General features: G+C 63.3%; 13 protein-coding genes across 34 annotated transcripts; 9 read left to right on the top strand and 4 right to left on the bottom strand.

The window, feature by feature from the left end:
- The first annotated feature begins 1,776 nt into the window (after window positions 1–1,776).
- Window positions 1,777–22,966, top strand: LOC114020749 (Fc receptor-like protein 5). Of its 2 annotated transcripts, XM_037877255.2 has the most exons (15): window positions 1,777–1,912; window positions 5,645–5,710; window positions 7,907–8,203; window positions 8,814–9,110; window positions 10,184–10,480; window positions 12,161–12,457; window positions 13,849–14,145; window positions 15,813–16,391; window positions 17,348–17,677; window positions 18,008–18,109; window positions 19,140–19,158; window positions 19,481–19,528; window positions 21,379–21,407; window positions 21,857–22,032; window positions 22,641–22,966. In XM_037877255.2, the coding sequence occupies exons 1-15, from the start codon at window positions 1,882–1,884 to the stop codon at window positions 22,746–22,748; spliced, it is 2,973 nt and encodes a 990-aa protein (XP_037733183.1). In that variant the 5' UTR covers window positions 1,777–1,881; the 3' UTR covers window positions 22,749–22,966. The 2 variants fall into 2 exon arrangements, with proteins under 2 accessions (XP_037733183.1, XP_043382763.1); XM_043526828.1 differs by lacking the exon at window positions 19,481–19,528.
- Window positions 22,967–23,782: 816 nt separating this feature from the next.
- Window positions 23,783–27,239, top strand: CIDEB (cell death inducing DFFA like effector b). The gene is made up of 5 exons (XM_037915744.2): window positions 23,783–23,945; window positions 24,414–24,558; window positions 25,238–25,387; window positions 26,439–26,629; window positions 27,008–27,239. The coding sequence occupies exons 1-5, from the start codon at window positions 23,905–23,907 to the stop codon at window positions 27,144–27,146; spliced, it is 666 nt and encodes a 221-aa protein (XP_037771672.1). The 5' UTR covers window positions 23,783–23,904; the 3' UTR covers window positions 27,147–27,239.
- A 159-nt stretch (window positions 27,240–27,398) lies between these two features.
- On the bottom strand, window positions 27,399–34,579 carry NOP9 (NOP9 nucleolar protein). The gene is given in 11 exon segments (XM_043526913.1): window positions 27,399–28,172; window positions 28,370–28,475; window positions 28,558–28,788; window positions 29,013–29,141; window positions 29,226–29,366; window positions 29,544–29,733; window positions 30,459–30,600; window positions 30,758–30,883; window positions 31,472–31,492; window positions 31,494–31,874; window positions 34,408–34,579. Coding segments are annotated over 11 exon segments (1,782 nt in total). The 5' UTR covers window positions 34,565–34,579; the 3' UTR covers window positions 27,399–28,014.
- On the top strand, window positions 34,407–45,867 carry RABGGTA (Rab geranylgeranyltransferase subunit alpha). 5 transcript variants are annotated; one of them, XM_037915743.2, is made up of 17 exons: window positions 34,407–34,548; window positions 34,984–35,056; window positions 35,468–35,578; window positions 36,606–36,730; window positions 37,170–37,357; window positions 38,267–38,464; window positions 39,198–39,281; window positions 42,929–43,011; window positions 43,082–43,183; window positions 43,469–43,574; window positions 43,654–43,705; window positions 44,202–44,290; window positions 44,409–44,497; window positions 44,592–44,708; window positions 45,093–45,206; window positions 45,422–45,509; window positions 45,633–45,867. In XM_037915743.2, exons 2-17 carry the CDS (start codon window positions 35,054–35,056, stop codon window positions 45,779–45,781), a joined length of 1,698 nt encoding a protein of 565 aa, XP_037771671.1. In that variant the 5' UTR covers window positions 34,407–34,548; window positions 34,984–35,053; the 3' UTR covers window positions 45,782–45,867. The 5 variants fall into 5 exon arrangements, with proteins under 5 accessions (XP_037771671.1, XP_043382801.1, XP_043382802.1 ...); XM_043526869.1 differs by lacking the exon at window positions 34,407–34,548 and adding an exon at window positions 34,580–34,688; XM_043526868.1 differs by lacking the exon at window positions 34,407–34,548 and adding an exon at window positions 34,737–34,781.
- A 2,403-nt stretch (window positions 45,868–48,270) lies between these two features.
- On the top strand, window positions 48,271–69,387 carry TGM1 (transglutaminase 1). 4 transcript variants are annotated; one of them, XM_043526830.1, is made up of 16 exons: window positions 48,271–48,372; window positions 50,725–50,955; window positions 51,650–51,841; window positions 55,459–55,710; window positions 56,194–56,312; window positions 56,501–56,608; window positions 56,772–56,946; window positions 57,909–58,047; window positions 58,183–58,286; window positions 58,658–58,746; window positions 59,191–59,344; window positions 60,873–61,154; window positions 62,554–62,714; window positions 64,842–64,978; window positions 65,463–65,851; window positions 69,377–69,387. In XM_043526830.1, exons 2-15 carry the CDS (start codon window positions 50,730–50,732, stop codon window positions 65,800–65,802), a joined length of 2,478 nt encoding a protein of 825 aa, XP_043382765.1. In that variant the 5' UTR covers window positions 48,271–48,372; window positions 50,725–50,729; the 3' UTR covers window positions 65,803–65,851; window positions 69,377–69,387. The 4 variants fall into 4 exon arrangements, with proteins under 4 accessions (XP_043382765.1, XP_043382766.1, XP_037771629.1 ...); XM_043526831.1 differs by lacking the exon at window positions 69,377–69,387 and having other exon boundaries at window positions 65,463–65,632; window positions 65,678–66,192; XM_037915701.2 differs by lacking the exon at window positions 69,377–69,387 and having other exon boundaries at window positions 65,463–66,192.
- Window positions 66,290–71,909, top strand: TINF2 (TERF1 interacting nuclear factor 2). Its single transcript, XM_043527360.1, has 12 exons — window positions 66,290–66,320; window positions 66,424–66,549; window positions 67,106–67,320; window positions 67,403–67,504; window positions 69,036–69,137; window positions 69,685–69,795; window positions 69,877–69,988; window positions 70,281–70,395; window positions 70,472–70,524; window positions 70,850–70,911; window positions 71,613–71,681; window positions 71,760–71,909. Exons 1-12 carry the CDS (start codon window positions 66,290–66,292, stop codon window positions 71,874–71,876), a joined length of 1,215 nt encoding a protein of 404 aa, XP_043383295.1. The 3' UTR covers window positions 71,877–71,909.
- GMPR2 (guanosine monophosphate reductase 2) lies at window positions 71,851–76,392 on the bottom strand. Of its 3 annotated transcripts, XM_027827736.3 has the most exons (9): window positions 76,251–76,392; window positions 75,972–76,091; window positions 75,208–75,291; window positions 74,677–74,850; window positions 73,941–74,022; window positions 73,403–73,509; window positions 73,061–73,103; window positions 72,820–72,979; window positions 71,851–72,517 (listed from the first exon to the last, which is right to left on the bottom strand). In XM_027827736.3, exons 1-9 carry the CDS (start codon window positions 76,335–76,337, stop codon window positions 72,328–72,330), a joined length of 1,047 nt encoding a protein of 348 aa, XP_027683537.2. In that variant the 5' UTR covers window positions 76,338–76,392; the 3' UTR covers window positions 71,851–72,327. The 3 variants fall into 3 exon arrangements, with proteins under 3 accessions (XP_027683537.2, XP_043382830.1, XP_043382831.1); XM_043526895.1 differs by lacking the exon at window positions 75,208–75,291; XM_043526896.1 differs by lacking the exons at window positions 73,403–73,509; window positions 73,941–74,022.
- An 893-nt stretch (window positions 76,393–77,285) lies between these two features.
- Window positions 77,286–80,198, top strand: LOC102944852 (NEDD8 ubiquitin like modifier). 3 transcript variants are annotated; one of them, XM_007065398.4, is made up of 4 exons: window positions 77,286–77,976; window positions 78,414–78,461; window positions 78,693–78,775; window positions 79,882–80,198. In XM_007065398.4, the coding sequence occupies exons 1-4, from the start codon at window positions 77,959–77,961 to the stop codon at window positions 79,970–79,972; spliced, it is 240 nt and encodes a 79-aa protein (XP_007065460.2). In that variant the 5' UTR covers window positions 77,286–77,958; the 3' UTR covers window positions 79,973–80,198. The 3 variants fall into 3 exon arrangements, with proteins under 3 accessions (XP_007065460.2, XP_043382844.1, XP_037772027.1); XM_037916099.1 differs by having other exon boundaries at window positions 77,819–77,976; window positions 79,771–80,198; XM_043526909.1 differs by lacking the exon at window positions 78,414–78,461 and having other exon boundaries at window positions 77,805–77,976; window positions 79,771–80,198.
- A 680-nt stretch (window positions 80,199–80,878) lies between these two features.
- LOC114020747 (magnesium-dependent phosphatase 1) lies at window positions 80,879–85,242 on the top strand. 3 transcript variants are annotated; one of them, XM_037916098.2, is made up of 6 exons: window positions 80,879–81,206; window positions 81,745–81,805; window positions 83,508–83,618; window positions 83,698–83,805; window positions 84,784–84,869; window positions 85,099–85,242. In XM_037916098.2, the coding sequence occupies exons 1-6, from the start codon at window positions 81,170–81,172 to the stop codon at window positions 85,224–85,226; spliced, it is 531 nt and encodes a 176-aa protein (XP_037772026.1). In that variant the 5' UTR covers window positions 80,879–81,169; the 3' UTR covers window positions 85,227–85,242. The 3 variants fall into 3 exon arrangements, with proteins under 3 accessions (XP_037772026.1, XP_043382837.1, XP_043382836.1); XM_043526901.1 differs by lacking the exon at window positions 80,879–81,206 and adding an exon at window positions 81,264–81,502; XM_043526902.1 differs by lacking the exons at window positions 80,879–81,206; window positions 83,508–83,618 and adding an exon at window positions 81,250–81,502.
- Window positions 85,243–86,548: 1,306 nt separating this feature from the next.
- Window positions 86,549–89,591, bottom strand: TSSK4 (testis specific serine kinase 4). Its single transcript, XM_043527359.1, has 4 exons — window positions 89,126–89,591; window positions 88,578–88,792; window positions 87,500–87,863; window positions 86,549–86,806 (listed from the first exon to the last, which is right to left on the bottom strand). Exons 1-4 carry the CDS (start codon window positions 89,330–89,332, stop codon window positions 86,549–86,551), a joined length of 1,044 nt encoding a protein of 347 aa, XP_043383294.1. The 5' UTR covers window positions 89,333–89,591.
- Window positions 89,592–90,541: 950 nt separating this feature from the next.
- TM9SF1 (transmembrane 9 superfamily member 1) lies at window positions 90,542–95,895 on the top strand. 5 transcript variants are annotated; one of them, XM_007065392.4, is made up of 5 exons: window positions 90,542–90,727; window positions 91,656–92,004; window positions 92,319–93,129; window positions 93,432–93,705; window positions 94,084–95,895. In XM_007065392.4, the coding sequence occupies exons 2-5, from the start codon at window positions 91,690–91,692 to the stop codon at window positions 94,475–94,477; spliced, it is 1,794 nt and encodes a 597-aa protein (XP_007065454.3). In that variant the 5' UTR covers window positions 90,542–90,727; window positions 91,656–91,689; the 3' UTR covers window positions 94,478–95,895. The 5 variants fall into 5 exon arrangements, with proteins under 5 accessions (XP_007065454.3, XP_037771807.1, XP_037771809.1 ...); XM_037915879.2 differs by having other exon boundaries at window positions 90,682–90,941; XM_037915881.2 differs by having other exon boundaries at window positions 90,710–90,955.
- Window positions 95,896–96,584: 689 nt separating this feature from the next.
- IPO4 (importin 4) lies at window positions 96,585–110,954 on the top strand. 4 transcript variants are annotated; one of them, XM_037915877.2, is made up of 31 exons: window positions 96,585–96,748; window positions 96,933–97,019; window positions 97,160–97,239; window positions 97,337–97,378; window positions 97,687–97,816; window positions 98,081–98,260; window positions 98,663–98,728; window positions 98,849–98,950; window positions 99,367–99,450; window positions 101,053–101,205; window positions 101,360–101,413; window positions 101,774–101,883; window positions 102,134–102,242; window positions 102,654–102,783; window positions 103,121–103,234; window positions 103,707–103,823; window positions 104,150–104,273; window positions 104,355–104,466; window positions 105,121–105,236; window positions 105,434–105,511; window positions 105,616–105,673; window positions 105,916–106,021; window positions 106,419–106,612; window positions 106,862–106,915; window positions 107,210–107,335; window positions 107,727–107,935; window positions 108,162–108,294; window positions 108,468–108,572; window positions 108,912–108,981; window positions 109,119–109,250; window positions 109,325–109,466. In XM_037915877.2, the coding sequence occupies exons 1-30, from the start codon at window positions 96,680–96,682 to the stop codon at window positions 109,247–109,249; spliced, it is 3,243 nt and encodes a 1,080-aa protein (XP_037771805.1). In that variant the 5' UTR covers window positions 96,585–96,679; the 3' UTR covers window position 109,250; window positions 109,325–109,466. The 4 variants fall into 4 exon arrangements, with proteins under 4 accessions (XP_037771805.1, XP_043382759.1, XP_043382761.1 ...); XM_043526824.1 differs by lacking the exon at window positions 109,119–109,250 and having other exon boundaries at window positions 109,325–110,954; XM_043526826.1 differs by lacking the exons at window positions 105,916–106,021; window positions 107,727–107,935; window positions 108,162–108,294 and having other exon boundaries at window positions 109,325–110,954.
- Window positions 110,955–111,277: 323 nt separating this feature from the next.
- On the bottom strand, window positions 111,278–118,092 carry REC8 (REC8 meiotic recombination protein). Its single transcript, XM_043526912.1, has 18 exons — window positions 117,947–118,092; window positions 117,745–117,813; window positions 116,943–117,085; window positions 116,037–116,112; window positions 115,559–115,673; window positions 115,233–115,302; window positions 114,511–114,590; window positions 114,193–114,310; window positions 114,036–114,096; window positions 113,421–113,512; window positions 113,023–113,336; window positions 112,806–112,872; window positions 112,613–112,731; window positions 112,342–112,390; window positions 112,001–112,067; window positions 111,824–111,931; window positions 111,634–111,740; window positions 111,278–111,464 (listed from the first exon to the last, which is right to left on the bottom strand). The coding sequence occupies exons 1-18, from the start codon at window positions 118,000–118,002 to the stop codon at window positions 111,373–111,375; spliced, it is 1,803 nt and encodes a 600-aa protein (XP_043382847.1). The 5' UTR covers window positions 118,003–118,092; the 3' UTR covers window positions 111,278–111,372.
- Between the last annotated feature and the right edge of the window lie 5,050 nt (window positions 118,093–123,142).

Below are 123,142 nucleotides of genomic sequence, written 5' to 3'. Positions count from 1 at the left end.
GTTAATTTCTGAGGAACCCAGGCATCCGAGGTGCGGAAAGCTGTTGGAGGGCGACAGGCAATGAGAGGGGCTGAAGGAGGGGTGCAGAGGGTGACTAGGAGAGAAAGAACAGACACAGAGAGAGCGAAACAGGAAAGAGGAGGAGTGCGGAGGTCGTGTGGGATTTATTTATTCTTTCGCTGACACAGTCTGGTCAACCAAACCACAGCGTCTTAACAGCCCCGCTCAAGACGCGAAGACCCACAGGAAACGGAGTCATTTTACAGCTCTCACCGACGTGTGTCCTGGTTTGGGGGATGGAAACAGAGCGGAAGGAAGAAGGAGACAAGAGTGAACGGGCCGGAGTGGGGAGAGGGGTGAGGGGTGTGAGTGGGAGGAAGAGATGGAGAGCGAATGAACGTGGGCGACGGAGGAAAAAGACAGAAACAAATTGTAGAGTGCGACAAAGAGCAGAGAGTGAATGAGGCAGGGGCCGAAGGAGGGGGGCAGAGGGGAAAGGGGAACTGAGGCAGGCCCTGAACCCGGGTCGGGGGGTCACTCACCCAGCACCAGGCCAGTTAGCTCCACACTGGGTGAACTGGCCGAGGCTGGGAGCTGCATCCCCCGCGCCCGGCCCTGCCTCTCTGCTGACAGCAGCCGGGGCCTCGGGGCCACTCTCGGTGCCCCGAGAGGAAGTGCTGTCCGAGGGACGAAGCCACCGCCCTGCCCCAGCACCAAGGCGTCAAGCGCTGCGGGCTCAGAGCCAGGCCGACCGGCCCAGCCTCACGGTTCCCAGCATGCCTTGCAGCAGAGAGGGCTTTGGGGGGTTGGATCCTGTTAGATCCTGTATCCCAGAAATGCAGCCAGCTCTGGGGTGGGGCGGCTGGGGAACAGCCGCAGGGTAACACTGTCTAGAGCCCCCTCATTCCGGGGAGCAGGCAGCGCTCCCTAGTGCCATGCTGGGGCACAGAGGGCAGCACTGACTCCAAGGGGACAGTGCCCCCTACTGAGCCCCTTGCCCCTCCCCGCAGCACGGCCCCCCCGACGAGACCCCCAGCCCCTCCTCCGAAGTGCCAGGCCGGGTCTCAGTCCAGCCCCGCTCCCCACTTCCTGCAGCGTTTCCAGGAGCTGCTATTTGGGGGCCAGGGGGACAGTACAGGGGTGACGAGCAGCAGGTCTCCCCAGCGCCCAGAGCCTGCAGCCGGCTCAGCTGAACTCTGTGGCTTGAGGTCGGCTCCCAGCTCGGCCACGGCTCCAGTAACGGCCACGTCCCCTCGGCTCGGCCTCCGCGTGTCCCCAGGACGGGGACTGCACCGGCCACAGCCCGGCCCCTGGCCCCAAATAGCAGCTCCTGGAAACGCCGCAGGAAGTGGGGAGCAGGGCTGGACTGAGACCCTGGCCGGTGCTTTGGGGGGGGCCCCGTGCTGCGGGGAGGGGCAGGGGGCTCAGTAGGGGGCACTGTCCCCTTGGAATCAGTGATCACCTCAGTGCCGCAGTGTGGCAACAGGGGGCGCTGTCTTTTCCACCGGAATGAGGGGGCCCTAGGCAGTGTCGCTCTGCGGCTGTTCCCCAGCCGCCCCACCCCAGAGCCGGCTGCATCTCAGCCCCCGGTGGGACAGCCTGTGTGGCGTTATGTGTGGCTGGAGCTGTCAGCCCGGGCGGTGCAGAGCGGCTGGTCGCTGCAAGGCATGCTGGGAGCCCCGAGGCTGGACCGTGGTCAGCCTGGCTCTGAGCCCGCAGCGCTTGATGCCTCGGTGCTGGGGCGGGGCGGTGGCCGCGTCCCGCGGACAGCACTTCCTCTCGCTGCACCGAGAGCGGCCCCGGGGCCCCGGCTGCTGTCAGCAGAGAGCCAGGGCCGGGCGTGAGGGATGCAGCTCCCAGCCTCGGCCAGTTCAACCCAGTATGGAGTTAACTGGCCTTCTCCCGGTGCTGGGTGAGTGACCCCCCGACCCGGCTTCAGCCCCTGCCTCGTTCCCCCTTCCCCTCTGCCTCCATCCTTCTGCCCCTGCCTTGTTCCCCCTTCCCGTCTGCCCCCTCCTTCAGCCCCTGCCTCGTTCCCCCCTTCCCCTCTGCCCCCCTCCTTCAGCCCCTGCCTCATTCCCCCTTCCCCTCTGCCCCCCTCCTTCTGCCTCTGCCTCGTTCCCCCCTTCCCCTCTGCCTCCATCCTTCTGCCCCTGCCTCGTTCCCCCTTCCCGTCTGCCCCCTCCTTCAGCCCCTGCCTTGTTCCCCCCTTCCCCTCTGCCTCCGTCCTTCTGCCCCTGCCTCGTTCCCCCTTCCCGTCTGCCCCCTCCTTCAGCCCCTGCCTTGTTCCCCCTTCCCCTCTGCCCCCTCCTTCAGCCCCTGCCTCATTCCCCCTTCCCCTCTGCCCCCTCCTTCAGCCCCTGTCTTGTTCCCCCTTCCCCTCTGCCCCCCTCCTTCAGCCCCTGCCTCGTTCCCCCTTCCCTTCTGCCCCCCCTCCTTCAGCCCCTGCCTCATTCACTCTCTGCTCTTTGTCGCACTCTACAATTTGTTTCTGTCTTTCTCCTCCTTCACCCACTTTCATTCTCTCTCCATCTCTTCCTCCCACTCACACCCCTCACCCCTCTCCCTACCCCGGCCTGTTCACTCTTGTCTCCTTCTTCCTTCCGCTCTGGTTCCATCCCCCAAACCAGGATACACTTCAGTGAGGGCTGTAAAATGACTCCGTTTCCAGCGAGTCTTTGCACCTTAAGCATGGCTGATAAGACGCTGTGGTTTGGCTTGACCGGATTGTGTCCACAAAACAATAAATAAATCCCACGCGACCTCCGCAGTCCTCCTCTTTCCTGTCTACCCCCTCTGTGTCTGTTCTTTCTCTCGTCACCTTTGTTACCAGTTTTGTCTGTTACTTTGGGGTACACTCATTTATTAGGGTTACTTTTTTTGGGGGGGGAGTTCTGTATTTCTATACAAAGCTCTACTTCTCCCTGCTGCAAGTCCCCTCCCAATGGAGCCATCCTGCAGGACCTAGGTTCCCCAGGGCTGGGTTCTTCCAGCCCCAGAATCAGATGAACACACACACACACACACACACACACACACACACACACACTCTAACAGAGCGCATCTGAGAGGACCGGGTTAATCAGCACTCCCGAACTGATCCCTTATATGTCCCTGGACTCAGCAGGCTGGGTCGAGCAGCGCTTCCAAGCTGCCACCCTCATACGTCCCAGGGTCAGCACGTCCCTATCCCCACTTTCATGTTACAATCGTTCTGGCAGGAACCCACTTGATGAGCAAACCCCCCAGGATTTGTGGGCGCTGCAGGGATCTTTCAGCTTAGGTACGAGGAGCGTTGCTGCAGAGCAAATGAGGAAACCAAAAAAAAAAAGCCACCCACGAGGGGAGAGAGAGACAGAAAGAGAGAGAAGCAACCAGCTTAATCATGAGAGTTATTTACTGCCAGGTAATAACCATCGGGGAGCCAAACAAACAAAACCGGGATAATATTAAATCTAACTTAAACTTGATTATAAAAATCATGTTTAGAAAACTATAACTGATCACACAAGTCAGGGTCAGAAGGCTACACCTCGAGAGAGAGAGAGAGAGAGAGCTGGGTTCTCACCACTCCATGAAGCTGGAATCGATCGGGGGTCCCAGGTGTTGGTGGTAGCTGAGGGTCCGGAGTGCTGGAGACCGGCAGAGCCCCCAGCACGATCAGTCCGGAGAAGATGAAGTCCCAGTGGAACTGCTGCAGAGTTTGGATCCAGGCATCAGAACACTTACTTGAACGTGGGTAGGGGGGTTTCTAGGGAAAGAACAGTGGTTCAAGGGAGAAGACTAGATTTGTTTGTGTGTAAACTCATGGCTCAAGGGAGGATACCAAAGGTGTTTTGTTCAGGCTAGACCATGGGAGCTGATCATTCCTGGCTATGGGCGGTGTTCCTCGGAGGGAGCTCACAATGCAATTAGGGAGCTTTGCTATTTTGGATACCAATAAAGGATTTATTACTAGAATTGGTCTGATAACTACTGAGCTGGGTGTGTGCAGACATGGGTCCATTAACATCTGGAGCAGAGATCCCCCATCATGCAGTGCGCTTCCCTGGTTTTCTGGTCCCAGCGTTCAGTGCGGTTCTTGCCTTGGAATCTCTGTTCTCCATTCTGTAGGCTAATGGAGATGCCTCCTTGTCCCATCTTCGACACAAATGAGCCTAGGGGAGATTCCTTAATACTGTCACCCTTTCCCCAGGGGTTTAGGTGTGTCTCCCACTGACTTTTCATTGCTTTTTGTAAGCCTTTCTTCTGATGCACATTTGGTTCAAGCAGAGGGTGGGGGGTGGTCGTTCGTGTGTCAGACAGGCTGGGAACTGCGCCCCGGTTCCCCAAGAACACAGAGCTGCTAGGTAACACCTTCTGCACCCCTCCTTCGGCAGCTGTTTGATTCCCTCTTGTGTCTGTTCTTTCTCCCCTGTTCACCTTCTGCTTCCCTCCTTCGGCCCCTATCTCATTCCCTCTCTCCCTCCGTCAGCTCTCCGCACCTCGGATGCCTGGGTTCCTCAGAGATTAAGAGGACCGGAGCCTGTTTTCAGCATGTTCAATTCCACACAGGCAGACTCTGTGGTGCCCCTCACACCCACCTGGGTCCCCCTCCCCAGGGCTTTTCCCTGCTCCCCAAAGGCAGTGGCCCCTTCCTTGAGCTCATGGGGGCTGGCACCCCCTTCTGCAGTTGGTTATTCTCCACTGGGTGAGGCCCTGCCTCAGTTTCCCCATTGCCCTGCAGCACAGTGTGTGCTGCTGTGCAGGGAGCTGCAGCACGGAGCCTAAGTGCGTTGTTTGATGGGGAGTTTCTTAGAGCAACAGGCCCCGTCAGGCCAGGCGCTGCCCAGACCCCGGCCAATATCAGGGCCCCTGTTGTGCCAGGTGCTGCACAGACACAGATCAGGGCCCCCCTCCTGAATACACACACTGAAACTGACAAAAATTGTGTCAGTTTCACACAGCAGGTCTGGAGGCCCTGTCAGGCACCTGGCTCTTCCCCCAGAGCTCGGGGGCTCCAGGGCCGGCTGGTTCCCCGGCAGGACCTGGCCTGGCAGGGCTGCCCGGATCTGCAGGGCTGGGAGCCCAGGATCCCCTGCAGCCTGCCAGGAGCCCGGCCTGCGACCCCTGACAGGCTGTCGAACCTGAGACTTTCCCAGGACCAGCTCTTGTGGGACCAGAACCCAGGTGTCCTGACGTCCAGCCCCAGCCCCATCCACCGACACTCGTCTGTGTCCAGCCCTGGCCCCTTCTGCTGACCCTCCTCCGTGTCCAGCCCCAGCCCGTCCACCGACCTTCGTCCATAACCAGCCCCAGCCCATCCACCGACCTTCCTCCATATCCAGCCCCAGCCCCTTCCGCCGACCCTCCTCCATGTCCAGCCTCTGCCCATCCACCGACCTTCTTCCATATCCAGCCCCAGACCATCCGCCGACCCTCCGTGTCCAGCCCCAGCCCCATCCGCCAACCCGCCTCCATGTCCAGCCCCAGCCCCATTCACTGAATCAATCAATCTTTCTTTCTTTCCCCTCCTCCCCATAACATACCAGGATGGACTGTAAATCCGGTATCCAGAGTCCTATGCCCCACACCCCTCGATCCTGCCCCTTATTACCCATCCCACCCCAGAGCTCTCACCCCCCTCTTGTCTATTCTCTTACAGCCTGGCTGCAGATCTTCCCCCGGCTGGTGTCATCCGAGGGGACCGAGGAACCCAGTTCATCACCTGGTCTGTGCATGGGGGTCTGTGGGTGTCATTGTTGGACTGGCTGGGGGGGGGGAACAGGGCACGGGGCCTTTCCCCTTTAGGGGGTGTCATGGAGTCCCCAGGCGATGCTCTGGAACTGCTCCCTATGAAGCCAGTCAGGACTCTGGGGAAGTCTCCTCTCTGTGAGCAGACTGTCAGCAGGACACACAGCTCACACAGCTTCCACCTTCCTGGGTCTGACCTCGGAGCATTCAGCCTCCTCTGCCCCTCCGTGCGCTTCCCACAGCCAGTCCGCCCAGGCGGGGTCCTGGGGGGGCCAGAGGGTCCTGCCCCCCAACTCCGCAGTCAGACGTGATTTTCACCCAGCCAGTAAAACAGAAGGTTTATTAGACGATAGGAACATGGTCTAACACAGAGCTTGTAGGTGCAGAGAATAGGACCCCTCAGCTGGGTCCATTTTGGGGGGCAGTGAGCCAGAGAACCACGTCTGCACTTCACTCCATGTCTCCAGCCCCTCCTCCCCTGGGCTTTGTCCCTTTCCTGGGCCAGGAGGTCACCGGATCCCTTTGTTCTCCAACGCTTTAGCTCTCCCCTTGCAGGGGGGAAGGGCCCAGGCCACCAGTTGCCAGGAAACAGCGTGTCGGCCATTCTCTGCGTCCAGACCCCTGCACACACCTGCCCTCTAGGGCTCTGCAAGGATCACACACCCTTATCCCACCACCTAGATACTTAAGAACTGCACAGGGGAAACTGAGGTACCCACACACTATTCAGAGGAAACATTAAGAGCAGTCCCGCTTCGTCACATCGAGCACCAGCTCCAATATGACCCCATGGAGGGAACTGGCTGGCTGGGGGGGTGCCATCTCTTGTCCCCTCCCCCCATTTCTCATGTCTCTCTCTCGAGCTGTCTGTTCTGACCACAACCCCTGAGTCGGCTCCTTCTCTGGGACTCCCAGGTCGTGGAGTGGGGTGGGGTGCGGTGGGGTGCGGTGGGAGTTTGGGGGGTGGGGAGTGGGGGAGGGGGGCTGGGGCCCTCCCAGCAGAGCCAGGCCCGGGATGAGCAGACTCTCTCCTGAGGATGCTGGACACAGACAGACCCTGGGGGTCTCACCATCCCCCAGCCAGCAAACGGCTGGGACCCCTGTCCTGGGGGAGCCGTACCAGGACTGCAGGCTGTGGCACTAACTGGGTGGCGGCCTCTCGCCATTGGACCTGGCACCACCCGCAGGCCGTGAGTTCAAGGCCCATCCGGGAGGAAGGATCCCCTAGGAGCAGGGTAGGGGGCCAGGGCAGAGAGCTCAGACAGTGGGTGGAGATCCGAGGTGATCCTGCCAGCTGGACTTGAGGTGTCTGCCTTGGATTTACCTCCACCCACACCCGCTCTGTGCCCACAGATCTAACCCCACATGCCAGGCCCCCCCACCCCCACCCCCACCCCCCAGACTCCCCTGTTTCTGAGGAAACCTTACGGCCAACTCTGCGGCTGCACCCGCCGGGTCCCTGGTAGCTGACAGGATCCTCCGTCACCCTGACGTGCTCGGCCCCCCTGCAGGCCAGGCGGCTGGGATTCTGCTTCTTCTATCATATAATGTCCGTGTGTGATCTAAGGGCCACCCCTCAGGCCTCCCACAGATACCAGACCCCACAGCTCGGCCTGGAGCACTCCAGCACCTACACCTGCAAGTACTGGGCAGAGAAGGACAGCCAGGAGAGCCCATCCCCCGAGAGCCGCCCTGTCTCCATCACAGTGACCCGTGACGCCCCGTTCTCCTGGCATGTGGGGTGTGGGGGCTGGGAGGTCTCTGCTCGGGTCTCTCATGCCCACAAGCACCACCTGGTGCCCTAGATAAATGGTGGGGCTGCAGATGACAGACACCCCCCAAAACCCTCCCTTCCACCCCAGCCCCAGTGGCAGCAGGCAGTAATGCAGCCACATCCCCACCAGGACCCCCCAGTGGCAGCAGAAGGTATTGCAGGCCACAGCCCCTCCAGGGTCCCCCTAGTGGCAGCAGGCCGTACTGCAGCTCCCGGACATAGCGGGATATGTCGGGGTGGTGAGGGATGATCTCTTCTGTGAGTTACCTGCCGTGTGCTGTCTCCTAGGCTGGGGGAGCGCAGCGGGCAAGGAAATGTGGCTGGTTTTTATCAGTTTTCAGGATCTCACCAGCCCCTTTTTTCCTCCCCCAACTCTCTCCCCCTCTGCCTCTGTTCCAGACCCCCTGCGGCCCCCCACACTCTCTCTGGGCTCCCAGGACCCTGTGTATTACCAGGGGGAGCGTGTTAGCCTCACCTGCTCAGCTCCCAGCGGCAAGGCAGTGACGGGATACAGATTCTACAGGAGAAGAGGGGACCAGACCCCGGAGGAGCTCCAATCTCCCCCCAGAGCATCCCGGCTGGAGCTCAGGGCCGAGACGGGGAACCAGGGACCCTACACCTGCCAGTACTGGAGAAAGGAGTCTGGGCAGAAGATCCCATCCATGGAGAGTAACAAGGTCTATATAACGGTGCAGGGTGAGTGCCCTTTGGCCGGGTATATAAAGGGCTGTTTGTTACTCTTGCCCAGGGGAGATAGGGCTGGCGGGGCTGATCCCAGGGGAAGGAAGAGAGGGGGCCAGACCGGCTGAGCAAGGCTGATCTGGATTATGGTGGGGCCCAGTGATTATACCAGAAGGTGCCTCACGCCTGTCTTAGACCTGGGAACCGGGGCCTGGGCCCCACAGCCTGGGCCCCACAGCCTGCCCCAATGATCCCCAGGTTCCAAGGTCTCCCCCACAATTCACTTCTGAGCAACATTCAGCCCCCACCAGCTATTGCTCTCCACCAGCCCCTTAGCTCTGCATCCTGCTGCCCCCCAGCATGGCTGGCACTCACAGCCCAGTGGGATGCTGCATCCCAAGTGCAGTGACTGAGTGCTTATGTCAGGTACACGTGGGGGGCCGGGTGTGAATGGGGTTACGGGACGGTCAGTTGGAGGCACGGGGGGGGGGGGGGGGCAAGACTCACTGTGGGAGGGGGCAGCTCCCTCAATGGGGGGGGGCATTGGCTCTTCAGCTAGGTATTTCTCACTCCAAACTCTTCCTCATTTCCCCTCCCCCTGTCATCTCCTCTCTCCCTATCTCAGCCCCCCTGGTAGCCCCCACACTCTCCCTGCACCCCCCACACCCGTTCTATCTCCATGGGGAGCGTGTGACCCTCATGTGCTCAGCTCCAGGGGACAAGAGGCTGCAGGGATACAGGTTCTACGGGGAACAGGAGAGGTTGATCCATGAAGAGGTCCCCGCCCCAGATGGGGGTGCCAGGCTGGAGATCGTGGCCGAGATGGGGAAAGCCGGGGTGTATACCTGTGCGTACTGGACCCTGCGATCTGGGAGACATATTCTGTCAGAAGGAAGCCGGCTAGTGTCCCTGTCAGTGCAAGGTGAGGCCTCTTTCCCTGGGGGGGATGTAATGGGATATGGGGGGGATCCTCTCCCCTGGGGTCTCTCCCCACCTCCCTAGCCCTGGATCCCCCCATTCCCTACAAACCTCACCCCCAACTAGCCACCTGGCTCCCTCTGCCCCCCATATGCGTGGCAAGGTGTCCCCCTTTCCCCAAGGCAGCAGCCCCCCCAGCAGGAGCCACTTTCTCTGCTGGACCCTCTCTTTGTGCTTCCCTTCCTGGCAGAAGTGCTGCCTAGTGGTTAGACTGGGATCTGCTCCACTCTCGGCTGCATCACATCCCCCCCACCCCCCAGAATCGGGACAACGCCCCAATCTCCCGTGTCCAGTGCTGAGAGCTCTGAGGCTGGACGCTGAGGGCGAGGGATTGTTCCTCTCTCTTTCAGCCCCCCCGGCAGCCCCGTCCCTCTCCCTGAGCCCCCTGCACCCCATGTACCTCCCCAGGGAGTCCGTCATGCTCCCATGCTCCCCTCCGCGGGGGATGCCGGTGGCTGCCGGATTCCAGTTCTCCAGGGATGGGGGACGGAGGATCTCATCCGGAGGCAGCGATGCCCAAGCCCTGAGCATCACGAGGCTGGAGGACTCCGGATTGTAAACCTGTGCATACTGGATACGCTCGTCTGGGCGGGAGATCCAGTCCCCGGACAGTCGCCTCGTCTCCATCACTGTAACAGATGAGCTCCATGTCCCACTCCGACTCCTGGGACATGTGTTATGGGGAGATCCCCTTTCCAGCAGGGACGCCAGTTCCTCCAGCTCCTGGGAGGGATATTGACCCCCATACAGCCCCCTAGGGAGCCCCAGTGATCCAAAACTGAGCCGGGTTGGGGGTAGGAGCTCTGGGCCGGGAGTCAGAAGGGTCTCCGCATCTGCACAGGGAGCTCCCCAAACTAGTCCCTGGGGGAATTGAGCTGATGCTCTCAGAAACCCACCAGGCTGGATCGAAACATGGCCAGGGATGGAGAAGCCCCTGCGCCCCTCGATCAAACCCCAGCCCTAAAACCTGCACCTTGGTTCCACCCTAAACACGTGCCCCTTCGACCTCTCTTCCAGCCCCCCCGCCGGCTCCCACGCTCTGGCTGGATCCCCCGAACAACGTGTATCTCCCAGGGGAACGGGTCAACCTTAGCTGCTCAGCTCCCGGGGCCCAGGAAGTGACAGGCTACAGATTCTACAAGCGACAGCCAGAGCAGGGCTCTGAGGAGCTGCCAGCGTCCCGGGGGGGACCCCGGTGGGAGATCCGGGCTGCGGTGGGGGACGAAGGACCGTACACCTGCCGGTACTGGAGCAGGGGGCCCGGACGAGAGCTCCCCTCGGGGCTCAGCCAGCCCATCGCCATACGCGTGATGGGTGAGGCTCTCCTGCTGGGTGCCATCGGGGAGAGCGGGTGGTACCCAGGGTCTTCATGGGTCCCCCCTCGTGAGCTCTCCGTCTGTCCTTCCATCGGGCCATGGCTGATCCCCACAAATCAGTGGTGGGGCTGTAGCACCAGAGACCCCCCGTGAGCCACAGCCCTTCCTTCTCCCCCCTGCTCCGACGTGACAGGGTGGGCACCCAGCTCTCGCGAGCCCCCCCGTGGTTGGGTGTGTCTGTGCCCTTTCAGTTCTGGTAACCCCTTTCGGTGGCTCTCGGGAGGTGTTTTCAGCCACCCAGCCCTATGGCCACGGCATGCACACGGTCTGCATGTTTACCAGAACAGATCCCTTCCGGGGTCCACCGTCCACCAGGGCCTGTCTCCGTACCCGTCTGGTGGTGTCTCTCTAGCCCTCCCTGGGCTCAGTCTTTAAGTACTCCCAGCCCTGGTATGGGGCTGTAGCCCCAGGGCTTCCTCCCTGGAGACACGATCTTCCTGCGGCCCTCCGCAGGCTCATTCCCCACTCAGTCCCCGCAGCCAGCCAGGAGCTCCTTCTAGGGTTGCCAACTTTCTAATCGCATAAAACCGAAAACCCCTGCCCCACCCCCTGCCCCGCCCATTCTCCTAGGCCCCGCCCCCTGTTCGCTCCATCCCCCCCTCCCTCTGTCACTCGCTCTCCCCTACCCTCACTCACTTTCACCAGGCTGGGGTGGGAGTTGGGGTGCAGGAGGGAGGTGAGGGCTTGGGCTGGGGGTCTGGGCTCCGGGGCGGAGACAGGGATGAGGGGTTTGGGGGGCAGGAGGGGGCTCAGGGCTGGCGAGCAGGAGGGGGTGAGGGCTCGGGCTGGGGGTCTGGGCTCCGGGGCGGAGACAGGGATGAGGGGTTTGGGGGGCAGGAGGGGGCTCAGGGCTGGCGAGCAGGAGGGGGTGAGGGCTCGGGCTGGGGGTCTGGGCTCCGGGGCGGAGACAGGGATGAGGGGTTTGGGGGGCAGGAGGGGGCTCAGGACTGGCGAGCAGGAGGGGGTGAGGGCTCGGGCTGGGGGTCTGGGCTCTGGGGCGGAGACAGGGATGAGGGGTTTGGGGTGCAGGAGGGGGCTCAGGGCTGGCGAGCAGGAGGGGGTGAGGGCTCGGGCTGGGGGTCTGGGCTCTGGGGTGGAGACAGGGATGAGAGGTTTGGGGTGCAGGAGGAGGCTCAGGGCTGGGGCAGGGGTGCAGGAGGGGGTTTGGGGTCCCAGCGACAATTACCGTGGCTCCCAGGAAGCAGCCGCCAGGTCCCTGCAGCCCCTCGGCATATGAGCGGCCAGGGAGGCTCCATGTGCTGCCGCACGCCCACAGGCACCGCCCCCACAGCTCCCATTGGTCATGATTCCCGGCCAATGGGAGCTGCAGAGCCGGCATTCGGGTCGGTGGCAGCGCATGGAGCCACCCTGATCCAAAACTGAGCCGGGGTGGGGGTGGGAGCTCTGGGCCGGGAGTCAGAAGGCTCCCCACATCTGCAAAGGGAGCTCCCCAAACTAGTCTCTGGGGGACTAGAGCAGATGCCCTCAGAAACCCACCAGGCTGGATCGAAACATGGCCAGGGATGGAGAAGCCCCTGCGCCCCTCGATCAAACCCCAGCCCTAAAACCTGCACCTTGGTTCCACCCTAAACACGTGCCCCTTCGACCTCTCTTCCAGCCCCCCCGCCGGCTCCCACGCTCTGGCTGGATCCCCCGAACAACGTGTATCTCCCAGGGGAACGGGTCAACCTTGGCTGCTCGGCTCCCGGGGCCCAGGAAGTGACAGGCTACAGATTCTACAAGCGACAGCCAGAGCAGGGCTCTGAGGAGCTGCCAGCGTCCCGGGGGGGACCCCGGTGGGAGATCCTGGCTGCGGTGGGGGACGAAGGACCGTACACCTGCCGGTACTGGAGCAGGGGGCCCGGACGAGAGCTCCCCTCGGGGCTCAGCCAGCCCATCGCCATACGCGTGATGGGTGAGGCTCTCCTGCTGGGTGCCATCGGGGAGAGCGGGTGGTACCCAGGGTCTGCGTGGGTCCCCCCTCGTGAGCTCTCCGTCTGTCCTTCCATCGGGCCATGGCTGATCCCCACAAATCAGTGGTGGGGCTGTAGCACCAGAGACCCCCCGTGAGCCACAGCCCTTCCTTCTCCCCCCTGCTCCGACGTGACAGGGTGGGCACCCAGCTCTCGCGAGCCCCCCCGTGGTTGGGTGTGTCTGTGCCCTTTCAGTTCAGGTAACCCCTTTCGGTGGCTCTCGGGAGGTGTTTTCAGCCACCCAGCCCTATGGCCACGGCATGCACACGGTCTGCATGTTTACCAGAACAGATCCCTTCCGGGGTCCACCGTCCACCAGGGCCTGTCTCCGTACCCGTCTGGTGGTGTCTCTCTAGCCCTCCCTGGGCTCAGTCTTTAAGTACTCCCAGCCCTGGTATGGGGCTGTAGCCCCAGGGCTTCCTCCCTGGAGACACGATCTTCCTGTGGCCCTCCGCAGGCTCATTCCCCACTCAGTCCCCGCAGCCAGCCAGGAGCTCCTTCTAGGGTTGCCAACTTTCTAATCGCATAAAACCGAAAACCCCTGCCCCACCCCCTGCCCCGCCCATTCTCCTAGGCCCTGCCCCCTGTTCGCTCCATCCCCCCCTCCCTCTGTCACTCGCTCTCCCCTACCCTCACTCACTTTCACCAGGCTGGGGTGGGAGTCGGGATGCGGGAGGGAGGTGAGGGCTTGGGCTGGGGGTCTGGGCTCTGGGGCGGAGACAGGGATGAGGGGTTTGGGGTGCAGGAGGGGGCTCAGGGCTGGCGAGCAGGAGGGGGTGAGGGCTCGGGCTGGGGGTCTGGGCTCTGGGGTGGAGACAGGGATGAGAGGTTTGGGGTGCAGGAGAAGGCTCAGGGCTGGGGCAGGGGTGCAGGAGGGGGTTTGGGGTCCCAGCGACAATTACCGTGGCTCCCAGGAAGAGCCGCCAGGTCCCTGCAGCCCCTCGGCATATGAGCGGCCAGGGAGGCTCCATGTGCTGCCGCACGCCCACAGGCACCGCCCCCACAGCTCCCATTGGTCATGATTCCCGGCCAATGGGAGCTGCAGAGCCGGCATTCGGGTCGGTGGCAGCGCATGGAGCCACCCTGATCCAAAACTGAGCCGGGGTGGGGGTGGGAGCTCTGGGCCGGGAGTCAGAAGGCTCCCCGCATCTGCAAAGGGAGCTCCCCAAACTAGTCTCTGGGGGACTAGAGCAGATGCCCTCAGAAACCCACCAGGCTGGATCGAAACATGGCCAGGGATGGAGAAGCCCCTGCGCCCCTCGATCAAACCCCAGCCCTAAAACCTGCACCTTGGTTCCACCCTAAACACGTGCCCCTTCGACCTCTCTTCCAGCCCCCCCGCCGGCTCCCACGCTCTGGCTGGATCCCCCGAACAGCGTGTATCTCCCAGGGGAACGGGTCAACCTTGGCTGCTCAGCTCCCGGGGCCCAGGAAGTGACAGGCTACAGATTCTACAAGCGACAGCCAGAGCAGGGCTCTGAGGAGCTGCCAGCGTCCCGGGGGGGACCCCGGTGGGAGATCCTGGCTGCGGTGGGGGACGAAGGACCATACACCTGCCGGTACTGGAGCAGGGGGCCCGGAAGAGAGCTCCCCTCGGGGCTCAGCCAGCCCATCGCCATACGCGTGACGGGTGAGGCTCTCCTGCTGGGTGCCATCGGGAAGAGCAGGTGGTACCCAGGGTCTTTATGGGTCCCCCCTCGTGAGCTCTCCGTCTGTCCTTCCATCGGGCCATGGCTGATCCCCACAAATCAGTGGTGGGGCTGTAGCACCAGAGACCCCCCGTGAGCCACAGCCCTTCCTTCTCCCCCCTGCTCCGACGTGACAGGGTGGGCACCCAGCTCTCGCGAGCCCCCCCGTGGTTGGGTGTGTCTGTGCCCTTTCAGTTCTGGTAACCCCTTTCGGTGGCTCTCGGGAGGTGTTTTCAGCCACCCAGCCCTATGGCCACGGCATGCACACGGTCTGCATGTTTACCAGAACAGATCCCTTCCGGGGTCCACCGTCCACCAGGGCCTGTCTCCGTACCCGTCTGGTGGTGTCTCTCTAGCCCTCCCTGGGCTCAGTCTTTAAGTACTCCCAGCCCTGGTATGGGGCTGTAGCCCCAGGGCTTCCTCCCTGGAGACACGATCTTCCTGCGGCCCTCCGCAGGCTCATTCCCCACTCAGTCCCCGCAGCCAGCCAGGAGCTCCTTCTAGGGTTGCCAACTTTCTAATCGCATAAAACCGAAAACCCCTGCCCCACCCCCTGCCCCGCCCATTCTCCTAGGCCCCGCCCCCTGTTCGCTCCATCCCCCCCCTCCCTCTGTCACTCGCTCTCCCCTACCCTCACTCACTTTCACCAGGCTGGGGTGGGGGTTGGGGTGCGGGAGGGAGGTGAGGGCTTGGGCTGGGGGTCTGGGCTCTGGGGCGGAGACAGGGATGAGGGGTTTGGGGGGCAGGAGGGGGCTCAGGGCTGGCAAGCAGGAGGGGGTGAGGGCTCGGGCTGGGGGTCTGGGCTCCGCACCCCAACTCCTATCACCCCTGCACCCCGTGGCCCCTGCACACCTGTGTCCCTGCACACCGTCCCCCTGCGCCCCATACCCCATATCCCTGCACCTCTGTGCCCTGTGCCTCATCCCCCCTGCAACTCATCTCCGATCACCTCTACACCCCATACCCCAACACCAGTCACCCCTGCACCACATCCCCCGGTATCCCTGCACCTATTGCCCTGTGCCCCCTGGGTCCCTGCACCCCATCCCCCTGCACCCCTAAACACTGAACCCCAGAGAGGCTGGGATGAACCGCCCCCCTGCTGAGCTCCCCCGAGCCAGGTCTGGGGGGAAGGTGACCCCCATTGGGCTCCCAGGGGCTGGCTGAGCTCAGCTGGAAGCCTGACTCCTGTTCTGGGCACCAATGTTGGGAGATGCGGATCCCGGCTGGAGCTGGGATAGGGAAGGGCTGGGGGGACACCCAGGGGCACGGAGAGCCGGTCCCAGCAGAGGGGACTGGGGGAGCTGGGCTGGTTCACCCCAATTGCCGGTCGAGCGAGGTCTGATGGTGCTGTAACCATGGGGGGCGGGGGGGGAGAGCGAGCGATGGCGGCCAAAGGAGGCAAGAGAACAAAGGGGACGAGATGAGCCGGGCTGGGCTCGCTGGAGGCCAGCCATGGGGAGAAGGTTTCTGACCATTGAGGGTGGGATGCTCTAGACTGGCCTCCAGTAGGAGCAAGCAGGGCAAAGACCCACTGTCCTCAGCTCCCCCCCTGGGCTGCTCAGAGCCTGGGGCAGGAGGCCGAGATTGAGGTACGTTTTCCCCTCAGATCCCCCCAGGAAGCCCTCGGTGTCCCTGTCTCCGGACTATCTGGCCTATGTGGCTGGAGAACGGGTGGAAATTAACTGCTTGGCTCCCCCCGGTGCCTCCCCGGTGGAGTACGGGCTCTACAAGAATGGGGAGCCGGTAGGATCCCTGCTGGGAGACACTGGGACTTGGCTGACGGATCTTCAAGTCAATGGCACCAGAAACGCCACCCGCTCCTTCTCCTGCATCTACACGGAGCTGATCCAGGGGAGGGCAGTGCCCTCCTATGCCAGCGACCCCGTCTCCGTCTCCGTGTTCCTGGCGCTGGCCTCCCCGTCCCTCCGGCTCATCCCGTCCCTGCCGCTCTACATGACGGGGGAGACGGTGTCGGCCGAGTGCATCATCCCCAATGGGACCTATGTCCCCTCGGCCCACTGGGTGCTGCGAGACGGGAAGCCCCTTCCAGAACCGCCAGAGCCCCAGCTCCCCCTGAACGTCACCCCCAGCGACAGCGGGACCTACCGGTGTGGGTACAGCACAGAGCTCCATGGGCGCCACCTCCGCTCACCGCTCAGCAACCCGGTGCCACTGAGCGTGACTGGTACGGACCCCCACAGCGCCCGTTCTACATTATACTCAGCCCTCCCCCGCACCCTGCTGCCTTGCTGCCCATTATACAGTATAGCCGCCCCTCCCCCACCCCCACCCTCTGCTGCCCCCTAGTGACCATTATACAGTACAGCCGCCCCTTCCCCGCCCCACCCTCTGCTGCCCCCTAGTGCCCATGATACAGTATAGCTGCCCCTCCCCCTCCGCCACCCCCACCCTCTGCTGCCCCCTAGTGCCCATGGTACAGTATAGCCGCCCCTTCCCCGCCCCCGCCCTCTGCTGCCCCCTGGTACCCATTATACAGTATAGCCGCCCCTTCCCCGCCCCCGCCCTCTGCTGCCCCCTAGAGCCCATTATACAGTATAGCCGCCCCTTCCCCACCGCCACCCTCTGCTGCCCCCTGGTGACCATTATACAGTACAGCCGCCCCTTCCCCGCCCCCACCCTCTGCTGCCCCCTAGTGCCCATTACACAGTACAGCCGCCCCTCCCCCTCCGCCACCCCCACCCTCTGCTGCCCCCTAGTGCCCATGGTACAGTACAGCCGCCCCTTCCCCGCCCCCGCCCTCTGCTGCCCCCTAGTGCCCATGATACAGTATAGCCGCCCCTTCCCCACCCCACCCTCTGCTGCCCCCTAGTGCCCATTATACAGTATAGCTGCCCCTCCCCCTCCGCCACCCCCACCCTCTGCTGCCCCCTAGTGCCCATGGTACAGTACAGCCGCCCCGCCCCCCGCCCTCTGCTGCCCCCTAGTGCCCATGATACAGTATAGCCGCCCCTTCCCCACCCCCACCCTCTGCTGCCCCCTAGTGACCATTATACAGTACAGCCGCCCCTTCCCCACCCCCCCCCACTACCCCCCGTCCCCATTCCACAGTATAGCTGCCCCTTTCCCACACTCAGCACTGTGGTTTCTCTGTTGACCTCTCCCCTGTCCTGCTTCCCTCAGATCCCCCTCCCCAGCCAGAGCTGAGCATGGGTCCCCCGTCCGGAGTCGTGAGCGAAGGGCTCCCCCTGCTCATCACCTGCATGGCCCCCGGAAACACCAGTGAGAGGAGGTTTCACTTCTACAAGGACGGAGCTGAGATCGTCCCTGGGGACACAGGGTCTGAGATCAGCACCACAGAGCCCAGCACCGGCTCCATGAACTTCTCTGTGCTCAGCATCCCACGGGCTGGTCCCAATAACGCTGGGGAATTCAGCTGCGGGTACGAGGCGAACATGGGCGGGAGGTGGATCCCATCCCCCAGGAGCCAGGCTGTGAACGTCACCGTGACAAGTGAGGCCTGTAATCGCACCCCGCAATAACCCCTGGACCCCAACACCTGCTACCCCTCAGGGAGACCCTGGAGCCAAGACACTGCGTGTGTTAGCGGGGGGGGGGACAGAACCACATGCGGCCCCAAGGGTGCCGTACCTGAGCCTGACACCAGGTGGCAGCATTTCACCACGGGCGGTACCAAGAGCATCTGGCAGGCAAAAAATCCCTCCTTAAAGGGGAGGGCCCAGATTGTCCCCTGCCCTAGCTGGGGTCTGGAGCAGTTAGTGGGTCCCCAGACGCTGCCCCCCCCTTGTTCCTGGCTGTTAACTCATCCCCTCCTTTTACCAGCCTGGTCTCTGCCCATCCCCGTGGTGGCTGGGAGCGGTGGGGCTGCCATGGCTCTGGCTCTGCTGCTGCTGCTCGTCTGCCTCTGCAGGAAGAAGAAGGCAGGTGCGTGACGCGTAGGGTGGGGAATGGGACCCAGGCGTCCGGGACGGCAGCACAGGGCGTTCACCCCTAGGGGGCACCGCAGCTCTCCATGCCTGTGGGGGAATGGGACCCAGGCATCCGGGATGGCAGCACAGGGCGTTCACCCCTAGGGGGCACCGCAGCTCTCCATGCCTGTGGGGGAATGGGACCCAGGCGTCCGGGACGGCAGCACAGGGCATTCACCCCTAGGAGGCACCGCAGCTCTCCATGCCTGTGGGGGAATGGGACCCAGGCGTCCAGGATGGCAGCACAGGGCGTTCACCCCTAGGGGGCACCGCAGCTCTCCATGCCTGTGGGGGAATGGGACCCAGGCGTCCAGGATGGCAGCACAGGGCGTTCACCCCTAGGGGGCACCGCAGCTCTCCATGCCTGTGGGGGAATGGGACCCAGGCGTCCGGGACGGCAGCACAGGGCGTTCACCCCTAGGGGGCACCACAGCTCTCCATGCCTGTGGGGGAATGGGACCCAGGCGTCCGGGACGGCAGTGGTCTCACCTTGGGGGCGCCTTCAGCGCTCTCAGCCCCCACAAGGAGTGACGTGGGATAGCAAGAGCCAGTTGCAAAGGACTGTGGGTATCTGGCTAGAGCAGGACCGCCATGCAAGGAATCATGGATATTTGGGTACCACAGGACTCTGGTGCAAAGGACTGTGGGTAACTCAGCACAGCAGACTCCTGATGCAAAGGATTGTGAGTGATTTGGCTTTTGGGGGAGGGAATCCCAGGATGGGGCTGAGACCCAGCCAACTTCGGGTGGGGGCAGGATGGGGGAATGGGACCCAGGCAACCAAGAAGCAGGACAGTCACCTGACTCCTGGGGGAGCCATTCACCTCCCAGACCCGGGGGTGGAGAAACTGGGAGGGGGGATGGGACCCAGGCATCCGGGATGGCAGGGTGCTCCCCCTTAGGGGGCACTGCAGCTGGGGAGAGATGGGGACAAGAGACTCTGTGGAATCTGGCTTTAATTCAGTCTCTTTCCCTTCCTTCTCCAGCTACCCACCGGCTCTCCACGTAAGTTCCTCCGGGTCCCCAGGCCCCTCCGGGGGGCTGGGAGCCATTTGTCCCTGGAAGGGCAAATCTGTTCCAACAGGTCCCTCGATCCCCTGAGATAGAACTCAGGAGTCCTGGCTCCCCACCCCACCCCACCCCACCCCCGCCCCATAGGGCAAAATTCTCCAATTCCCCCCTATTTTCTCCTCCTGTGCCTCGCAGCCCCCTGGTGGTCACAGTGGGAATTGCAGCCACCACCCCCTGCACCCAGCTAATCCCAGCAGTGCCCCCCCTCCAGGCCAAGCTCCATATTGACCCCCACACACCCCCATTTCCCTTCCAGGTCCTACTGGAAGAGCCAGGAGCTGCGCCGGTCACGGATAATGAGACAGTATGTAAGGGTTACACAGCCTGGATGGGAGCTGGGTGTTGAACTCAAGTGATAGGGGCTCCGGTCCATGGATCCAGGTGGCCGGGGGTTCAATCTATGGGGGTACATGGCCCATAGAAAATAAAAGAGGGGATTTCTGTGGCTGGGACACTGTGAATGATAAGTGGGGGCTGGGGCCCATGTGGGGCATTGGATCTGGGGCGGGTTTTGTTCAATATCTTCATAAATGATCTGGAGGATGGTGTGGATTGCACCCTCAGCAAGTTTGCAGATGACACTAAACTGAGGGCAGAGGTAGATATGCTGGAGGGTAGGGATAGGATACAGAGGGCCCTAGACAAATTAGAGGATTGGGCCAAAAGAAATCTGATGAGGTTCAACAAGGACAAGTGCAGAGTCCTGCACTTAGGACGGAAGAATCCCATGCACCGCTACAGACTAGGGACCAAGTGGCTCAGCAGCAGTTCTGCAGAGAAGGACCTAGGGGTGACAGTGGATGAGAAGCTGGATATGAGTCAATAGTGTGCCCTTATTGCCAAGAAGGCCAATGGCATTTTGGGCTGTATAAGTAGGGGCTTTGCCAGCAGATCGAGGGATGTGATTGTTCCCCTCTATTCGACACTGAGGTGAGGCCTCATCTGGAGTACTGTGTCCAGTTTTGGGCCCCACACGACAAGAAGGATGTGGAAAAATTGGAAAACGTCCAGCAGAGGGCAACAAAAATGATTAGGGGACTGGAACATGTGGGATAGCTCAGTGGTTTGAGCATTGGCCTGCTAAACCCAGGGTTGTGAGTTAAATTTTTGATGGGGCCATTTAGGGATCTAGGGCAAAAATTGGGGACTGGTCCTGCTTTGAGCAGGGGGTTGGACTAAATGACCTCCTGAGGTCCCCTCCAACCCTGATATTCTATGATTCTATGACTTATGTGGAGAGGCTGAGGGAACTGGGATTGTTTAGTCTGCGGAAGAGAAGAATGAGGGGGGATTTGATAGCTGCTTTCAACTACCTGAGAGGGGGTTCCAAAGACGATGGATCGAGACTGTTCTCAGTAGTGGCAGGTGACGAACTAGGAGTAATGGTCTCAAGTTGCAGTGGGGGAGGTCTAGGTGGGATATTAGGAAACCCTATTTCACTAGGAGGGTGGTGAAGCACTGGAATGGGTTCCCTAGGGAGGTGGTGGAATCTCCTTCCTTAGAAGTTTTTAAGGTCAGGCTTGACAGAGCCCTGGCTGGGATGATTTAGTTGGGGATTGGTCCTGCTTTGAGCAGAAGGTTGGGACCTCCTGAGGTCCCTTCCAACCCTGAGATTCTAGGATTCTGTGGCTACAGACACCCAGGGGCTGATCTCAGTGGGGAACATCAAGGGGAGCAGGGATCATTTGGAGGGTGGGGGAGACCGGGGTGGATCTCAGGGGAAGATGGGGGGCAGGGAGACCAGGCTGGGGCAGAAGGGGGTCAAATAATGCACAGGACAAGAGGGAGGTCGGGGGGGAATCGGGGGGAGGATCAGGAAAAGAGAACGAAGGAGGGAACTGGAGTGTGACCAGAGGGAACGAGAGAAGGGAATGGAGCGAAGACAGGAGAAATCGATGGAGGAAATAGAGAGGAAAAGGAGGAGAGGAGGAAAAGGGGGAGGGAGGCAGGAGAGAGAATGAAGGAGACGGAGGAGGACAAAGAGGATGAATGGCTAGGAAAGGAGGAGAGAAGAGAAAGTAGTGACCCAGAATCCTTTGCAGCAGCATGGGGCATTGGGGGTCGTATGGGCTGACCTGTCCCCACCCCCATAGAGGACAGGGGCCCCCAGCAGCCTCCCGCCCCACTACTGACCCTCCGCTTCTGCCTTCGCAGGTCGACCGACATCTCCGGAGTCAATATATGTGAGTAACGACTGCCCCACCCCCACTGAGGGCAGCCCCCTCATCTCTGGGCCTGGTGCCAGGGCCTCGGGTGCCCGTCCCAGCATTGACGGGCACGGTGGGGGAGGGAGGGAGGCACCGTCAGCCTCTCCTTTAAGAGGAGAATTTCTGACAGCCACACCCTGGCTTCAGTGGGATATGATGTTGCCACCTAGAGGTGAAATGTGAGAACTGCACCCAGAGGGGGGAACATGGTGTCACATCCATGGGGAGACCCCAGGGTAAGGGGGGGACCAAGCTGGCTGGGCCAAGGGACCGATATGGGGGGGAGGGGAGAGACAGGGCCAAGACGCCGAGCCATGGGGCAGAGACGGAGCTGAGGGGCTGATATGGGGAGGCAGAGATGGGCCCAAGGGGGCGATATGGGGGTGGGCAGGGGGGAGCTCACTCTGATCCCCCCTTGTGGTTAGGTTTCCAGCAGACGACCAAGGGGGGCTGGCCCCAGGCAGCGTCCCAGGACTGGGGGCTGCTCCCCAAGCTCCCAGCAGAGGGGCCCAGGCCGGGGCGAGCGGCGGGGGGGGCAGCACCCCTTAAAGGCCAGAAGGAGGAAGACGACGCAGACTCCGGGGCTGAGTTTGAATTCCCAGTAAGGACCACCCCCCCCGCACCCCTCTGCCCAGCCCCCCACTCCCCGCTCCTTGTCCCATGGCACCCCTTGCCCAGACTCCCACACCCCAGCACCCCTCTCCTCAGCCCTGCTCCCTGCCCCATGGCATCCCCTGTCCAGCCCCGCACTCCCTGCCCGATGGCACACCCCTGCTCAGTGCCCCACACTCAGCCTGCTCACCACCACATAGCGCCCCCTGCCCACTGCCCCACCTCCAGCCATGCTCTCTGCCCCACAGCACCCCCCTGTCCAGCCCCCCACACCGCTCCCCACCACACAGCACTCCCTGCCCAGCCCCCACCACAGAGCGACCCCTGCCCAGGGCCCAACCCCCCACCCTGCTCCCCATCTCATGGTGCCCCATGCCCAGCCCCCCAACCCCTACCCCTCTCCCCATCCCACAATGCCTCTGGCCAGTCCCCACTCCCACCCCACAGCACTACCTGCTCAGCCTCCCACCCTGTCCCGCTCCCTGCCCCATTCCCCACCCCCTGGTGCCCCCTGCCCAGCCCCCCACCCCTGCCTCCCCCCACCGCACAGCGCCCCCTGGCTGCCATAACAGATCCACCTTCTCTCCACCCTTCCAGGACATCGATCCAACGTACACGCAACTCACGTTCTCCTGCTCCACCTTCCGCCAGGGCCAGGGGCTCTCGGCCTCCCTGGAGCACGTGTGCAGCACCCCTGACCTGTGACCACGGCACCCCCCAGCCCCGACCCCTGCCACTGGGGATTGCTCTCCAGCAACCTTCCTTCTGCACCCCACCGGCTGCAAGGGGCCTAGAGGTTACAGCAGCTGGGGGCCAGGACTCCTGGGTTCTATCCCCGGCTCTGCAAGGGGACTGGGGTCTAGTGATTAGAGCGGGGGGGGGGCTGGGAGTCAGGACTCCTGGGTTATATTCCCAGCTCAGGGAGTGGGGTCTAGTGGTTAGAGCAGGGCAGGTGGCAGGGCCAGGACTCCTGGGTTCTATTCCCAGCTTGGGGAGAGGGATCTAGTGGTGCGGGGGGGAGAGGGGAGACATCTGAACTGTTGGGGTCTCTTCATCCACCAAAGGGGGCATAAGTGGGTTGTTATCCCCACCCCCTGCCTTTCCTGGGGGAGCCGTTCACACCCCACAGGCCCCTTGTAACTGAGGAAGGAGCCCAGAGATCCAACGATGGTTCGGGAGCAGACTAAACGGCTACGGCACCAGCTGCCCCGGAAGCCGGCCTGGGGGGCCACTAATAAAAGTGTCTTTGCAATTTGATCTGGTTCCTTCCGCAGCTCAATGAAGGATGGGGGGGGCAGCGCACGGGGCGCACCCACCCCGTCCCGGCACTGGGGGATAGAGCTGCCTGCTTGCACTCCAGAGAGCAGGGGGTTGGGGCTGGGAGCCAGGATGCCTGGGTTGCATCCCTAGATTGGGGAGGGAAGCGGGGTCTGGTGGTTAGAGTGGCAGGGACTGGGAGGACTGGATGCCAGGACTCCTGGGTTCTCTCCCTGGCTCTGGGAGGGGAGTGGGGGCTGGTGATTAAAGGGGGGCCAGGTCTGGGAGCCAGGACGCCCCTGTTCCATCCTCAGCTGTGCCTCAGTTTCTCCCCTTACAGCACAAGGGGGAGCTGTGGGGTCTAACCCATCACTGGTGGTGGTGACCTCACTTCCTGTCCCAGTACCCACCTCCCTCCCCGCCCTGCCCTGGGGGACCTTGGAGTTTGCCCCCCTCCCCGCTATGTGTCACCCTCCCCACTCCCCGCCTCTGAGCTGTGGAGTCCAGAGTCCAGGCTGGCTGGCGGCGGATGGACGGTGGAGCCTAACGCCGGACAGACGCCCTGACCCCTAGGACAAGGACCCCCCCAAACCCTGCTAACGCCATGGACTACATCAGCGCCCTGGCCCCCTCCTCCCTGCTGCAGTGAGTGGGCTCAGACCCCCCAAACTGGAGGGCCCCCACGGAGGGCTCCTCCCCCACGACATAGGGTGTCAACTCCCCCTACCCCGAGGAATGGGCCATTCCACTCTGACCCCCCCCATTCCATGATTTGGTGTGTCCCCGCCTGACCCACCCCCACAAAAGCAGGCCCCCCCCCCCCAGCAAGGGAATGGTTTCTCCCCCCTCCCTCCATGGGGGTGAGCTCTTGCCTCCTGCCCCCCCCCAAGGAGAATGGTTTCTAGCACCCCAAGAAGTAGCCTGTGCCCCCCAGGGATGGTACCCCAGAACAGGACATTGGACCCCCCCACCCCCTCCATATCCCACCAATAGGACAGTGGGCCCCCCACCCCCTCAACCATGACAATTGTCTGCCCCACCCCAAGCACCCCCCTCACCCCACATGTGTCCCCCCCCAGGACAGTGCCCCCCACTCACCCCCTCATCCCCCAGGTCGGTGTCCAGCGCTGGCTCGGAGCTGACCCGTCGGGTCTTGGCCCCCCGTGCCCCCCCCCAGCGCCCCTTCCGCGTCTGTGACCACCGGCGGGGGGGCCGCACAGGGCTGATGGCCGGGACCCTGCAGGAGCTGCTGGCCAAGGTGAGCCCCCCCACGCTCCCCCTAGTACCCCTGACTACATCCCTCCCTCTCCCCCCCCCGACCTCCCCATACTCCCTCCACTCCCAACTCCCCCACCCTGCTATATTACCCCCACTGATACCCCCTGCTTCCCCTCCCCCAACTATCCCACACTGCTACCCCTGACCGCCTCGCTCCCCCAGACCCTCACCACTCCCCCTGACCCCACCTGACTCCTTGTTACCCCGACTCCTCCACCCTGCTACCCCCAGACCTCCTCGCTCCCCTCACTACCCCGACCCCCACTCGCTCTCCCTCAGCCCCCCATGCTCCCCCCACCCCACTCCCCCAGCCCCCCCCATACCACCCCCCAGGCCCACCCTGCTGCACCTCACCCAGCCCTGCCCCACTGTCCCCCAACAGCCAGCCTGCTCCTCCTCCCGCCCCCCCCCGCCTCAGCAACCTGCAGGACCTAGTGGCCAAGCTGAGCCACCCCCACCTCTCTGCTCCCCTCCCCCCACCTGCTCCCCCCTACAGCTCCTTGCTCCCCCATCCCCTGCTCCCCACACTGACTCCTCACTGCTCCCCCCACCCCCTTTCCTGCTCCCCCATCCACCAGCTGCTCCCGTGCCCTACACCCCTCATTGCTTCCCCCCCCCCGCACTCGGGGTGCCCCCCCTCACCGCTCTGCCCCCCCCAGGCGATGGAGGCACTGCTGGTGGCAGGGCTGGCGGGGCTGGTGCTGGAGGAGGACGGGACGGCAGTGGAGAGCGAGGCCTTTTTCCAGGCGCTGCCCCCCGACACGGCCCTGATGCTGCTGGGCCCCGGGCAGAGCTGGAGCCCCCCGCGGGTGAGTGAGCCCAGCCCCGCCCTCCAGCCCCTGCAGGGGAGACCCCACAAACACACCCCAACCCCCACAACGGAGACCCCATAAGCCCCCACACATGCCCTGGTCCCCCATCCCCCTACAGGGGAGATGCTCAACACACCAACCCAGTACGTACCCTAAGGAGACACCCCCCCACGTACACCTCCAGGGGAGACCCCCACGTGCCCTGGCCCGCCCACACACACACACACACACACACACACACACAGAGACCCACCTACCCATCCTGCCCCCCATACAGCTCTGCAGGGGAACCCCCAATTCACCCTCTCCATGGAGAGACCCCCCCCATACAGCACACACAGGAGAGACACCCCCCTCCCAAAGTGAGAGAGATCCCCCACATCCCTACAAAGAGAAACTCCCTATGCACATACACACCCCCAGGAGACCCCCCCAGACCCTCCTCCACCCCATGAGAGAGAGACACATCACACCTGCCAAAGATGATACCCCACCCATAGGACACCTGAGCCCCCCCACCCACAATGCCCCTCCCCAAGATCCTCCCCATATACCCCCAAGCCCTAGATACAGCACCCCAGGGATACCCAACCCCATAGTGCACCCATCTTGCCCCCACAAGTGAGACACCCCCACCCAACTTCCCTCCCATACACCCCCCACATGAGATCCTCCCCACCCCAGGATCCTGCCCCAGGGGCAGCAAAGGGGGAGGGGCACTGCTCATCCCCCTGGGGCAGGGGAGCCCCACAGAGGGAGGTGGACAAAGGGCGGGGAGGGATCCTGGGAATGGAGTGGACTTTGGGGGGGGAAGTGAAGGGGCATGCCCAGAGCTGGAGGGGGGACTCTGACATCACTACCCCAAGGGGTGTGGCCAGAACTCAGGGGGTGACATCACTACAGCTAAGGGGTGGAGCTAACGGAAGTGGCCCACCCAGGGTGCAGGGAGTGCTGACATCACTAGCCCCACCCCCACAGTACCAGTGGCTGGCTGGGAGTTGGGGGGCCGCCGGGGGTCCCCTCGCCCCCTGACCCCGCTGTGCCACAGGGAGGGGCCCAGGCCTACAGGTGGAGCCGGGAGCGGCCGCGCCAGGGGCAGGACATCGCCCGCATCACCTTCGACGTCTACAAGCTGGGCCCCCGCGACCTCTTCGGGAGCCTCAACGTGAAGGCCACGTTCTACGGGCTCTACTCCATGAGCTGCGACTTCAAGTGCCTGGGCCCCAAGAAGGTGCTGAGGTGGGTGAGAGCCCCCCCTCCAGCCCGATCTCCCCAGCACCCCCCACTGGCAGGGACCCCACCCTGCTCCCCCTGCACTCCCCACTGGCAGGGCACCTGCCCCTCCTCCCTGATTCCTCCCCCGCCAGCAGGCACCCCATCCCACAGCAGCCCCCCCACAAACAGGGCCCCCTTGCCTCTGCCCCCCCCCAAACCCTCTGCTGGCAGGGCAGGCCACCTACCCCACCCCACTCCACTCCCCACAGCGCCTCCTGCCCTGTGAGGTCGCTCCCCATTCCCACCCCAGGACATCCCCCATTGGGCAAGGCAGGGGCTGCACAAATTTGGAGGCCCCCCCCCCAGGCAGCACCACCTCTCACCCCCTTCTCCCCCCGGCAGGGAGGTGTTGCGAGTGGCCTCGGCCGTGATGCAGGGAATGGGGCAGCTGCTGCTGGGAGCCTCCAGTTACATCCGGCGCCTCCTGGAGGGGGTGGAGACCTGGCACCAGCCCGCCCGGCTCAGCCACTATGAAGACTGAGGAATGGGCCCAGCCCCATCCCTACCCCGTCCCGGTGAACTCAGTGCACCCGCGGAACTGCTGCTATTACAATAAAAAGGCGATTTTAGTCCATTTCTAGTCCCCCTCTCTTTCCAGGCATCAACAGGAGCCGGAGAGGGGGCAGCTAAGGGGACAGGAGCATTACCGTGGGGCTAAGGGGGCTGTCTCGGGCATGAGAGTCCCCCTGCTGGCTAACCGCCCCCACACACATTGAACACACAGCAGAGCATGTAGGGAAAGAGAAACCTTTCTAGAAAATCAGGGCTGTACCCCCCTCCGCGCAGTTGGGAGCAGACAAGAGGGAGAAAGGGAGTCCAGAGCAGCCCCTAGTGGGGGTGAGTCCTCCAGGATCTCTATGGTTCAGAACAAATGGTGGGTAGGGGCAAGGACCCCAACACAAACACCCCCCCCCAGTCAGTCCTCCAATCTCTCTATGGTTAGGCACCAACAGGGACATAAAAATTCCACAGCACCCACTCTGGCATTCAGTTCTCCAGGATCTCTATGGTTAGGAGTCAACAGGGACATAAAGAAGCCTACAGCATCCCCTCTGGTCCTCAGTCCTCCAGACCCTCTGGTCAGAAGCAGATGAGAGCATAACACCCCCACACAGCACTCCTTCTGGTATTCAGTCCCCCACAGTCTCTATGGTTAGGAGCCAAGAAAGGCATAAAAACGCCACAGCACCCACTCTGGTATTCAATCTTCCACAATCTCTATGGGTAGAAGTAAATGTGGGCAGCACCCACTCTGGTATTCAGTCCTCCAGGATCTCTATGGTTGGAAGGCGAGTCTCTCCTGGAGCCAGAAGGGTTCCTTCAGCAATCCCATTGCCGCCCCCCAGCGTTCAGTCCTCCAGAATCTCAGCGAACAGCTCCTTGCGTTTGGTCTCCGCCTCTTGGTGCCGGTCCCAGTCTCGCCGGCGATTCAGGAAATGGGTCAGGGCGAAGTTCCGCACCAAATGGTGCCCAAAGGGGTCATTACGCAGTTGCTTCTCCTGCTCGGCTGGGGGAACAGATGGATTGGGGTGAGAGATGGGTGGGGCACGGTTGCTTTTAACAGGATAGGAAGAGATCAAGGATCCTGTATCCAGTCCAGGGATTAGGATGGACTGGCCTGAACTGGGATTCAACCGGGATGCCAGGGTGGGGAGAGAAGCTAGGGTTGGAACTGGGGTGATGGGAGGGAAAGGGGGCTCCTACCCAGTTCCTGAGCAATCTGTCTCTTGGCTGGCAGGGTGGCCCGGCTCCAGATGGCGTCCAGGACTCTACTCCCGTGTTTGTTGCAAGCCAGAGACACGTAGTGACCCTGAGGACAAGGGGGGAGAGTCAAATGCGTAGCCCGGGTGCTGCAAGCTTCCCCACAACAGTGCCCCCAGCCCTGCACTCACCTGGAGCCCACGCAGCACCTTGCGCCTGGGCTTGCGGGGCACGGAAGGGCTGGCCAGGAGGGCGTCATAGACATGGCTGCCAGCAGGGCTGCAGGCCAGGGTCACCAGGTCACTGGGGGGCAGGGCGGCCAGGCTGCGCAGCACGGGGGAGGGGTCGGCGAAGTGCAGCAGGTGCTGGAGCAGCAGGGAGCCATGGAGGGAAACCGAGGCCAGGGCAGGTGGGGGATCCGGCTGAGAGAGAAGGGGGGAGAGCATTCCAGCCAGCCCCTGCCCTCCAGTCACTGCTCCAGCAGTAATCCACCCCCGCCCAACAACCCCCCCCCGCCCCCGGTTTCCCTCCTCCCCTGATAACCCAGTCCCTCCGAGAGCCAGCCCAGCCCCCCACAACTCCACCACTGCTGCTTGATCACTGCCCAGGGGAGTGACCCCTGCTCCCCATCTTTCCCCATACTCACCTGCTCTTCCAGGGGGGGCTGTACCTCCTGCCCCTCCCCCAGGGCATAGTACACCTCGTAGGGCAGCAGGGAAGCAAAGAGGGGGGCGCAGGCCACCCGCCGGGTGGGGGGCTCCCAGCAGTGGAAGGCCTGTGGGCAGGAAGGGGGAGACTGAGATGAGAACCAGGAGAGGGAGGAGAGGAGCAGGAGCAGGGGGGGAGGGAGGCCACTCACCTCCATGAGCAGCTGCAGCACCTCCTGCTGGCCGGCCCCACACCGCCGGCAGGCTCCCAGCAGTGCCGTGGCCACGCCCGTGTGCCCCTGGGCCAGCACCTCCTCCAGCCCCGGGCCCAACTCCGCCAGCACCTTCCCTAGCTGGGAGGGAACAGAGGGGGCATCAGGGGGTGTGGTCAAGCCCCACCCACTGGCTGCCCCCCCATCAGGTCCAACCTCCCTCCATATGACCCCCCATTCACTCCGCTCTACCCCTCCCTACCCGAGGCCCCCCACACCTCCACCCCACTCCCCACCAGCCCCTGTGGCCCCACTGACCAGCTTGGGGGGCGCGGCCCCGATGAGGCGCTGGAGGGTGAAGTTGGCCACCCCGTGGCCCGCCAGCGCCCGCAGCTGGCCCCGGAAGTGCTGGCGGTAGAGCGCCCGCAGCGCCCGCCGCGCCGACACCTCCAGCACCTTGTCCAGCACTCGGCTGCAGACAGGGTCCTTCAGGAACACCAGCAGGGGGCTGCAGGGATCGAGGCGGCGTTAGCCAATCAGACAGCCCAATGAGGACGAACCCCCAACCACCTTACAACCAATTAGAGTACAGCCATCCAATGCACAGCCAATCACCAGCCATCTGGCTCAGTTTCTGGCGAACGTGAAAGCAGCTGCTCACAGCCTCAGCCAATCATGATCCAGGTAGGCACAATTACAAATCAGAACCAGATCACCAATCACAGCCCACTTGCCCTTCTCCTGACCAAACAAAAAAATACACAGCCAGCTTCTAGCCATCCACAACCCACCTAAGACAGCTGCTGAGCAGCCTCTGTGCCCCATCCTGACACACCTTGCAGCCAATCACAACTTGCTGGACTCCATTCCTGACCAATCAAAAAGCACCTGACCTCAACTCAGCCAATCACAACCCACCGACCCAAGTAGAAAGCAGCCACCTTACCAAGCCACACGCCATTCCCCCCATGGCCAATCAAAATGGGTCCAACCCACAGCCAATCGCATGTCCCCAAGCCTACCATCCAGCCAATCAGGAAGTACCCACTACTCTGAGGAGGAGAGGAGGACATACTCATCCCACAGCCAATCACAAGCCACCTGCCCAACCCCCCCCAGACCACACTAAGCACCCCCCAGAACCATCCCCACCTCCACACCCAATCAGAGCCTACCCAAGTAGTCCCATAGCCAATCAGAGCCCTCATGGCCATAGCCAATCAGAAGGCTCACCTGCATCCAGCAGAGGGATTCCGCGAGCTCAAGTAGCCAATCACAGAGCTGCACAGCTCAGCGCAGGCCTCCGGCAGCTTCCTGTGCAAAACCTCCAGCGCCACCTGCAGGCAGAGGCTGGCGACTCTGTGAGTGATGAACTCTGGGGAGGGGACAGATGGACGGGGTGAGTGGGGGGGACGCCTCCAGCAACTGTAGCCCTGGCCTCTCCCAGCAGGGGGCACTGTGGGGAGCGGGGCAGGAGTGCCAGCGGTGGCAGGGGTGCTCCCAATCCCATGGGGGAGCTGGGGTCAGCTCACCTGCAATGTTCTCCTGGAAAGCAGCAATGAACTCCTGCAGGAGGGCCAGGAACGAGTCCGGGACCTCAAACTCCACCGGCCCCTCGCTCTCGGCTTCGGCCCGTTTCTTCCGTGGAGCAGGGGGCCCTGAAGAGGCAAGATAGGAAGAGCAGGATGAATGGGAGCATCAGGCAGCGAAGGGGACGATACAGTGAGTCGTTAACCCGTGGAACTCACGACCACTGGATATTCAGAGGGCAGAAACAATGAAAGGCCAGGGATGCGGAGGATCAGTTCCCCCATTCTTTCTACACCCCCTTGTGCTGGACCCTCAAACCCCCCACATCTCTGTGGGGCATCCTGCCACCCCTTTTCTCAGTCTCGAACCCCCACACACATAATGGGTCTCATCTTACCTTCCCCCTCACAACCTCTCCTTCCCACCTGGACCCCACTGTCCCCTGCAGCTGCTGTACATCTCCCCGCTGAGTCCCTTGTCGCCTGCCCCATCATAATGTGCCCCCCCCAAGTTTGTTCTCTCTCCCTGCCCCCCAGGGCCTTTCCCCCACAATCCCCCACTCTGTTTCCTCCAGTCTCTACCTCCTCTTGATTCTCCACCTGTCTCCTCATCCTCCCTGCCCAGTGCCTCCATCCTGCTGCCCAGTGCCCCAGTCCTGTCCCCCCTAACAGCACCGGTAGCGTGTGGAAATGACACCGGCCCTGATCAATACTCACCTGTCCCCGAGAGCCCCCGGGCCGCATCAGAGCCGACACGGACCCCCCCCAAGTACCTGCAGCAGGGTCCTCACCACAAAGCTGGCATGGGGGTCCCGGGCAAAGGTCCCCAGCTCCTCTCTCACAGCCCCCCCCAGCTGCAGTACCAGCTCCTCCAGCTTCCCAGCATCCTCCCGTCCCAGCAGCCGGGGAGCCCGGAGCAGGGCAGCCTCCAAAACGTGGGCTCCACATGGGTGGCAGGCGGCCTGGCGCAGGGCGGGCAGCAGGGGGCACAGGAGCTGGGCCAGCTGGGTGGGCGAGGCCTCGGGCAGCAGGGCCTGGAGCAGCAGGGAGCCAGAGGGGTCCAGAGCCAGGGGCAGCGCGGAGCCCACTGCCTCCTCCAACACGTTGGTGACGAACAGACCTGGGGGGCGGGTGGGGAAGAACAGAGTGAGACGTACAGCGCCGCGCACCCCGCAGCGACCCCACTACCCCCGTCTCCTCCTCCAGCGCCTTGGTGACGAACAGACCGGGGGGGGCACAGTGAGACACGTGCAGCGCCGCGCACCCCGCAGGGACCCCACTCACCCCGCTCGCTGCCTGGCTCCAGCCCGGCACGGAGGCTCTCGGCGGCCCGGCGGAAGTAGCCCGCGGCGTCGGGATCCAGGCGGGGCCGCGCCCCCAGCCCGGAGGGGTCCGACCCGGCCCGCCGCCGCTTGCGCCCATCGCCGCCGCCTCGGGGCGAGTCCGCCATAGCCGAGCCCGGAGCGCACGTGGGTCCCGCAAGAGGGGCTCGGCTACCCCGGCATGCCCCGGGCCCAGCCCCGCCCCCGTCCCGGCATACCCCGCGCCCAGCCCTGCCCCTGTCCCGGCATGCCCCGCGCGATAGACCCACGTCCTATGGCTCGGGGCGGGGCCTGAGCTCCGCTTGTCAACTTTCTCGTGAGACAAACCAGACCGCGCTGCCCCGCCCCCTGCCCTAGGCCCCGCCCCCGCCCCGCCCCTTTCCTGCCACCCCGCCCCCGCCCGCTCCATCGCCCTCCCTCTAGCCTTCCCTCTCCCCCCACCCTCGCTCAGTTTCACCGGGCTAGGGCAGGGGTGCGGGATCTGGGCTCGGGCCAGAGACGACGGGGCTGGGGTGCAGGAGGGGGCGCTGGGCTGGGGCAGGGGGTTGGAGTGCAGGGGGTGAGGGCTCCGGCTGCGGGTGCAGGCTCTGGGGTTGGGCCAGGGATGAGGGGATTGGGGTGCAGGAGGGGCACTGGGGTGCAGGGGGTGGGTGTTGGGCATGCAGGGTGGAGGGAGTTTGGGTGCAGGAGGGAGCTATGGACTGGGGCAGGGGGTTGGGGTGCTGGGGGTGAGGGCTCCGGCTGGGGGTGCAGGCTCTGGGGTCGGGCCGGGGATGAAGGGGTTGGGGTGCAGGAGAGGGCACTGGGGTGCAGGGGGCGGGTGTTGGGCATGCAGGGTGGAGGGAGTTTGGGTGCAGGAGGGAGCTATGGACTGGGGCAGGGGGTTGGGGTGCCGGGGGTGAGGGCTCCGGCTGGGGGTGCAGGCTCTGGGGTCGGGCCGGGGATGAGGGGGTTGGGGTGCAGGAGAGGGCACTGGGGTGCAGGGGGCGGGTGTTGGGCGTGCAGGGTGGAGGGAGTTTGGGTGCAGGAGGGAGCTATGGACTGGGGCAGGGGGTTGGGGTGCTGGGGGTGAGGGCTCCAGCTGGGGGTGCAGGCTCTGGGGTCGGGCCGGGGATGAAGGGGTTGGGGTGCAGGAGAGGGCACTGGGGTGCAGGGGGCGGGTGTTGGGCGTGCAGGGTGGAGGGAGTTTGGGTGCAGGAGGGAGCTATGGACTGGGGCAGGGGGTTGGGGTGCAGGAGGGGTTTCAGGGTCCAGGCAATGCTTACCGCGGCTCCCAGAAGTGGCCGCCAAGGAGGCTCCACATGCTGCCCTCGCGCCCACAGGCACCGCCCCCACAGCTCCCATTGGTCACGGTTCCCGGCCAATGGGAGCTGTGGAGCCAGCCCTTGGGGAGGGGGCAGCATATGGAGCCTCCCTGGCCACTGGGACCTGACAGCCGCTTCTGGGAGTCACGTGGAGCTAGGGACCCTGCCTTAGCCCCGGGGCCCCCTTTGGAGCCACCTGGGTCCCTTTTTGACCAGGCGTTCCAGTCAAAAACTGGACGCCTGGCAACCCTAGCCTCATCCTGGCACAGTGCCCCCTGTGGCCAGGCCGAGAGGCGGGACAGGGCCGGGACCCCGAGCCCTCAGGGACCCACAGCCACGCCCCGTGCCCTGGGAGCACCTGAATGACTCTCGTCTCTGACATCACCCAGCCCTTACTGCATTGGCTGTGCAAAGCTAATGCGTCACATCTACATACCTACCTGGGCAACCAACACTGACTGTGCGTGGGGAGTCGGCATTCCCCGGGGCAGACGGGGAGGAACCCAGGTGTCCGGGTATGAGAGGATACTGGGGAATGCTGGGCTGGTGCCAACGGGACAGGCTTCCCGGCCGCGTGTGACTCACAATTCCCCTCCCAGCTGGGACGCCAACACCCACCGAAAGCAGCAATTAGGGTGCGTTCGGCCTGAACGCTCAGCCTGGCTCAGAGTGACAGGGCCAGACGGGGAGCAGAACCCAGGACCCCAAACCACCGGCCCCCACTCCCCTCCCCAAGCTGGCACTGAACCGAGGAGTCCTGGCTCCCAGCCCCTGCTCTAACCACTAGCCCCACTGCCCTCCCAGAACTGGGGATAGACCCCAGAAGTCCTGGGCCCAGTTTCACGCACCAACCAACTAGACCCCATGAAAGTTTTGAAACATTCTCCCAGCCCAACATTTACTCAAAACCGGCTCCTTTAAGAGTGAAGCAGCCCCTTTAAGAATGGAGACATTCTCTCCCGCTTGGCGGGCTGTTCTCTATGCTCTGTGCAGGGAAAGAGGGATGGTAGAGTCCCAGCTGGCTCACCCCTCTCTGTGAGCGGTGGTTGGTATTGCCCGCAGGAGCCCTGCGCGCAGCCCACCGGACGGTTCCATCTCACTCCTGCCCCTCGCCCGCACTTTCGGGGCGTCTTGGTGCAGCCCGCCCGGCCCCCGTGGCCCTCCGCAGGTTGGTATCGCCGCATTGGGAACCTGGCCAGTTTCCCTGGGAGAGACCATTCCATGTACTGGGCGGGGGGAGACCTCAGAATCCGTATCAAGGGCGGGGGACGCCTCCGGGTTCAGCGCCCCTGGGGCGGGGCTAAGCAGGCAGGTGGGGGCAGGAGGTGGGGGGCATGCAATGGCCTGGCCCAGTGGCTACTCTGACTCAATCCCAGAATGCACCTGGGGGCATGATCTGGGGTTAGCATGAGTGGTAGTGTGAACCCACTGGGCCCCCCCCCGGACACCTGGGTCCTTGTGCACGCAGCCTCGGACGCCTGGGTCCCTCCTCGTGCACGCGGCCCTGGGGGCCTGGGTTCCCTGAGTTTGGGATGGGCACCGCAGGGCTGTCTCAGTGCTGGGTCGGGGATCCCCCCTAACCCTCACCTCTCCTCTCCTTTAGATCCAGTAGGTTCAGAGTCTGGACCCTGATTTCCTGCCTTTGGCCCCCTCCCCCCCACAGCTGAGTCGCCATGGTGAGTGGGGTCCCGTCGGCTACCCCAGCCCCCACCCGTTGCCCCCTCGGGGGGTGATCCGAGTCCCCACTCCCCAGTTACTGCCCTGGGGTAACCGGACTTCTCCTTGTGCACACAACCCCAGGGGCGCTGCATGCCTGGGTTCCTGGCCCTGTGCCCAATAGAGGGGCAGTCCCCAGTGACCTCCCAGGGGATTACTGCTACCCCCCCAGGGTGTAGGTGTCCCTGCCCCCTAGAATTGCCCCACGGGATCTGGTTTCCATATTCAGGGTTGTGGGTGAAATCGCGTGGCCCCGACACCTGCCCTTGCTCAATCCCATAATGCACCTGGGTGGGGAGCATGGCGTGAAGGCCTGGGGCAGCAGCCACCCCTCCCCATTTACACAGTCGTCCCCCCCGGACCCCCCCCAGCACGGCCGTCTGAAGGTGAAGACGACAGAGGAGCAGGCTGAGGCCAAGCGCCTGGAGCGGGAGAAGAAGCTACGGCAGTACGTAGCCGCCACGACTGCCATCTTTGAGAAGGTGAGATGGGTCAGGAGCATGCCCTGCGCCCCAAAGGCTGGGCACGAGTGGGGGGAGCCAGCTTCCTGCTGACCTTTCACCCCTGACCCTTGCGCTCAGCCTTGCTTCCTGGAGTGCAGTATAAGCTTTGACCCTTGACCGTTATGATCGGTCACTACACATTGACCTCTGATCCCATGGCCTTTCCCTCACTCTGTGTGGTCTGTGCTGTAACCTTTGACCGCTTACGCTATGCCTTATTTGGATTGGTTGCACAGTGATCCTTGAACCCTGGCCTTCCCCATCATGGGTGATTGGGGAGCATGCTGACCTTTGAACCTTGACCTTTTTTCCAATGGGTGGGGTGCATGATAACCTTGACCCAGTGCCCCCTTAGCCTGGATCCCTCCTGGTCAGAGTGAACTTTGGCCTGACATCTTCCTCTCTGGTTTGTGGGGTGTCTCTGACCTTTGACCTTGGCTCATTGATGTTGTTTGTCACCCCCAAAACTCTTCTCCTCAGAGGCATGAGTAGTTAAGGTGCATGGCAACCTTTGACCTCTGTTGGAAATGGTTGGATGAGTGTGTGACTCTTGGCCCCTGACTGTTCCCCTCTGGGCCAGAAGCAGTTGTGTGCTTAGTGGCCTTTGACCTTTCTAGGATGACCTTTGACTGTGCTGTACTCCAGTTGGGTGACTGGAGATAGCTGAGGTTGAAGAATTGGGTCAATGTTGACCCTTGACCTTTTTCTGGCTCACGAGTGGTCATGACGTTACGCCCTTTGGCTCCTGGCCTTTGACCCTTGGTCAGAGGCAGATGTGATCAGGTGACCCTTGACCCCTGTCTGTTGGTCAATTGTTGGCATGGGCGGGTAGACTAGTTGCCCTTTGACCTCTGACCTCAGCACCTCTGACATTTCTCCCCACTGCGGGAGGGACATTGACGTGAATGGTGACCCCCTGACCTCTTGATCCTTTGCTGGGCGAGATACGGTGGCTCCAGACAGGTTCGTGGCATGACCTTTGACCCCTGACCTTTCCTCTCCCCAGAGGAAGATGGGGCAGCTGGACAAAGAGGCGCTGGAGCTGACCAATCAGATCTTGGGGGTCAACCCCGACTTCGCCACCCTCTGGAACTTCCGCCGGGAGATCATCCTCCGCCTGGAGGGGGAGGGGTGAGGGGAGGATGGAGGGAGGGAGGGTCTGGAGGGGAGTCTAGGGGGAGGGGGCCAGAGGAGCAGGGAAGGGTATGAAGGGGGAGGGATGGGGGAGTTGGGGAAGGGAGGTATAGAGGATATGTGGTAAGGGGGGGTTGGAGGTGGGGGGAAAGGTGAGGAGGAGAAGGGAGGTAGTTCAGGGGGTTGCAAGGAACCTGGAAGAGGGGGAGTCTCGGGGTCCATATGGGAGTAAGCGTGGTTTGGGGGGTCCCTGGCTCTGACCCTCCCCATGGCAGGTCCCCGGGGCGGTTGGGTTGGGGTTGCGGGTGGCTCCCTGGCTCTGATCCCACAGTGGTAGGTCCCTGGGGGGTCAGGTTGGGGGGGATCCTTGACTTAGACCCCCCCCAGTGGCAGGTACCCGGGGGAGTCCCTGGCTCTGACCCACCCCCTGTGGCAGGTCCCCAGAGGAGATGCAGTCACTGTGCCGCGGGGAGCTCTCGTTCCTGGAGACCTGCCTGCGGGTGAACCCCAAGTCGTACGGGACATGGCACCACCGCTGCTGGGTGATGGGGCACGTCCCCCACCCCGACTGGGCCCGCGAGCTGGAGCTGTGCGCCAAGTTCCTGGAGAGTGACGAGCGCAACTGTGAGCTGGACCCCTGACCCCAGATCCCCACCAAATCCCTTCACCCCGATCCACCCCAAAAAACCCGACCTTTGACCCTGGATCCTCCTGACGTCTATCCCCAGATCCATCCCGGGTCCGCCCCGAAACATCTGACCATAGATTGACCCTCAAACCCCCAACCTCTGCCCCCAGATCCCCCTTTAACTCCCAGACCTCTGACCCCAGATCCCGCCCAAATCCCTCAACCTTTGACCCCAAATCCACCCTGAACCAACAGCCACTGACCCCAGATCCACACCTGAGCCTCTTACCCCAGGTCCACCTCTGACCCCGGATCCTCCTGAACCCCAGATCCATCCCCGGACCCTCCTGCCCTGACCACAGATCCACTTCTGATCTCTGACCCCAGACCCACCCTGCTGCCCTGACCCCGGATCAACCCCAAACCCCGTTGCCCTCACCCCAGATCCACTGCAGCCTTTGACCCCAGATCCACCCCTGAAAACCCCCAGACTTCTGACCCTGGATCCACCCCTGAACCCTACCACCCTGGCCTCTGACCCCCGATCCATCCCCGAACCCCGCTGCTCTGACCTCTGACACCAGATCCACCTCTGAACCTCACCTGACCTCTGACCCCAGATCCACCCACATATCCTCCAACCCCAGATCCACTCCCAACCCCCCTGACTTCTAACCCCAGATCAATCCCCAAACCCTGTTGCCTTTACCTCTAATCCCGGATCCACCCCGAACCCCCAGAATCCCACTGCCCCAACCTCTGAACTCTAGCCCCACCTGTGACCCGCAAGCCCCGATCCCTGGCATCCCCCCAGCTCACACCCACGGGTGCTGGGGTGGTGTGAGGCATGGGGTGGCACGGGGGCATGCGGCATCTCTCACCCCCGCTCTCTGGTGTCCCCACAGTTCACTGCTGGGATTACCGGCGCTTCGTGGTGCAGCGCGCCCAGGTGCCAGCCGCAGACGAGCTGCACTTCACCGACCGCCTCATCACCCGCAACTTCTCCAACTACTCATCCTGGCACTACCGCAGCCGCCTACTGCCCCAGCTGCACCCTGACCCCCGGCAGCCGGGCCGCCCCACTGAGGCCGTGCTGCTCAAAGGTCAGGGCGCCGGGCGGGGGCTGGGAGCCAGGACTCCTGGGTTCTCTCTCCATCTCGGCGTGGGGCCTGGGAGCAAGGACTACTGGGTCCTCTGCCATCTTGGGGTGGAGGCTGGGAGGCAGAACTCCTGGGTTCTCTCCTGGCTCTGGGAGGGGAGTGGGGGCTAGTGGGTAGAGTGGGGGGGGGCGGGCTGGGAGCCAGGACTCCTGGGTTCTCTCCTGGCTCTGGGAGGGGAGTGGGGCTAGTAGGTAGAGTGAGCGGGCTGGGAGCCAGAACTCCTGGGTTCCTTGCCAGCCAGTGGCCCAGCCCAGGGGTGGATTCATTTATGGTGAAGGCCCTCACCTGCTCAGAGAGATCACTGAGCCCTGCCCTGAACTTGGCGGAGATGCCGTTCCTGGAAGCTTGACCCAGTTGGGACATCACTGACGGGTTCCGCATGCCAGAGGAGGCACTGGCCCCACCTGGCTCCCTGCTGCCCTGGGCACGACTTCCCCAGCTGAGTGTCGCCAGCCTGAGAGACAGGGATGGCACCTGGGAACCCGCCCTGCAGCAACTGTGCTTCAGACAGCTCATGGGGAGGGCCAGCACCCTCTGTGGGGCACAGGCCCCATGTCCCATTCTGGACCCCCCTGAGCCAGCCTGTCCCTGCCCTGGGCCTGGACCGGGGCCGGCGCCTCCCAGAGGAGAAAGGCCCCACGCCCCATCCCCCACCTTTCTTCTCTTGCCCTGCCAGAGCTGGAGCTGGTGCAAAATGCTTTCTTCACCGACCCCAATGACCAGAGCGCCTGGTTCTACCATCGCTGGCTGCTGGGCAGAGGTAGGCGCCTCCTTGCTGGCCAGAACGGTACTGGAGGGGGCAGGGATGCATTCCATAATACCTGGGCGCTTTTTGGCCAGCCGAGGGTTGAGTGATGCTGCCGGAGGACTTGAGAGATCCCATCTGGAGCATCATCCAGGGTACCTGGCTGTAGAGACCAACTCTGGACTATACTCCATTGGTACCCAAATACTGTGAGCAACAATAGCAGTCTGGGGTATAGCCCAGTGGTACCTCACACTGTGGGCACAGCCCGCAACTACGCACCGGGGTGCCCAATTACTGCGTGCTGGAGAATAACTCCCCCCTGGAGTGTAGTCCGGTGGTGCCTGAGTATTTTTTTGTGCTAGGGGTCTCCCTGCAGTATGATTGCATGATGCCTGAGTACTGCATGGGGCAAGGAAGCCATATCCCTTAGGGTATGGGCCAGCAAGACACAACTCCTGTTTAGTGAGGAGAGAGTATTGTCTGATGATAGGAGATCCACTAGGCTGTACTCCGGATGATACCTGAGTATACTATTCTGTGGTATACATCTCCTATTGTTACCCAGGTACTGGGTGCATTGGGGCAATACCACCCGGGAGTATAGTACAGCAGTACTCAAGTAGTTTGTAATACTAAATTCCTCACTGGATTACAATCGGCTAATACCCGAGTATTGTATGGGGTAAGGAAATATCCTTGTGAAGGGTAGACCGCTGATACCCAAGTACTGCTTAATGAGGGAGAATTGTCCCATGGTGCCTGAGTACTTGGGAGACCCCTCCCTGGCGTATTGTCCAGTGGTATCCAGGTACAGGAACTCCTCCCTTAACGTCGTCCGGGTTAACGATGTTTCGTTGTCACGTTGCTGATCAATTAGGGAACAGGCTCGTTTAAAGTTGCACAATGCTCCTGTATAACCTTCTTTGGCAGCCGCCTGCATTCTCCACTGCTTGCAGGGAGAGCAGCCGGTGGAGCTGGTGGAGGCTCGGAGCCAGAGTGGGCCGGCAGCCCCCCCATCAGCTCCCCTAAGTTCCCTGTGCTGCAGCCACCCAGCAAGCTACCAATTGCCGGCAGTTCAGGTGTCCCTCCCCCCACTGCCCTGAGCTGCTCCTGCCCTCTGCCTTGGAGCTGCTCCCCGGAGCCTCCTGCTTGCTGTGCGGTGTGGGGGGGGCTAATGTCAGGGTGTCATAAATATAAAGGGAAGGGTAACAACCTTCCTGTATACAGTACTATAAAATCCCTCCTGGCCAGAGGCACAATATCCTTTTACCTGTAAAGTGTTAAGAAGCTCGGATAACCTGGGGGGCACCTGACCAAAAGGACCAATAAGGGACAAGATACTTTCAAATCTGGGGAGAGGGGGGGAAGGCTTTTGTCTGTCTGTTCTGTGTGCTTGCCGGAGAGAGATCAAGAAAGCAAGCAATCCAACTCCATTAGAATTAGTAAGTACTAGCAAGGAAATGCGTTGGTTTACTTTTGTTTTGGCTTGTGATTTTCTCTGTGCTGAGAGCAAGGTGTATTCCTAGTTTTCTTTTTGTAACTTTAAAGTTTTTGTCCAAAGGGAAATCCTCTGTGTTTTAAATCTGATTGCCCTGTGAGATTAGCTTCCCTTCTAATTTTACAGAGGTGCTTCTTTTACATTTTTTCTTTCTAATAAAGTTCTGTTTCTTTTAGGAGCCTAACTGATTTCTCTATTGTCCTAAGACCCAGGGGTTTGGGTCTGTGATCACTTTGTAACCAATTGGTTAGGATATTATTCTCAAGCCTCCCAGAAAAGGGGTATAAAGGCTTTGGGGGATATTTTGGGGGAATAGGAACTCCAAGTGGTCCTTTCCCTGATTCTTTGTTAAATCACTTGATGGTGGCAGCGTACACTCCAAGGGCAAAGAGTTTGTGCCTTGGGGAAGTTTTACCCTAAGCTGGTAGAAATAAGCTTAGGGGGTCTTTCTTGGGGGTCCCCACATCTGTACCCTAGAGTTCAGAGTCAGGAGGGAACCCTGACATTGTCCCGCTCCCCCCTGCTCCTCTATCCCATCTCCACAGAGCAGGGGGGTGGGGATGCGACAGGGCTCAGGAGGGAGGGAGCTTGCAGGCAGCAGTTGCTGTCTGAACTTGCTGATCTACTTAAAAAGGCAATGTACTTACTTAAAGGGGCAATGCGCATCTCTCTCACACACACATACAGGGTGTGTCTCTCTGTCTCTCTCCACCATGCTGTCTCCCCTCCCTCCATTTGTGTCGCCTTGTAGAGTGTGAGGCTACGTTAACAACATGTTAACCCTTGACAGCTCAGCCGAGTGCTAGTTCATCATTTAGCAGCAAGGCATCTCCTGGGAAATATCCCACCCTCTGACTTCACCACCTCAACCAAGCTTCACAATCAGCACTGCTGTGGGCAGTATTCAGTTGTTTGTTTAAAACTTATATTGTGTGTGTGTGTATATGTGTATATATATATATATATATATATATATAGTTTTTTGTCTGCAAAAAAAATGTCCATGGAACCTAAGCCCCCCTATTTACATTAATTCTTATGGGAAAATTGGATTCGCTTAACATCATTTCGCTTAAAGTCGCATTTTTTCAGGAACATAACTACAGCGTTAAGCGAGGAGTTACTGTATAGTAGAGTGTTACTACATTGTCCAGGGCTGATATACTGCATTGATACCGCAGTACTTCGTGCAGAACAGTAATACCAGCCTGGGGGAGAATGCCGCTATTACACAAGTTTCAGAGTAACAGCCGTGTTAGTCTGTATTCGTAAAAAGAAAAGGAGTACTTGTGGCACCTTAGAGACTAACCAGTTTATTTGAGCATGAGCTTTCGTGAGCTACAGCTCACTTCATCGGATGCATAGCATATCGTGGAAACTGCAGAAGTATTGTATGAAATCTGCTACGTCCCCAGAGTTCAATGAGATACCTGAGTACTATGTAGTATTGCCCTAGAGCGTAGGTGAGTGTTCGCTGTGATGTATTTGAATACTGCTTGGTATAGCAGGGCTGCTTCCTCAAAACGCCCCTTGATGTTATCTGAGTACTGTGTGGTACTGATTTTACTCAAGTGCTGAGTAATATTGCTCCAGAGTTTGCTGTAGTGGTACTCGAGTACCGCTTGATCCGTGAAAATGTCTCCTGATGGTACCGGAGTACTGTTTAGTACTGGCGAGCAACGTCACTGCAGGGTGTTGTCCGTTTGACCCAAGTGCTGTGTGATGCATGCAGATTCCTCCCCCAAAGTATACCAAGATGGTACCCGAGTAACCTGAGAGCACTGGTGACATTGTAACCCTGAGTTACTCCAGGGCATTGTGCAATGATACTGGAGTATTATACGAGTCTTTAAGATCTCCCCGAGCATACCCTAACAGTGCCCCATGGCCCGGATAGCACGGAGGATACTCATGTTCTCAGTAACGTTACTGCAGGGAATTGGCCAATGGCACTAGACTCCTATGCTATCTCCCCCAGATGGCACCCAAGTACTGCTGCTACTCAAGCACTGAGTAACGTTACTTCAGGATATGATCCAGTGATGCATGGGGATCCCCCCCACTCAAGCATACCTTGAAGGTGCCTGAGTACCTCACCGCACTGAGTAATGTTACTCCAGGAGTTGGTCCCGTGACGCTGACCCCCCTTCTCTCCCTGCAGCTGAGCTGGAGCCGACCATCCTGTGTGTCTACGTGAGCCGAGAGGACTCCTCGCTGGCGGTGGCTTTCTCCCAGCCCGTGGTGGTGAGTACCCATGAGCCGGGGCGGAGGGAGGCCATGCTAATCCGAGGCTCACAAGCTTCTCCTCCGGCAGGTGACACCAGGATCCTGCGACCTGCTGCTCTTCGCAGACGAGGCCCCCCTGGCAGTGAATTGGCGCACACCCGACGGGAGAAACCGCCCCGGCCTCATGTGGGTATCCTCCCAGATGCCTGGGTTCTCGTCCCACTCAAGGAGAGGAGTGGAGTCAAGTGGGTTAGAGCCGGGGGAGGAAGGGCTGGGAGTCAGGACTCCTGGATTCTCCGGGGAGTGGGGTCTAGTGGGTTAGAGCAAGAGGATGGTGGCCGGGAACCTGGGCTCTCTGGGTGGAGAGTGGGGTCTAGTGGGTTAGAGCAGTGGGGGCTGGGAGCCAGGATTCCTGGGTTCTCTGGCAGGGGAGGGAGGCTAGAACCTTTTTCCTTGACCCCCCCACCCCACCCAGCTGTGTGACCTGCCGGCCTCGGCCCTCAACGAGCACTGGCCCCAGCACACCTTCCGGGTGCAGTGGGCGGGCGGGGAGTCCCAGAAGGAGTGTGTCCTCTTCAAAGGTAACCATATACCACCCCAACAGCCGCCCCCCCGAAAATCCTCCCCCTAGCTCCCTGACACTCTGCCTCTGCCCCCAAGGCCGCAGCGACGGCTGGTGCCGCGACTCCGTCACCGAGGAGCAGGTGTTCAGGTAGGAGACCCCTCCCCCCACCCTGGGTCATCTGCCTCTGAGAGGGCCCGCCCCCTGGCAGGAAGTCCCGCCTACTCCCCCAGAAGCTCCTCCCCTCGCAGAGTAACCCCTTTCCCTAGTGTGCATGTTCTAGACAGGCCCTCCCCACTCAGAAGGGCCCCACCCCAGGCTGTCTAAGTAGCCCGGCCTCCCTGATACGTTCCCTACAGAGCAGCTCTGTCCCTTTCCATTCAAGACTAGACCCGCCCCTCAGATAAACCACGCCTCCTGATTAAGTGTAGGCGGATAGGCTCCTCCCCCTGGGGGTTGCCTGTGTCACAGTAGCCCCCATCCCTTGAGTATCTTGAATAAAACGTCCCCCCCAGGTGTGTAGTCAGAGCTAGCTCCGCCTCCCCCATTTGAGTGCAGAGCAGCCCCCCCGCACCCAGGATGGGCCCTGCCCCCACCCATCTCAGGCTGGCTGGCTGGCCCCTTACCCTCCCCCCCGCCCCCCCAGGTGCGAGCTCTCCGTGGAGAAGTCGACCGTGCTGCAGTCAGAACTGGAGTCCTGTAAGGAGCTGCAGGCCCTGGAGCCGGAGAACAAGTGTAGGTACCTCCCGGACGCCTGGGTTCTCTCCTGGCTCTGGGAGGGGAGCAGGATCTGGTGGTTAGCGTGGGGGGAGGGCTGGATGCCAGGACTCCTGGGTTCTCTCTGTCTCCACAGGGTGTCTCCTCACCATCATCCTCCTCATGCGGGCCCTGGACCCCTTGGTGTACGAACGAGAGACCCTCAGCTACTTCGACACCTTGAAGGTGAGGGGCGGGGGGAGGGGAAGGGGGAATCTTGGGGGGAGGGGGCTCTGAGCTGCTCTTCCCCTCCACCCTGTCTCTCTGCCCCCACCCCCAGGCCGCTGACCCCATGCGCTCGGCCTATCTGGACGACCTGCGCAGCAGATTCCTGGTGGAGAACAGCATCCTGCGGATGGAGTACGCCGAGGCCAGGGTGGTGGACCTGTCCGGCCGGGTACGGGAGCACAAAGCATGGGGTCGAGAGAGGACTAGTGGGCGGAGCTGAGAACAGGGAGAGGCAGGGGGTGGAGCTAGAGGATTGATGGAGGGGAAGCACGAATGGGTGAGGCCAAGTGGGAAGTGGGCAGGATGAGAGGGAGCAGGGGGCGTGGCTAAGACAAGAGGTGGAGCTAGAGGAGAAGGAGCAGGGGACGGGGTGGAGCTAGGAGAAGAGGGCGGGGCCAGAAATGCAGGGAGTGGAGCCAGGAGGCTGAATGTGCAGGAGGGGGAGCAGGGGTGGGTGGAGCCAGATGAGGTGGAGGAAGAGAGGGCGGGGCCAAGTAGGTGGGTGGGGCTGAGGAGCAGAGACCCCCTCCCTCCAGCTCTCTCTGCCCCCCAGGGTCTGACCGCCCTCTGCCACCTGGAGCAGCTGCCGCTCATCACCCACCTGAACCTGGCGGGGAACCGGCTGCGCCGCCTCCCTCCCACCCTGGCCATGCTGCGCTGCCTCGAGGTGAGAGATCCCGGAGCGGGGAGGGACCCAGGTGTCCGGGAGCCCAACCCCCCTCCCCCAGTCTAACCACTAGCCCTGCCCCCGGAACCATGAGGGCCCCAGCCCCCCTACCCCAGTCTCACTGCTAGCCGCCCCCCTACGGCCCTGGAGCAGGTGGAGGGACCCAGGCGTCCGGGCCAGGGGCGGCCCGTGTCACTGACTCTCTCTGTCCCCAGGTGCTGGAGCTGGAGGGGAACCAGATCGAGACCCTGGAGGGGCTGCCCCCCCTCCCCCGCCTGGAGGAGCTCTCAGCCCGCAGCAACCGTATCCTCCAGCCGCCCGCATGGGGCAGGGAGCCCCCACGGGCAGCGGGCGGGGGTGGGGCAGAGGAGGGCGGGGGGTTGGGCCCCTCCAGCCATTGCACCCTCCTTGACTCCCCACCCCCAGGCATCCAGCGACCTTCCGACCTCCGACCTTTGGCCTCCTTCCCCAGGCTCCGCCTGCTGGCCCTGCAGGGGAACCCCCTGGGCGCCCTCCCCGACGCCCAATCCCAGCTGGCTGCACTGCTGCCCCAGGTGGAGATCACCCTCGCCTGATTGGCTGGCAGGGGCTGGCCCCGCCCCTTCCCCTCCCCTGCCCGCCAATAATTTATTGGACCTGAGAAATAAAAGGTTAAAAACGCCCTGGTGTGAATTGAGTCATTGTGCGCCCCTCACTCCCGACCCGCAGCCCCCCCATGCCCAGCCCTGTCCCCCCCCCCCCGCCCTGCCAGTGCCCCTCACTCCCGACCCGCAGCCCCCCCACGCCCAGCCCTGTTCCCCCCCCACACCCTGCCAGTGCCCCTCACTCCCGACCCGCAGCCCCCCCAACCCTGCCAGTGCCCCTCACTCCCGACCCGCAGCCCCCCCACGCCCAGCCCTGTTCCCCCACCCCACCCTGCCAGTGCCCCTCACTCCCGACCCGCAGCCCCCCCACGCCCAGCCCTGTTCCCCCCCCACACCCTGCCAGTGCCCCTCACTCCCGACCCGCAGCCCCCCCACGCCCAGCCCTGTTCCCCCCCCACACCCTGCCAGTGCCCCTCACTCCCGACCCGCAGCCCCCCCTATGCCCAGCCCTGTCCCCCCCCACCCTGCCAGTGCCCCTCACTCCCGACCCGCAGCCCCCCCATGCCCAGCCCTGTCCCCCCCCCACCCTGCCTGTGCCCCTCACTCCCGACCCACAGCCCCCCCCATGCCCAGCCGGTGCCCCTCACTCCCAACCCGCAGCCCCCCATGCCCAGCCCTGTCCCCCCCCCCGCCCTGCCGGTGCCCCTCACTCCCGACCCGCAGCTCGCCCAGCCCTGCCCCCCCTGCCCTGCCGGTGCCCCTCACTCCCGACCCGCAGCCCCCCCCCCTCCCCCATGCCCAGCCCTGTCCCCCCCGCCCTGCCGGTGCCCCGCACTCCTGACCCGCAGCCCCTGCTAGCCCAGCCCTGGGCTCTGCCCCCCCCCGGGCCCTGCCAGTGCCCCTCACTCTCGACCCGCAGCCCCCACGAGCCCAGCCCCTCAGGCTGCCGGCCCGCTCCCTGGGCCGAAGGAATTTGCTCTGACGTCCCCTCTCTGGGGTGGGGCCCTGGCTGTTGCACCGAATTCCTCGCACTCCTAGCTCCGCTGGGCTGCTGCACCCCAGCGGAAGCCGCGACGTCCGCCACTCGCCCGCGGTTGCTTCATGGTCTTTGTGGGAACGGTGACACCCCGATACGCAACTGGAGCCCTGCAGAGGTTACCACATCCCGGGTGTTTCCTGGCACATCAGGCCTTGAGTGATATGGGGCAACACCCGGCCAGCCCCTCCTCCCACTCCACTCCCCAGCCCCACGGTGCCACGAACCCTGGGATGGGAGCCAGGTTCAAGGGGGAGACACTTCAGAGCCTCCTCCCAAATTCCTGACTGGGCGGAGGGGGAGCCCAGGGCTGGGCTAGCAGGGGCTGTGGGTGGGGAGCGAGGGGCACGGGCAGGGCTGGGCTAGCACGGGCTGCAGGTCGGGAGTGAGGGGCACCGGTTGAGCTGGCGGAGGAGGCCCTATGTCCCATTCTCTGCCCCCCTGAGCCCACCAGGCCCCCACCCTGGGGCTGGCTCTGAGCCCTCCCCGCAGGGGGAGAATCCCTGGGCTCCATGGGGCAGGTTGGGCAGGTTTTTCTGTTCCAGCGTTGGCCCGACTGCACCAAGGGGGGGGGGACATTTGGGGCCCTAATGAGCATCTATGGGGCTTCTGGGAGGAGGGGCAGGCTGGGGGGTTCTGGGTGGGGGAGATGCCCCAAGCCCCTCTGCCCCCAGCTGAGACAATGCCCGCCCTCCAGCCTCACTCTCTTCCCAGGGCCTGTCCCAGTGCAGCCTCATCAGCTCCTGGGGTTAGCATGCCCCGGATGCCTGGGTTCTGTCCCTCCTCTGGGAGGGGAGGGAGGTCCAGAGGTGAGAGCAGGGAGCCTGGCAGGCTGGACTCCTGGGTTCTCTCACAGCTCTCTTGGCAATGTGGGGAATGGTTACTGGGGGCCATTTACCGGCCCGGCAGCTTTGCGGGAGCAGGAGAAGCTGCCTCGCCCTCAGGGAGCTGGTTACAACAGGGAAGCCAAGGGCGTGGGGGTCCCCCCAGCCACCAGGGGACTGGGGGGCTCCCCACAGCACATCCTCTGCGGAGTGGAGTGGGGTGGATGCACAGAGGGGGGGCGAATGGAGCTAGATTAGCTGGTGTCCAGCGGGAGAGAGAGACTGGGGGGGAAGGGAACAGAGGTAGGTGATAGACGGGGAGGTGGGGCTGGGGTGGGGGTGCGGGGATGAACGGGGGTGTGGGGTATGTAGTGGGTGGGGATGAACCGGGGGTGCAGGGTGGGGAGGGGGTGTCTCGGGGCAGGGGTGGGGAGATGGATGGGGGTGCAGCGTGGGGAGGGGGTGTCTTTGGGGAGGGGGGATGGACAGGGTATTCCCCAGCTAGAGGAAGCGCCTGGGGGCAGCTGAGGTCACCCGGCTCCTCCCGCCCCTTCCCGGGTGACTCGCGGGTCGCTAGGTGTGGACCCTCCCTGACCCTCCCGCCCCCCTGAGGCCCCGCCCCCGGCCCCGCCCCCGGCCCCGCCCCCTCCCCCCCCGGCTCCCAGCTCCGGAGCGCGCAGCGCCTGGCCCCACAGCTCAGCGAGCGAGCGAGCGCCCGGCCAGTGAGTGCGGGCTCCGGGGCTGGGGAAGAGGGGCTGGGAGTTTGGGGGGCTGGGGGAAGAGGGGCTGGGATATTCGGGGGGCTGGGGGAAGAGGTGCTGGGAGTTTAGGGGGCTGGGGAAGAGGTGCTGGGAAGTTTGGGGGGCTGGGGGAAGAGATGTTGGGAGTTTGGGGTGCTGGGGTATTCGGGTGCTGGGGGAAGAGGTGCTGGGGGCTTGGGGGACTGGGAAAAGAGGTGCTGAGAACTTTGGGGTGCTGGGGGAAGAGGTGCTGAGAGTTTAGGGGGCTGGGGAAGAGTTGTTGGGAGTTTAGGGGGCTGGGGAGGAGGTGCTGGGAAGTTTGGGGGGCTGGGGGAAGAGATGCTGGGAGTTTGGGGTGCTGGGGGTGAGGTGCTGGGATATTCGGGTGCTGGGGGAAGAGGTGTTGGGTTATTTGGGGGCAGGGGGACGAGGGGCTGGGGATTTTGGGGGGCTGGGATGTTTGGGGACTGGGGAAGGAATGGGGTGGAATTTGGGAGTTGGGATGCTTGGGGAGCTGGGCGTTTTGGGGACCTGGGGTTGTGGGGTGCTTAGCCTGGGGGTGAGTTGGGCCCTGGCAGACTCTCCCGGGTCCCATCCCCAGAGCCCTGGTCCTCAGTCACTGAAGGGAGGGGAGGGGTGTGCAGTGCCTTAGATGGAAGTCGAGCAGGGGGGTGGCTGGGTGTCAGGACTCCTGGGTTCTATCTCCAGCTCTGGGAGGGGAGGGGGACTAGTGGCTAGATGCGGGGGCAGGACTCCTGGGTTCTCTCCCCAGGTCGGAGAGGGGAGGGGGACTAGTGGTTAGAGCACAGTGTGGGAGGCAGGACTCCTGGGTTCCAGAGTCGTCATCGAATTCCTCGAATCCCCGTTAAATTTCCACGCTGTGAGCAGGTGGGACTGGAGCCCCGCCCCCGCCATGACATCACTGCGGCCTTCTCCCATTGGGCGCAGTGGGGTTCCTGGGGCAGAGGGTAACCCCTTCTGACCCCTCTGCCCCAACCCCGCCCTGCGCTCCCATTGGCTTCCCTGGGCCCTGGCCACGCCCCCACATCACAGCCCCCCCCAGTGCCCGAGCCGGGTACTGCAGCCTGGCTGCCTCTGGGCTCTCCTCGCACCCGGCGCCACTGCCACACCTGCCCCCCGGCTGCGGGGGGACCCCCCGGACCCTCCCAGGGCCACCACGACGTCACCTCCCCGGCTGTCTGTCCATCCCCTTACACGTCCATCCGTCCATCCATCCCCCCCACCGCCCTGTCTGTCTGTCCCTCCTTCCGTCCCCATACCCGTCCCTCCATCCGTCCGTCCACCCACGCCCCCCACAGCCCTGTCTGTCTGTCCCTTCGTCTGTCTGTCTCCATGCACGTCTCTCCATCCGTCCATCCATCCCCCCCACAGCCCTCCGTCTGCCCATCCATCCGTCCTCCTACAGCCTTCTGTCTGTCCATCCGTCTGTCCCCTTACATGCCCCTCTGTCCATCCATCTCCCCCACAGCCCTGCGTCTGTCCATCCATCCATCCCCATGCACATCCCTCTTTCTGTCCGTCCACCCATCCATCCATTGCCATACAAACCCTTATGTCTGTCTGTCCATCCATCCTCCCCATACACAACCATCCATACTTGTATGCTTCCCTCTGTCTGTCCGTCCTTCCCCATACACACACCCTCGCTGTCTGCCTGTCCATCCCCACACCCCCATCTGTCTATCTGTCCCCACATCCGTCCATCTATCTAGTCCTCACACACATCCCTGCGTCTGTCTGTCCATCCATGCCCCTGTCTGGCCCCCTGTCCGTCCATCCATCCATCCCTCCCCTTGCCCCCCTCCCCCACTCTTGTGTTCCCAGCCCTGCCCCTCCCAGCAGCTGTTCACATCTGGACTCTCTCCAGCTAGGGCCAGGGTGCGCACCAGGGAAGGAAACTGATATTTGGCTCCAGGAACCATCCTTCCCCTCCCAAAGGCCAGGCCAGCACCCAGCTCTGCATGCCCCACTCAGGACGCCTGGGTTCTCTGCATGAGGAGTGCGGTCTAGTGGTTAGAGCAGGGCTGGAAGTGGGGGAGTCATGACTCCTGGGTTCCCTCCCCGACTCAGACTCGGCATCTGACGCAGAACGAGGGTGAAGCATCTCTGACCTAGTTCCTCACTGTCCCGAGGCCGATTTCCCCATCGCTCGGTTTGTGCGGCCCGCCAGGCAGGCAGCCCTCCCCCCGACACATGTCAGGAAGTGATGTGCCCAGTGCTGAAACGCAGCCACCTCTGGGGCATGGCTGGGGAACAGCCGCATATAACAGCGCCGGGGAACTGTGTTCACTGCTTGTCTCTCTTCCACCCCAGGCAGGATGCCGGAGCCCAATACCCGGATGGATGTGGGGAGGTGGGCGAGTGCCAGCTACCGGGTGCGCCAGCCCGGCCCCCCTGAAACCCAGCCCGAAAGGAGGAAGCGATCCTTTTTCAGCAAATTCTGCAAATGCTGCAAATGCTGCGCGGGGCCCAGGGACGACACAGACTGGGGGCCGGCCCCGGGGGAGGTGCCGGGGTCCCGGCCGGGCCAGCCAGTCATCCGGGGTGAGGGGGGTTCCCCGGGGGCGGGAGGGGTCCCCCATGATGCTGAACCAGCGCTGGGCTTGATCCAGGCACCGCTGCAGGGAAGCTCGCAGCCCCTGGAGCAGGAGGTCCCGCAGGTGGGTGTTGAGGGCAGCAGGGAGTGGAGGAGAAACCGGATGCTGCTCCCCACCAGAGTCCACCTGGGGCCCCCCATGTCCCCTCATGTCCCCCCATGTCCCCCCAATTCCCCACCAGGAGGAATGGAGGAACGGCACCAGGGAGTGGAGGAGAAACCGGATGCTACCCCCCACTGGAGTCCACCTGGGTCCCCCCATGTCCCCCCCATGTACCCCCAATTCCCCTCCAGGAACCCCAGCCTCCACGTGGGACCCCCTCACTCCTCTTCCCCCCCCCCGGAGCAACCTGCCCCACTCTGATCCCCTGTCCCAGGGTCCCCCTTCCGCCCAGAACAGCCCTCCTGCTCTGGGGGGCCCCTGCTGACCCTCCCCCCTCATACATCTTCTGGGCATCTGGCCCCTTCCCCTCCCCCCACTGCCACTGGGGTTCCCGCTGCATTTCCAGTCCACATTCTGGACTTGGGGTGTCCCCTGCCCCTCCACCTTCTGGAGTTCCCCTTTAAGGGTCTCAGGGGTCCCCTGCTGACCCCACCCCTCCCCCACTGGGGCTCCCCACTGACCGGCGCCCTGTCCCGCAGAGGGGATGCTGGTGGTGAGCGGCGTGGACCTGATGGGGCAGCGCTCGGGGGCAACGCGCCGAGCCCACCACACGGACGAGTTCGAGTACGACGAGCTGATCGTGCGCCGGGGGCAGCCCTTCGACATCCGCCTGCAACTGCAGCAGCCCTACGACCCCGAGCTGCACCGGGTCTGCCTGGAGCTGCTCGTCGGTGAGAGACGCCCCCCATGCTCCCCCTGCTGCCCCCTGCAGGGCCCCCCACTGCTCCCCAGCGCCCCACTGCTCCCCCTACGACCCCGAGCTGCACCGGGTCTGCCTGGAGCTGCTCGTCGGTGAGAGACGCCCCCCATGCTCCCCCCGCTGCCCCCTGCAGGGCCCCCCACTGCTCCCCAGCGCCCCACTGCTCCCCCTACGACCCCGAGCTGCACCGGGTCTGCCTGGAGCTGCTCGTCGGTGAGAGACGCCCCCCATGCTCCCCCCGCTGCCCCCTGCAGGACCCCCCACTGCTCCCACCCCCCACTGCTCCCCCTACGACCCCAAGCTGCACCGTGTCTGCCTGGAGCTGCTCATCGGTGAGAGACGCCCCCCATGCTCCCCCCGCTGCCCCCTGCAGGGCCCCCCACTGCTCCCCAGCGCCCCACTGCTCCCCCTACGACCCCGAGCCGCACCACGTCTGCCTGGAGCTGTTAATCGGTGAGAGACACCCCCCATGCTCCCCCCGCTGCCCCCTGCAGGGCCCCCCACTGCTCTCACCCCCCACTGCTCCCCCTACGACCCCGAGCTGCACCGCGTCTGCCTGGAGCTGCTCATCGGTGAGAGACGCCCCCCATGCTCCCCCCGCTGCCCCCTGCAGGGCCCCCCCACTGCTCCCCAGCGCCCCACTGCTCCCCCTACGACCCCGAGCTGCACCGGGTCTGCCTGGAGCTGCTCGTCGGTGAGAGACGCCCCCTATGCTCCCCCCACTGCCCCCTGCAGCGCCCCCCACTGCTCCCACCCCCCACTGCTCCCCCTACGACCCCGAGCTGCACCGCGTCTGCCTGGAGCTGCTTGTCGGTGAGAGACGCCCCCCATGCTCCCCCCGCTGCCCCCTGCAGCGCCCCCCACTGCTCCCACCCCCCACTGCTCCCCCTATGACTCCGAGCTGCACCGCGTCTGCCTGGAGCTGCTTGTTGGTGAGAGATGGGCCCCCATGCACCCCTGCTGCTCCCCCCTTCCACCCTGCTGCCCCCTGCTGCTCCCCAGCGCCCCCTGCTGCTCCGAGCTGCATCAGGTCTGCCTGGAGCTGCTCATTGGTGAGAGTTGATCCCTGGGGCCCCTTCTACGTCCCACTGCCCCCCAGCACCTCCTGCTACCTCCCTGCTGCCCTCTTCCTGCCCCCGCTGCCCCCTGCTGCCGAATGGCACCCCCTGCTGCCCCCAGCAGCCCCCGGTGCCCTGCAACTCCCCCTGCCGCTCCCCCCTTCCATCCCATAGTGCCCCCTGCCTCCCTGTGCTTCTCCCCAATGCCCCATGGCAACACCTGATGGGAGACAGGACCCTGCACTGCTGGATCTCCGGCCCCACTCCCCACAGTGCCCCCTGCTGAATCCTGCATGCGGTTCTGGTCGCCCCACCTCAAAAAAACTTATTGGAATTGGAAAAGGTTCAGAAAAGGGCAACAGAAATGATGAGGGGTCTGGAACGGCTGCCGTATGAGGAGAGATTAATAAGACTGGGACGTTTCCGCTTGGAAAAAAATGACTCGGGGCGGGGGGATATGATCATGACGGGTGCGGAGAAAGTGAATAAGTGTCATTTACCCCTTCTCATAACACGACAGCCAGGAGTCACCCAATGAAATTAATAGGCAGCAGGTTTAAAACAAACAAAAGGAAGTATTTTTTTCACACAATGCACAGTTAACTTGGGGAACTCCTTGCCAGAGGATGTTGTCAAGGCCAAGACTATAACAGGGATAAAAAAAAAAAAACTAGATAAATTCATGGAGGACAGGTCCATCAATGGCTATTAGCCAGGATAGGTGGCCCTGGCCTCTGTTTGCCAGGGGCCAATGGGAGACAGGGGAGGATCACTGGATGATCACCTGGTCTTCCATTCCCTCTGGGGTACCTGGCGTTGGCCACTGTCAGAGGATAGGACACTGGGCTAGATGGACCCTTGGTCTGACCCAGTCTGGCTGTTCTTATGAGAGGCCGAGGCTGATCGGCGGGGTGGGGAAGGAATTCTGCCTCTCCACGGGGCTGGCTCTGAGGTGTGGCCCATTCCCTTGGTTGCCGACCCAGCTGGCTTTGTAATTAACCCCCTTCCTAGGTCCCACGCCCTGGGGCCACAAACCCACCCGATCATTAGCGGTCCGACTGCACCAGCAGCTCCCCAGATGTGGTGGCCACATTCCCACACCCCTCTCTGCTTGGCCAGACCTCAAGGCCACATGGCACCAGTGTGGGGGAGCTCACAACACCCGATTCGCCCCCTGTCCTATCTGAGGGCACTGCTGGGGGGAAGCTCGCAGCCCTGGAGACCCCACTTTCCCAGCTTGGGGTCATTGCTGGGGAGCAGCTCACAGCGTGGCAGTCCCAAGATGGCTGAGAGACAGGGTGTGGGAGGCAGCAGGGTGTGGAAGGGAAGCGGGGCAACCGCACCCCACTGGGCCCCACCCCCGCTCCCCCACACTCGGGTCGAACAGGTTTGGGAGGGGCCCCTCCTGCCCAGACCTGCTGATGGAGCTGAGATCACAGGGCTGGGATGGCAGGACACGCCAGGCCTGTGAGCTTCCCCCCAGCAGTGGCCCCGGCCAGGGATATGCCGGGCCTATGAGCTTCCCTCCAGCAGTGCCCCTGGCTAGGAACAGCCTGGGGTTGCAAGCTTCTCCCCAGCAGTGCCCCTCCAGTCCTGTGCTATGTGAGATCAAATACCTCTGGGTGTCTGGGCCCGGGGATGGGGGCACATGGGGGTGACTGGTCCATCTGTAGAGAATGGCGGGGGGGGGGGGTAGATGGACAGAGGGTGGGGGGGATGGATTGTAGGTTTCTCCTGGAAGGGGTTGGCCAGAGCAGGGAAGAGTTGATGGGGGTCTGGCTGGCTTGTTGGGGGATGAGGTGTCAGGGAATAGAGAGGGGCTGGGCAGGGAGAGGCGGCGGGCTGGCCGGAGGGCTTGGGGAGTGGGGTGTCAGGAAATAGAGAGGGGCTGGGCAGGGAGAGGGAGGGGGCTGGCTGGAGGGCTTGGGGAGTGGGGTGTCAGGAAATAGAGAGGGGCTGGGCAGGGAGAGGCGGCGGGCTGGCCGGAGGGCTTGGGGAGTGGGGTGTCAGGAAATAGAGAGGGGCTGGGCAGGGAGAGGCGGCGGGCTGGCCGGAGGGCTTGGGGAGTGGGGTGTCAGGAAATAGAGAGGGGCTGGGCAGGGAGAGGCGGCGGGCTGGCCGGAGGGCTTGGGGAGTGGGGTGTCAGGAAATAGAGAGGGGCTGGGCAGGGAGAGGCGGCGGGCTGGCCGGAGGGCTTGGGGAGTGGGGTGTCAGGAAATAGAGAGGGGCTGGGCAGGGAGAGGCAGGGGGCTGGCCGGAGGGCTTGGGGAGTGGGGTGTCAGGAAATAGAGAGGGGCTGGGCAGGGAGAGGCAGGGGGCTGGCCGGAGGGCTTGGGGAGGGGTGTCAGGAAATAGAGAGGGGCTGGGCAGGGAGAAGCGGGGGGCTGGCTGGAGGGCTTGGGGAGGGGTGTCAGGGAATAGAGAGGGGCTGGGCAGGGAGAGGCAGGGGGCTGGCTGGAGGGTGGCTGACCACAGGGCGGGGGGGGTTACCCTGCAGAGGGTTTAACTCCCTGTCTCCCCCCCCCGCCAGGTCCCACGCCCCAGGTGTCCAAGGCCACCCACATCCTGGTGCCGGTGGGGGCCCCGCTGCCTGGGCTGGGCTGGGCAGCCGAAGTGAGGGACTCCAGCAGCAACAGCCTGTCCCTGCGGGTCAGCACCGCCCCCACCGCCGTCATCGGCAAATACCGCTTCAGCGTCAAGACCCGGAGCCGGGCAGGCGAGTACCAGATGCCCTTCGACCCCCGCAACGAGATCTACATCCTCTTCAACCCCTGGTGCCGCGGTGAGTGGGGCGCAGCGGCCAGGGGGAAGCACGTGGGGGTCAGGCTCGCAGGGCGTGGGGGCACGGCCAGGGGGAAGCTCACAGCACATGGGGGTCAGGCTCGCAGGGCGTGGGGGGCGCGGGGATGTTGCCAGAGGGAAGCTTGCAGCCGCTGGGGGTCAGGCTCGCAGGGCGTGGGGGCACGGCCAGGGGGAAGCTCACAGCACATGGGGGAGCCAGAACACCTGGAGCAGGAGGGTTTGGGGTGGAGCCATGGGGGAAGGGTGGGACTGCGGGGCCGGTGTCAGACTGATGGTCCCTTCCTCCCAAGGGGGCTCGGTGTGGACAAAGAGGACAGGGTGTATCTGGGGCAGGAGGGGCCAGGGCCGCGGGGCAGTGGGCGGGGCCGAGGGGCAGTGGGCGGGGCTGTGAGGCAGTGGGCGGGGCTGTGAGGCAGTGGGTGGAGCTGACAGGCTCTCTCCCCCCCCCCCCCCCCCCCCCCAGAGGACGCCGTGTACCTGCCACAGGACGACTGGCTGGAGGAATACGTGCTCAACGAGAGCGGGCGCATCTACTACGGCACCGAGAGCCAGATCGGGGAGCGCACCTGGAACTACGGACAGGTGGGACCCAGGGGCAGGGATGGGGGGGTCCTGGAGCAGAAGGGGGATGGGGCAGGGCTTACCCCAGGGGAGGGGTCCTGTGGCAGGAGGGGGAGAAGGGAGGGGGATGGAGGAGGGGGCACCCCAGGAGAGGGGTCCCCGGGCCGGAGGGGGCTGTTCGGCGCTGACCACCATCTCTTCCCCCCCAGTTTGACCGGGGGCTGCTGGACGCCTGCCTGTACATCCTGGACCGGCGCGGGATGCCCCACTCGGGGCGCGGGGACCCCATCAGCGTCTCCCGCGTCGTCTCCGCCATGGTGAGTGGAGGAGGGGCCCGTGGGCGGGGGGGGCACCTCCACCCCCCTAGCCCATCCCATCCTGACCTCCACCCTCCGCACCTGTCTGTCCCTGCAGTCCCTCCCCTGACCTTTCTACCCCCCCTCACCGCTCTCTCTCCCCCCCCCCCCCGGTGTGGGGCAGGTGAACTCCCTGGATGACAACGGGGTGCTGGTGGGGAACTGGACGGGTGACTACTCGCGGGGCACCAACCCCTCGGCCTGGGTGGGCAGCGTGGACATCCTCCGGCAGTACCACCGCACTGGCTACCCCGTCCTCTACGGCCAGTGCTGGGTCTTCGCCGGCGTCGTCACAACCGGTAATCAGGGCGCGCCGCTGCTGGCGGGGGGCACTGCCCCCCACTGGCCACGGGGGGGGCATCACCTGAGGGGAGCACCAGGCCTGGCTGGCCAACAGGGGGCATTGCTGGGGGGACACGCTGCCAACTGGTCACTCGGGGGCATTGCCGGGGGGGGCGTGCGAGACCAGCAGACCACTGCGGGGGGGGGAAACCACCCCTGGCCAGCTGCCGGGGGACACCACTGGGGAGGGGGGATGTGCTGTCTCCCACTAGCCATTGGGGGGCACTGCTGGGAGGGAACACGCTGCCCCCACTGGCCACTAGGGGGCACCGCTGTGGGGGAACACGCCAGGCCTGGCTGGCCACCAGGGGCACCGCTGTGGGGGAACACGCCGGGCCTGGCTGGCCACCAGGGGGCACCGCTGTGGGGGAACACGCCAGGCCTGGCTGGCCACCAGGGGGCACCTCAGGGGGACGCACTGCCCCTTCTGGCCACCAGGGGGCACTGCTGGGGGGAGGTTGTGGTCTGACTGGTCAGTAGGGGGCCGAGGGAATGAACGAATGGGAAGCGGGAAGGAAAGACTGGAGACAGAGAAGCACTGGCGGGGATGCCGGGAGAGGAAGAATAGAGGGAATGAAAAGCAAGGAGAGGGGATGAAAGCAGGGCTTGCGAGAAGGAGGGAATGGAGGAATGCAGAGAAAGGAGGACTAGAAGGAAAGAAGAGAGGCGTGGGGGGTGGAAGGAGAGAAGGAATGAAACAACCGAGGGAAGGGAAGAGAGAGCGAGAGGGAGGGGATGGAGACAGATGGAGGATGAAGGAGGGGAGGGAGGAATGGAGGCAACGAAGGGATGGAAAGAGGGAGGGAGGAAATGAATGAATCAAAGAATGGAGGGAAAGAATGAAGAGGCCAGACAGGGCTAGCGCTGTGCCCCTCCCGACAGCCCGACACACATACCCCCGTTCTGCCCCCCTCCCCAGTCCTGCGGTGCTTTGGGATCGCCACCCGCACGGTCACCAACTACAACTCGGCCCACGACACGGACGTCAGCCTCACCATGGACGTCTACTTCGACGAGAACATGAAACCGCTGGAACGGCTCAACGCCGACTCCGTCTGGTGAGGGGGCGGCCACCGGGGGGCAGCTCCCGGCTACTCCAGTAGGAGGCGCTGTGGGGAGGGAGGCGCTGGCTGTGGGGGGGAGAAGGGGGGCTCTGATGCAACCGGTAACCCCCCCCCCGCTCTGCCCCCCAGGAATTTCCACGTGTGGAACGACTGCTGGATGACCCGGCCCGACCTGCCCTCAGGGTATGACGGGTGGCAAGTGGTCGATGCCACCCCGCAAGAGACCAGCAGTGGTGAGTGGGGGGCAGAGGGGGGGGAAGCAAGGGGGTGGAGGGCAGAGGAAGAAGGGGGAGGGGAGAAGAGGGGGAGGCTGAGGAATAGGTTTGAAAGCGAAGCCAGAGGATGAGATGGGGGTCTTGGACAGAGGGGTCCCCTTCTGCTGGAGCGTGAGAAGCCCCCTCCCACAATGCACCTCCCCCTGGGCGCACTTCCCCTCTGGTGGGTGTGATCCAGTGTCGGGGAGTTCCCCAGGACAACGGGAATGTGGCTTTTGGGGCCCTGAGCCCCACAGGGGATGTTCGTGTGACTGTGTGTGTGTCTCCCACCCCCACTGCCTCTTCCCCGAATTCTTCCCATATCTGACCCCCTTAACCTCTCCCCCCAGGTATCTTCTGCTGCGGGCCCTGCTCGGTGGAGGCCATTAAGAGAGGGCAGGTGTATCTGAAGTACGACGCGCCCTTCATCTTTGCTGAGGTATTTGGGGGGGGAGGGCAAAAAAGTCTGCTCCCCCCAAAGATGAACATCAGTATTTGGGGGGGGGGCTGTGAAGGGGTGGGGTCTTTGTGGGGGCAGGGTCTCTCTGTGGGACCCTGTGTTGGGGCGGGGTCTCTTCTTAGGGGCTGCGAAGGGGCCAGGACAGTGAATGAGGGCTGTGAAGGGGAGGGGTCTCGGTGGGGGCAGGGTCTCTCTGTTGGACCCTGTGTTGGGGTGGGGTCTCTCCGTAGGGGCTGCGAAGGGGCCGGGACAGTCTATGGGGGCTGTGAAGGGGTGGGGTCTCTGTGGGGGCAGGGTCTCTCTGTGGGACCCTGTGTTGGGGCGGGGTCTCTCTGTAGGGGCTGCGAAGGGGCAGGGACAGTCCATGGGGGCTGCGAAGGGGCGGGGTCTCCGTGGGGCGCTGACCCAATCCCCACCCCCCAGGTGAACAGCGACAAGGTGTACTGGCAGCGCCAGGCCGATGGCACCTACAAGATCGTCTACGTGGAGGAAAAGGCCATCGGGCACCTGATCAGCACCAAGGCCGTGGGCTCACACCAGCGTCACGACATCACCGATCTCTACAAGCACCCTGAGGGTACGCGTCGGGCACGGGGGGGGCAGCGCCAGGCGGGCCGGGCCCCTCGCACCGCCTTACACACTCGCCTGTGCACGCTTGGCCACGCAGGTTTCATCCTTGCCGTGCATGCCTGCTCATGGCACCTCGGCTGCATTTGCACACTGGCTCTGGCACGCTGCACACACACTCTCCTGCACGTGCACGCTCACTGTTGCATACTTCACATGCCCTCTTCTTCATTTGCACACTCACTCTTGCACACTCCTTTGGCCTCTCTTACGTATATACGCACTCCCTGGGCACTCTTGTCCTTCTCTCTCACCATCCTGTTTGCACGCTCAAGTGTCAGTGTTTGCAGGCTCCTGTCTGCATGTCTTCCGCACTCCATTTGCATGCTTGCCTGCTGGTTTTGTTTGCACGCTCGTTCTTGTGCCCTCACCCGTCCAGGTTTGCGTGCTCCCGTCTCCCTGGGCGCTGTTGATCCATTGTACGCTCCATCCCTGGACCCCCACGCATCGCCGTCTGCTCAGTGCGACCACGCTCTCCGGGGAGCTGGCCCGAGCAGAGTTGTGACACTCCCCTCACACGGAGGCTGGGCTCCCAGTGGTGCAGGAGCATTTCCAGGAGGATTTGACCCCTACCAACCCACCCTGTCGGGCCGGTTCCCTTCGTATTTGTTCTGGGTCTTGGCTCATCTCCGATTTGGAGAATGGCATTCCAGGGGCCAGGCCGGCCCCTCCTCGGCTCACGCGGAGACCTGGACCGAGCGTGGCCGGATCTGGGCACCTTTCCTCGCTGCTTGTGCCAAACACGGGGCTGGGCTGGTGTGCGGGTGTGCGGGTGAGCGGAATGCGTGGGGGAAAGAGCCCCAGCGAGCTCCTGTAACAGCCGAGCGTTCGTATACCGAGGTACACACTAACCTGACACAGACGTGTTGGCTAGCTTTGCACACGCAACCGTGTTTGCACACGCACTTTTACACGTGCGTATGCTCACCTGTGCACCCCAAACACGTTTCCACGCTCGCTTGTTGGCCTTCCCACTCCCTCGTTTGTGTTTGAGCACCCACTTTTCTGTTTGCACCCATACGTTCACCTGCACGCTTGCTTGGTCATTGTTGCACACTTACTCATGCGTGCACACACACATCTGTTCACACGCTCCGTTTTCTGCACTTGAACTCTCTCATTCTTCCACCGACACATTTCCACGCAGTCGCACGACTACGCCTGCACACTGATTTGCCATGTTAGCACACACACAATCCTGTTCATGATCATTTCCCCTGCATTTGCACGCTCATTCATGCACACCCACGTCTGCAGCCTTTTGTTTCTGAATGTACACACTTACTCGCCCATTTCTGTTTGCACGCTCATCCATTTCTCTTTGCACACTCACCTTCTAATACGCCCTGGTGTTTGCACACCCATGCATGCTCAGGCACTGCTGTTTGCGCACAAGCGCCCACCCTTGCACAAGGACACTAGTCCCGGGGGGAGGCCCAGCTCCCGCCCTCGCTGACTCCTCGTGGCCCCCCCACCAGGCTCGGAAGCCGAGCGGCAAGCGGTGGAGACGGCGGCACGGCACGGCACCAAGGCACACATCTACAAGAACAAGGAGTGGGGCGAGGACGTGTCGCTGAGCGTGGAGACCTCCGAGGCCATCATGGGCCAGGACGTGAGCATCCAGGTGGCCCTGAGCAACCGGGGCAGCAGCAGCCACAGCGTGGCCCTCAGCCTGCACCTGGCCCCCATGTTCTACACGGGCGTGACGGGGAGCACCTTCAAACAGGAGAGCCGGCAGGTGCAGATCCCGCCGGGAGGAGGTGAGCCCCGGCCCCCTGAACCTCGACCCCCTGAAGCCCTGATCCCCCTGCAGGCCTGATCCCCTGACCCCCCCGCAGCCCCAACCCCCTGCAGCCCTGAACCCCAACCCCCTGCAGCCCTGAACCCCTGACACCCAGCGCACCCCCGCAAACACCAACCCCCTGCAGCCCTGACCCCCTGGCCCCAAGCCCCCACACCCCTGAACCTCAATCCACCTGCAGCCCTGGCCCCCAGGCCCCTGAACCCTGGCCCCGTGGAGTCCTGACCCCCTGCAGCCCTGACCCCCAGCCCACCCCCCAAACAGTGATCCCCCTGCAGCCCTGAACCCCTGCCCCCTACAGCCCTGATCCCCTGGCCCCTTAGCTCACACCCCTGAACCCCAGCCCCCTGCAGCCCTGAACCCCCACCCCCTGCAGCCCTGAGCCTCCGGCCCCCTAGCCCACACCCCTGAACCTTGACCCCCTGCAGCCCTGATCTCCTGCAGCCCTGATACCCCGATCCCCAGCCCACCCCCCAAAGTCTCTGAACCCTGACCCCCCAGCCTCCAATCCATCCCCCTGAACCCCAACCGTCTGCAATCCTGAGCCCCAATCCATCCCCTGAACCCCAGCCCAAATCCTCCAGTTCTTGAAGCCACAAAACCACCCACCCACCTCCCAAACGCCTCGGAAGCCTGACCTCCTAGCCTCCAGGGAATCCCCCTGAATCCTGACTCCCTGCAACCCTGATCCCCTGGGCCCCGCGCTCCCAACCCATCCCCAAATGCCTCTGAACCCCGATCCCCTGAAACCCTGGTCCACAATCCATTCCCCTGATGCTGGATCCCAAATCCCCCCAGCTCCTAAACCCCCAAAACCTCAATCCACACCCCTGAATCCCAATCTCCTGAGCCCACGGTTCCCAGCCTCTTATCTCCCCATCGCGAACCCACAAATCCACCCTGTCTTCTAAGTCTCAGTCCACACCCCCACATCCCTGTGAACCCCAATCTCATCTCCTGCGCAGCCAAACCCCACCTAGCCCCCCAAGTCACCCTGAACCTCCAGCTTCTGAACTCCCCAATCCCCTGCACGCCGATGCCCAGCCCCCCAGAACCCCAAACTACGCCGAGGTGACCCAAAGCGACTTCAAACAGGACCGGCTACCTGCCTGGCAAAAGTGGTACCTCCAAACCCATCCCTCCAGGGCCCCCCAAACCTCCTCCCCCCAAGTCTCCCCAAACCCACCCCCACCACTGCATATCCCCCCGAACCCTCAAACCCAGCCCCCGATCTCAGAAGCCCCGCACATACCCCGAATCCCGTCCTGACCCATTGATCCTCTCAGCCCCGGCCCCTCCGTGACCCTGGGTGCCCCTGCCCCCACCGGGCTCTCTGACCCCCTCCTTGCCCCCTGCAGCCCAGTCCGTCCGCATGGTGGTGTCCTATGCCGAGTACCAGCCCCACCTCGTGGACCAGGCGGCCCTCATGCTCAGTGTCTCGGGGAAGGTGGCTCAGACCGGGCAGGTACTCGCCAAGCAGCACAGCTTCCGCCTGCGCACGCCGGACCTGACGCTCACGGTAAGGGGGCCCGGACGCCTGGGTTCTCTCACTATGGGGGGAGAGTCTGGCGCTCACGGTAAGGGGGCCCGGACGCCTGGGTTCTCTCACTATGGGGGGGGTCTGATGCTCACAGTAAGGGGCCCGGACGCCTGGGTTCTCTCACTATGCAGCGGGGGGGAGGGGTCTGACGCTCACGGTAAGGGGGCCCGGACGCCTGGGTTCTCTCACTATGCGGGGGGGGGGGGTCTGATGCTCACGGGAACGGGCCTGGACGCCTGGGTTCTCTCACTATGGGGGGGGTCTGACGCTCACGGTAAGGGGGCCGGGACGCCTGGGTTCTCTGACTGCCGGGGGGGCCCAGACACCGGTGTTCTCTGACTATGGGGGGAAACCTGACACTTGAGTTCTCTGAGTGCTGGGGACAGCCCGGACACCTGGGTTCTTGCACTATGGGAGGGGGGGGTCTGACGCTCACGGTAAGGGGGCCCGGACACCTGGGTTCTCTCACTATGGGGTGAGAGTCTGACGCTCACGGTAAGGGGGCCCGGACGCCTGGGTTCTCTCACTATGCAGCTGGGGGAGGGGGGGTCTGACGCTCACGGTAAGGGGACCCAGACACCTGGGTTCTCTCACTATGGGGGGGGTCTGACGCTCACGGTAAGGGGGCCCGGATGCCTGGGTTCTCTCACTATGGAGGGAGAGTCTGACGCTCATGGTAAGGAGGCCCAGACACCTGGGTTCTCTCACTATGGGGGGAGTCTGATGCTCACGGTAAGGGGGCCCGGACGCCTGGGTTCTCTCACTATGCAGCCGGGGGGGTGGGTCTGACGCTCACGGTAAGGGGGCCCGGACACCTGGGTTCTCTCACTATGGGGGGGGGTCTGACGCTCACGGTAAGGGGGCCGGGACGCCTGGGTTCTCTCACTATGGGGGGGGTCTGATGCTCACGGGAAGGGGCCTGGACGCCTGGGTTCTCTCACTATGGGGGGGCGTCTGATGCTCACGGGAAGGGGCCTGGACGCCTGGGTTCTCTCACTATGGGGGGGTCTGACGCTCACGGTAAGGGGGCCGGGACGCCTGGGTTCTCTGACTGCCGGGGGGGCCCAGACACCGGTGTTCTCTGACTATGGGGGGAAACCTGACACTTGAGTTCTCTGAGTGCTGGGGACAGCCCGGACACCTGGGATCTTGCACTATGGGAGGGGGGGGGGTCTGACGCTCACGGTAAGGGGGCCCGGACACCTGGGTTCTCTCACTATGGGGTGAGAGTCTGACGCTCACGGTAAGGGGGCCCGGACGCCTGGGTTCTCTCACTATGCAGCTGGTGGGGGGGGGGTCTGACGCTCACGGTAAGGGGACCCAGACACCTGGGTTCTCTCACTATGGGGGGGGTCTGACGCTCACGGTAAGGGGGCCCGGACGCCTGGGTTCTCTCACTATGGAGGGAGAGTCTGACGCTCACGGTAAGGAGGCCCGGACACCTGGGTTCTCTCACTAAGGGGGGCTCTGACGCTCACGGTAAGGGGCCCGGACGCCTGGGTTCTCTCACTATGGGGGGAGAGTCTGACGCTCACGGTAACGGGGCCCGGACGCCTGGGTTCTCTCACTATGCAGCGGGGGGGGGGGGTCTGACGCTCACGGTAAGGGGGCCCGGACGCCTGGGTTCTCTCACTATGGGGGGGGGGGGTCTGACGCTCACGGTAAGGGGGCCTGGACACCTGGGTTCTCTCACTATGGGGGGGGTCTGACGCTCACGGTAAGGGGCCCGGACGCCTGGGTTCTCTCACTATGCAGCCGGGGGGGGGGGGGCGGGGTGTCTGACACTCACGGTAAGGGGGCCCGGAAGCCTGGGTTCTCTGACTGCCGGGGGGGCCCAGACACTGGTGTTCTCTGACTATGGGGGGAAACCTGACACTTGAGTTCTCTGAGTGCTGGGGACAGCCCGGACACCTGGGTTCTTGCACTGGGGGGGGCAGGGGGGAACCTGAGGCTCATGGTAAAGGGGGGTCCAGGTGCCTGGATTCTCTCACTGCAAGGGCAGGTGAATCGAGAGGACCCAGACACCTGGGATTTCCTGGGGGTGGGGGGCTGTGTGGGGAGGACGAAGCTGGCCCGGACACCTGGGTTCTCACCTCTCTCTCTCAGGTTCTGGGCCCAGCTGTGGTGGGCAAGGAGACCCAGGTGCAAGTCGTCTTCAAGAACCCACTGCCCCAGACGCTGACGGGTGCTGTCTTCCACATGGAGGGGTCGGGGATGTCCAGCCCCAAGGCCACAACCATAGGGTGAGTGATCCCCCCACCCTCCTCCGCTCCCACTCCTCTCTCAGAGCCAGGGATGGAACCCAGGAGTCCTGGCTCCTAGCCCCACACCTCTAACCACTAGACCCCACTATCCTCCCTGAACAGGGGAGAGAACCCAGAAGTCCTGACTCCCAGTCTCCCCACACCCTGCCACTCTAATCACTAGACCCCCCTCCCTTCCCTGAGCTAGGGATGGAACCCTGGCACCTGGCCCCCCTCTTCTAACCACTAGACCCCATTCTCCTTCCTGAGCTGGGGAGAGAACCCAGGAGTCCTGGCTCCCAGTCTCCCCACCCCCTGCCACTCTAATCACTAGACCCCCTCCCTTCCCCTCCCCTAGCCACGGATGGAACCCAGGAGTCCTAGCACCCAACCCACTTCCCTTTGCTCTAACCACTAGACCCCCTTCCACTCCCAGGGCTGGGATGGAACTCGGGCGTCCTGACCCCTTCTCCTCTCCCCACAGGACCATCGGTGGGCACCAGACGATCTCCTTCCGCCAGACATTCGTGCCGCTCCGGGCCGGGCGGCGCCAGCTGGTGGCCAGCCTGGACAGCCCACAGCTCTCCCAGGTCCACGGGGTGGTGACCGTGGATGTAGCCCCGGGCGCAGGGGGCCAGCCGGCCCCCGCTCGCAGCTCCCCAGCCCGGGAGGCCCGGGCCAGGGGCTCCCCCGCCAGGGGCTCCCCGGCACGGGGCTCCCCAGCCAGGGGCTCCCCGGCACGGGGCTCCCCCTCGCGCCAGCCAGACCCCCGGAACTCCCCCGCCCGTCACCGAGACCCAGGCCGGGCCGGCCGGGCCGGCTGAGCCCCACAGGGGGCAAAGGGGTGCTCGGTGCCGCGGGCGGGAGCGGGGCGTCTGCCCCCCCACCCGCCCCCCCGCCCCCCCCCCCCGCCCCCCCGCCCAGCAGTGTTGAAATGCGGCTCCATCCATCCACACTCCCCCTCCCCCCCCGACCCCCGACCCCTCTGTCTCCACCCAGCCCCCGCTGAAGTCCCCCAAGCTGCCGTCCTGCCCGCCGCGGACCCAGCGCCCCTGCTTTCCGCCCGCCGCAGAGCGAGGGAGCAGCTCCTCCCGGGCCCCCCGGGGCTCGGCCTCCCGGCGGAGGCGGATCGCGGAGCCGTGGCCGGGCCGTTCCCGAGCCGGGGGGACCCGGCGGCGCCTCGGGCTCTGGTCGTTGTTTGCAATAAAGGTTTGCCCCAGACTCCCGCTTCCGACGTTTTCTCCGCCCGCGGGGCCCGCGGGGCGCAGGGACCCGGGGGGGTCCCAGCCCAAGGCGGCGGAGCCACCCGCGATGGGGGGCGGGGGCACGAGGAAGGGGCGGGGTCTCCCGGGGGCGGGGTTTCACGGGGGCGGGGCCTCCCATAAGGGGCGGGGCTGCGGCGGGAGCCAGGATAACTCGGCCGCCTCCGGCCCCGACTCGCGCAGCCCGACCCGGAAGTGACGTGCGGAGACCGGCCCGACGGCGGGCGGCGCGAGCGGCAGGGCCAGGAAGAGCCGCCAGCGGCCCGGGCCGGGGCCAGCCATGGCCGGAAGTGACGTGGGAGAAAACGGGTGAGTGGCGGTGGGGGCAAGAGGGTCCGGGGACGGGGACACGAGGGGCGGGGCCGGCGCTGGGAGCGGGACAGGGGGCGGGGCTATTGGGTCCGGCAGTTGGGCGGGGCAAGAGAGGGGGCGGGGCACTGGGGCGGGGGAGGGGCTAGAGAGAGGCGGGGCAGAGGAAGGCGTGTCCAGAGGCTGGAGGTGGGGCAGGGCTAGGGCAGGGCCGGGTGGCGGGGCGGGGCAATAGGGATGGAGGTGGGGCGGGGTCGGGGCGAGAGAGGGGGCAGGGCGGGGCAGTGGGGCTGGAGGTGGGGTGGGGCAGGGGCTAGAGAGAGGCGGGGTAGAGGAGGGGAGGGGCAATAGGGATGGAGGTGGGGCGGGGCTAGGGGGCCCGGAGGTGGGGAGGGGGCGGGGCAGTGGGGCTGGAGGTGGGGCGGGGGAGGGGCTAGAGAAAGGCGGGATAGAGGAGGGGCGGGGCAATAGGGATGGAGGCGGGGCGGGGCTAGGGGGCCCAGAAGTGGGGTGCAGGAGACACTCTGACCCCCCCTTTCTGTCTCTCTCCCCCCAGGTGGGTGGTGGGGGGCAGCGCGCCGGCCCCCCCCCAGCCAAGACCCCTGTGCCCCCCTGCGGCTGGCCGCAGCGGCTGCCTGGCAGGTGGTGCGGGCGCGGCAGGTGCGCGACTTCCCGCGGGTGCTGGGGCTGCTGGAGGCCGTGGGGCAGGCGGCCCCTGACATCGTCTGCTTCCGCCACTACGCCCGGCTGCGCCTGGGCCTGCAGGCTGCGGTAAGGGGGGGCATCTGCCCCCGCCCCCCCGCCTCCCCCCCAGCTCTGGCCCGCTAGCCCAGTGTGCTCTGCTCCCCCGCAGGTGATCATGGGGATGCTGCAGGAGGAGCAGCCGGACGGGAAGATCTACCACGCCGTGGACACCTACTTCCCCGAGGGCGAGCACCAGCGCCACCCGCTGGCCGTGAGTGCCGCCCTGCAGCGGGGGACGGCTCCCTGGGCACCACGTGGCACTAGGGGGCGCCGCGCTGCAGGGAGCGGGGCGGGGGGATCAGCAGGGGGCACTCTTCTCTGGCCATCAGACCTGGCCCCAGCATGGCGCTAGGGGGCACTGTGCTGCAGGGAGGGGCGGGGACCCAGTGGGGCGCTCTCCCCCCACACTCAGTGCTGGCACTAGGGGGCGCCGCGCTGCAGGGAGCGGGACAGGGGGATCAGCAGGGGGCACTCTTCTCTGGCCGTCAGACCTGGCCCCAGCATGGCGCTAGGGGGCGTTGTGCTGCAGGGAGGGGCGGGGACCCAGTGGGGCGCTCTCCCCCCACACTCAGTGCTGGCACTAGGGGGCGCCGCGCTGCAGGGAGCGGGGCGGGGGGATCAGCAGGGGGCACTCTTCTCTGGCCATCAGACCTGGCCCCAGCATGGCGCTAGGGGGCACTGTGCTGCAGGGAGGGGCGGGGACCCAGTGGGGCGCTCTCCCCCCACACTCAGTGCTGGCACTAGGGGGCGCCGCGCTGCAGGGAGCGGGGCGGGGGGATCAGCAGGGGGCACTCTTCTCTGGCCATCAGACCTGGCCCCAGCATGGCGCTAGGGGGCGTTGTGCTGCAGGGAGGGGCGGGGACCCAGTGGGGCGCTCTGCCCCCACACTCAGTGCTGGCACTAGGGGGTGTTGTGCTGCGGGGAGGGGCGGAGGCTCAGTGGGGCGCTCTCCCCCCACACTCAGTGCTGGCACTAGGGGGCGCTGTGCTGCGGGAGGGGTGAGGACCCAGTGGGGCGCTCTCCCGCCACACTCACTGCTGGCACTAGGGGGCGTTGTGCTGCAGGAGGGGCGGGGACCCAGTGGGGCGCTCTCCCCCAACACTCAGTGCTGGCACTAGGGGGCGCTGTGCTGCGGGAGGGGTGGGGACCCAGTGGGGCGCTCTCCCCCCACACTCAGTGCTGGCACTAGGGGGCGCTGTGCTGCGGGAGGGGTGGGGACCCAGTGGGGCGCTCTCCCCCCACACTCAGTGCTGGCACTAGGGGGCGCTGTGCTGCGGGGAGGGGCGGGGGCTCAGTGGGGCGCTCTCCCCCCACACTCAGTGCTGGCACTAGGGGGCGCTGTGCTGCGGGAGGGGTGGGGACCCAGTGGGGCGCTCTCCCCCCACACTCAGTGCTGGCACTAGGGGGCGCTGTGCTGCGGGGAGGGGCGGGGGCTCAGTGGGGCGCTCTCCCCTCACACTCAGTGCTGGCACTAGGGGGCACTGTGCTGCGGGAGGGGTGGGGACCCAGTGGGGCGCTCTCCCCCCACACGCACTGCTGGCACTAGGGGGCGCTGTGCTGCGGGCAGGGAGCGCTCTCCCCTGGCAATTAGAGCTGGCCCTGTGTGGCAGAAGGGGGCGCTGTGGGTGGGGTGGCTGGTTCCCGTGCCGTGTTGCTGCTGGGCGCCCCACTGCACCCTAGAGGTGGCTGCATTTCAGCAGCTGCTTGGACCCAGGGCCTCACGTCTGCTGCCCCCCGCCCAGACCCCCCGGGACCTGCGCCTGGTGGGAGAAGCCCAGGAGACCTTCCGGGAGCTGGTGCTGGGACTGCTGAGCGACCGGCAGCGTCGGGAGACCTACGTGGAGGTGAGCTGGGATGGGGCGTGGCTCTGGAGGATACCGGGGGTGGGGAATTGGGGTGCTGCAATGTGGGTGTGTTGGGGGCACAGGTGGGGCTGGTGGGCTGTGCTGGGGAGCGCAGAGGGTTGGAGACATGGGGGGCTATTCTGGAGTGCAGGAGGTTGGGGGGCACAGGGAGTTGAGGGGCTGTGCCAGAGGTGCAGCAGCTTGGGGGGGCTGTGCCAGAGGATGTGGGGCACAGGGAGCTGGGGGGCTGTCAGGGGGTTGGGGGCACACAGCTGGGGGGCTGTGCTAGGGAGCACATGGGGTTGGGGGCCACACAGGGGGCTGTGCCAGGGGGCACAGGAGGTTGGGAGCACAAGGAGCTGTGTCAGGGGGTTGGAGGGCACGGAGAGTTGGGGGGCTATGCCAGGGGGCACACAGGGTTGGGGGGGGTCCAAACGGGCAGGGGCTGTGCTGCATGCCACATGGGGGGCACAGAGAGCTGGGGGGCTGTGCCGAGGGCACATGGTGTTGGGGGGTCCGCACGCTGACGTCTGTGCTCTCGCGGCAGGAACAGCTGGAGGCCGAATACGGGGAGCCCTTCCTGGGGGGGCTGGAGGGGCTGCTCTACGAGTATCTGGTGCGCCTGGAGAGCTCCCTGTCCCCGCCCCAGCTCCAGCAGGTATGAGGAGGGAATGGGGGGGAGCAGGAAGGAAGCGGGGGTCAGTTCTGGAACCCACACTCTAATCCCCCCTCCCCTCAGCTGCAGGAGGCTGCCTGGAGCGAGTGCCCCCTGGCTGGGTCCCCCCAGCGCCCCCCACAGCTCGGCGTCCTGGCCCAGTACCTCACCGACATGGGCCACCACCAGCCCACGGGTAGGCGGGGCTTTGGGGGGGGCACGCCGGCGGACGGGAGTGCCTGGGGGTGGGGCAGGTGGCTGGGTGGGAGCGCCTGGGGGTGGGGCGCATGGGTGGGTGGGAGCACTTAGGGGTGTGGCATGTGGCTGGGTGGGAGCGCCTGGGGGTGGGGCGCATGGGTGGGTGGGAGCACTTAGGGGTGTGGCATGTGGCTGGGTGGGAGCGCCTGGGGGTGGGGCAGGACTCATGGGGCAAGACATGGGGGGGCAGAACTCATCCCAGGCTCCACCCACTTCCCTTCTCCCCCCAGGCTTGGTGACCAGCACACCCTCCCTGCCCCAGCCGGGGGCGGAGCAGCCACTGCCCAGGACGCCTGGGTCCCACCAGGGGCAGAGCCAAGAGGGGGCGGCGCCCGCGCAGGAAGAGTGAGTCTGTCTCCTCCCCGCTCCCTGTCCCCTCCCACCTTCCGCCCTGCTCACCCCCTCCCCTCTCTCCCCCCAGGATGCCCCCCGACCTTGGCCTGCACTGCCAGCCGCCCGAAGAGCAGGACCTGGGTAGGTATCAGCCGCTCGGAAAGGGGGGAACCCAGGCGGCCGGGTGGGGTCCCCCAACGCAGGGACCAGGACAGGGTGGAATCCCGGGTTGTCATTCCCTGGCCTTTTCCCCCCACCCCCACAGGAGCAGGGGCCAGTGGTGAACCCAGGAGTCCGTGTGTATGTCCCCACCCCCATGCCAGGAGGAACCAGGAGCCTGGGTGTGTCCCAATGGTGAACCCTGAGGGGGGTGCACTTGTCCCCATCCCCACGCACCCCTGCGAGACCGAGGTTGGGTTGAACCCAGGCGTCCGGGGCCACATGTGTAACGCCCTGCTCCCTCCAGACGCGAGCAGGGACATCGTGTGGGAGTCGGAAGAGGAGGAGAGCTGCTGCCCCCGCAGGAAGGTAAGCGAGGGGGGGGAGGAGGGGGGGCAGGAGACACTGCCAGGGCTCAGGCTAGTGCAGAGCGGCCTGGGGGTCTGGGGGCTCAAGGGGGGCAGTTGGAGCTTGGGGGTGGTCAGGGGTCACTCAGGGGGCCAGGCTCTCAAGCTGAGATTCAAGGGTCACTCGGGGTTCATGGATTACTTGGGGGGGGGGGCCAGGGTCTCAGGGGGCTTCAATGGTCACTCAGGGGGGTTCAGGGGTCATGTGGGGTGCCTGGCTCTCAGGGGGCTTCTGGAGTCACTCAGGGGGCCAGGCTCTCACACTGGGGTTCAGGGGTCACTCAGGGGGCCAGGCTCTCACACTGGGGTTCAGGGGTCACTCAGGGGGCCAGGCTCTCACACTGGGGTTCAGGGATTACTTGGGGGGGCCAGGGTCTCAGGGGGCTTCAGTGGTCACTCAGGGGGGTTCAGGGGTCATGTGGGGTGTCTGGCTTTCAGGGGGCTTCTGGAGTCACTCAGGGGGCCAGGCTCTCACACTGGGGTTCAGGGGTAACTTGAGGGCGCAGGCTCTCAGGCTGAGGTTCAGGGGTTAGGCGGGGGGCCTGGCTCTCAGGCTGGGGTTCAGGGGTTAGGCGGGGGGCCTGGCTCTCAGGCTGGGGTTCAGGGGTTCCTTGGGGGGCCTGCTCAGACCCCATCACTCACACACACCCCCGTCGCCCCCAGGCCAGCTACCAGCGCACGCGGCACAACACCCTGATCCCCACCCTCTCCGACCACCTGGACCCCCAGCAGGTGAGTGACCCTCCGTGTGCCCTGGGGACGAGGGGCGCTCCTGTGCCCCCCTCACCCACTCTCCCTCTCTCGTTGCAGGTGCCCTGGCTGCTGCGCTCCCGGAACCCTGCCCCCTCTAGGGGGGGCAGCTCCCCCACCCCACGGCACAGATGCGTCAGCCTCCGGAGGGTGCCCCACAAAGCCTCTTATTGGTGACACCAAATAAACATGGCACATGATTCAGCCCGGTCCCCCCCCTCGGTCTCCTTCATTTGGGGGGTGCCCCATAGCCCACCTCTGGCAGAGCAGGGGGAGATGACCTTTGGGGGGGATGGATCCCCTGGAGGAGACGGGGAGGGAATTAGGGGTCCCTTCTGCCCCCCTTAACGTCAGGGGCTGCTCCGGGGAATGGAATGATCGGGGAAAATTCGGAGATCCCTTGGCTCTGTCCCCTCCATCCTGCGGGGGTAGGGCTGAGCACTGCTGCCCCCGTGCTTTCAAGAGGGAAATATTGGGGTGCCCAGGGCAGGGGGTTCCTCGTGGCTGGGCCTCAGCCCCTCAAAGAGGGGGATTAATAGGCAAAACTCCTCAGGGTGGGGCCTGACCCTCGAAGTTGGGGTTCATTATGGGGCCCTGATCCCCTGGAGCTGGGGTGTGCTGGGGGCCCCTAATCCCCTGCCCCGAATAGGGGGGGCCCCTGAGGGGTGACCCGGATGAAGGTGGTTCGGCGGCTCAGCTCCTTCAGTTTCGCGGCGCCCACGTAGGTGCAGGTGGAGCGGAGCCCGCCCAGCAGGTCCCGCAGCGTGTGCCCCACGGCGCCCCGGAACGGCACCTCCACCGCCCGGCCCTCCGACGCCCTGCGGGGGAGAGTGTGAGAGCCCCACGGCGCCCCTCAGGAGGAGAGCACGAGAGCCCCCAGGCGCCCCCCGGGAGAGAGCCCGGCCTGCCCCACAGCGCCCTCCAACGCCCTGCGGGGGAGAGTGAGAGAGCCCCACGGCGCCCCTCAGGAGGAGAGCCCATCCCCAAAGCACTTCCCAGGAAAGCACTGTCCCACCTCCACTTCCTGCCCCCAGTACCCCCCTGGGGCGATCCCAGCCCTCCCCACACAGGCCCTGCCCCACTCTCACAGCACCCCCTGCAGAGCGAGCCTGGGCCGTACCTGTACTCTGCCACTCCCCCAGCATATTTCTTCATGGCCACGTCGGAGCTCATCCCATAGAAGAGTTTGTATTTCTTGCCCCCCCTCTCGATCAGCTCCCCCCCTGACTCCGTGTGTCCTGCCAGCATCCCCCCTAGCATGACAAAGTCTGCGCCGGCACCTGCAACCACAAGAGGGGGGCTAGTGAGGTAACAGGACCCCCAGCTCGCTCAACCCAAGGTGGGAGGTGGGCTGCACTTACCAAACGCCTTAGCCACGTCCCCCGGGCAACTGCAGCCCCCATCCTAGGGGAGAGAGACAGAGAGAGCAATCAGGAGGGGAAACTGAGGCACTCCCCTGCTCAGGCCAGCCATGGAACCCAGGAGACCTGGCTCCCAGCCTCCCTGCTCTAACCACTGGACCCCGCTCCCCTCCCAGAGCCAGATAGAACCCAGGAGTCCTGGCTCCCAGTCCCCTGCTCTAACCACTGGCCTCCCCTCACCTCACTGGATAGAACCCAGGAGTCCTGGCTCCCAGTCCCCTGCTCTAACCACTGGCCCCCCTCCCCTCACCGAATAGAACCGAGCCATCTGGTGCTGCTCACCGAGATGATGTGCCCGTTGAGGCCATGGGCTGCATCGGCACATTCCAGAACAGCGCTCAGCTGGGGGTACCCCACCCCTGTCTTCTTCCGAGTGGTACAGACCGAACCTTGACACAGCAGGGATGGGCATCAGTGCCCACCAGTGGGCGAGAGCACCCCACTAATGGGCGATCCCCCATCCTGCTGAGATGGTCTGGTTCCCCCCATCCCCTGGAGTGTGTGTATCCCCCTCACCCTGCTGAGATGGTCCAACCCTCCCCAGGCTGTGTGTATCCCCCGCATCCTGCTGAGAAGGTCCAGCCCCCTGCGGGGGGTGTATCCCCCCCACACCCCCCATCATGCTGAGATGGTCCAGCCCTCCCACCCCCCTGGGTGTGTATCCCCCTCATCCTACTGAGATGGTCCAGCCCCCACAGGGTGTGTGTATCCCCCCATCACGCTGAGATAGCCCAGCCCCCTCCCGGGGTGTGTGTATTCCCCCCATCACGCTGAGATAGCCCAGCCCCCCAGGTTTTAGCCCCACCCCCGGCCCAGTCACCTGGTCCAATGCCCACTTTGATGATGTCGGCGCCAGAGAGGATCAGCTCCTCCACCATCTCCCCTGTCACCACGTTCCCAGCCTGCAGGGAGATCAGGGAGCCCTCAAGTCCCCACATGCCCTGGGGTGGGGGGCAGTGGAACGTACCATCATGGTGGGGAGGGCTGTACATACCAGGGGTGGGGTTCATACCATGATGTGATTGACAAGGGAGTATGTACCATGATGGTGGTGGTGGTCAGGGGGGCGGGAGCAATGGTGTGATTGACAAAGGGTACATACCATGAGGGTGGTACCAGCTGGGGGCAGTATGTACCACCATGTTGTGACTGGAAGGGATGGGACGGTACGTACCACAATGATGCAATTGGTGGGGGAGAGGGCAGTACGTACAGTGATGGTGGTAATGGCCCAGGCTGGGCTGGTACATACTATCACTGTATGACTGATGGGGGTGGGGCGGTACATACCATGATCGTATGAGTGGCAGGGGAGTAGGTGGTACATACCATGATAGTGGTACTGGCAAGGGTGGGGCAGTACATACCATGATGGTGGTACTGGCGGGGGTGGGGCAGTACATACCATGATTGTATGACTGGCGGGGGTGGGGTGGTACGTTCCATGATTGTATGACTGACGGGTGGGGGCGGCACGTAGCATGATGGTGGTAGTGGCAGGGATGGGGCAGTACCAACCATGACTGTGTGACTGACGGGGGTGAGGCGGTACGTACCATGATGGTGTGGTCAGGGAAGCGTTTGCGCACGTCCCGCAGGAACTGGACAAAGTGCTCCGAGTAGCCGTTGGCCACGTCCAGGCAGATGTAGCGCACCTGGGGTAGGGCTTCCAGGATCTTCTCCAGCTGCTCCAGGTCTGAGGGGCTGGTGCCTGAACTAGCCGCCACGTGCTGGAGAGACACACTGATGTGAGGACACTCCGAGACAGAGATCTCCAGGGGTAAGATCTGGGGAGGAGGGAGTTGGGATGGCTTCCTGGGGCAATACGGGGAGAGTGGGGTGATCTGTGGGGGAAGGGGACTCCCTGGCAGTGGGGTACTGGGATTGTTTTCTGGGGAGAGAACATCCCCCCGAGGCAATAAGGAGGTAGTGGGGAGGGGATGGGATGGCTCCCCATAGGGCAGGAGACACCCCTGGGGCAGCTGGGGGAAAGCGGGGGCTAGGATGTCTCCCAGGACAGCATCGGGGTTCATTCCCCTGGAGGTAGTTGGGGGCGTGGGGCCAACACCCCCCCACACCCCGTGCACCTGCAGGCAATCGGGCTCCTGGGCAGCAAACTCCTTCCACTCCTCCAGCTTGTAGTGCTTGTGGATGGCAGTAAAGAGTGAGAACTGTGGAGAAAGAAGGATATAGGGGTGTGACACTGAGCAGAGGGACGCCCTCACCCCGACATCCCATCATAATGGAATAATCCACCAAGAGAAAAGATCCCCCCCCTCCCCCAAAATGGAATTGCCAACCAGGAACAGAGATATCCTTCCACCCCATATAATGGAACAACCCACCAAGAAGATATAATGGAACAGAGAAAAGAAAATTCTTCCCCTTGCTATAATGGAACAGCCCACCAGCAGGTGGGAATATTCCCCCCCTACTATAATGGAACAGCCCAAAATCATAGTCATGAACTCCCCTTCGTATAGTGGAAGATTCCAGGGGACACCCTGATTGTTGATTGGCTGTGCACTTAATCAGGTGGTTTACAGTGCTGCTTCAGCCTTGAGGGGAGGAGGGGGGGATCCCTAATGCTGATTGGCTGGGAAGTCAATCACATGGCTTATAATGCTGCTACAGTCCTGCAGGGAGGAGGGGGGATCCCTGATGCTGAATGGCTGGGGCAGTTAATCACATGGTGTATGACCTGCCCCAGGGTTGGTTGGGGGGGATCCCCAGTGCTGATTGGCTGGGAAGAAGAACACATGGGGGTGTGTGGATCCCCTTTGCTGATTAGCTGGGGAATCAGTGATGCTGCTGCTACAGGAGATGGCTGGGGGATCCCTGGATCAGGTACCTTGCAAAGGGCTTTGGCCATCTCGAAGGTGCCCACAGTGTCCATGTTGGCGGCGATGATGGGGATCCCACTATACTTCTGGTGCGAATTGCGGAAGGTGAACGATCGGAGGAGATCCACCTATGCCAGAGAGGGAGAGAGGCGCTAGCAGGGCACCCAGAGGAAGAACCCTAAGGGTGCACCATATCTGCCCCCAGCCACTCAGGGATAGGCTGTGGGTCTCCCCCCAGGAAGGCCTGGGGACTCCTAGCAGAGCGAGAGCCAGGCTGGGGCACTTACCTCGCTCCGGGATTTCAGGGTGCTGCGCTTGGGTCTCAGCAAGACGTCCTTGAAGTCCAGCTTGATGTTGTTATCGATGTGCGGCATGGTCGGGGAGGCAGAGTCTGTGGCTCAGGACACGCTGGGGAGACTCCTCCACAATCCCAGAGGCCCCCAGGGGACCCCACTCCAGCCCTGGCGCCCTGCCCTAAGCGCCTTACTGAGGCGTGAGGCTCAGCAACCAGGCGTCCATCATGAATCCAGTGCGGCGCTCTGAAGGAGAAAGGCAGAAGGGTGACTGGCTAATGATAAGACAACAAGCCCCCAGATCTGATGGCCTCACCTGAGGCGACTTCCCGTGGGTCTCGTGCGTGGTGGGTTCTGGCTCAATGTGCTGGAGGGCAAGCTGCCAGAGATCCCAGAGTGAGGTCAAGTCTAACAGTCCCAATTCTGGGTCCTTATTCCCACCACAACCTCTGACCCCGGCCAGACTTCCGACACCACTGCTAACAACAGTTCTGCCTTGACAGCCGACCCCCACTGGATCTCTGGCCCCACAGTGACCCCCATCTAGTTCACGACTTCTGTCCCCTTCATAATCTCAGCCCCCACTGAAACCCCTGACCAGGGCGTAACCTCCATGTTGTGGCCTTCCACCTGTGACCTCTGACCCCTTTGGAACGCTGATTCAGATACTGCCATGACCTCTGACCCCATCACAGCCTCCTTCCTGCAGCGCAAACTGTGACTCCGTAACCGCTGACCCCAAGGCTGCCTCTGTGACCTCTGACCCCCTCACCAGTGTCTCAACCTGGCCCAGCCCATCTCGCCATTCGGGGCTGAGCCTGGGCGCTGACCCCAGCACCACCCCTGCCAGGCCACCCCTTAAAGGGCCGGCATGACCAACGCCAACCCTGTGTCAACAGCCCTGTCCGCCACCCCACTCTGCGGCAGGCCTGGAACCCAGACTGGCAACACGGGGTTAATTTTGTGGGGGGGCCCATAGGTGGGCCGGTGCGGGCCCCACTTCCGGTGCGCCCCTCCCCCTCGACTTCCGGTGGTGGCTACCAGCGCCGCGGAACGATCGACCGCTCCGCACCCAACGGTTCCTCCAGCGCCCCGCCCCTTGCCCAGGCCGCTGCCGCGCGCGGTGCCTTACGGGAGGGTCGTGGGCGGCCGGCGGGACTACATCTCCCGTGAGGCTGGGCAGCCATTTTGTGTGCGCGGCGCCTCATGGGAAAGGCAGTCCGGCCCCTTGCCGTTCTGAAACACTAGTGGGTGTGAGCGGACTACAACTCCCATCATGCACCGCGAAGGCGGGGGGCCGTTTTCTTTATCATGCTCCTTTGCGCCTCCCGCGCTCTTCGTCCCGCCGAGCCGCTTTGCCTCATGGGAAATGTAGTCCGGTCTCCGGTCGTGCTCAAGGGGTAACAGCTGCGCGAGGACGACAATTCCCATCATGCACTGGGCTCAGGGAGCCCCCCCCCCCCAGTCCCGCCCCCAGCCTCTGCGTTGCCCCATGGGAGCTGTAGTCTCTTGCCTTGTTCTGAACTGGGGCGGGGCTGAGGGGACCACAGCTCCCGTCGTGCCCCGCGGGGCCGGGCTGGAAAGGTGGAGGAAGTGACGTCAGGGAGAGGGCCGCGCGCGCGGAGTCTGCTGGGTAAAAGCCTCAGAACGGTGGGGGCTCGGTTCTGGTTCCGGCTCAGAGGTGAGGAGTTGCCGGGCCACGATGCTGATCAAAGTGAAGGTGAGCGGGGGACCCCAGCGCGGGGGCTGCTGGGAAATGGGGGCGGCTGGTGAGCAAGAGTTGCTGCCCCAGAGCATCCTGGGATAGGTGCTGCCCACTCCCTGCCCTGGTGCATGCTGGGAGAACAGTCTGACAGCAGCGTGTGACCCCCCAGTGCCTTGGGGGCCAGGGGCTGCCCCTGCCCTGGTGCATGATGGGTGAAGGGGGGGTCTCAGGGGATTGCATGGGGGGGAGAACAAGTGAGCAAGAGTTGGTGCCCCAGTGCATGATGGGAAAGCTAGTCCCCAAGGGCATTGTGGGAGAAGCTTGCAGTACCTCTCCCTGCTCTGGCGCACCATGGGATAGAGGGGCAGGGAGCGTGGGCACAGCCCGGCCCCTGTGCACAGGGGAATCCCAGGGGAGCTGCTGCTAACCAGGACTTCCCCTGCTGCTTCCAGACGCTGACCGGGAAGGAGATCGAGATCGACATTGAGCCCACAGACAAGGTACCTGTCCTGGGGGGGTGGGGCTGGGGGAGACCCTGCCCTTCTGGAGACCCTTCCCCCATCCCATTCTCCTGGGATCCAGCATTCAGACCCGCCCCCTCCATCCCTTCCCCACTCTCCTGGGATCCAGACCTTGGTCCTGTCCTCTCTGTCCCAGAAGCCCCTGGGGCAGGGAGTTATTCGGGGTTGGGGGGGAGTTCTCCCGGCTTTTACCTCTCTCTCATACCCCAGGTGGAGCGGATAAAGGAGCGTGTGGAGGAGAAGGAGGGGATCCCACCCCAGCAGCAGCGTCTCATCTACAGCGGCAAGCAGATGTGAGTGGGGGGGAGGGGCGCGATGGTCGATGCAGCCCAGGGCTGTTCTGGGATATCTGAAGTGTAGCAGCCTCTGGTGCATTGTGGGATAGAATCCAGGCAATCTGGCTCTCACTGCCAGCAGAACGTTCCCTAGCGCATTATGGGATAGAATCCAGGCGATCTGGCTCCTAGCCCCCTGTGCTCTAACCACTAGACCCCACTCCCCTCCCAGAGCTTGGAACAGAACCCAGGCATCCTGGCTCCCAGCCTCCCCCATCAGCAGCAGCTTTGCTGGTGCTTAAACTGGGTGGCTGATGACAGCCTGCCCGCCTCCCCTGCCAACCCCTCCAGGCTCTGCCTCTCCCTGGCAGGTGCTGCCCATCTCGCAGACCCCCCAGTGGGGGAGAGAGAGAGAGAGAGATGGAGGCCACAGCAGGGGGCTGGCCCCACTGAGGATGCGCCCTCTGTGCAGAGCCGGTTCTAGGGGCACGGACCAGCTTTTCCTAGCCATCAAACTGTTGGCATGGCCAGCTCCTGGCACGCCGGCAGAGGATCTCCCCCATTTGGGTACCCCAGGGACACTTTGCCACGTATCCCCATGGGCGCCGGGCCAGCTGCCGCCTCCGCTGGGCGATGGGCACCGTTGCTTTGCGTGGCATGGACAGATATGTCCGCGCTCAGGCCGGTAAAATCCCCGTTCCTGCTGCCGGGGCCAGCTCGGTGGCCTGCTGCCTCCGGGACATGTTGGCAGCACCTGTGAGGAACGGTGTGTTCGGGGCCTGCACCGTGCCACAGCTCTCGGGTCGCCAGGGGTTACAGGGCACCCGACAAGAGGCTGTTGGGCTGAATGTTCACACTACGGGGAGGTGGGTGCCCTTTGCCAGCTGGCATAAAGAGCTGTTAGGGCCACCGCCTTTAACCCACTAGCCCCCACTCCCCTGAGGTAGAACCCAGGAGTCCTGGCTCCCAACCCCCGCCCCCTCTAACCACTAGACCCCACTCCCCTCCCACAGCCAGGGATGGAACCCCGGAGTCCTGGCTCCACCCCCATGGCTGGCAGCTGTGTGGTGGCTACGCCCGGCTCATGCCCCCTCTGTCCGTATGTCCCTCCATCTGACCTGCAGGAACGACGAGAAGACTGCGGCCGACTACAAGATCCAGGGTGGCTCCGTCCTCCACCTGGTCTTGGCTCTGCGGGGGGGGCAGCTACGGTGATGGGACCCCCCTACTGGAGCGACAGAGCCCCCCACAAGCACCCCCTGCTCTGCTAGCGCTGTCCGGATGGCTGCTTCCCCCTCCCCCATGGACTCTCAGTGTGGGTGGCCGTCCGTGGGGGGCTGGGGCGGCGTGGTTGTAGCAGTGGCCAGCGCTCGGGGGTCCCCGTTGGTGTCTTGTTCCTTGTGTTTGGATCGCTGAGTGTTAATAAAGGTGTCTCAGTGCAGCAGGATGTGGAGATGCAGCTGCTTCTGGGGTGGGGAGGTGGGGCTGGTTAGAGGGGGGGCCCCTTGCCTGGCACTGAGAGGAGGTTTGGGGGGCTGCTTACAGGGAGACCCCCTCACCCGGTGCTGAGACATGGCCCGGCCCCTCTAGGGGGAGCTGGTTATATGGGGTCCCCTTGCCCAGCATGGAGATGCAGCTGCTCGTGTGTGGTACGGGTGCTGGTATTTGGGGACCTGGCGCTGAGACGTGGCCCCCTCCGAGGGGGGAGGGGCTGGTTATACAGTGAGCCCCACTGAGAGGGGGCCCGTCTGGGGTGGGCGGAAGGGCTGGTTATACGGGGACCCAGCCTGCCAGAAGAGGTGCAGTCAGGGGGCCATGGACCACGCACTTTTTACCAGCGTAAGGGCAAGCCGGGGTGGAGGGGGCGAGGAGGAGTGAGCCGGGGCCAAGGACTTGCAGTGAAGAGACGGGGCGGAAAGGTAGGGCCGGGCCGTGGTTTGGACACCAGTGGGCCCCCTCCTCTGTTAGGGAGCTTCCCTCACCCCTGCGGGGACCCCTCACCCGGCCCTGACATGCAGCTGACTCTGGGGTGGGGCGCAGGAGCCAGTTACACGGTGACCCCGCGCAGGGTGCTGAGCTGCAGCTGGCTCTGGGGTGGTGGTGGGGGGCTGGTTACATGGGGACCCCTCGCCTGCACTGAGCTGCAGCTGGCTCAGGGGTGAGTCTCTGCACTGGGCTCTTTAGCTCCGTGCCCTGGCATGGGCGGGGTTAACTGCGGAGCAGCCTGTCTAGCCTGAGTCTCTATGGCTCAACACGTGAGGCCCAGCTGGCACAGCCCGGCCCTCTCCAGCGATCAGCCGGGTCTGCCCCATCCAGCCCAGACGCTCCCCCTGCTCCCCGTCTGTCCCTCTCTCCAGCCCCCAGACACCCCCCATCTCTCTCTGTTACCCTCCCCCCGACAAAGGGGACCCGATGTGCCACCTCCCTGGGCTGGTTGTGTTTGACCTGGGTGAGTTTGAGGTACGGGGGGGGGGGGGTCCCTGTGGAGCACCGGCAAGGGGAATCGAACCGGGGACCTCTGGAGCTTCTTGCATGAGCTAAAAGCCAACTGCCTGTTAGCTAAGGCTGTGGCAGACCCCTTTCACTCTCTCTAGTGGTCTCAGTGCCATCAGACGGGACAGAGCACCACCCCCAGGAGGTGTGTGGGTTACATGTGTCCCCCGACTCTGGCTGGCATGCTGGAGGGGCAGAGGGGAGGTTTCGGGGGGGGTCTCCCCGCGCCCTGCCTTTGGGTCCTAGCTCTGGGTGAGTTTGGGGCAGTGGGGGGGGGGGCTGTGACTGGAGGGTTTGGGGAGATCTGGGTGGGGGTCACCAGGGGGTTATGGAGTCTGTGTCTCCAGAGACTGGGCTGGGATCCTGGGTGGGGGGGTAGTGTGGGGCACCCCCCAGTGGGGCAGTTGCTAGGTGGGGTCTCCCCACAGCCCTGCGTTCGGGTCCTGGTGATGGGGGTCTCCGTGAAGGGTCACGCCCCTCCTTTCTTGTTACAGATTACACCCTGTGGCCCTTCTGGGTTGACACCCACGTGGACCCCCCCTTCCAGCGGGGCAGGTGGGCAAGGGGAACATGGGGAGGGGGCAGGGGGGAGCGGAAGTTGGCCTAACAGGGAGGAGTATAGGGGTAAGATGGGGAGGGGCCAGGGGGCTATAGATGGGGATATAGGATTTGTGGGGCTATAAGGGAGGGATATAGGAGGTCACGGGAGGGGCTATAGCAGGGTTGGAGGGGAGGGACTATAGGAGGTCAGGGGCCATGGAGTTCAGAGGAGGTTATGGGGCTAAAGCAGGTCTGGGGGGCTATAAGGGAGTGATATATGAGGTCTGAGAGGGCCTATAGGGGGTCAGGGAGGCTATGAGGGAGGGGTATATGGAGTTAGAGGAGGTTATGGGGGCTGTAGGGGGTTAGGGAGGCTATAAGGGAGGGATGCATGGGGTCAGGGGAGGGGCTATTGGGGTCAGAGGTGGCGATAGGGGGTCAGGGAGGGGGGATGGGGCTACAGGGGGTCAGAGGAGGCTATGGGGGTTGGGAGAGGGGCTATGGGGGATGGGGCTATAGGAGGTCAGGGGAGGGGCTCTGGGGGATGAGGCTATAGGGGGTCGGGAGGCTATAGGAGGTCAGGGGAGGGGCCATGGGGTCAGAGGTGGCTATAGGGGGTTGGGAAAGGGGCTATGGGGGATGGGGCTATAGGGGGTCAGGAGAGGGGCTATGGGGATCAGAGGAGGCTATAAGGGAGAGAGATATGGGATCAGGGGAGGGGCTATGGAGGATGGGGCTATAGGAGGTCAGGGGAGGCTATAGGAGGTCAGGGGAGGCTATAGGAGGTCGGGGAGGGGCTGTGGGGTGGCTATAGGGAAGGGCGCTACCAAATTCAGGGTCCATTTGGGTCAATTTCATAGTCATAGGATTTTAAAAATCGTCAGTTTCATGAATCCAGATCTTGAAATCAGAAATGTCCCCTGCGGTGACCGGGGAGCCCCGACCCAAGAGGGGGCTGGGGGGGGTCACACGGTTCTTGGGGGGGGTTGCGGTGTTGCCACCCTGACATCTGTGGTGCTGCTGCTGGTGGCGACACTCCAGGCCAGCAGCCCCGCCCGCCATAACCCCTTTAGGGTCGGGACCCCCAGGTTGAGAAAAGTTCCTGCCCCCCGTGAAATCTGCCCAGTAAAAGCACAGGAGAGACCAGACTTCACAGTCTGTGACACCTTGAATCTGGTAGGGTCCTAGCTATAGAGGTCAGAGAGGCTAGGGGAAGAAGCTATGATGGGTCAGTGGAGGTTATGGGGGCTATAGAGGATTGGGGGCTATAAGGGAGAGATATATGTGGCCAGGGAGGGGTTATACGGGGTCAGAGGCGGTTATGTGGTCTATGGGGACTATAGGGGGTCAGAAGAGGCTATGGGGACTACAGGGGGTAAGAGGGGTTATGGGGGATCAGGGGCTATGGGGGTCAGAGGGGAGGGACTACAGGGGATTGGGAGCTATGGGGGTCAGAGGAGGCTATAAGGAGCCATAGGGGGGAGGGGAGGGGCGGGGCTATAGGGGATCAGGAGCCATGGGGGGTATAGGGGATTGGGGGCTATGGGGGTCAGAGGGGAGGGGCTATAGGGGGTCAGAGGAGGCTATAAGGGACCATAGGGGGTGGAGGGGAGGGGCTAGATGGGATCAGGAGCCATGGGGGGCTATAGGGGGCCAGGGGGGTCAGCGGGGAGGGTACTGGGGCTCCAAGGAGTCGGGTAACCCCCTCTGCCCCCAGGGCTGGCTCGGTGCTGGATGCCCGCGGCCGCCCCGTCCGGCTGTACCCCGAGGTGCTGGCTGTGCTGGAGCGACTGCAGGGCCTGGGCGTCCCCATGGCAGCCGCCTCCCGGTGAGTGTCTGACCCCCGCCCCCTGCGCAACCCTGCGCCCCTGACACCCCAGCCCCTCTGACCACCCCTCTCCCCCCAGGACAGGTGAGACCCGCGGCGCCACCCAGCTGCTGGAGCTCTTCGGCTTGCACAGCTTCCTGCACCGGGTGGAGATCTACCCTGGGGGGAAGAGCGCCCACTTCCACAGGTACCCGCTGCCCCCCCAAACCCCTCCCCTTCCTCAGGTACCCGCTGCACCCCCAAACCCCTCCCCTTCCACAGGTACCTGCTGCCCCCCCAAAACCCTCCACTTCCTCAGGTATCCGCTGCACCCCCAAACCGCTCTGCCCCCCTAAACCCCTCCCCTTCCACAGGTACCCGCTGCCCCCCCAAACCGCGCTGCCCCCCCAAACCCCTCCACTTCCACAGGTACCCGCTGCACCCCAAACCGCGCTGCCCCCCCAAACCCCTCCACTTCCACAGGTAGCTGCTGCACCCCCAAACCGCGCTGCCCCCCCAAACCCCTCCACTTCCACGGGTACACACTGCACCCCCAAACCCTGCTGCACCCCCAAACCCCTCCACTTCCACAGGTACATGCTGCACCCCAAATCGCGCTGCACCCCAAACCCCTCCACTTCCAAAGGTACGTGCTGCACCCCCAAACAGCAGTGCACCCCCAAACCCCCACCCCTCCACTTCCGCAGGTATCTGCTGCACACCCAAACCCCGCTGCACCCGCAAGCCCCCACCCCCCACTTTCACAGGTACCCACTGCACCCCCAAACAGTGCTGCACCCCCCCAACCACCATCCCTCCACTTCCACGGGTACCCGCTGCACCCCCAAACCACACTGCATCCCCAAACACCCACCCCTCCACTTCCACAGGTAGCCACTGCACCCCCAACCCTGCCAAACCCACCTCCATGGGTACCCACTGCACCCCCCATGCCTCCAAACCGCCCATCCCCACTCCACCCTCTTCCACAGGTACCCCCAAGTCCCCAAAGCAGCAGGTACCCCCTGCACCCCTAAACACCACTCCCCCAGCTGAGATCCAGCCTAGGGGGAAGAGCACCCACTTCCCCAAGTAACCCCCCAGATCCCAACCCCCACTGCACCCTTAACCCCCCCCCCCGAACCCCTATACTGCCAGCCCTGAGTCTGCCCCTCCCCCCACCCAGGCTGCAGCAGGACACCGGGGTCCCCTTCGCCCAGATGCTGTTCTTCGACGACGAGGAGCGCAACATCCGGGATGTCAGCAAGCTAGGTGGGCAAGGCGGGGTGACCACAGATTCCGCCCCCCCCGGGTGCCCCCAGCCCTCCTGGGCAGGACTCCCCTGCCAGCCCCACATGGGTGAATGTTGGGGGAGGGTCCAGGGAGGGAATGGGGGGAGGAGTCAGGGACTGGGATGTTGCGGGGGGAGGGGAGCAAATGGAGGGGTGGGGCAGGGGTGAATGGTGGGGGTCACCCCCACTCTCTTCTTCTCCTCCCCCAGGTGTCACCTGCGTCCTGGTCCCCAATGGAATGACCCAGGCGCTCCTCACCCAGGGGCTGGAGGCCTTCGCTCGCTCCTGCCCCCCCGCACCGGTGCCCCACACTGCGCCTCCCCAAGGGGCAGAATAAACTCCAGAGTGACTGAGCCTCTGTGTCCCTCTGTGTGCGCAAGGGGGGGGGATAACAGCCTACTACAGCTGCAGGCACGGGTGTGTGATAACAACCTGCTGTGGGGGTGGGAAGGGGGTGTCCGAGACAGATAACAGCCTACTACTGCTGTGTGTGTGCGCGTGTGAGAGAGATAACAGCCTACTACTGCTGTGTGTGTGCGCGTGTGAGAGAGAGAACAACCTACTACTGCTGTGTGTGCGCGTGTGAGAGAGAGAGAGAGAGAGAACAACCTACTACTGCTGTGTATGTGCGTGTGTGTGAGAGAGAGAGAGAACAACCTACTGCTGTGTGTGTGCATGTGTGAAAGAGAGAGAGAGAACAACCTACTACTGCTGTGTGTGTGTGAGAGAGAGAGAGAACAACCTACTACTGCTGTGTGTGTGTGAGAGAGAACCTGGTATTGCTGGTGATGGGGGGGGTATAAGAGACCGATAACAATCTACTACTGCCGTGTGTGCGTGTGGCTAAGTGAGATAACCTACTGCTGCTGCTGGCTGTGGGGCAGGGGCTGCTCCCTGCCCCAGCTCCGCCCCCCCACCCCTTATCCCTCCCTGGGCCGGCCCTGCTCTGGACCACTCGCCTAGGTTCGAGCCCAGCCCATGCTGTGGGGGAGGGGAGATATCAACCTACTGCTGCTGCCAGGAGTGCCCGGTCACTCTGGGGTGGGACCCTGAATGTCCCCACCCCGCAGCTGAGCCCCCCGCCCCAATCCTTCCCACTTGTACTGATCTTTGGGGGGGGGGGGGGGGCTGTGCCATCTCCAAAACTCTGGGGTGTTGGGGCCCTAGGGAGAACCCCCCCATCGGAGTGAATGCTAAGGGGGACTCCCTCTGCCCCCCACGCCTGTGGGGAGGAATTTGGGGGTGTCGCTGGGAGCACGGGAGAGTCCTGGCACCAGAGATGTGAAGGTGGGGGGCTGCATCCGAAAAGCCAAAGGGTGGTAGAGAGGTCCCTCTCTAGGTGTGAACTTCAGGGGGGCTGTTCTGCCCCCTCTGTGTGGGGGGTCAGAGTATTGGGTGCAGTGTTGTGCTCCCCACTAGGTCCCAACCACAACCACCTCAGGGTTTACAATTCTGGGGGGTTCAGCCCAGAGCCCCCCTTTTCTAGCTGCCTTGAAATCGGGGTTCAGGTGGAGGACCTCAAAATAAAAGGTTGAGAATATAGAGTGGCATTCTTTACCCCCTTGGCACGGTGCCCCCAGGTCCCCACCACTGAGCCCCCCTCTTTTCCCAGCCTCCTCACACTGCACCCCATAGGTTTGGGCTCTCTTTATTGGGGGTTCAGCTCCCCTTCTCTGGCAGCTTTGCAACCTTCAGCTGGGTTCCGCTGCCCCCCCGCTTCTTCTCACCGTGCAGGGGCAAGGAGGGGGTCCTGGGCAGCACCCGCCCCCCCTCAGCCCGCACCCCCCAGGCCGCCTCCAGCGCCCGCAGCTCGGTGTGGGGCCGCTCGCCCTGGAAACGCTGGACCCACGGCGTCTGCAGCAGGTCCAGCACCGTGGGGCGCCGGGGCACCGGGCACAGCAGCCGGTGCACTAGGTCCTGGGGGGGGGCAAAGGGGAGCGTTAAGGGCCCCGCTGTCTGCCTGGCCCCCGTGGCCCACTTGCTCCCTCCACTGGGCCTGGCCCCTCTTGATCTGCCCCCCCCAGTCTGTCCAGCCCCACCATGGTCCACCCAGCCCCCATGAGCCACTCCCCTCTCCACTGGGCCTGGCTTCCCCTGATCCTCCTGGCCCGACCTCAAATGGCACCCAGCCCCCCACAGTTGGCTCACTCCCCTCCACTGGGTCTGGACCCCCTCGATCTGCACGACCCCCGCCCCCCGATCTGTCCAGCCCTCTGTGGTCCGCTTGCCTTGTCATGGGGCCCCGTCCCCCTCGATCCACCTGGCCTCCCCATGACCCACCAAGCCTGCCTCAAACACTGCCCAGCCCCCCATGATCTGTCCAGCCCCCCATGGATCACCCAGTCCCTCCAGTCCACCCACCAGTGTCCAGCCCCCTGCTCTGTGTCCCACATTGTCTGCCCAGCCCCCCACGATCCACCTAACTCCCTACATCTGCCCAGCCACACCTGGGTCTGCTGGGTGCTGCCTGCCAGTCTGGCCCCCCAACCCACCACGCCCCCTGCGGGCCAGCTCCCCCACTCCCTGCCGGCCACTCAGCGCCCCCTGTTGGCCTGCAGCCCTCCCAGCTCCCGGTGCCCCCTGCTGCCCCCCCCCCCCCCCCCCGCCCACCTTGCACTCCTCGGAGACATGCGGCTGGGGAGGGAAGGTCACCTCCTTCTGGGTCTCTCGCAGCAGGCGCTTGAGGTTGGTGTCGTCGAAGGGCAGGTGGGCCACGACCAGCGTGTAGAGGATCACGCCCATGCTCCAGATATCGGCCAGGAAGGGGTTGTAGGGCAGCCCCAGCAAGATCTCGGGGCAGGCATAGGCGAAGCTGCCGCAGTAGGTCTGGCTTAGGGGGCTGGAGCCTGCCAGCAGTGGGTACGAGGGACTGGCCGGCGGCTGGGCTTGCGGCACCACCTGCTTGGAAAAGCCGAAGTCCGAGATCTTCACGTTCTCCCGCTTGTCCAGCAGCAGGTTCTCCAGCTTCAGGTCCCTGCAGGAGGCAGCGGGGGGTCGGCGGGGGTGCAGGGCTGCCCCTAGGGGGCGCTGGGGATGGGGATGGGGCGCGGGGCCTTTCCTCTCTAGGGGGTGCCGGCTCTGATCCGGCCGCAGGGCAGGGACTGGCTGGCTTAGGGAATGGGGCGTGGGGCCTTTCCCCTCTACAGGCACTGGCTCATGGTGCCAGTGGGCAGGGGGCCCCCAAGGGTCTGTGGGTCCCCCAGAAGGCCTGTGGGGTGTCCCCCAGGAAGCCTGCAGAGCACTCAGTGGCCTGTCTGGGGCTTGAGGGGCAGATCCAAGAGGTGGAATGCAGCATGGCTGGGACTCAGGGCTGGAGAGCTCTGGGGGGGAGCGCCGGGGGGGCAGGCTTGGCCAGCCAGGGTGGGGGCTGCTCGGTTTCATGGCGGTGCCTGGGTGAGATAATATTCCCCCAACCCGCCGCCTCAAGCCACATGTGGTGCAGGTGGCGGAGGGGAAGCTGGTAAACTGAGGCCCGCTCCGCAAGGCTGGAGGTGGCAGAGGGGCACCGGGAAAGGCGGTGGGACTGGGGGGCTGGCGGTGCCAGGGAGCCAGCCCCCCAGCAGGGAGGGGAATGGCACAACCCCCAATAGAGCAGGACCCACTGTAATTCCCCAGTGGCGGTGGGCGCCCCCTACTGGCTGCAGCCTGCGGCTTGGCTCCGCGGGGGCTGGCGGGCGCGGCCCCTCACCGGTGCACGATGGCCTTGCTGTGCAGGTAGGCCACGCCCAGGGTGAGCTGGGCGAACCAGCGGCCGGCCAGGGGCTCGGCGCAGGGCCCCGAGCTCTGGATCCACTCGAGGATGTCGCCGCCGGGCGCCAGCTCCATGATGATGTAATGCCGCGACGTGGTCTCGATGGCCTGGTAGAAGGTGATCAAGTACTTGTGGTGCAGGCCCTTCATCACCTGCGGGCGGCGAGGGGTTAACGGCGCCCGCCTGCCCCCCGGTGTCCCCGGCCCCACAGTGCCCCCTGCTGATCCCCCCACCCCATGGTGCCCACTGCCCCATAGTGCCCCCTGCTGAGCCCCCAGTCCCACAGCATCCCCTGATGATCCCCCCCGGCCTGCCCCCTTCCCCACAGCGTCCCCTGCTGATCCCCCCCTGCCCCACGGCACCTCCTGACCCACAGCGCCCCCTGTCCTGCCCCCTCAGCATCCCATGACCATCCCGCCTGCCCAGCTCCCCACCCCACGGCACCCACAGCCTGGCCCCCACACCCCACGGCACCCCCTCGCTACCTGGATCTCGCGGGGCAGGAATTTGTTGAGATAGTCATCGGATGCCTTCTTCTTGGAGATGATTTTGATGGCCACCTTGGCCTTCTGCTTGGTGAAATACGCCTCGTAGACAATGCCATAGGAGCCGTGGCCGATGATCTTGCCCAGCTGGTAGCCGTACTGGTCCATGACGGACAGGTAGGGGGCCGAGGGGGCTGTCTCCACCATGACGGCCTCTTGCCCCTCTGGGGGCGCTGGGGGGTCAGTGCATCTGGTGCCAGAGAGTCACCCCTCTGGGGGCGGGGCAGGCAGTTAGATCCTAGCTGGGACCCCCAATGAAACCCCTGGACCCCAGTGGGGCTGGGTCTCCAATGAGCCAACCCATGGGGCTCTGACCCACCTTAACCTCCCTCCCTACATGAGGTTGTGACCTCCAGGAACCCTCCCACTCCCCACTGGGGCTGTGAGCCCCCCAAGAACCTCCCTGACCTCCCCCAGCTCCCCATTGGGGCTGTGACCCCCCCCCCACAAGAACTGCCTTGGCCTCCCACAGCTCCCCACTGGGGCTGTGACCCCCCAAGAACTCCCCCGGCTCCCCACTGGGGCTGTGACCCCGCTGACCCCCCTCACCTGCTTTGCTCCGTCCCCCAACCCGGTGACCAGAATCGCCCCCCGACTCCACGGTTCCGCCAACGTCGCCCCAGCGTTCCACCAGCCCCCATTGGCCGATGCCTGTTACCGGGGCTACCGGGGGGGCGGGGTCCACACTGGGAGCGGGCACAGTGGCATTGGGGGGGCCCTCAGCATTTGGGGGATACTGGGATATTGGGGGACACTACAGAGGTCTTTTTTGTAGGGGGCAATGGGGCTTGTTTGGGGATCATGGGGAAAGGTGGAGCATTGGGGGACTTATTTGAGGGGCCACAAAAGACCCTCATTTTGGGGGAATCACTGAGGCAGTGGAGGGCCACTAAGGAATTTGCGGGGTCTTAAATTGAGGAGGTAATGGGGCATCTGAAGGCTCATAAATGGGGGTCTCAATTTGGGGAAGCACTGAGAAATTGGGGGTCCGTATATCGGGGTCACTGTGGTATTTGGGGTTCTTAATTTGGGGGCACTGGGGGTTTGGGGTCTCTTAATTTGTGGGCCATGGGGATCAACTTGAGGGACACTGAGAAACTGGGTGCTTTGGAGGGCCATTTGAATTTGGGGGGTTCAATTTGGGGGTCCCTGAGAAATTGGGGGGTTATATTGCAGCCATTGTGGAATTTGGGGCTCTTAATTTGTGGGAGGCCTTGGGATAATGGGGTCTGTAGAGGACCCTTATTTGGGGGAGACCAGCTGCCCCCTCCCCATTTGCTGCGCCGCACACCCTAACATTGACCCTCCGGGAAACGGCTTCCTGGCCCTTTAAGAGACTGTCCGACGGCGGGGCGGGGCCCCCTCAGGCGCTGGAAGTGCGTCACGCTGAGGGCACGAAGCCCGTTGGGGGTGCTGAGGGCGGAAGTAGGGGACGGACGTGGCTGGGGCTGCCTTGGCGATCGCCTGAAGGACCTCGACGCGTTTTGGTCCCTGGCTCCGCCCAGGGAGGGACCCCGGCGGTGGGAGCTGCGCTTCCCGTTGGTGGGGACCTGGGGGAGCCGGCGTGGGTGGCGGCCAGCGGCAGGGAGTGGGGTGGGGGGACCCAAGGATCAGGCGCCAGGAGCATGTTCTAGAGCCGCGAGGCCCCCGGCTGGGTGCAGTTGCCTGGCTGCTCGCCGGCTGCTAGGGACACCCCGCTGCCGGGCGCGGGGCCACGGGACCTTCCACGCAGCAGGCGCGGCCCGGGCAGCCTCCGGTCAGCGGGGGCGGGTCAGTGGGGGGGCGTGAGGACCCCAGGCGGGCGGCGGGTCAGGGGGGTGATTCAGTGGGGGGGGGGGGGGCGAGGACGCTGGTCCCCGTGTGCTGGGGCAGGTTGTTTTCCATGTGTAGTGTGCGTGCCTCAGTTTCCCCGACGTGCTGCACGTAGCACGAGGGGGAGGGGCAGGCATCCGTGCGGAAGGCTCCAGAGATCCAGGGAAACTGAGGCACGTGCTCTCTGCACACAAAATAGTGGGAAAAACCCGCTTCGTCCCGCCTGGGGCCCTCGGGGCTCTCAGGAGCTCTGGCCCCGCCAGTGTGGGCGCCACGAGGGCGTTCGGGCCAATGGCCGCCCCCAGCTGGCACCGCGGGCGCCTTGCCAGTCTGTCACCACCGGCACCAGGCGGGTCAGAGGAGCAAATCCCCGGCCCTTCGTCTAGGCTCGTTTGCCAGGGACGTACGCCCCAATTTCGGGTCCGGCTTGTGGGCGTCGTGAGTATGTCAAGCCTGGCACCGGGGCGTGCGTGCGGGGCAGGGGTCCCAGGAGCACGGGTTGGCGTGATCCAGGGATATCCAATGGCTAGAGCACCGCAGGGGCGGCTGGGGGGCTCTGTCATTGGGTGCTGACTACCCCAGGTGGGAGAGAACCCAGGTGTCCTGAGGACCTGGCTTCACTGCCTCTTGTCCCTTGTCTCCTGCCTTCCTTCTCCAGACCCTGCCCCATCTCCCCCTTGACCGCCCACCCCATGGCGCCCCACCAGCCCTGGCTGCTGCTCCTCCTGCTGGCTTCCTGGCCGCTCCCGGGCTCCTCCGAGACCCGCTACCAGCCTGGGGACCCCGTTGTGCTCTACGTCAACAAGGTGGGGCCGTACCACAACCCCCAGGAGACCTACCACTACTACCAGCTGCCCGTGTGCTCTCCGGAAAAGATCCAGCACAAGAGCCTGAGCCTCGGGGAGGTCCTGGATGGGGACCGCATGGCCGAGTCCATGTACCAGATCCGCTTCCGGGAAAGCGTGGAGAAGACGGTCCTGTGCGTGAAGACGCTCACGCTGGATCAGGTAGACTGGGCCCGGATGCCTGGGTTACATCCCTGGGTCGAGGAGCGTGAGCATGGGCCAATGAGTTTACAGCAGGAGCTGGGACTGCCTAGGTTCTGTCCCAGGAACAGAGCATGGGAGCTCAGATCAGGAATCAGGACTCCTGGGTTCTGTACCCAGCTCTGGATGGGAGCAGGGGCTAGTGGGTGAGGACTGGGAGCCAGGACTCCTGGGTTCTATCCTAGCTCTGAGAGGGGAGTGGGTTCTAGTGGGATAGACCAGGAGGGGCTGGGCGCCAGGACTCCTGGGTCCTACCCCCGTCTGTTTCCTGGCAGGTGGAGCGCCTCCGGCAGGCCATTGAGGAGCTGTACTACTTTGAGTTTGTGGTGGACGACATCCCGCTGCGAGGATTTGTGGGGTACATGGAGGAGAGTGGCTTTCTGCCCCACAGCCACAAGATCGGGCTGTGGACCCACCTGGACTTCCATCTGGAGTGGAACGGCGACCGTATCATCTACGCTAACGTCAGCGTGCGAGATGTCAAGCCGCACAGCCTGGACGACGTCCGCGGGCCCGGGCCTCTCTCCCTGACCCACACCTACAGTGTCCGCTGGTCTGAGACGGCTTCGGAGCGGCGGGGGGAGCGGCGGGGCCGAGGAGATGATGGGGGCTTCTTCCCCCACACCCTGGAGATCCACTGGCTCTCCATCATCAACTCCATGGTGCTGGTCTTTCTTCTGGTGGGCTTCGTGGTGGTCATCCTCATGCGGGTGCTAAAGAATGATCTGGCCCGGTACAACCTGGATGAAGAAGCTTCCTCCTCCTCCTCCGGGGACGACTTCGACCAGGGGGACAACGGCTGGAAGATCATCCACACCGACGTCTTCCGCTTCCCTCCCTGCCGCAGCCTCCTCTGCGCCGTCCTGGGCGTAGGCAGCCAGTTCCTGGCGCTGGGCACCGGCATCATTGCCATGGCCCTGCTAGGCATGTTCAACGTCCACCGGCACGGCGCCATCAACTCCGCCGCCATCCTGCTCTACGCCCTGACCTGCTGCATCTCCGGCTACGTCTCCAGCAACTTCTACCGGCAAGTCGGGGGCGAGCGTTGGGTCTGGAACATCGTGCTGACCACCAGCCTCTTCTCCGGTGAGGCCCTGGAGTCCCCCATCTCTGCCCAGGTTCCCCGGGGTTCCTTTTGCCCAGGGGAGGCGATTTGGGTGCACTGGCTGGGTCTGGGTGATCCCCTCTGTCTCTTCCTAGTGCCTTTGGCCCCTCACCCCGAGGGCAAAATGTAGGGTCTCTATGGCCTCCTAGGGGTGGTAGGTTGCACTTCTGTGATTCCAGTGGGAAGCAGAGTGTCTCTCTGGTCCCCAGGGGAGTCTCTCTGATCCCTTGGGGAGGTGGTCTGAGTCTCTTTGGTCCCCCTGACCTGCCTCCTGTCCTCCCAGCCCCCTTCTTCGTGACGTGGAGCGTGGTGAACTCGGTGCACTGGGCCAATGGCTCGACACAGGCCCTTCCGGCCACCACCATCCTGCTGCTGCTGACGGTCTGGCTGCTGGTGGGCTTCCCCCTCACCGTTATCGGGGGCATCTTCGGCAAGAACCGGGCTGGCCCCTTCGACGCACCCTGCCGCACCAAGAACATCGCCCGCGAGATCCCACCACAGCCCTGGTACAAGGCCACGCTGGTGCACATGACCATCGGGGGCTTCCTGCCCTTCAGGTGAGCCCCACTCCCGCTTTCTGTGCGCCTGCCACCTCACTTCCTCCCCTTCCAGTGAGCACCCCCTCCACTTCCTGTCTGCCATGCTCTCCATAGGAGGTGCCACTGCTTCCTGTCTCACCCCTCCCTGCCACTTCCCAGGTTGGCACCTTCGTTTTCCCGCTTACTCTTACCTAGACAGTCATGTCGCTTTCTCCCGAGTACGCCACTTCCTGTTTCGCCCTTCCCACTTTCTGTCTTCTGGGCACTTGATGACATCACCTGCTTGGCATGAGCCAATCACATCCCTTCGCCTCTCCGGACGGCCTATTTCATCCCCCAAACAGTGGGATCCCACCTCTGCCCCCCAGCTGACCCTGTCTCTCTCTTATCCTCCAGTGCCATCTCTGTGGAGCTCTACTACATCTTCGCCACGGTGTGGGGCCGGGAGCAGTACACCCTCTACGGCATCCTCTTCTTCGTCTTCGCCATCTTGCTGAGCGTGGGCGCCTGCATCTCCATCGCCCTCACCTACTTCCAGCTCTCGGGCGAGGACTACCGCTGGTGGTGGCGCTCGGTGCTCAGCGCCGGCTCCACCGGCGTCTTCATCTTCCTCTACTCTGTCTTCTACTACTCACGCCGCTCCAACATGTCGGGCGCGGTGCAGACCGTGGAGTTCTTCGGCTACTCCCTCCTCACAGGCTACGTCTTCTTCCTCATGTTGGGCACCGTCTCCTTCTTCGCCTCGCTCAAGTTTATCCGCTACATCTACGTCAACCTCAAGATGGATTGAGGGACCCTCTCCAGTTGGCTGTGGTGGCTGGCCAACTGGTGGGGACGGTCAAATTTACTTCCCTTAAAGATCTCTCTCATAGTCTGGGGCTTCTATGGAGTTCCTTTCCCATTGGCCATGACGCTTGGCCAGCTGGTGGTTAGAGATGGCTCTCTTAAAGATCTCTTCTCTCATTGACTGTAATGTCCAGCCAATCAGCAAGTATGGATCCCCTAAGGATCTCTTCTCCCATTGGCTGTAATGCCCGGCTAGTCAGTGGCTATGGATCCTCCAAAGAGCTCCCCTTCCGTTGGATGGGACTGCTACAGAGCTCCCCTCCCATTGACCAAGATGTTCAGCCAATCGGCCGGCATGACAAAAGATGGCGACCCTAAAAAGCGCCCCTCCATTGGCTGGGACCATTAAGGATCTTACCCTCCTATTGGCTGAGATGTCTGGCCAGTCACAGGGCACCATTAAAGATTGTCCCACATCCATCATTGCCTTTAATTGGGTAGGATGACCAGCCGACTGACCAGTTCACTCCCATTGGCTGGGACTGTTGGCCAGTTCGCTTGTGATGGGGGACCAGCTACTCCACTCCTATTGGTCAGGATGACTGGCCAATCAGGTGATGGGAATGGACTGACTTGGGGGGAGAGGGCAGGTGTCCAGTTCCCTGGATCCCCATGAGATTCCCTTGGGGGCTAAAGCTTGAAAGTGGATCCCTCCCAAAGGGGAAGGCACAGGTAGATCCTGTTTGGGGCTGGGAGTGGATCCCCATGTGAGATCCCTGCATGTGGACAGGGCAGGTTGTGGATCGCTGGTGGATCTGCTGGATCCCCATGGGGTTGAGAGTGGATCCATTGTGGAAGTGGATCCCCTGCAGCCAGCTGAGTCCCCTCTTAGGGATGGGCCCCCCATACCTGATTGGGTCCCCCACAGGTAGCTGGATCCCCTGGTAGGTTGCGAGCAGAGGGAGGCCAGATTCCTTGTGGGACTGGGAGCAGATCCTATGATAAGATCCCTGATGGGGAGGAGTAGATCCCTCACGGGCAATTGGCTGGATCGCTGGGGGCTTCCCCAGATCAACTGGCTCCCATGTGGGGCTGGCAGTAGATCCCCCATGGCAAGCAGGATTGCCTGGTAAGATCCCCTTGTGGTGGCACGGATCACGGGGGGGCAGGATCTAGTGGAGAGCAGATCCCATGTAGGGCTGGCAGAGTATCCCAGAGACCTCAGTCGGGAGGGGGCTACACCCCACAACCCCCACCTCCATTGCTGGCTGCGTGCAGACACCTGTAGTGCTATTGCTATATATGGGGGGGTAGCAGGGTGCGCCGGGGGGCTGGGGCAGTTGATTATTTTATTTGTATTTGATTTGGTTGGTTCTGATGATTTCTTTTTACGGATCTCAGAATAAAGTTTATTAATAAAAATTAGTGTGGGGGTGTCTATAGAACCCAGGAGTCCTGGCTCTCCGACCCCACTCCTCTCTCAGAGCCAGGGAGAGAACTCAGATGTCCGGCTCTCAGCTGTGCGGCGCGGAAGGGGTTAACCCCCGGCCTTTCCGCTGGTTGCACGAGTCCTCCTGGGCCACGGAGGGGCGGGGCACGAGGGGCGGGGCCTGGGGCCGCTCTATCTCCCGGAAGCTGGGACTCGTCTGCTCCTCCCCACGTGCTGCTGTGCGGGACTCGCTGGCTGCTGAGCCCAGGCCCCTCCCACCCGACCTGAGGTCCCCCCCTCTATTGCAGGGCCCTGCTCCCTGCTGCGGCCCCCCCGGGCCTGAGCCCCCCATTGCAGGACCCCCTCCCCCCCAGCCTGAGTCCCCCATTGCAGGGCCCCCTCCCCCCGGCCTGAGCCCCCCCATTGCAGGGCCCCCCCGCTGCCCCCCCCGGCCTGAGCCCCCCCATTACAGAACCCCCTCCCCCCGGCCTGAGCCACCCCATTGCAGGGCCCCCTCCCCCCGGCCTGAGCCCCCCCATTGCAGGGCCCCCCGCTGCCCCCCCCGGCCTGAGCCCCCCCATTACAGAACCCCCTCCCCCCGGCCTGAGCCACCCCATTGCAGGGCCCCCTCCCCCTGGCCTGAGCCCGCCCATTGCAGGGCCCCCCCGCTGCCCCCCCCGCTGCCCCCCCCGGCCTGAGACCCCCCATTGCAGGACCCCTCTCCCCCGCTGCCCCCCTCCCCGGCCTGAGCCCCCTTTGCAGGACCCCTCTCCCCCCATGGAGCCCGGCGGGCTGGGCCGGGTCCTGTCCGACCTGCTGCAGCCGGACAACGCCTTGATCCAGCAGGTAGGTGGGGGGAGAACCCAGGAGCCTGGGGCTGAGGGGCTCGGACGGGGTGGGGAAGGAAGCGCTGGGGGGAGCTGGCCTCACTGTGGGGAGGGGGGTACTTGGGAAGGGAGGGCTGGGGGGCTCTGGGGTGGGGGGCAGGGGATCTGGACCCCTCTGTGACAATCTCTGCTCCCCCCTGCAGGCCACGGCCCAGCTGCGTGAGGCCTTCAGACACCCCGAGGTGCTGCCCCAGCTCTGCCAGCTGCTGGCAGGGGCCCCGGACCCCCAGGTGAGTGACCCCCTTCCCCCCAGGGGGTCCCCCATGGATCTCCCGTCTCCCTGTCTGTCCCCCCAGGGGGTCCCCCGTGGATCTCCCCCCCCCCAGGGGTCCCATCCCCTGGCTGAGCCCCCCATTCTCTGCCCCCCCAGATCCGGCAGCTGGCAGCTGTGCTCCTGCGCCGGCGTCTCACCAAGCACTGGCGGAAGCTGAACCCTGAGGAGCAGGACAGGTGGGTGCTGGGGTGTGAGGGGTCCCCCCTCCCTGTCGTCTGGGGGGCTGGGGTTCACCCTGCCTGACCCCCCCTTCTCTCTGTCTCTCTCTCTCAGGCTGAAGAGCTTGGTGCTGGGAGCCCTGCAGCAGGAAGCAGAGTGAGTGTTGGGGGGGGACATTCTCCCTCCCCCCCGCTGCCCCATAACCCCCTCCGCAGCCCCCTTCCCCTACAGCAGGAAATGGAAGATTTGGGGAGGCGTCTCCTGCCCCGGTCCCTGCAGCCCCTGGACCCCCGTCCCCATCCCCCCCACTCCTGCAGCCCCCTACCTCCCACTACCCCATCCCCAGAGCCCCCCTGCTCCCCTTGCAATTCCAAACGGTGTGGGTCCCCCCCAACCCCCTCCCGGGTCCCCCTTCTATCCCCCACACCCACCCGATGTGCCCCCCACTATGTCTTTCCCCCCAGGCACCAGGTCTCGGTGGCCCTGGCCCAGCTGGCTGCGCTGCTCCTGCGGCACCAGGGGCTGGAGCGCTGGCCCCAGCTACTGCAGCTCATCCAGCAGGGGGTGCGCGGCCCTGACCCACACCTCCGCCAGGTAGGGGGGGCTCCGGGGGGTCTGGTTGGGGGGGGCAGGGGCAGGCTGTCTCTCAAACCCGGTTGGTCGTGGGGCTCTGATCTGTGGGAGACCAGTTGGGGATTGAGGGTGGAGGGGGGGCGTCAGGGGACTGGTTGGTGGGGGTTGGGCTGGGGACTGTGATTGGGGGGGAAGGGGGATGGGGATAGGTGGGGGGGCTGTGATTTGGGGGGTCAGAGGGGGTGGGGGGCTGTGATCCACGGAGTCCCGTCCCTCCTCCCGCAGATCTCGCTGCTGGTGCTGAGCTCGGCGCTGGAGTCGGACCCCGAGGCCTTCGCCCCCCACTACTCTGCCCTACTGCGTCTCTTCCACAGTGCCCTGGGCCAGCGCGGCCAGCCGGGGGCGCTCTACTACTGCCTGCGGGGGCTGGCAGCCATGGCCGCTGGGCTGGGCGCCGACCACCTGGTGAGCCCCGTCCCCCTGAGCCCCAGCCTGGCCCCACCCGTCCCCCTGAGCACTCCATCTTCCCCATGCACCCCAGTATGTCCTGAGCCCCCCACCTACCTCTGCCTTCCTCACATCTTCCCTGAGCCCCCGCCCACCCCTGCCTTCCCCATGCGCCCCGAGCCCCTCACTGACTCCACATACCCCAGAACTCACCGACCCCCCTGAGCCCCTCACAAGTCCCCCACCGAGCCCCCTATGCACCGGAACCCCCTGGGCCTCCTATCTGTCCCCCACCGTACCGTGTTCCCTAGAACTCACTGATCCCGAGTCCCCATCCCCCGGCTCCCCCAGCCATTCCCTTCTCCTGCCCCCAGTATCTCGGGGGTCCCCCCTCATCTTGTCTCTGTCTCTGCCCCCCAGAATCTCATGCGCTCCCTGGTCCCGAAGATTATCTCAGCCGTCAGGCAGCTGATTTCCATTAACGAGGTGAGAGGGGGGAATGAGGGGTCATTGGGGGGCACTGGCGTGGGGGAGGGGCTGGGGGGGTTGTCTGAGGTGTCAAAATGTGTCGAGGCTCCCTGACCAGTGCGTGTCCGGCCCCCTCAGGTGCATGCCAGCGAGGCCATGGAAGTCTTTGATGAGCTGATGGAGAGCGAGGTCTCCGTCATCGTCCAGCACCTCTCCGATGTTGTCGGCTTCTGCCTGGAGGTGAGCCGGGGGACCCAGGTGGCCACAAGCCCCTTCCCCTCCACGGGGGGACCCAGGCATGTGGGTAACTCCCTGATCCCCGACATTCCCTCTTGCAACTTCCCGGGGTTACAGAGATCCCTGCTGGGGAACCCAGGCGTCCGAACAGCCGTGAGCCCCCTCTACTCGGCGGGGGAACCCAGGCATCCAGGCAACTCCATGAGCCCTATTCCCCCAGTGGGAAAGCCACAAGCCCCTTCCCCTCTGCGGGGGAACCCAGGTGTCCGGGCAACTCTCTGAACACACACACACGCCCTTCACAGGGTTACAGAGATCCCTTCTGGGGAACCCAGGCGTCCGGGCAATTCCATGAGCCCCATTCCCCCAGTGGGGAACCCAGGTGTCCGGGCAGTGCTGACGGTTGCTTCTCTCCCCAGGTGGCGTCGAACCGAGCGCTGGGGGATGCGCTGCGGGTGAAGGCACTTTCCACCCTCAGCTTCCTCATCAAACTGCGGGGCAAGGTTGGGGGCCGGGGGGCTCAGGGGGATGAGGATTGGGGTTCAGGGAGCGCTGGCTGGCTGGGAGGAACGAGGCTGGCATGGAGGGATAGGGGTGGGGAGGGCAGGGATTGGGCTTCAGGGGGCAGATGGGAAAGTGCAGGGTTTGGGGTGGAGCAAGGGATGGAGCTGTGGGGGGGTAGGTGGTTGGCAGATTGAGATTGGGGGTGGGCCGGGGTTTGTGGGGCAGACTGAAGGATGGAGGTTTGAGGGCGGGCTGGCAGATTGGGGTTTGGGTGGTTGGGGTGTGGGGCGCAGACTGCGGGATCAGGGTTCGGGGGTGCAGGCTTGGGGCTTGGAGTTCAGTGGGCTAGCCAGGGGGGTTGGGATTTGGGGGCGTCTAGGCTGGTTCCCCACTCTGGCACTTTGAGTGCGGAAGGTGGGGGCCCCCAAGGATTTTAAAAATTTAATCCTGGCCACTCCAGGCTGGTATTAAATTCCCAAGGTCCCAGCTTCTCTCTGAGCTTGGATGGGTAGATGCAGCCACCACCCCAGTGCAAAACGCCGCCCCCGCCCCCCCCAAGAACCCAGGAGGGCGCACTTGGGAATTCCTCTCTGTGGGGCACACTCAAGCTCTTTCCCCCCGACTCTAGGGAAGAGCTGAGAAAGAAAAACACCGGCAATCAGCTGTTGCCATTTGCTAATTAAGCAGCGTAGGGGACAGAAATCCGATCCCGGACATTGTATCAAAAACAAAACGGGAGAAAATACGTCAGCAACTTCTGCTCTTGCTCGACTGAAAAAGAGCCAAGACAATCCCCAAGCGTCAAGACTGGTTTTGTTGGGGTCCAGCTTAACGGTTCCCAGCAAATCAAAAGCACCCGGGTTAGCCCGGAGGGGTTCGGGTGCGTTGGTTCCAGGTCTGAGCTGCTGGCTTTTCGGGCCTGGTTTACAGCTTCTTACAGCCCTGCGGTCCTGTGTCACCTCTCCGGAGAACAGACAGGCAAAGGGGGACATTTTTCCCAATTTTAAAAAATTCTCGCCCCCCCGCCCTCCCCAGTTGGCTCTTTGGTCAGGTGCCCACTCGCTCCCCTTTACCTGTGGGCTTGTTAACCCTTTACAGGTAAAGCAAGAAGAGAACAGCTACTAACGGGGTTTGTAGCTAACTGCCTGGCTGGGGGTCCATAAAAGGGAGCTACCCCCGCCCCCCCTTTCATTTATCACATGGCCAGGGGCTTGGGGGGCTGGGGTAGGGCTCAGGGTGTGGGGGGTAGATCGGGATTGGGGAGCTGGGGTCAGGTATCAGGGGACAGCCAGGTGATCAGAGCTCAGGATGTAGGAAGCAAGTGGATTGGGGGGTTGGGGTGGGGTTCAGGGCTTGGGGGCAGCAAGGGATTGGGGTTCAGGGCTTGGGGGGCACGGTGGGGGGAAATCTGGGGGGTTGGGAGACGGGGCAGGCGGGGGATCAGGGCTCAGGGTGTGGAGGGCAGGCCAGGGGATTAGGGATCGGGGGGGCCATCGGGGGGATCGGGGTTCGGTGGGGCAGGCCGGTGGTTCAGGGGGCTGGGGCAGGGCTTGTGGGCAGGCCGGGGGGTGGGGCTCAGGGCTCAGGTTCTGCCCCCCCAGGCTATGCTGAAGCAGCGGCTGCTGCCTCCCGTGCTGGACGCCCTGTTCCCCATCCTGAGCGCGGAGCCTCCCCTGGGGCAGCTGGATGCCGAGGACCGGGAGAGTGAGGACGAGGGGGATGAGGCCCAGACCCCCAAACACATGGCTGCCCAGGTGAGCCCCCCGAGTGCCCCCCCCCGGCCTTACAACGCGCTGGGGGTGGGTTGAGGAGCTCGGGGGGGAGGGGACCCCTGGCTGGTGTGTGTGTGTGTGGGGGGGGAATCCAGAGCTGTCACCCCCCCCCCGTCACCTCCATTTCTCCCCCCAGGTGATCGACATGCTGGCCCTGCACCTGCCCCCTGAAAAACTCTTCCCCCAGCTTGTGAGTGGGGGGGCGGGGGGGAGGGCATGGTGGGGGGCTGGAGCCTGTGGCTGGCTAGAGGGCAAGGGGAGGGTGGGGCTGATGGGCTGGGGGCGGAGTCTGTGGCTGGTTGTGGGGTGGGCCAGTGACATGGCAGGAGTGGGACCAGCTGGGGGTGGGGCTGGAATGGGGGCTGGGGCAGGCTGGCTCGGGGCGGGGCAGGGGTGGCGCTAGCTGGGGGCAGAGCCATGGGGGTTGGGACGGGACCTATGGCTGGCTGGAGGGCTGAGACTGGGGCAGGGGGCGGGGCCATTGGAGTGGGGCAGGGCCTGTGGCTTGTTGCGGGGGGGGCAGGTAACAACCTCTTCTGTCCACCCCCAGATGCCGCACCTGGAGCCGGCCCTGCAGAGCCCCCGGCCCTACGAGCGCAAGGCCGGGCTCATGGTGGTGGCGGTGCTGGCCGAGGGCTGCGGGGATCACATCCGCACCAGGTAGGCGGGGGTCGTAGGGGATGGACACACGCTGCGGGGGGTGAATCCTGCTGGGGGGCCCCATTTCTGCTCTGCGGACCCCTGGACTCAGCAGCAGCAGGGGGCTGGGTGCACAGCGTTGTCCTGTCCCCCAGGGGAATCACCACCGGTGGCACTACGGGGCATAGGACGTGCTCGCCAAAGCCCATTGCAATCGGGGGAGGGAGACTTGTTTTGGGGGCCCCCTGACTGACCCCTTCTGCCCCTCCAGGCACCTACAGTCCCTCCTGGGGGTGATTTGCCGGGCGCTGGCAGACGAGAGCCTAGTGGTGCGGAGTGCAGCCCTCTTCGCCCTGGGGCAGTTCTCGGAGAACCTGCAGGTCGGGGGGGCTGGGGGTGGGAGCGGGGGGGCCTGTGCGGAGTGAGGGGTCAAGGGGCGATGGGGGGGCTGGGGCAAGGAGGGGTACCCTGGGGTCACAGGGTTATTGGGGAGATTGGGAGGCTAGGGCTGGGGTGATTGGGGGGGCTGGGGTGAGGAGGGGTACCCTGGGGTCACAGGGTTATTGGGGAGATTGGGAGGCTAGGGCTGGGGTGATTGGGGGGCTGGGGTGAGGAGGGGGCACTGCAGGGGGTTACAGGGAAATCAAGGGGGGGGCGGGGTAAAGAGGCACGACTGGGGAGTCATGGGGCGATGGGAGGGGATGGATGGGTGGAAGGGGGTGGGGTAAGGAGGGGCGGACACGGTGTGATGGGGGGGCTCTGGCTGACTCTCACCGACCGCCCCCCCCCAGCCCGACATCGCGGCCTATGCGGGGGAGGTGCTGCCGCTGCTGCTGTCCTACCTGCGGGGGGTGGAGCCGGTGCGGGGGGGCCATCTGGCCAAGGCCTACTACGCCCTGGAGAACTTCGTGGAGAGCCTCGGTGAGAACCCTGGCGTCCGGGACAGCGCCCCTTCCCCGTCCTGGCTGGGGGACCTGGCGTCCGGGACACCCTTCTGTCTTCAGCTGGGGAACCCAGGAGTCCGGGTGCACCACCCCATTCCCCTACCTGCCTGCTGGAGAACCCAGGCGCCCGGGACACCCCAGTGCCCCTGACCCCCGGCTGAGGAGCCAGCGTCCCACTTGCTGGGGGACCCCGGTATCCGGACCCCACCGGCCCTGGTGACGAGCCAAGCCCGCCCCCCACCCGACCCAGGCGTCCGGGTGCCTCCCCCCCGAACCCAGGCATCCGGGCAGGGCTATAACCTCCCCTCGCGCAGGGGCCGGGATCGAGCCATTCCTGCCGGTGCTGATGGAGCAGACGCTGGGGACCCTGCGCTCCCCGGGGGGGCCCCGCCCCAAGGAGCTGGCCATCAGCGCGCTGGGGGCCATCGGTGAGTGAACCCCCCGCACCGTCCCCCTCGGCTCCCCCCCCCACAGCCCCCTGGGGCCGTGGGTGAGTGACCCCTCCTCCCGAACCGCCCCCCACATCCCCCTGGCACCATGGGTGAGTGACTCCCCAGAACCGTCCCCCTTGGCTCCACACCACGGCTCCTGAGGCCACGGATGACTGATCCCCCCCCCACCCCCAACTGCTCCCCTCGGCTCCCCCCCACGGCCCCCTGGCGCCATGGGTGAGTGATAACCCCCCCCCGCACTTCAGTACTGCTTCCAGGCCTCCCCCCCCCCCCCCCCCACTATCCCAGGGGCCACTGGTGAGTGACTTCCAGGCCCCCCCTTGGGCCCTGGCCCCCCCTTGAGCCCTCACCCCCAGCTCCATCCCCAGCCCCCCTGCGCTCGGTGTCTCCCCCGAGGGCAGGTCCGTGTTTCCATCTGACCCCGTGTCTGTCCGTCCATCCTTCACAGCCTCAGCCGCCCAGCGCGCCATGGGGCCGTATCTGCCCCATGTCCTGGAGCAGCTTCGCCTGTTCTTGCCCCCCGCCGCCCCCCAGGAGCAACGCCCCCTGCAGTGCCAGGCCGTGGGTGAGTGACCCCTAACCCTGCCCCCTAACCCAACCTCCCAAGCCACCCCACCAGTCCCTAACTCTCCCCACACCCCACCCCCAGCGCAGCGCCCCCTGCAGTGCCAGGCTGTGGGTGAGTGACCCCTAACCCCACCCCCCCCACCAGTCCCTAACTCTCCCCACACCCCACCCCCAGCGCAGCGCCCCCTGCAGTGCCAGGCTGTGGGTGAGTGACCCCTAACCCCACCCCCCCCACCCCCCCCAGCGCAGCGCCCCCTGCAGTGCCAGGCCATGGGTGACTGCCCCCCCCCCGGCCGCGGCGTCTGACACTCCCCTCCCCCGCAGAGACGCTGGGGGTGCTGGTGCGGGCGCTGGGGCGCGAGGCTGTGGGACCCCTGGCAGAGGAGAGCTGCCAGCTGGGGCTGGGCCTGGCCGAGGGGCAGGACGACCCCGACCTACGGCGTTGCACGTGAGTGACCCCCCCAGCCCTCCACGGGTGGTGCCCCCACCTCCCCCGACCCGCAGTCCCTGACCCCCGTCTCCCTCCCAGGTACAGTCTCTTCGCCGCGCTCTCCTGTGCCATGGGGGACGACCTGGCCCCCCACCTGCCCCGGATCACCACCCTGCTTCTCTACTCCCTCAAATCCACCGAGGGCCTCGTGGTGAGTTCCCTGCCTCTGGGGCCGGGACATTCCTCTCACCCCGCCCCCCCCCCGCCCCCCAACAGTGCCCCCTGGCCGTGCCTCGGGGCCGGAAGCGTGTCCCCCCCCCCCCAACAGTCCCCCCCCGCCGCCATGCCTTGGGGCCGGGAGCATTTCCCCCCCCCAACAGTGCCCCCTGGCTACGCCTCAGGGCCGGGAGCATGTTCCGCAACAGTGCCCCCCCCCCCCCCCCCCCCCCGCCCATGCCTCAGTGCCGGGAGTGTCCTGTGTCCTCCCCCAGGCCGTGCCTCGGGGCCGGGAGCATCCCCGTCTCCCCCCAAAACAGTGCCCCCCGGCTGTGCCTCGGGGCTGGGAGCATCCCGTTCCCCCCCAGCCATGCCTTCGGGGCCGGAAGCATCATGTGTGTCCCCCTCCCACCACAGGCGTGCCTTGGTGCCTGGAGCATCCCACTCCCCCGCCCAAACAGTGCCCACCCGGCCACTGTGCCTCGGGACCTAGGTGGGGGAGGGGACCTTGAGGCTGTGAGCTTCCTGAAAGCAGTGCTCCCACAAGCCGGGGCCTGGGGGAAGGGACTCAGGCTGGGGGGTACCAGGCGGTGTTGGGGGAAGGGGAAATGCCCCCAATCGCACCATGACGTACCCCCATCCCCCCCAGCCCCCCGCCGGGGACACCAGCTCCTTCCTGCTGTTTGAGGACGAGGAGGCCGAGGTGGAGGGGGAGGAAGATCTGGACGGGGAGGACGACGAGGAGGAGGAGGAAGAGCTGTTCGGGTATGGTGGGGGGCAGAGCCTGGGGCGGCTTTGAGGTGGGGGAGCCCCGGGCAGGGGGAAAAGAGTCCTGGGTGGAGGCAGAGTCTGGTGGGGCTGGAGAAGGGGGGCGGGTGGGAGGAGAAGGGGGCTGTAGCGGGTGGGGGAGGGGCACTTGGGGGGAGGCCCCCCATCTGACCGTGCCTCCCCCCCGCCCCCAGACTGAGCGTGGAAAGCGCCTACGTGGACGAGAAGGAGGACGCTTGCTCCGCCCTGGGGGAGATCGCAGCGAACGCCAGGTATGGGGGGGGGGCTCTTGGGGCAGCGGGAGGGGGTCTGGCACGTCTGTCTGTCTGGGGGCTGTATCTCCGGGGGCCCTAACCTGTCCGTCCGTCTGTCCCAGCGTCGCCTTCCTGCCCCACCTGGAGAGCTGCGTCCCGGAGGTCTTCCAGCTGCTGGAGGTAGTGGGGAGGCGGATGCGGGGGGCAGTTCTGGGTATTGGGCAAGGTTGGGGGAGGGGAGGATTTGGGGGGCGGCAGGAGGTTAGCAATAGGGGATGGGGGTGGGAGGCGCAGGCTGGGGGGGGCCCTCAGGGTTAACCCTTTCCTTGCTGATCCGGGGCGATGCTCTGTGGGGAGCCAACGGGGTAATGTGGGGGGGTGCAGGGAGCTGTGACCCCCCAAATCGCCCCCTTCCCCCGCAGTTCCCTCATCTGGGGGTCCGGAAAGCCGCCTACGAAGCCCTGAGCCAGTTCTGCATTGCTCTGCGTCGGGTCTGCGAGCAGGACCCCTCTGAGCCCCATGCTGCCGGTGAGTTGGGGGAGGGACCCCCACCAGGCTGCGGGGAGGCGGGGGGGGAGATCGGGGGGGTGGGGGGAAGTCACAGCCTGGGTTTTGGGGGTGTTGCTGGGCTGGGGGGAACATGGGTGCACCACCGGGGGCAACTCGCAGCCCCAGGGTCGGGGGAGGGTTCATGGGGACCAAGGAAGGGGGGTCACCACTGGGGGAAGCTCGCAGCCCCGGGGCCAGGGTGGAGTTCACAGAGCGGGGGAGAGGGGCACTGTGCAGGAATCTCGCAGCCCCAGGGCCAGGGAGGGATGCTTGTGGGGCGGGGGGGGGGGAGCTCATGGGGTTGGGGGGGACGACACTGTGCGGGAAGCTCGCAGACCCGCACTGACCCCTCTACCCCCCCCCCCGCCCCCCCCAGGGTTGCAGCGGCTGCTGGGCCTGGCGCTGCCGGCCATGGCGCGGGGCGTGCACCGGGAGCGGGAGCGGCTGGTGGCCATGGCGGTGCTGGAGGCGCTGGGCGCGGTGCTCACCGCCTGCCAGCAGGAGGCGCTGCGGAGCCCAGGGCACCTGGCCGAGCTCTGCGGGGCCCTTCGCGCCGTGCTGGAGAGGAAGGTACCCGCTGGGGGGACACGGGGCCTTTCCCCTCTTGGTGGGGGGACCAGCCGGGGGGGCAGAACATATGGGTCTCGGGGGGGCTTGTGGAGGGGCGGGGGAGGAGGGACTGGCTGGCTCGGGGCGGCGGCGGGACACGGGGGATCTGGGGGAGGACCAGCTGGCTTGCGGGGGATGTGACACAGGAAGGGGGGACATGGGGGGGTTTGTGGGTCCCAGCACTGAGCTCCCTCCCCCCCCCCCCCCCAGACAGCCTGCCAGGACGATGGCTTGGACGAGGAAGATGAGGAGGATGAAGAGCAGGTGACGGGGGGGGGACCTCTGTGGGGGCTGCATGGAGCAGAGGGGCTGGAGATCGGGGGGAGGGGAGGAAGAAATGGGGGTTGTGGGGGGGCTGCAGGGTGGGGGATTTGGAGATGGGGTCAGAGGGGTTGGGGGGTGCAGGGCGGGGCTGGCGGGTGACTGGGGATTCGGGGGGCAGGGGATTTGGAGGTGGGGTCAGAGGGGTTGGGGGGGATTCTGGGGCCATGGGAGGTGCAGTGCGGAGGGGTTTGGGGGGCCGTGGGGTGCAGCGGGGCTCACCCCCCCTCCCCTCAGGCGGAGTACGATGCCATGCTGCTGGAGTACGCGGGGGAGGGGATCCCCGCTCTGGCCGCGGCCGCAGGGGGCGATGCCTTCGCACCGTATTTCGCCGGCTTCCTGCCCCTGCTGCTCAACAAAATGGTGAGTGTGTCGTGTGTCCCCCCGGGGACCCAGGCGTCCGGGCCGGTTCCCCCTTCTCCCATTGCCCCACCACCCCCAGGCATCCAGGCCGGTTCTCCCTTCTCCCCTCCCTTCTCACGGGGACCCAGGCGTCCGGGCCGGTTCTCCCTTCTCTCATTGCCCCACCACCCCCGGGGGACCCAGGCGTCCGGGCCGGTTCTCCCTTCTCCCCTCCCCTCCCCTCCCACAGGGACCCAGGTGTCCGGGCCGGTTCCCCCTTCTCCCCTCCCTTCCCACGGGGACCCAGGCATCTGGGCAGGATCCCGCCACCCCACTGAACCTGGGTGGCTGCGGGCCCCCCCACTCACCCCCTGCTGAACCCAGGCATCCGGGCCCCCTTGCTCTTCCCCAGAAGCCCAGCTGCTCGGTGGCAGAGCGCTCCTTCGCTGTGGGGACGCTGGCGGAGACACTGGGGGGGCTGGGCCGGGCCACGGCCCCCTTCGTGCCCCGGCTCCTGCCCCCCTTCCTGGGGGCTGCCCGGGACCCCGACCCCGAGGTGCGGAGCAATGGCATCTTCGCACTGGGAGTGCTGGCCGAGCACGGCGGGGAGGCCCTGCTCCCGTATCCTGACCCATGGCGGGGGCTGCTGGGTGTGGGGGTTATGGGGGTTACTAGGGGTCAGCTAGGTGGATGAGTTAGGGGGGATTGTCTGGAGGGGGTGTCTGACCTGGGGGTCTCTGTTTGGGGTCCAGGGGTACATGGGGGTGAGAGGCTGTGGGGTGGATTGGAGGAAGGGCCCCATCTCCCCCTTGCTGTCCCCCTTTTCCTTAACACCCGCCCCCCCCAGACACTACCCCAAGATCCTGGCCCTGCTGGCGGGGGGCAGCACCCAGGAGTCGAGCGCCCGCGTGCGGGACAACGTCTGTGGGGCCGTCGCCCGCATGGTCCTGAGCCAGCCCCAGGCCCTGCCCCTCAGCCAGGTGAGGGGGCGCAATGGGGGCCTTCCCCGGGAGGCGGGGAATGGGGCGCTGGGCCTTGCCTCTCTAGGTGGCGCCGGCTGGCTTGGGGAGGGCAGGGCCTTGCTCCTCTAGGGGGCGCTGGCCCCAGCCGGCTCGGCAGCTAGCTGGGGATCTCTAACGGGGTCTCCCCCCAGGTGTTCCCCGCCCTGCTCCGCTCCCTGCCCCTCACGGAGGATTTCGAGGAAAATAAAACCGTTTTCCGCTGCATCACTTTCCTGTACGAGAACGCCCCCCAGCAGGTACCACCCCATGGGGGACCTGGAGGCAGGCTGGGGGGGTCCTGTTCCAGTGGGTGATGGGGGCTGTGGGGGGCCCCTGTTCCAGGAACGGGGGGGGGGGTCTTTTGGGTGTCTTATCTGAGGATTTGGGAGGGTTAAATCCCCTTGACTAAGGGGGATTGGGGGGTGTGAACCGCAATGGGGATCAGAACACCATGCAGAGGGGTGTCTCCCCTTCAGGTGGGGGGTGACTATGGGGGTGGTATTGGGGATGGGGGGGTTCTCTGGCGGGTGACAAGATGAGGGTATCGGGGGGGATATCAGGGTTTCACTGCTGTGTTCCCTCCCCCCCCACCCCAGGTGCTGCAGCAGGTGGGGGAGGTGGTGCGGGCCAGCAGCACCGTCCTGGGGACCGACCATCTCCCGGCAGGTAAGTTTGGGGAGTGTCCCGAAGGGAGGGGGCTGGGGATCCTGCCATTGGGCAAGAAGGGGTGTCCCTGCCTTGGGGAGGGGGATCCTGCGGGTCTGGGGGTTCTCTCTCCCATCTAACCCCCCAGCTCCCCCCAGACGCCCAGGTCTCCCTTCTGTCCTTGCTGCGGCATCTCTCCAACCGCTGCCCCACGGAGTTCCAGGCGGCCCTGCTGGCCTTGCCCCCCGACACCGGCGCCCAGATCCGCGGGGCCCTCAGCTCAGCGTGAGGTGAGTGGGGCGGGACGAGGAGGTGGGGGGGTCCTGACGAGAACGACGCTCACCACACCTTCTTTCCCCTCCAGGGACACGGCCCCTCCTTGATCAAGTGACTCTTGGCGAGGACAGTCAAGCTCCCTCTGCCTGTTCTCCCACCATTGGCCAACCGGACCCAACTCCACCTGTTCTTCCCCCCAAATGGTCAACTCTAGACCCCCCAGATTGTTCTCATCACTGGGGGGGCCCTTCGGGGCATATGACTGAACTGTGTCTGCCTGTATCCAGCACTGTCGTGGGGAGGTCTCAGTCTGTGGTCTTGAGTCTGCTTCGCCTGTCTTCTCACTTGCCACCACTGCGAAGGGGGGATCCGAGTACTGTTTGGTCACCAGTTGCCTGTAACTTTCACCCACTGCCCCCATGGAGCGGGTAGCTCCCGTCATTCCCCAGGGCTGCCTCTCGTTTGATTTCCTCCACCAATGTAAGAGCATATTAGAGACATGGTATGAATGGATTCTGCCTGTACCTGTCACCAGCGGGAGGAGGACTTCGGTTACGGTGTTTGATCCTTCTTCCACCTCTGTGCAGCACTGGTGTGGGACGAAACCAAGTCATGTTGTGATCTGGCTCTGTCGGTGGTTAGCACCATCGTTATGGTGTTGAACTGGATCCTCCCGTGTATTTCACCATGGATTTGAGAGGTGTCTCACCTGTAATTGTTGTTGCCCTAAAGGGGAGTATTAGTCTCATTGTTATCCAGTTGGCCTGTTGTTTTTGGATCCCGTTGCTTGCCTGTATTTATTCTTCCTCTGCTGATGGGAGTTGCATCGCTAACCGGTTCACCTGTAGGTTTTCCACGCAGCACACTCATAGGATGACCATGTTCAGCTGCTTCACTGTTGCCAAGCGGGAGGATTTTGTCTGGCTGTTCAACCACTTTGCCTGTTCTTTCACCCACCATGGCTGCAGGGAGTCTGAATCCTGTAGTTACCCCGGTTCACTTGTTGGACACCCCCCTTACCCCCCGCCAAAACGAGAGGGGATTTCTTTGCTCAGTTTGCCTGTAGCTTTTCACCAACCAGCGTCTCACATGGAAGTCTGTCTTCCTGTTACCCGTTTCACCCGTAGCTGTTACTTATCCTATGGAAGAGTTGATTTCCAAGTGTGAACCAGTGTTCCTGTGTCATCCCCCCCCCCCCCCCCCCCCACACACACACACACTGCAGGGACGAGCCTCAGTTGCATTGTCCTCTAGGCCACCTGTATTTCTTCACCCGCTATCTACAGCAGGGTTTCAGTCTTGGCATTAATGTGTTGGACTGTGTCTTCCAATGGCATGGGGAGAATTGAATCACAGGGTGAGTGGTTCGATACAGGCTGTATCTTCACCTAGCGCTCCGAGGGTGGTTTTGTGTCAGTGGCAGTCTGCTCTGCCTGTGTTTTCACCTTGCGAGAAGCGGTTTCCATCCTGTTTCTTAATCAGTTCACCTGTGATTTTACTTTTCACCCGCCGCCGGGTGTATTTGTCTGGTTGTTCACTCAGCTGACATTCTACCCCTGCCAGATCAGCCAACGCTCTTAGTGCTGGTGGTGTTTTGGGGTGGTTCTAGGTCTGAGCAATACCCCACCATTCCTGTATTTAACACCTCTTTGACAGTTGTGTTGTTGTTTTTGATGAGAGAAAATCTATATCTTTGGAATAAAATAATGTTTGCCTGAGGCCGTGGGCCTCTTTGGGATGGGGGTGGGGACGGGACATGAACCTCAAAGTTGGGGGAAAGGAGGGGGTTGGGGGAAAGACCCATCCCATTACTAGGGGTAAGGGGGACATGGAGATGGTGAGACCCACTTCTGCCCTCCTGCCAGGGGAAGGGGGGCAGGTGAGAAAGGAAAGCGGCATGCTCAGTCCTCGGGGGTTCAGGGGCGATGCTTAGCCTCCCTTTTGCTGCTGCCAGGGTAGGGGGGGGGTCTCAGCACTAGATGAAAGGAAAAAGCACCTGCTCCCCCTTCCCCCCCAATAACTCAAGGAGCAGGTTCCTGGCAAAACACTTTAATTAGAACAGATTTGTAACGGGGGAGAGGGAGACAAATGTGCCCCAGTCAGCGGGGGGAGCCTCTTCTCCTGACACCAGGAGCTCTAGCCTGTGCGGAATCGGGCCCCACGTTTGAGGAGTATCGGCCCGTAGGGCTCAGTCTGGTGCAGCTGCAGGAACTGGAGCCCGCAGAGAACTGCAAGAGAGGGGGGAGGAGTCAGGGCTGATGCCAACACACCCACTGGGGTTCACCCTACCAGCAGGGGGCAGCAGGGCCCCTCACTCACCGGGGCTCACCCAGTCAGCAGGTCCCCACACCCACTGGAGCCCAACCCACCGGCAAGGGGCAGCAGGGTTCCGCTCACCGAGGCAGAGGTAGAAGATGCGGCTGGCGATGCCACGTGAGGTCGTGGTGGGCACCAGGGACCGGAAATCCATCTCCTCGACCTGCTCCAACTCTGCTGCCGCCAGCCTGGAGGGGAGACAGAGCCAGCGTAGAACCCAGGAGTCCGGCTTCCCGGCTCTCCCCCTGCCCCGCGCCGGGCCCTGGCCCACCTGCGGATGTACTCCAGCGTGATCAAGTCTCTGTCGGGGGGCAGCTCCAGGCTGACTTCGGGCAGCTCAGGGACGATGGGCAGGGCCTCCTCAGGCTCCGGCACCAACCTAGGGCAGGGCAGAGGGTTAATGGAGATCCTTGGGGGCTATACCCCTGCCCCCCATGTTGGGTCTCACCTTCTCTCCTCGGGGGTCACCAGGCTGGGGCGCGGCACCTCCTCCTCGGTGGTCTCCAGGGAGATCTCTGCCAGGGGGCCAGGAGCATGGGGGTCAGTGCTGACACTACCATCCACACTGCTCTTCCTGGTGTAGGGGAGAGACCACCCCAGAGCCCCTCCCTGTGCCCTGAGCTGAGCCCCCTGATCACATCCCCGTAGCTCGGCACCCCTGGCTGACCCGACCCCTCCCTGTGGCACAGTGTCTCCGGCTGAGCCCCCTTCCTATGGCATGGTGCCCCCGTCCAAGCCCCCTTTCCCCCTTCCCTGGAGCACGGTGCCCCCCCCACATGAGCAACTCACCTGAGGAGACCATCACAGGGATGCTGGGCTCTAGCGCTTCACGTGCAACCTACAAAAGAGGGAGACACTCACAGCCCGGGGAGGGGAGTGGGGTCCAGTGGTTAGAGCAGGGGGCCTGGGTTCTCTTCCCGGCTCTGGGAGGGGAGTGGGGGCTAGGGAATAAAGCCGGGGAGAGGACGGGGAACCCGGACTCCTGGGTTCTCTCCCTGGCTGTGGGCGGCCCGTGGAGTCCAGGGGATACAGCAGGAGCTGCCAGGGGGGCCCCAGGTACCTCCAGTTCGCTGACCGGCTCTTCTTTTCTCTCCTCCTCGGCCCAGAGCGCCGCGTAGTCCACGGGCCGCAGGATGGCGCAGCGCTGCCACAGGGCATGCAGTTCGGGGGGCAGCCAGCCTGGGGGGCACAGACAGGGTGAGGGGGGTAGGGACCCAGTGCGGGGACCGAGGGAGCGTGGGGGGAGCACTCACCATAGGTGGGGGCTCTTAGCAGCTCCGCAGGGGTCCTCCGCTGCCGGGCTGGCACCTGCACCACCACCTGGAGCAGAGACAGATGGAGTCAGGGGGCTGGGAGCCAGGATGCCTGGGTTCTCTCCCAGCTTGGGAAGGGCAGTGGGAGTTAGTGGTTAGTGCTGGAGGGCTGGCACTCACCAGGGGGGCTGGGACTTGCCGGGGGGCTGGCACTCACCAGGGGCCGGCACTGGGCCCGCACATCCAGGATCTGTTTCTTGAACTGGTCCCGTGGGATCTGGGTCACTTCGTCCAGGAAGCGGAGCTGGCGCCGGGGGGTGGGCAGGGGGGCTGGTTCGTATACGGCCAGCTCCAGCTGTGGGGCGCAGGGGGCATGGGTGAGCCACGGGCGCCCTGGCCAGGAGAGGCCACCGGCTGGCCCAGACCGCCTACTTACCTCTGGGCTGCGTGGGGGGCTCCGCTTCACCTTGGGGGTCACAGCTGGGGAAGGGGGAGGGGGTGGCAGCCCTGGCTCCCTCGGGGGGCTCAGCTCTGTGGGGCAGAGCCCAGAACAAGGGTTAGAGGCTGGAGCCCTGCCCCCACAGCTCTCTTCCCCCCCTCATGCCCCACACTCACCGGGGAGTGGGGGCAGCTCCTCCTTTGGCAGCCGGGCCAGTTCCTCGGGCAGGATGGGGGTCTCCACCTCGGCTGGGGGCTCCTCACCCACTCTGTGGGGAGAGACGGTGAGACCCCGACCCTGGCCAGCCCCGTCCCGGCGCCCCCTAGAGGGGAAAGGCCCCATTCCCAGCTCCCGGCCAGCCCCACCCTGTCATGCCCTAGAGAGGAAAGTCCCCGTTTCCCATTCCCCGCCCTCTGACCAGCACCACCCCAATACTCCCTAGAGGGGAATGGCCCCGTGCTCCTTTCCCTGCCCCCCAACTACCCCCACCCTGCCCTGAGGCCGGTGCACCCTAGAGGAGAAAGGCAATGTGCCCCATTCCCTGTCCCCAGCCAGCCCCACCCCAACACCCCCTAGCCAGGAAAGACCCCATGCCCCATTCCCTGCTCCCCAAGCCCACCCCACCCCGGTGCATCCCCACAGTGGCGAAAGGCCCTGTGCCTCATTCCCCACCCCCAGTCAGCCCCACCCTGGTCCCCACAAGAGGGAAAGGTCCCAAGCCCCCCAGCCAACTCCACCCTGCCCTGGGGCTGGCATGCCCTAATGGGGATGGCCCATGCTTGCCCCCTTACCGGGTTGGGGGTGACAGTCTGGCTGTGATCTCAGCCTCCCGGGCTCTTATCTCTTCCAGCTCTGGAGGGGAGAAGGAGGCATGAGATGGGGCTGCGGCAACAGGATGAGCCCCTTGCCCCCACCCCAGCCCTCCAGGATCCCTGCGACCCCCCCCACCTTCCATGGGGCGTCTCCGGGGGGGGGCACGGGGTGAGGCAGGGGGCAGGACAAAGTCCTCCTGCTCGGCCAGCAGGTCGATCTCACGTGCTGTGATCTCCGGGAGGTCGCGCTCGCCCTGGGCGGGGAGGGGGGAGAAAGGGGGGTGTCACATTGTGGATGTGCCCCCCCACTTCCCATATCCCCCATAATCCTATGCTGAGATCCCATCCCCCCAAGCCCTGGTTCCCCTAGACTCCCCCTGATCCCAGACCCCCATAATCCCTAGATTCCCGCACACTTCCACCCAGATGCCAGCCCCCATGGTTCCCCCCACACCTCGATTTCCAGCAGAGTGATGGGCTCCACTTCCTTCATTGTAATAATTTCGGGGGACACGACCGTGATGGGGGGTGCTTCTGAGTGGAGTGAGAGAAGCTGGCAGTTAACGCCCACCCTGATTCCCAGCCACCCCCACAGAGCCCTGGGGAAATTTGAGGGGGGGGCAATGACATCAGACCAGATATCGGGGGCATTAGAAAGGGAGGTTCAGAGGGCTAGGGAGAGTAGATGGGCTGGGCGAGCCTGGGGTTACTGGTTACACTGGGATGAACTGGCCTGGAACTGGGGCACCGGGTACAGTAAGGTGCCTGTACTGAGGTTATACTGAGCCACTGGTTACATCAGAAGTGTGGGGGCCCTGGGCTTACTGGTTATACTGGCACAGTGGGTATACTGGTTACACTGGGATGCCAGGTATTCTGGGCTACTGGCATTGCTAGCTTGCACTGATCATGACAGGACTCTGACATCATCAGCTATACTGGGAAGCCAGGATGTCCTGGTTATACTGGGACACAGTGGTTACTGGTGATTGATTACTGGTTATACTGGGATGCTGTGGTTACTGGTTGTGCTGGGACATGGTGGTAAGGGGTTATACTGGGATGCTGTGGTTACTGGTTATACTGGGGATCTGTGGTTACTGTTTAGAGTGGGATGCTGGTTGCACTGGGACTCCATCCGTACCATCCCCCCTGCCCCACAACCCGCTGACTCACCTGGCCTCCTGCGCCGGGGGGATGGGGTGGGTCTCTCTGGGGGGGTGGGAGCCTCCAGAATATGTTGAATCTGGGGGAGAAGCAATGTCACAGGTTAGCCCCATCCCCCACTTGACCTTAGAGGGGAGGCCTGCAGATAGTCTTTGCGGGACCTGTAGGATGTCAGTGGGGCTTGGCAGCGGGGGCATGATGATACCTGTGGAATGTCAGTGGGGCTGGTCAGTGAGGGCATGGGCATACCTGTGGGATGGGGATCTGGGCAGCGGGAGGACGGGGGGGACCTGTGGGATGTCAGTGGGGCTGGGCAGCGGGAGGATGGGGGGTACCTGTGGGATGTCAGTGGGGCTGGGCAGCGGTGGCTCCATCACCCCAAAGAAGGGGTCGGGTGCGTCCTCTAGGGTCTCCATCAACAACAGGTTGTCAGGGAGCAGCAGCCCCGGCCTGGGGGTAGATGTGGGTTAGAGCCCAGAGAGAGACAGTGACCCCCCAAAGACACCCACTCCCCTCACAGCTCCCCTGACCCTCACACAGCCCTCCTGCCTCCCCCCAAAGCCTCCCCCACCCCAAACTGGTCCCCAAAATTTTACCAGGACCTTCTCCTACCCCCCAACCTGCTACTGAGCCCCCTTCCCTCTACTCCCCCCACTATTAATCCCCTCCTCGGTACTGACCCCTGACCACTGCTAGGCTTCCCTCATGGCCTCTCCCTTGCCATTTGGCCTCCCACCCCCAGGGGAGGGGTTACAGGCATATCCTAAGTGCTATGGGGGTTCAGGAGTGTCCCAGCGCCCCCCCATGACTCACTGTTCGAGGTCCCCCATGTCAATGCGGATCTGCTGCTGGGCCCGGCTCAGGCGCTCCAAAGTATGTTGGATCTCCTCTGGGGGGCAGGCAGTGGGTGGGGGTGAGATGGGGGGCTGGACTTTCTCGGGGGGGCAGGCAGAGGTGGGGGGGAGATTGGGCGGGCTGCTTCTCCTCTGGGGGGCAGGCAGGGGGTGGGGTGAGATGGGAGGCCTGGATCTCCTCGGGGGGGCAGGAAAGGGGGTGGGAGGTTGGAGGGCCTGGAGTTCCTCTAGGCGGTGGGGGTGAGATCGGGTGGTGGAGGGGATATCCAGCAGGAGGAGAAATCTAGACCACCCCCAGGGCTTGTCTCCACAATGTTTTAAACTGGTTCCTAAACCCAACCCAGGCTCAGTTGGAAGTGAATTGTGTCTACACTCCCTTCAGCTAAACCGCTTCAGCATCACACCCCGAACTCCACTGGCCGCCTGAATCTGCGTCAGTCACCTCGCCATTGATGGCTCTTAATCCAAATTAAGAGCATCCACACACCTATTTAGCTAAACCGGTTTCACACCAATTTCAGGTTGAGGCTAGAGTTGGATGGGAAATCAGTTTTAGAACTTTTTAGCAAATTTAAATGTTTTTTGGAGCAGGGGTGGAAATGGGTGTGTCCGAGGGGTTGTTCCCCAAAGTCTGGTGCTTAGTGAGAGGTGTCTCGCCAAGCTGGTGAGAAGTCGGAGCAAGGGGCCCTGAAATTGGAGTGGGACTCCTCTGGGGGGCATGTCCCCCCCAGTTGAGAGCTGTTGCCTTGGCAACATCATACCAGCTGTCTCTCCATTCCCCCAACGTACCCTCCCAACCCTCCTGCTGGGTTGAACTGGGGAATGGAGGCTGTGGGGCCAGCTGGGATGATGTGGGGGCACTCACCGATGAGGTAGTGGCACTGTCGGCTGTAGACCCGCACCACCCCATACTGCAGCTGGGCGGAGAGATAGAGGGAGAAGCGGGGCCGGGGGGCGGCAGGGGTGGGCGGTGGGGCCTGCACCAGAATGTAGGTCAGAATTTCTTCGCTGTGCCAACCCATGCCAATGGGGGGAAAAAGAGAGAGAGAGTCAGTGCTTCTATCCCTCTTCCTCTTCATCCCTCCATCTACCCATCCATTGTCTTCATCCATCCTTCCATTCTCTAGCTACCCGCATCTTCATCCCTCCATCTGCCTCATCCATCTACCGTCTTCATCCCTCCTTCCATTCCTCTACCATCCTCTTCATGCCTCCATCTACCCCATCCATCTACAGTCTTCATCCCTCCCTCCATTCCTCCACCATCCTCTTCATCCCTCCATCTACCCTATCCATCTACAGTCTTCATCCCTCCTTCCATTCCTCCACCATCCTCTTCATCCCTCTATCTACCCCATCCATCTACCGTCTTCATCCCTCCTTCCATTCCTCCACCATCCTCTTCATTCCTCCATCTACCCCATCCATCTTCCTCTTCATCCTTCCTTCCATTCCTTCATCCACCCTCTTCTTCATCTCTCCATCCACCCCCACCCATCCATCTCTCCCTCCCTCCATTTTCCATCTATCCCTCTCTTTCTCTCACCCATCCTCTAGATCCTACCCTCACCCACCTCTCCTGCCCTCCATTCCCCCTCCGTCCATTCATCCTTCCCCCCACATCCATTTCTCCTCCCTCCCTGCCTCCCTCCCACCACAACACCCACCATGTTTGGGGTACGTTCACTTTCAAATATTCCCTCTTCACCAGCTTGGTGCCGCCCGTGGCTGCCAGCCTGGGGTGAGGGAGAAGGGGGTTAAAACGGATGTGGTGGGGTCCCCCTGCCCCAGATTGCCCCCTATCCACCCACCTGGATCCCCAGAATAGAGACCCCCCCCCTTGGCCAGATCACAGCACAAGGACATTACCAGATGGTGGCAAAGCGGCCTGTATGGCGCTGCAGGACATTGGGATAGTAGAACATGGTGGTGCTGGGCTGGGGGAGCTAGGGGGACCGCAAAACAGCCTCCTCAAAGAACCCGCAACCCTGTACCCGCAACCCTGCACTATTGAAATGGGACGTTCACAAATCCTACAGAGTCAATAGGACCCTGAAAAACCCTATAGCTTCAGCTGAACCCCCAAATAACTTATAGAGTCAGTGGGACCCCAAAATATTGCAAATTGTGTGATGCCTTAATAAATCCTATTGACTGCTTTTTGAGGGTGGAAAACACAGATTTTTGTTCCACTGTTGAAACAAGACAAAATTCAGAGGCAGAGTAATTAAATAAAATCAACTCGTTAGCAGCTAACGAATGAATAGCTAAATATTTTGCCTGAAGCATCAAGATTTTAAAAACTATCGCGTGACACAGATAGATAACTTTTTATATAAAAAATAATTAACAAGTGAGGTTAATTAGGTCGGTTGATGAGAGGAAGAAACGTTAAATATTAAGGGAGGGGCTTTGGTTATTGAGATGGGTAAATGGGTGCTGGGGAGAAACCTGCCCAGGGGAAGGGAATTGGGCATCTAAGTCGGAAGCAATTAATTAGGATATTAAAAATGAATGATGGGTGTTAATTAGAGAGATGAGGATATGGGGTTAAAATGAGGCTGATGAAGGGAAATCAGAAGTGGATTTCCTTGTCTAATAAAGAGCAAACTCTAATTAATCATGATATGAAATAGTAATGCTGGTGCTTAATTAAATTAATTAAAAAGGAGGAAGAAGTGGTGTTAAAAATCACGTGGGCAATTGGAAGCAGATTTGAATCCTTCTCTTAATGAGGAGCCAACTAATTAACTGTGATGTTAAAAAAACAATTAACGACAGAGAACAAAGAATTTACCAATGCTATGAATAAGAGTAAAAACACATGAAAGGTATACTATTAATACATTAATTAAGGAGATGTGTAATTATTGGTGCTATTAATACATTAATGCTGTACGATTAAGAACAACAGAAAGTAACACTGATATGAATAAGTTAATTGGAAATTTGGACAATTAACAGTGCTGCTAATCAGTTTATGATGTAGAGCAATTAACAATTTTTAATACGTTAATTAGGGCAATGAACTATTAAAGTTGCCTTTAATAAAGATGGGGAACAGAAAAATTTACAGTGATATTAGTAAATTAATGAAAAAGACTAGCTATTAACAGCAATATTATTAGTAATCAGTGAAGATAATTGTTCTTTATAAACGTTAACTTAACAGCAATACTAATTAACAAGGGAACGAACAATTAGCGGTGGAGAGAGAAGTGAGATACTGTTGAGAGAAGCAAATATTTCTTGAACTTGTACAGGTAAGAGGTGCTGTTAATTAGCTAGTTAGGAGTGAACCGTTTAAGCTATTAACAAATTAGTTCAATGGACAATTAGAGGTGCTATTCATGAATTAATTAGTCAAAAACACAATTGGAGGCTCTGTCAATCAACTAATTAGTCCAATAGTCAATTAGAGGCCCTATTAATGAACTAATTAGTCTAATGAACAATCAGAGGTGTTGTTAATTAGATGATTAGTCCAATTGACAATCAGAGGGGCTGCTAATGAATTAACTAATCCAATGGACAAATAGAGGTGCTGTTAATTAGCTAATTAATCCAATGGATAATTGGGTGGGTTATTCATGAACTAATTAGTCCAATAGAAACTAGAGGCGATGGTAATTAGATAATTAGGATAGATAATTAAGGCTGATATTAATTAATGAAGACAATTAGAGGTGCGATTAATTAACTTGGCGTTGCCAGGGGCAACGGTTGCTGGCCTAAGCCCTCCCACCCACGCCCTCCAGAGTGAGGCATGGTCTGGCCGCAGCCCTCTGCCTTTATAACCGCCCTATGGTGCTTCCACCAATGGAAGATGGGTCTGCTCTCGTGCTCCAGCCAATCACCGGATTCTCGTGCCACGTGAGGATCTTCCCTCTGGCCCTGGAGACTGCGGGTCTCCGGCGGCTCCTCGCGAGCTGGGGGCTCCAGCCAATCAGCGGGATCTTTCCCACCCGGAGACTGCCAGGCCCAACTGCTCTCTCGCTTTCTCTCCCAACCAATCAGAGTCCACCTAATAGGAGCCCGAACCACGTGGGATTCTAGCCTTTACCTCTGCAGAAGACTCCCCCACAACCTGCCCCAGTGACTGATGACCTCACAAGGCGCACAGCCAATGATAGCCGTTCCCGCTCACCCACCGCGACCAATCGGAGGGACGAGGTGGTTTTCCCGCCAAATTTTCACGGAGGTAAATTCTCTCACTAGAAGAAAGAAGAAAAGAACAGGAGGACTTGTGGCACCTTAGAGACTAACCCATGTGTTTGAGCGTGAGCTTTCGTGAGCTACAGCTCCCTTCATCAGATGCATTCAGCTGTAGCTCAGGAAAGCTTATGCTCAAATAAATTGGTTAGTCTCTAAGGTGCCACAAGTCCTCCTGTTCTTTTTGCGGATACAGACTAACACGGCTGCCACTCTGAAACCTCTCACTAGAGTCGCTTGCCTGGGGAGTTGGTGTCAAGCCACGTGCCCCGTGTCAGTCCCGGCTGCCAACACCCCCCCAGTGTCAATCCCCGGTGCCAGTCGCCCCCCCAGTGTCAATCCCCGCTGCCAACCGCCCCCCACCCGTGTCAATCCCTGCTGCCAACGCCCCCCACCCGTGTCAATCCCCGGTGCCAGCCGTCCCCCCCGTGTCAATCCCCGGTCCCAACCGCCCCCCCCGTGTCAATCCCCGGTGCCAGCCGTCCCCCCCGTGTCAATCCCTGCTGCCAACGCCCCCCACCCGTGTCAATCCCCGCTGCCAACGGCCCCCCCCGAGTCAATCCCCGGTGCCAACCGCCCCCCCCAGTGTCAATCCCGGCTGCCAATGCCCCCCCGAGTCAATCCCCGGTCCCAACCGCCCCCCCCGTGTCAATCCCCGGTGCCAACGGCCCCCCCGAGTCAATCCCCGGTGCCAACGGCCCCCCCGAGTCAATCCCCGGTCCCAACCGCCCCCCCCCATGTCAATCCCGGCTGCCAACGCCCCCCCGAGTCAATCCCCGGTGCCAACGGCCCCCCCCGTGTCAATCCCCGGTGCCAACCGCCCCCCCCCCCACCCGTAACAATCCCCGGTGCCAGCCGTCCCCTCGTGTCAATCCCGGCTGCCAACGCCCCCCCGTGTCAATCCCCGGTGCCAACCGCTCCCCCCGTGTCAATCCCCGGTGCCAACCGCTCCCCCCGTGTCAATCCCCGGTGCCAACGGCCCCCCCGTGTCAATCCCCGGTGCCAACGGCTCCCCCGTCTCAATCCCCGCTGCCAACCGCCCCCTCCGTGTGAATCCCCAGTGCCAGCTGCCCTCCCGTGTCAATCCCCGGTGCCAATTCCCCCCCCGTGTCAAGCCCCGGTGCCAATGCCCCCTGCCATGTCAAGCCCCGGTGCCAATGCCCCCCCCGTGTCAATCCCCAGTGCCAACGGCCCCCCCCATGACAATTCACGGTGCCAACGCCCCCTCCCCCATGTCACTCCCCAGTACCAATGCCCCCCCCCCCCAATCCCCGGTGCCAACGGCCCTCCTGTTTCAAGCCCCGCTACCAATGCCCCCCCCCCATGTCAATCCCTGGTGCCAACAGCCACACAAACCCCGAGTGCCGATACTTGCTGCCAATGCCCCCCCCCCCATGAATGTCTCTGGCTGTAACCCCCCGCCATGGGCCCTCTTCCTTTTCCTGGTCATAAGCCTCTGAGCCCTGACAGCTGCCCCCCATCGGGCCCTGAGATAATTTTTGGTGGCCTTTTCTGCACCCCTCGCCAGTGTCTCCCCAGCCTTTACAAAGAGGATTATGTTAATGCGCATGAAAAAGTATTCAAAAGTTATATCTGACATAAAAAGTGTGATGACTAACTGCATAGCTATTTAAACCACTGACACTAATTAATAAAGGTTAATGACTTTTACAACCTATTAATAACAAATAACCATGGTGAGAAACCACATTGATTGCTAATCCTGATAATAAACAGGAGTGAAGGTTAGTGAATGATATTTACCCCACAGTAATCATTAATAATGGATATAAAAGAGATTGATCACTGAGACTGATGATAGAAAATATATTAACCACTAATGCTGATAACAATTAATCAAGATTAATGACTAAATATACAACAAATTAAAATATATTAGCCTATAATATCATTGATAATTAATATTGGCTAATGGGAAAATACACATGTGATTAATATATATTAACTGCTAATATTTTTATATTTAATATTGAATGACTAAATCTACACCAGATTAATATATATTAACTAATGTTGTTAATTAATATTGACTAATGACTAAATCTACACTAAATTAATATATATTAACACCTAATATTGTTGATGATTAATAATTGCTAATAGAAGCTAGTGACTAAACATACAATAAATCAATATGTATTAACCACTCATATTGTTTATAATAACAGGTAAGAAAGATTAATGAGTAATGTTCACAAGAAATGAAGTAATACATCACAATAATGAGGCTCGTAGTTAGTAGATGTGACGAAATGGGAATGTTCATAATGTTTTCTCGGAATACGGTGTAGGTGCCTCAGTTTCCCCTATGCAGTTCTGAAGTATCTCGGGGGTGGGATAAGGGGGTGTGATTGCTGCAGAGCCCTAGTGGGCCAGCGTGATGCTGTCTGCACAGAGAATGGCCGACACCCCGTCTCCTGGCCACTGATGGCCTGGGGCCTCCCCTGCAAGGAGCCAGCTGAAGGGTTTGGAGAACACAGAGATCAGGTGGCCTCCTAGCCCGGAAAAGAGACAAAGGCCAGAGGAGGGGCTGGAGAAATGGAGTTTGGAGCTGGCTGGGGAAATGGAGGGGGGCCCAGACGGGGCTCTGGCCTCCTTGGCCCCAAGATGGACCTGACTTCGGGCTCCTGTTTCCTGTACCTACAAGCTCTGTTTTGGCTCCTGTTCCTGTCGTCTAATAAACCTTCTGTTTTACTGGCTGGCTGAGAGTCACATCTGACTGCGGGGCTGGGGGGGCAGGACCCTCTGGCTCCCCCAGGACCCCGCCTGTGCGGACTCGCTGGGGGAAGCGCACGGTGGGGCAGGGGAGGCTGAATGCCCTGAGGTCAGACC

Source organism: Chelonia mydas, chromosome 13, assembly GCF_015237465.2.
Source record: "Chelonia mydas isolate rCheMyd1 chromosome 13, rCheMyd1.pri.v2, whole genome shotgun sequence".
In the NCBI taxonomy this organism is placed as follows: Eukaryota; Metazoa; Chordata; order Testudines; family Cheloniidae; genus Chelonia; species Chelonia mydas.
This window is presented reverse-complemented; position numbering and strand designations above follow the sequence as displayed.

Bases quoted from the DNA above. Each gene is read 5' to 3' on its own strand.
- LOC114020749 (XM_037877255.2), top strand. From the start codon at position 1,882: ATGGAGTTAACTGGCCTTCTCCCGGTGCTGG. The intron at 1,913-5,644 runs GTGAGTGACCCC...ATTCTCTTACAG, and splicing joins TGGCCTTCTCCCGGTGCTGG to CCTGGCTGCAGATCTTCCCC. The intron at 14,146-15,812 runs GTGAGGCTCTCC...TTTTCCCCTCAG, and splicing joins CATCGCCATACGCGTGACGG to ATCCCCCCAGGAAGCCCTCG.
- CIDEB (XM_037915744.2), top strand. From the start codon at position 23,905: ATGGACTACATCAGCGCCCTGGCCCCCTCCTCCCTGCTGCA. The intron at 24,559-25,237 runs GTGAGCCCCCCC...TGCCCCCCCCAG, and splicing joins TGCAGGAGCTGCTGGCCAAG to GCGATGGAGGCACTGCTGGT. The intron at 26,630-27,007 runs GTGGGTGAGAGC...TCCCCCCGGCAG, and splicing joins GGCCCCAAGAAGGTGCTGAG to GGAGGTGTTGCGAGTGGCCT.
- RABGGTA (XM_043526866.1), top strand. From the start codon at position 35,378: ATGCACCTGGGTGGGGAGCATGGCGTGAAGGCCTGGGGCAGCAGCCAC. The intron at 38,465-39,197 runs GTCAGGGCGCCG...TTGCCCTGCCAG, and splicing joins TGAGGCCGTGCTGCTCAAAG to AGCTGGAGCTGGTGCAAAAT. The intron at 45,207-45,421 runs GTGAGAGATCCC...CTCTGTCCCCAG, and splicing joins CCATGCTGCGCTGCCTCGAG to GTGCTGGAGCTGGAGGGGAA.
- TGM1 (XM_043526830.1), top strand. From the start codon at position 50,730: ATGCCGGAGCCCAATACCCGGATGGATGTGGGGAGGTGGGCGAGTGCC. The intron at 50,956-51,649 runs GTGAGGGGGGTT...CCTGTCCCGCAG, and splicing joins GGGCCAGCCAGTCATCCGGG to AGGGGATGCTGGTGGTGAGC. The intron at 56,609-56,771 runs GTGAGTGGAGGA...GGTGTGGGGCAG, and splicing joins CCCGCGTCGTCTCCGCCATG to GTGAACTCCCTGGATGACAA.
- TINF2 (XM_043527360.1), top strand. From the start codon at position 66,290: ATGGGGGGCGGGGGCACGAGGAAGGGGCGGG. The intron at 69,989-70,280 runs GTAGGCGGGGCT...TTCTCCCCCCAG, and splicing joins GGGCCACCACCAGCCCACGG to GCTTGGTGACCAGCACACCC. The intron at 70,396-70,471 runs GTGAGTCTGTCT...CTCTCCCCCCAG, and splicing joins GCGGCGCCCGCGCAGGAAGA to GATGCCCCCCGACCTTGGCC.
- GMPR2 (XM_027827736.3), bottom strand. From the start codon at position 76,337: ATGCCGCACATCGATAACAACATCAAGCTGGACTTCAAGGACGTCTTG. The intron at 74,023-74,676 runs GTACGTACCGCC...ATCTCCCTGCAG, and splicing joins TCCCTGACCACACCATCATG to GCTGGGAACGTGGTGACAGG. The intron at 73,104-73,402 runs GTGAGCAGCACC...TCTCTCCCCTAG, and splicing joins TCAACGGGCACATCATCTCG to GATGGGGGCTGCAGTTGCCC.
- LOC102944852 (XM_037916099.1), top strand. The intron at 78,462-78,692 runs GTACCTGTCCTG...CTCATACCCCAG, and splicing joins ACATTGAGCCCACAGACAAG to GTGGAGCGGATAAAGGAGCG. The intron at 78,776-79,770 runs GTGAGTGGGGGG...CCCCTCCCACAG, and splicing joins ATCTACAGCGGCAAGCAGAT to CCAGGGATGGAACCCCGGAG.
- LOC114020747 (XM_043526901.1), top strand. From the start codon at position 81,409: ATGTGTCCCCCGACTCTGGCTGGCATGCTGGAGGGGCAGAGGGGAGGT. The intron at 81,503-81,744 runs GTGAGTTTGGGG...TTCTTGTTACAG, and splicing joins CCTTTGGGTCCTAGCTCTGG to ATTACACCCTGTGGCCCTTC. The intron at 84,870-85,098 runs GTGGGCAAGGCG...CTCCTCCCCCAG, and splicing joins CCGGGATGTCAGCAAGCTAG to GTGTCACCTGCGTCCTGGTC.
- TSSK4 (XM_043527359.1), bottom strand. From the start codon at position 89,332: ATGGTGGAGACAGCCCCCTCGGCCCCCTACCTGTCCGTCATGGACCAG. The intron at 88,793-89,125 runs GTAGCGAGGGGG...CGCCGCCCGCAG, and splicing joins TCCTGCCCCGCGAGATCCAG to GTGATGAAGGGCCTGCACCA. The intron at 86,807-87,499 runs GTGGGCGGGGGG...GCCCCCCCCCAG, and splicing joins ATGTCTCCGAGGAGTGCAAG to GACCTAGTGCACCGGCTGCT.
- TM9SF1 (XM_007065392.4), top strand. From the start codon at position 91,690: ATGGCGCCCCACCAGCCCTGGCTGCTGCTCCTCCTGCTGGCTTCCTGG. The intron at 92,005-92,318 runs GTAGACTGGGCC...GTTTCCTGGCAG, and splicing joins AGACGCTCACGCTGGATCAG to GTGGAGCGCCTCCGGCAGGC. The intron at 93,706-94,083 runs GTGAGCCCCACT...CTTATCCTCCAG, and splicing joins GGGGGCTTCCTGCCCTTCAG to TGCCATCTCTGTGGAGCTCT.
- IPO4 (XM_043526824.1), top strand. From the start codon at position 96,680: ATGGAGCCCGGCGGGCTGGGCCGGGTCCTGTCCGACCTGCTGCAGCCG. The intron at 98,261-98,662 runs GTGAGCCCCGTC...TCTGCCCCCCAG, and splicing joins GGCTGGGCGCCGACCACCTG to AATCTCATGCGCTCCCTGGT. The intron at 103,824-104,149 runs GTGAGTGACCCC...CCTCCCCCGCAG, and splicing joins CCTGCAGTGCCAGGCCGTGG to AGACGCTGGGGGTGCTGGTG.
- REC8 (XM_043526912.1), bottom strand. From the start codon at position 118,002: ATGTTCTACTATCCCAATGTCCTGCAGCGCCATACAGGCCGCTTTGCC. The intron at 117,086-117,744 runs GTGGGTGTTGTG...GGGTTGGCACAG, and splicing joins GTGAACGTACCCCAAACATG to CGAAGAAATTCTGACCTACA. The intron at 115,303-115,558 runs GTACCCCCCATC...CTTCTCCCCCAG, and splicing joins GCCCCACTGACATCCCACAG to ATTCAACATATTCTGGAGGC.